Here is a 144,179-nt window from a genome sequence, read left to right as displayed (position 1 = left end):
TAGAGCTCTGATCAGATTCATATTTGACATCAGTTCCAATTATCCAAGCATGAAAGTTTAGATCAACATATTAGATGCATTTGGACAGAAGGAATTCATAGACTTGACCGAGTTGTTAGTTCTAACCGTGTCACTCCTTAGGCCTAACCAAGTTGTTAGACCTAACCAAGTTACTTCTTAGACCTAACCAAGCATAGATAGACTTGATTGAGTCACTAACTCAACTGAGCATGGTTAGTTAGTATTAGCCAAGCATTTAAGGGTTGAAGACTAAATTGAGCATCTTTCACCTACTTAGGTACAGAGCATTAATGGAGCCCTAAATCTAAAAAATTGATAGAAGGAAGAAATTGAAGTTTTGTTTTTCACTACGAATTTAGAGTTTTCAAAGAGCACAAAATTCCTTGAGCCCCCAAAGCGATTCATAGTAAATTTTTTGAAGGAAAATCTCAAGAGAAGCCACCATCTTCAAATCCTTCATCAACCGAGTAGTATGGCAACATTTTCCAATGAAAAGGTCAAAAAGGGTTCAAAAATGTTGGTAAAGAGTTCAGACTACATTCCTCCAAAATTCAAGCTATATCCAACAATTGTCGAGGAGAAGGATCCACAAGGGGCAGACTCATCAATTCCTCCCAAGGTACTTCTCATTCATGATGTCAGATCATTTTATCATTGTTCTATTCAAGAATTAGAGAATTTTGAGTTGGATCAGGCATATGGTGCATTGTGCAAAAATGATGTGTTAAAGCTAGAACATAAGCACCTAGAGGTCAAGGGTTTGACCTACATCATCCACATGCCAAGAAATTTTGGATTAGACTTATACTAAGCCAAGTTCATGAGATGACATTATGGTTGGAGCAGGCCTATCCCATCATGAAGAAGATGATTCATAGGATAATTGGGTATCCAATTTTGGAGAAGTCAAAGGCTACCAAAATCCTAAGATGGGTAGAATTGGCAAAGATAGCAATGGATCAATGATTTTGACTCAAAATAGCACAATTAAATCCTGATAGCAATATCACAATTTGACTTGATGTGGAAATTATCTCCTACTTATCAATTGATGAGCTTAAGAGGCTTTCTAATGAATGGTTCACAAGGCACAACACTTGGTGAAGGTTTTGCAAATGGGGTTGCAAGCTTTGGGTTTAACCATGGAGGAAACTTCATAGTTAAGCGCGCTCAGGTTGGAGTAGTATTGGGATGGGTGATCTCTTGGGAAGTCCTAGTGCTTCACCCCTGTGAGCATAACCTATATCCAATGAGTGCTAAGTGTTCCATTTATTCTCACAGGGGATGGATTCATGTTGAATCATGACTCATGAAACATGGGTCAATGAGTTTGACTCAAAATCACACAGTTAAATCCTGATAGCAATATCACAATTTGACTTGCTGTGGAAATTATCTCCTACTTATCAAAGATAACCCTAGCTAAATGGGATGGTAGAGGTATGAAATTGAAAAATGTGACTGACATGGAAATCAAGTTTGGTATCCATGTCATAGCAAACAAAATCTATAGTTCAAGTTGTCCAAACAATGTGCCATGTGAAGCAGTGGACCTGGCATACAAGGTTGTGAAGAAGAACCTATCCTTGACCTCGTTGAACTTCAACGCATCCAACTAAGAAAGAACATGGAGAGCATTCTGGCCTCTAAGAATAACTTATGTAAGTTTGGTTTAGTCTGATTCTGTTTATTATTTTATGTACAAAAATTGTTTCCTTCAAAAGGAAATGTTGTTTGGAGGAAGGACACCCCATTATTGTATCAGATTAATGAGATGGGTGAGAACTTTGAAAGCATCATGGATGCATACTTTGGTAATATCAAGGAAAGGACGTCGAGTAGGCTTAGGATCCCTAAGTAGCTAGTAGATGATTATGAGTAGGATACATGCTTCCTAGTTGACTGTGACAGAGTTCATATACAAGCAGACAGACTTAGGATTGCTTGGGTAAAACCTCTAGCATATGAGGTAAATATTGATGATACAAGAGACATTATTGAGGCTTTCATCTATGAGCCTGTGGACCCCAAGGTTACATGTTTTATAACAAATGAGAAAGCCAAGACAAGAATCTCACTTGAGATTTAGATTCCTCGAATTCTGAAGAGAGGAAAGAAGAGGTTGGAAAACTTAGGAAAGAAACTTGCAAAAATAGATTCACCTCTCATGTTCATCAAAGGAAAGGGTGATGATGTAGAAGAGGACAATGAAGAAGAATATGAAGAAGAAGAAGAGACAGAGGAACCTCCTAAGAAGAAGGCGAAGACCCCATCAAAACCTCCACCAAAGAGAACAACGAGGTCTGCTCATGTATTTACTACCACCAAACCTAGGAAGCCAAGAAAGAAATTGAAACTTAAGGAAGAGGATGATGATTTAATTGAAGACAATACTCCTATCATCTCACTTGAGAAGCCACCACCTACCTTTCAATAAAGACTGAGGACATTAAAAGAAGGCAAACAGATGGTACATTTTAGATATTTGAAATATGAAACAAGAAGCAAGGATGAGCAGAAGTAGATTGAAGATGCAATGGTTGAGAAGATGGAAAAGCGGAAATATGGACCTTTTGAACTTAAAGGGAAAACTCCTGAAGCCCTACTAAAGGTTGTCTCTCACCATTGGGTTAATGTAGTGAAAAAGAAAAAGACATCAGAGAGAAGACTTTGAGAAAAATAATGGCAAACCTCTTTGACAAAGAAATCAAGGAGGCAATGACTAATCATGAAAGCAAATAGACTTCTAGATTTAAATATTTTCAAGTTTTGTCCAATAAGATAGAAGATGTTGTGTAGTCCATAACAAAACTATGGAAGAACATGTTTTATATCAAGGAAGAGGGAGACCTACCAGAGGTTCAGACAATTGAAGATTTTGATCCCGAGAAGATTGTTGTAGAGGTCATGACATCTCTTCCTACCACTCCACCTAAAGCAATACTTGAGGAAGAATCCATTAAATTGAACCTAGTTATACCAAGCTATGAAGTGAAGACTATTACACCCTCACCAAGCTCTCTCCCAGAGGTAATCGAGCATCAGGCTCCCATAGTCTCAACCGAGCTACAATAGAAAGACTCGATTGACAAAGGCAAAGAGATCATACCTTCATTAGCTGCTAAGAGAAAAGGTAAATAGAAGGTAGCTAATGGCATAGATCTAGATGAAGAGACTATGATCCCAAACTGGGACCAATCCAATCTATTTATTGAGCAAATGGATATTTTGGGAGAATTATGGAAGAAAAGGGCCAAGCAATGGATGCTAAGGGCTGACAGAGATAGAAGCAAAGTTCTGGAAGACATTAAAGAAATATTTGTGGATGCTCTATCTATAGAGGTAAATGAAAAAGGCCATATCATTGATCAATTGGTTGTTATTATTCATTAGTTCAACGAGGACACTGATGGGTAAAACAAACTCCTTGAGAAATTTGAAATGAAATTTAAGAATAAAGTACTAGAGAATGTAGCACAGAAAATAGCAATAGATCAAGTAGAACTATCTACTTTAATTTTTACACTAGAAATTACTATAAATAATGTTGTATCTTTACTTGTAAATTTGAGTGATTCCACTAACTTTACCATGAAATTAAAAGATAAACTGGCCAAGATTAATATGGACTTGAAGGATAGTGCAAATTAGTTGGTACTCAAGTCAAGATCCAATTCTAATAATTTTGCAAAAACCAGATTCTTGAAAAATCTTTAGGTAGAACTACTAAGGGAATAAGGGCAACATTAATTGATATACAAAGTATGATACTTCTCCATATGGATATTATGCAAAAGAGAATGGATCATGCAAGGAAACTGGTCAAGGATACAAATCTGTCAGTTGCAGATCACATGTATGAGTTATCAACAAAGCTTGAGATTGATCTACACATTTTGAAGGTGCTACAAGATAACTAGTATAAGACTTTGTCTATTATTTTGAAGGTACACCATGATTTTATTTCTCATTTTGGCATAACCTTGTAAATTTATTTTGGCATTTGTAACAAAAACAAGGGGGAAAGTATATAAGGGGGGAAAGTACATATTTGTATAAATGTAAAGAGAGATATGTATGGGAAGGAGAAAATATGTACAACAAGAAAGATATGAAAAAGAAGAAAAACAATAAAAATTTTCAAAAATAAAAAATAGAGCTTTCAGTGCAAACCGAGCTACAAAACAAAGCATGCTCAAAGGGGGAGTTTGACTGAAGAAATTTTAATTTCAGATCTTGTGCATGATAAGTGTTTTTATCACTAATTCCAAAGGGGGAGATTGTTAATCTTGTGGCAAGATATATTGTCAATTAGTGTCAAAACACTTAGTCATAATGGAAAGACAATAGTAATTGAGTTATTAGTCAGTAGTGTTAACTAAGCTCATAAAGGAACCAAGCTATCAATGTAAACCTAAAATGAAGTTGTAGTGTCAATCGAGTTGACAGTTCCACCGAGCTCCAGTGAGAACCAAGTCGGCAGAATATTCTTGTTCCAAGATGATAATCAAGCTAGAAGAATAATGAGAACCAAGTCAGAAGTGTTTATTGAGTGATCAGTATGAACTGAGCATCCAACATCAACCATGTGCCAGAGTTAGCCAAGGTGATAGTGCTACTTGAGTATCTTCAGTATCACCCGAGTAAGTCATTCAACTTGAGTTACAGCACTGAGAGAACTTGATAATTATTTTTGTAACAATTTTTCTTCTAGCTGACCTATGATGAAATTATCTAGATGGATATAAGTATGAGGTATTTTGTTTATCCAAATATATCATAATACCATGCGTTGAATAACATTAAATAGAAGTGAATATGGAAGAGCAAGATATCTAGAAGGCTACAAGTAGCGTAAGGAAAGGAAGAGACTCATCTATGATACTCAGGTGATCAATTTACTTCAAAGGATCTTCATCAACAATTAGGGTTGCATTTCAGAGATCAATCCACTGATTCATCCTAACAAGTGCATCAATCCCAAATCCTTTAATAGGGTGAAACTTATAGTCCTTGGTAGAAACTCCTAACATAGTACATACTTAATCGTATTGTATAAATCCTTTCACAAGGTGGACCTAGCAATCCTTATTACTCTTAACTGAGTAGATCACCATAAGTGATCAATAGTAAGCCTTAATATGCTAACTTTATTACCACAGTAATGAAGTATTGTGGGTGTCATCCCCACCCCAGTTTTGCCTTCTACTTGGAGGGTTTATGAATTACCAAATATTGTGTTATGGTGTTGTTACTTTAGTGATTTATGTTTCATGCATGCAAATAGATTAGATAACATAACAAGGTGGATCAAGAGAAAGAAGTTCAAGTGTTTCCTGATTCACCCTCCCCTCCCCCCTCTCAGTCACCTAAATTGCATTACATTTCCAACGTATGCATGTATGGTTATGACTTTAAGACTTGATTTATACCTCACAATATATAGGAACACTTAGTAATACTAATTAAATAAATAAATAATACATAAGATACAAAGAAGGTGAGTAATGGATATTATCACCAACCTAATTAAAGAGGTTATTTATAGATCAAGGATGTTATTAGTTAAGAACTAAGAGATCCATATTGTCTCTTAATTTAAAATAGGATATTATACGATAAAAATAATAAGAGTTTTTTAAATAAATCATTTATCTAAATAAATGTTTCATAGTTAATTTTATCTTTAACAAATCAATCAACAATACTCCATGTGAAGGTGTTGACAATGATAATATCATCATTATTATTAAGACGATTAAAGACCAAGTAAATTAATAGTTAGAAAACATAAAAACTCTTCTTTCTATCAATAAATTCTAGTGTTTAAAGACAACATATATCTAGATAATATTAAAGTATATAATTATTAAGAAGTTTATAGAAACTATGCAAATACTTGATCTACATTTACAATTTACATTAATTTTTCAAGAATTAAAAAAATAAATTAAAGACCAACTTAATTTACTAAATGACTACATATGAGTCTTAGTTTTCTAATAGCTACTTTACCAACCTAAAAATCTACAAAGAGACTTTCCAAAATTCCAAAACAAGACATAGTTAAGAAACCAATGTCTGAAGTAGAAAAGCTATCATTCCTTAGTAAGGATTAGATTCCAAAACCCATAACATGATAAAGAGAACAATAAAATGCATCTCAAAGATTAAATACAAGAAGAAAGTGTTGACATTAACTCAAGTTTGTTACTAGTGACAACACTTATTTAGATTTCAGTTCAGTGTTTGCCAAGCAGTACAATGTTTGCCAAGTACTACAGTTTAGACCGAGCAATTCTGTGTTTGCCATGTACTACAATTCAAACCATGCAGTTTAGTATTTTCCAAGCTTTATAGTTTCTACCAAGTTAACAACTTAAGTCAAGTGAAGCCAGTGTAAACTGAGTTGAATGAAAATAGTGTCTACTGAGTACAGTTGTGGTAAACAGGGAACACAGTTTATATCGAGTTACATTGTATCTACCAAGTCACCAGTGTTTACCGAGTTCAAAACTACATTGAAGTGATCAGTATGGATTGAGCCTCTACTTCTACCGAGTGCATGATAATGCCGAGTAATGGCAATGGACATTGTGTATCAGAACTTCACCAAGTTAGTTTTCAGAACTCGAGTATCTACATTCGGGCCGACTTTGTAATATTGGTGTTAACTTGTGTAATGGCCGACTTTGTAGTTATGTGAATTGGATTGATATATATGTAATGTATTATATCATATCCAAGGGTGTAATGTAATGATATGAGATAATGTGAATGAAATGTGAGCATGCGAATGTGAATCAACAACAGGGTAAAGTATATTGCAAGGCCATATCAGGAGCAACAGAGTTATATCTATCACATAAAGGTGATCAATAATTCAAGGATCTCAATCAACAATTCAAATATAAGTTAGAGATACACTGTTTCATCTTAACAGGTGAATCAACTTCAAATCCTTTCATAGGGTAGACTTAACAATCTTTTCTTAAATCTCTTTACCGAGTGCATACTTCATTGTATGTTTGTAAAACCTCTAACAAGGTGGACCTAGTAGTCCTAATTGCTCCTAATAGGGTAGATCATCAGAAGTGATCATTGTAAGCCTTAAAAGGCCAACTTTATGTTGCAGTATTGAAGTTTTGTGGGTATCATCCCCACCCTAGTTTTACTTTCCATTTGGAAGGTTTTCGAGTCACCAAATATTGTGTTCATGGTGTCTTATGTTTCTTAATTCTCGTGCATGCAGTAGATCAAATTTATTAATGTTAATACAATTAAGTTTTGAATTTGTTAAAAGTTTTGAGGTTACTAATTCAACCCTCCCCTCTCAGTAACCTAGTTAGTCTTGAATATTTCCAACAATTGGTATCCGAGTGTTATGGTTCTCAGGATAAAGTTTGATAGCTTGAGCAAAGATCAAGGACAATGGAGATATTCAGACTTGAAAAAGCTATTGATCATGAAAAATTAGATCTAGAGATGGCCATAGCTCAACTCAAGAAAGCAAAAGAGCATCTTTCCCAATCCCTAAAAAGAAGGAAGGAACTTGCAAATCAAATGAATGACCACCAATATGTTGAAGAGAAGATTGAAGATTTTATCCCCTCAAGTAGCTTAGATGAAGCAAATGATGCAATCAAAGAACTCTTAGAAAAGAATGGTTCCCTGCAAAAAGAAGTAAGAAAATTGAAAAGAAAACAAGAAATTCAGTCAATAAGATTGCTTGAAATCTCAAAATAGAGAAATAAGGCAAAAGAAGACTTGGATGCAAAGAACAATGAAATTCAAAATCAATCCCTTTAGTAAGAAAATTTTATTGATCAACTCTCCAATGCAAATTAAAAAATCATGAGTCTGAGATTTGAAAATGAAAGAATAAGGAATGATCTAAATTCAAAAAGACAAGTTAATGAAAGAATAAGAAGTGAGCTGAGATCTGAAAAGAAAATCAGTGAAAGATTGAAAAATGACCTAAACATTGAAAAGCAAGTGAATGAGAGAATGATGAAATCACAAGTAGACATGAATCAGTTGAGTCAACTAAATGAGTAGAATCTCTATAGACAAAAAGGTAAAGTAGGAATAGGATACAAAGAAGAAGGTGAATCCTCCAAACAAGGCACTCAAAGGAATCAAAGACCTACTTGCAATCATTGTGGTAAGATAGGTCATACATCAAACAAATGTTGGAGTAATGGAAAAGCAAAATTCAATGATAAATGTTATAATTGCAGTTAGCATGGTCATAAAGCTAATGAATGCAAAGAAAAATGAAAGTTTGAGGGCAAGTGTGACAAAAGCAAGAAACAAGGTCACAAAGCATCTAAATGTAGATCTAAGCCATTCAATCTAGCTGAACAATTTGTAAAGATAATATTTGGTTGGGACTACAACACTTGGTGTAGATGTCATTACTATGGAGAATATGGACACATTGGCATGAATTGTGTTAGACATCACATGAGAAGAAAGGATACCACCATAAGATGTTACACATGTACCGAGCTTGGTCATATAGCTAAGAATTGCATGAATATAGGTATAATTGAAGATAAAAAGAAAGCAAAAGCAAATAGCAACAGGAAGTAGATGAGACAACAATGGATTCCTAAATCTAATGAGCAAGATAGTTCAAGCCATGATAGTCATGTCACTCAAGAAGTGGGTGACTCCACCATTTCCAATTAAGTTCTTGAGGAGGAACTAGAACTGCGTTTTCAAGGTTACATCTTAAACAGTTCCAACTGAAAGGAAGTAAAGATTCATATTGGTATTCAAGATACAGAAGGATCATCACTAAGGTCGATAATAGTTATCACCAAATTAACTTCTCTACCAAGCAAGGTTGGGTCATGGACTCTACTGAGCAAAGTCGGGAGTAACATAGTTATGTTTGGTTGCCGAGTTACAAGCTTTCATCAAGCAATCCATACAGTTAGTGGATGACAGGCTGTCACGCACAACATCATTATGGCTCCCTTCATACCGAGCATTAATGGGAAGCTTTATCAAAAGGTAGGAAATCGACTTCATTTTCATCGTGAATTAAGAATATTGCAAACAAAGTGATTTGCAGAGCATCCCAACAACTTTGAGCAGAATTTGCAGCGAAGCTTTTTGAAAATTTTCTTAGCTTACCAAGTTATCATGGCATCCAGTAGCAGCAGCAAGGCGAAGAAAGGATTTGAACTGTTGGTGCGAGGTGTTGAATGGAAAGCCCCTAATTTCAAACTTGTGCCAGCAATCGCCGAAACCCTCGACCCGAATGGAGCTCAATCGCAAATACCACCTAAGGTACTTCTCATAAATGACATTCAAACTCATTTTAAATGTGCAATTTAGGAGATAGGAACCCTTGAAATGGATAATGCCCTAAGTGTACTTTATGTGAATGGAATTCTCAAACCTGAGCACAAACATTTGGAAGAGAAAGGTTTAACTGATATTCCTCACCTGCCTTAAAACTTTCAAATCAAATGTATTAGGTATATCCTAAGCCGAGTTCATAATGGTCAACTATCATTAGAGCAACCAGTTTTAATCACCAAGAAAATTATACATCACATTACTGGTCTCCCCATGCTCACCAAACCTAAAGCTACTAAAACCCTAGGTTGGGATGAGTTACAAAAGAAAACCCTTGCTGAATGAGATGGCAAAGGAATGAAAATTAGTAATGTAACTGATATAGAACTAAAATTTGGCATCCATGTGATAGCACGCAAGATTTATAGTTCAAGACGACTCAATAGTGTGTCATGTGAAGCACTTGACCTAGCTTTTAAGGTTGTGAAGAAGAATCTATCATATGACTTAGCAGATTTGTTGTTGAAGCAGCTAAACAAAAACATGGAAAGCATTAGAACTTCAAAAAATAACCTATGCAAATTTGGTTCATTATTGACATGTCTGTTTTTCTATGTTCAAAAGTTTTTCCCTTCTAAAGGCATGATTGTATGGAGAAAAGATACACCAGTTTTATATCATATTAATGAATACATCGCTGAAATGGGTAAAATTTTGACAGTATCATGGATAATTATTTTGAAACTTTCAAAGAAAAGATGAATAAAAGATTCAAGATACTAAAGAAGTTGGTTGAAGATTATAAGGATGATGTTGCTTTATGGTAAATAGTGATAGAGTATACATCTAGGCAGTAAGGCCCAGAGTTGTGTGGGTAAAACCTCTTCCATATGAGGTTAACATTGATGAGGCTAAGGAAATCATTGAAGCCTTAGTAAATGAGCATGTAGATCCAAAGGCACCCCTCTTTGGAACTTATGATGAAGCAAAAGCAAGAATTGAACTCAAAATCAAGCTTCCAGAGGCGGTAAACAAAGGCAAGATGAGGATAAAAAATTGAGAACAACAAGAACCCCTCTTATGTTGACCGAAGGCAAATGAGAAGATGTAGAAGAATCAGAGAATGAAGAGGAATCAGAAAAGGAAGAAGAGCTAGTAAGGAAGAAAGGCAAGGTGATCATCACCAAGCCACCAAAGTCATCCACTACAATATTTACAAGGAGATCAAGGAAGAAAGCAAGAAAAGATAGCAGTGATGTTATCTTCAACTAACCTCCTCTCACATTTCAAGAAAGGTTGAAGATAGTAAGAGAAGGTGTTGGAATAAACAACTTTAAAGCACTCAAGTATGAGACAAGGACTCCAGCAGAGCAGAAAGAAGTTGAAGATTTGGTCATGGACAAATTGGGCAGATGGAAATTCTCTCCAGACCAGCTAGCATCATAGATCCCTGCAATTTTGTTAGATAAGGTCAAGGTTAGATGGGAGAACACCAAATAGACTATCAAAGACATTTTTGCACAAACATTAAAACAATTGGTACCCAACTTGACTGATGCAGAGGTAAATAAGGCACTAAAAGACAATGAGAACAAAATGACTTTAAAGTTCAACACTTGTCTAGTTTTGATGAGAGATATAGAGTATGTTGTGAAGAATGTTACAAACCTATGGAAAAATGTATTCCATCTCCACAAACCAAGTGAAAATCTTGTTGAAATCAAAGATGGTGATGATGACAATGACAAGGATGAAGACAATGATGAAGACTCTACTCCATTTGTCACAATTGATGCAGAAGAATATCAGGAGTTAATGAAGGATGATGAAGAAGAAAAAGAGGAAGAAGTTGTAGAGGAAGCCAAGCAAGAAGAAGAAGAGATTGACCCAATCAAGATAGCTGCAGTTGTCATAGCCTCACTTCCTCACTCTCCAAAAAAACTTGCAACATCATCAAGCACAGAGATAGCTTCAGCAAATTTGACTGTGGCAACCATTGATACATCAAATGTCCAATCACTCCCTGCTACCTCTCATCTCAACACTATATTGATAGAAGTTTCTACCACTTCATCCACCGAGCTGTAACATCCTTCAATTACCAAGCTAGCCTCAACAATGGATACAAAGTGTTCTACAATTTCAAGCTCCTTAGTAGTACGCATAGTTTTGGATTCTACAGTTTTGGCTACCTCAGTTGTACATACTCCAGTAAGTGCTTTAGTTATAAATACTTTTGTAAGTACTCCATTTGCAAATATTTCAATTTTGGGAAGTTTGGTAAATACATCAGTTTTGGATTTTGTAAGTATTACTGTTAGTATTCCACTAGTAGGCACTATACAAATTTTCACTTCTAATCCTACTGTTTCCACTATTGTTTCTATTCCAAAATCTAAAGCATTAACTTCAAAGATAGTTGAACCAAATATTCAACCAAGAATTTTGATTGGTGGAAAGGAAATAGATGAAGATATAGATTTGGATGAGGAAATTGAAATTCCCAATGGGATTTTGATAATATCTCTGCGGGTCAAATACATATAGTTGGTCAACTTCTTCAAAAGAAGGGAAAATAGAAGAAACTCGGAGAAGAGAGAGATAGAGAATACAAGATTATTGAGGATGCAAAGAATATTTTGACTAAAGCTATAGGAGTTGAAGTTGATACTTCTCAACACATTTTGTTGCAATTAGAAGAAGCAGCCAGTAAATTCAATGAAGATTCCAGTGGTCAAGATAAGTTGATTGAGAAAGTAGAAAAGAAATTTGATAACAAAGTGCTTGAGCACATTGCTCAGCAAATAGTTATTCAACAGGTAGAGCTTTCTTCAATTTTGACAAGTCTTGAAACTTCTTACACAAATGTAACATACCTTTTTGCAAAGCTATGTAATATTACTAAGAATACTAAGGAAAAAAGAGAAAATTGAATAAAATTGATGAAGATATGATGGCTAGTGCAAAGCAGTTGCAACTTGACCCCAGTTCAAGCTTTGCATATCGTATGAAGATCAGATTCTTATCAAATATGCAGGCAGAATTGTTGAGAGAGGAAGCAAGGATTCGGTCTACACTCTTAGACATTTAGAATATGATCCTTCCCAACATGGATATAATGCAGAAGCACGTTGCCTATTCCAAAACATTGATCCATGACAATAATTTCTCAATTGCAAATCACATGATTAAGCTCTCTACAAAAGTGCAAGTTGCTCTACAAACGTGCAAAGTTTTGCAAGATAACTGGGATAAGACCTCTTATTCTTAAGGTACATTCTGATTTTCTCTCACATTTTGGTGTCTCCATATAAGTATATTGTGTATAAATATTTGGCATTATTGTCAAAAAGGGGGAGAGACATTTATATATAAGAAAACATTTATATATAATAAAAGGGGAGAGATATTTGTAAATACCAAGAGAGAAAGATACCATACTAGAAAATACACTTAGTATTTCAATATGCCTGACATGATATGTACATTGTATGGGGAAGAATTATGCAAAGAAAATGTATATATAACAGAGTTACAAAGACAAATTTTGAAAAATCTCAAAAATCAACATGCCATACCAAGCTAAGTATCACACTATGTTGTACATAAGTTTTGGCTGATAAGTGTCTTTGTCACTAATGCCAAAGGGAGAGATTGTTGACATTAAGTCAAGTTTGTTATTAGTGACAACACCTATTTAGATTCCAGTTCTGTAATGATCCCATCTTTTGGCCTTCACGTTCTCCAAAGTCTAAGTGGAGGATAAGAAAAAATTAAATTAATTTCTTATAAATTCATTAAATAAATTAAAACTAAAAGGTGGCTTTATATTTAATTAATTTAATTAATTATTGTATTACAAAGGAGATGCGTCTAGAGTGTGTATTAATTATTGGAAAGGTGGAAGCCTCTAGAAGCACAATTAATTATTGCAAGAGAGGAGTTTCTAGAGAGTGCATTAATTATTGGAAGGGGGAAGCTTCTAACACTTGCAATTAATTAATGTTTTAGTTCTTTCTAGAAGGGTGAAGGAATAGGATAAATAGGGGCGAGAGTCTCATTGTTTAGCATGGGATTATTGTATCGGATGATTGTGAATTGCATTTGATAAGAGTTTGGATGTGTGAATCACATATCTTTCTTGGCATTAGAGGACGTTCATCCTCTCTTGTAACATTCTAGACGTCATTCCCTTAGGGTTTGGCCTTTGGAATACATCTCTTTGTACTTGATTGCAGCATTTTTAGAATTAATATAATTTCAGCCTTGGTTCAGCTTTTAGGCATTCCTGGGTGTCCATTACAGTGGTATCAGAGCTATTAGTCCTGCCATCCTGTGGAGTTCTTATAGGGAGTTTGGAACAGCGAGATAAAGGGAAAAGAGTTTGACAAAATGTATACCAATTCAGATCAAGAAAATGCAATGCTTAGGTTACTTAGTTCATTAGAGGAGGGGCAACGGATGCAACAGGAGCATAATAGGCGAATGGATATGATGTTGCAACTTATGGCTAGACAGATGGGCATCAACATTGACGATTCGTATGTTGCTCCAGCGCAGAAGGTAGTTGATTCTTCAGATGGGATCGAGACACCACCGGGCTATGATATTGGTGATAGTCAGGAGTCCACATATGAAGCTTTGTCAGAGGATGGCGATGCAACAATAATGGGATTAGGAGAATGCGAGGATACTATCCTATCAGTAGCCACTTCTGTGTCCGTTGAACCATCCAACAAGGAGTTTAGTAGTATGCATGCAGTTGTAGATGTGTGCTTTGATGATAGTACACCTATTATTGTTAATGAGGTGAGTAATATAGTGACAGAGTCATATTATACTATCAATCAACAAAGTGTTGATGTTCACTTCTGCAATAGTACTATGTTCAACATGGATGCCACATTGTCTTATGACAATTTGATGTTTGAGGTTGATATTGATCACTCTCTTGAGTGGAGTTGGGCTTTGTTTTCACCATCTACAAATATTCAGTTTTGTGTTGCAGCAGTTGGGAAGAAGAGATTTCATAGATCTTATATGGAATTACCTTTTGGTGACATTCTAACTTCTTCACCATCATCACAAGTATTGGGTGCTAGGTTGCACGACATGTGGTTGGTCCTAATGATGTTGATTTGTAGTTGGTTTAGTGTCCATATGGATATCACACATTACTTCAATTGGGATCCAGGTGGAGGTTGGAGTTCATTATGTTACTTAATTGCTTGAGGACAAGCAATTTCAAGGAGGGCGGATTTGTAATGATCCCATCTTTTGGCCTTCACGTTCTCCAAAGTCTAAGTGGAGGATAAGAAAAAATTAAATTAATTTCTTATAAAGTCATTAAATAAATTAAAATTAAAAGGTGGCTTTATATTTAATTAATTTAATTAATTATTATATTACAAAGGAGATGCGTCTAGAGTGTGTATTAATTATTGGAAAGGTGGAAGCCTCTAGAAGCACAATTAATTATTGGAAGAGAGGAGTTTCTAGAGAGTGCATTAATTATTGGAAGGGGGAAGCTTCTAGCACTTGCAATTAATTAATGTTTTAGTTCTTTCTAGAAGGGTGAAGGAATAGGATAAATAGGGGTGAGAGTCTCATTGTTTAGCATGGGATTATTGTATCGGATGATTGTGAATTGCATTTGATAAGAGTTTGGATGTATGAATCACATATCTTTCTTGGCATTGGAGGACGTTCATCCTCTCTTGTAACATTCTAGACGTCATTCCCTTAGGGTTTGGCCTTTGGAATACATCTCTTTGTACTTGATTGCAGCATTTTTAGAATTAATATAATTTCAGCCTTGGTTCAGCTTTTGGGCATTCCTGGGTGTCCATTACAGGTTTTGTAATGATCCCATGTTTTAGCCTTCATGTTCTTCAAAGTCTAAGTGGAGGATAAGAAAATTAAAGTCATTCAATTAAAATTAAAAGGTGACTTTGTATTAATAGTTTCTAGGGTATGTATTAATTATTGGAAGGATGGAAGCCTCTCGTGATTTAATTAATTATTGCTAGGGAGGGATTTCTAGAGAATGCATTAATTATTGGAAGGAGGAAGCTTCTACCTCTTACAATTAATTAATATTTTAGTTCCTTCTAGAAGTATGAAGAAAATGATAAATAGGGCTGAAAGTCTCATTGTTGAGCATCGGATTATTGTATTGGATGATTATGACTTGCATTTGATAAGAGCTTGGATGTGTCAATCACACTCCCTTCTTTTGGCAATAGAGGACGTTCATTCTTTGTTGTAACATTCTAGACGTCACTCCCTTAGGGTTTGGCCTTTGGAATACATCTCTTTGTAATTGATTGCAACATTCTTAGAATTAATATAATTTCAGCAGTTGGTTCAGCTTTTGGGCATTCTTGGGTGTCCATTACAGTGGTATCAGAGCTATAAGTCCATTACAGTGGTATCAGAGCTATAAGTCCTACCATCCTGTGGAGATCATATTGATAGCCGGATAAAGATGTATATTAGTCCAGATCAAGATGTGATGTTCAGACAGTTATTGGGTACATTAGAGAAGGGGCAACGTATACAACAGGAGCAGAATAGGATGCAACAAGAGCAGAATAGGTGAATGGATATGATGTTGCAACTTATGGCTAGAAAGATGGGCATCAACATTGATGATTTGTATGTTGCTCCAGAGCAGAAGGTAGTCGATTTCTCAGGTGGGATCGAGACACGAATAGAGCCAGCCAGCTATAATGTTGGTGATGTGGGCATTTCGACAGAGTCAGTAGAGACATGCGTGCAAAGTCAAGAGACCACATATGAGGCCTTGTCAGAGGATGATGATGTAGCAATAGTGGAATTAGGAGAATGCAAGGAAACTGTCATATCAACAACCACTTCTATGTCAGTTGAACCATCCAACGAGGAGTTTGGCAATAAGCATGCAATTGTAGATGTGTGCTCTGATGATAGTACACTTGTTATTGCTAATGAGGTGAGCAATATAGTGACAAAGTCATATTATACTATCGATCAACAAAGTGTTAATGTTCACTCTTGGGATAGTACTATGTTCAACATGGATACAACATTGTCTTATGACAATTTGATGTTTGAGGCTGATCATTCGCCTGAGTGGAGTTGGGCTTAGTCTTCACCATCTACAAAGATTCAGTTTTGTGTTGCAGCAGTTGGGAAGAAGAGGTTTCATAGATCTTCTATGGAGCCACCTTCTGGTGACATCGAGACTTATACTGCATTAGCACAAGTTTTGGGAGCTAACTTGCAGCACATGTGGTTGGTCTTAATGATATTCATTTGTAGTTTGTTTAATATGGATATCACATATTACTTCAATTTGGATCCAGGTGGAGGTTGGAGTTTATTATGTTACTTAATTGCTTGAGGACAAGCAATTTCAAGGAGGGTGAATTTGTAATGATCCCATGTTTTAGCCTTCACGTTCTTCAAAGTCTAAGTGGAGGATAAGAAAATTAAAGTCATTCAATTAAAATTAAAAGGTAACTTTGTATTAATAGTTTCTAGGGTATGTATTAATTATTGGAAGGACGGAAGCCTCTCGTGATTTAATTAATTATTGCTAGGGGGGGATTTCTAGAGAATGCATTAATTATTGGAAGGAGGAAGCTTCTACCTCTTACAATTAATTAATGTTTTAGTTCCTTCTAGAAGTATGAAGAAAAGGATAAATAGGGCTGAAAGTCTCATTGTTGAGCATCAAATTATTGTATTGGATGATTATGACTTGCATTTGATAAGAGCTTGGATGTGTGAATCACACTCCCTTCTTTTGGCAACAGAGGACGTTCATTCTTTGTTGTAACATTCTAGATGTCACTCCCTTAGGGTTTGGCCTTTGGAATACTTCTCTTTGTAATTGATTGCAGCATTCTTAGAATTAATATAATTTTAGCAGTTGGTTCAGCTTTTGGGCATTCTTGGGTGTCCATTACAGCGGTATCAGAGCTATAAAGTCCATTACAAGTTCAGTGTTTGCCAAGCAGTACAATGTTCGCCAAGTACTATAGTTTAGACTGAGCAGTTTTGCATTTGCCATGCACTACAATTCAAACCATGTAGTTCAGTGTTTGCTGAGATTTATAGTTTCTATCGAGCTAATAGCTTAAGTCAAGAAAAGCCAGTGTTAACTGAGTTGAATGAAAATAGTGCCTATCAAGTACAGTTGTGGTAAACAGGGAATGTAGTTTATACCGAGTTACATTGTATCTACCAAGTCACCAGTGTATACCGAGTTCAAAACTACATTGAAGTGATTAGTATGGATTGAGCCTCTACTTCTACTGAGTGCATGACAATGCCGAGTAATGAAAGTGGATGCCGTGTATCAAAACTTCACCAAGTCAGTTTTCAAAATTCGAGCATCTACGTTTGGGCCAACTTTGTAATATTGGTGTTAACTTGTGTAATGGCCAACTTTGTAGTTATGTGAATTGGATTGATATATATGTAATGTATTGTATCATATCCAAGGGTGTAATGTAATGATATGAGATAATATGAATGAAATGTGAGCATGCGAATGTGAATCAACAACAGAGTAAAGTATATTGCAAGGCTATATCAGGAGCAACAGAGTTATATCTATCACATAAAGGTGATTAGTACTTCAAGGATCTTAATCAACAATTCAATTATAAGTCAGAGATCTACTGTTTCATCCTAACAAGTGAATCAACTTCAAATCCTTTCATAGGGTAGATTTAATAATCTTTTCTTAAATCTCTTTACCGAGTGCATACTTCATTGTATGTTTGTAAAACCTTTAACAAGGTGGACCTAACAGTCTTATTTGCTCCTAATAGGGCAAATCATTAGAAGTGATCATTGTAAGCCTTAACAAGCCAACTTTATGTTGCAGTATTGAAGTTTTGTGGGTATCATCCCCACCCTAGTTTTACTTTCTATTTGGAAAGTTTTTGGGTCACCAAATATTGTGTTCATGGTGTCTTATGTTTCTTAATTTCTCATGCATGCAGTAGATCAGATTTATTAATGTTAATACAATTAAGTTCTAAATTTGTTAAAGTTTTGAGGTTACTAATTCACCCCTCCCCTCTCAGTAACCTAGTTAGTCTTGAATATTTCCAACAAAAAGCATATGAAATCAACAAGGAAGAGAATAAATTTGTGACCTCTAAGAAAGATCTTGGGAAACTCGATATTCCCAATATCACATTTCAAGAGAATCTACACAAATTACTAAAGCACCAACACTGAGAATTAATAATAGATAAGGGGCATGATATTGTTTCTTAATATAAAAGGGTAGGCAACAAACCATTATCTCATGGAATTTATGACCATTATGCAAGGACCAATGGGAGTAATGCACACGTGGTAAATGATGATAATCTTACTCTTGACTATTGTAAACAATTAGTACCAAAAACTCATAAGGAAAGGTGGAAAGAGTTTTAAAGTATATAAATCTATAGAATAGTTAATAATAGACAAGGGACATGTTATTGTTTCTTAATATGGGAGGGTAGGAAACAAACCATTATCTTAGGAAGTTTGAGACCATTATGCAAGGACCAATGAGATTAATGCCCACATGGAAAATGATGAAAAGTTTTACTCATAACTATTGCAAATAGTTAGTACCAACTCATCATAAGGAAAGCTGGAAACAATCTTAAAGCATATAAATATGTTGCATAATTAATAATAGACAAGGGGTGTGAGATCATTTCTTAATATGGAAGGGTAGGCAACAACCATTATTTCATAGAATTTGGGACCATTATGCAAGGACCAATGGGAATAATGCCCATGTGGGAAATAATGATAATTTTACTCCTGACTATTGTAAATAATTAGTACCAAATAGTCATAAGGAAAGGTGGAAAGAGTTTTAAAGCATATAAATCTGTAACATAATCAATAATACACAAGGGGCATGATATCATTTCTTAATATGGAAGGGTAAGAAAGAAACCATTGTCTCATGGAATTTGAGACCATTATGTAAGGACCAATGGCAATAATGCCCACATGGAAATTGATGACAATTTTACTTAAGACTATTGTAAACAAGTAGTACCAATTGATCGCAAGGAAAGGTGGAAATATTTTTAAAGCACAAAAATCTATAGCATAATTTTCTATGAATATACATATCGTTGACTCTCATGTCAACATACAAATAGTAACCAATGATTAATGAATAACATTAGAAACTATATTTATTGAACAAGGAGAATATCCTGCGACGGGGTCTATACACATACTTTTTCATGCATTGTTGAATGGTTTCAAGAATAGAATTTTTAGAATTAGGTTGTATTTGCATAGATATGATTTTCAGACCGTCCTATTTTATTTTCTCATACACATGCCTGGTGATCTTCATTATGTTCTACTTACATGTTTTGTCCCTCTAGTCAAGTGCTACTTTTGGATAGCCTCTTGCATTGTCACATTGTACCTGAACAAATGAAAATATATCTTTAACCTTCCCTTCACATAAACAAAAAATTATTGTTGCATTCCATTCTATATGCTCCCCGTTCTCTCAAGAAAACACCCTCTTCCCATTTGTAGTGATTGATCCTCCTTTCCGAGTCTCAAGTCCTCCACACTATTATGTAAATTTCTCTCACCTAGTTAAATGAAGAGACACAACACTTCACACCCAATTGGTGCCACTTGGATGATCAAGTATTCTCAAAGCAATTTCTTGGTGATAATATTTGATTTTAAGACAGTATATTCGTAAAAATACAACTACTAGTATAGATTATGTATCACTATTATATCTATTATTTTATGGTTTGATATATTAGATAACTTTATATTAAAACATTTGGTTAGATTGTATATATATAGTGATTCATATTGTGTTGTGTGTATATTCTAGTCAAGTTTTTCTTCTTTTATTCTATTTTTAAAAAATAAAGGTTTGTGTATTTAGAGAACAATTAAATAGTGTCTTAAGTGATACATCTATTAGATCTCACAACTAAACTATTTAGAGATCATCTCAACTAATTGAATCTTAATTATAGCTAAAAGATATCTCAACCTCTATCATGAATTATTACCATTTTTTTTCTTAAGTTTACTATTTATTTAGTCAATGGTGATATCAATTCTTTTTCTTAATGTTATTAGCATAAATTTACATGATGTTTTAGGATTCACCCTTTAAATGTGATATAGATGTTTATCATATGACTACTGATTGGTCTTGTTTCTATAGTCTTATTTTCAAGACTAGCTATCATATGGTTGATGGTATTAGGCCAACAATAAAAACTCATAAATTATCACACCCTTGGGTTTAATGGATTGAATAATAAAATATTTACATAACTTGACATGCATTAAGTTATTGAGAGATAAGAATGTTTATCATAGAACCTTAATGAGTACATAAGTCATAGTTGTATCAATCCAAACATATGTCTACATAGACTTCAACTAATCGATTACTAGAAGAGTGAAGAGCATACTTACTAGAATAACACTTATTGAGTATAGCTAAATGGGCATTACATCATCAATATGTCTAGATTTGATATCCAACCTATAACTTCTTTGGTAAACTCCTTCATAAAAGACACTCTTCCCTTTAGATTCTACATTTTCCTTAAGAAATTGACTTGATAGTCACCAAATAAGAATTTAAGCTTTAACTTATTCACTATCTTATTCCAAGACTTGATCTTTTCTTTTCCTATTGGTTTGAAAATTTTGGATCACCACAATTATGTGTTTCCTTTCAATTTGGTACTAGCAATTTTTACTTTCTGATTAACATTTTTACTTTCATACTCAGAATAATTTTCCATATTAGTGATCCAACCAAGCAACTCACGTAAATATATCTTACCTTAATAATCTGGTAAATTAAAATGTGGTCTTGCATTAACTCTAGAGTCGGGGATATTATAAATCTTTCTCCTACTTATTTAATTATAGGTTCAACATTTCCTAACTTCCTCAATTTCCTCATCATTGACATCTTCAATAGGTTTTCATCTTCTTTGTGCAATTTCTATTTCTTCAAGTCTAGCTAAATTTTGCCTTAACATATCCATCATAACTAGATCCACATCTCTCTTTCCTTGAATTATTATTGCCACACTCTACAGTCATAGGTCATATCTCAACTATATCATCCTATAACCAAACTTTATTAGGGCTTCACAACTTTAGATTCACAACAAAAGTTCACAAGGAACACAACCTTGTCTTTGATACCTCTTGACATAGTCTTGAATCAGAGAGACCTCAAAGAGGTTAGTCTAATCATGAAACAAGATTAAACACAATATAAAAAACCAATATGCACAGAGAACCAAGAGAGATCAACATGTTTCATATAAACTAAGATGTATAAAGCTTCAAAATCAACCTTCTTATATGTCAAGATCACACATGCCTTCTTGCTTACAATATTTGGTAAAATGCCTTAGATGTAACTCTAGAGAACTAAATTCCCTATTGAGGAATTGATACCCCTTATGATACATTATATTACACTATATAGGCATCGTAATATGATAGTCAACCTCAAGATCTAAAACATTCCTCAAGAACAGGAAATGTATTAGAACCAAATCTAGGTTTTATCCCAAATCATAAGTGGCATAACACATTTGAAAGGTTTAAGTTCAATAGTTAGGTCTTGACATGATCAAATAATATAGATGAATGCACTACCAAAGATCCATAATGGTAAATGCTCATTTCAAGATCAAATCCACCAATGATCATGAAAGCTAGCAAGAACATATCGTACCATCTTGACACACTTAAATTTAAGACCTTTTAGATCCCATTTCATAGAAACCTCTTGGACTATGGATGTATTTCTACTCAATGCACCTTTTCTCCTATTTTATCCCATATTATCTACTTTCACCAATGTAGTATTTGAGACCTATGGAAGCCCTTCCTTCTCTTTTCTTGGAACCAAGTCCACCTAGGTAAACCTATTTTGGACAAGGCCAACTTAGGTCAACCTATTCCCTCCCAATTAAACATGTTCCCTCCTAGGTTGACTTATTCCTAGTTGATTTTAGAGCATAAAGTGTCTTAAACTTTCTAAATATTTTTCTTTACTCTCTAGTCAACCTATATTGTTTTCCGCCTAAAAACTAGTATAAAATGAGGCTTGGAGGCTTCATTTTCACATCAAGAATTCACAAATATCCATAAGGCATCAAGAAAGAAAGGCAATTAGTTTAAGCAAGTAGGTTTTCTTCAAGTCTTCAAGGATCCTTTGTCAACATCACTTCTTCAAGATCTATCATTGTTGTTGGCCATCAAGGGAGGAGATCTACATTGTAGAATTTATCATCTTCTTCACTGATGCACATTTACATCCATGGCTCCACGATGTGGTTGAGGTAGATCCATTGTGATTGTGTAAATATCCTACATCCTTCATACCAAATTTGACATCTACAACACATAAGGAGGCAAAATCCTTACTAATAAGGGTTTTTGTAAGAAAGGTGAATACTTACATTTATCTTATTTCTTTTATATGCAATTATATTTTGATTTCAAGGTTAATTCCTCAATCTAGGGCTTGAGAAAGGAAAGCCCTCATCCAACAAACAAAAAAAAAAAAACCTATATTTTTTGTGTATAGGAGGAGGATAACAAAATTGTGATCACATATCTAAAAAATAACTTTCTAAGACCTTTTTGGAGAACTTGGTTCAACTTCATTACAATGCCCCTAGAACATGATGACCTCGTAGGAATCATTTCACACGATTACAACTAGGTCGACTTGTTCTCTACTAAATCAAAAAATCCATTTCTAGGTTTTTGATTTTGTTTGGGGATTCACATATATAATTTTAGAATTCAACCTAGGTTTGCACTTTTTAGAGAAAAAAGTCATCTTCCTCTATACATTTCAAGGTAACTCCTTTACCTTCCATTTAATTACAAGATTTTTGCTTAGACTTATATCTTAACTAGGATGATTGTATACATTTTATATCTAGATCTACCTTATTTAATCAATTACTTCAATCTTGCATTTATATTTACACACATCATTCACACAAAAAAATTATATTTCCTTGTATTGCATCCCTTTCCATGATTCAAATTAGGTATTGAAATCCTCTCCTTCATTAGGGTCTTGCTAATCTTAGTTGGATCCAAAAAGGAATCATACTTGGAAATTCCCTTTATCCACACATACAAATATCTTTGAATGGTTTAGTGGTGAAAAGTGGAGGCCTACATCCAATTAAAGTGCTTCCATTTTTCCCCTAAACATTTTGGTGAGACCAACTTATTTCCCTCTTCTTGTGGATTTTGGAGTTAAGTCCTTTGATATCCCTTATTTCCTCCTTTACATTAGGCTTTTCTATCTTGAGAAGTTAGATTGCTTTCTACTTTGTATATGATCTTCTTCTCTAGATCTCTTTTTCATGAAATTTACATCATTGTATATGTATCTCTCATGCATTATTGTTGGATGGTTCCTTGCATCTTGCATTCATTTCGATACAAATATGCTTAGTTGGATATATTCTACATGCACTTCTCTTTTTCTCATGTTGCACAAATCCTTTAATAATTTTTCTGAACTTCATTCTCTTATCTTTGATATAAAACACCATCCTTCTATCAAATTAGCATTACCATGTGATCTTTATGAATATAAGTGGTAGAATGATAGTTGCTCTTCTCTAAATTTAGGACTTGACTATGGGTATGCATTGGTTGAGGGTAGTCTTGTAGCTTCTTTTAATCCTTCCCCCTTTATGGACTTTGATTTAACTAATGATCATTCCTCTCCTATGGTATGCCTTATTGATAGTGATGTTCCTTTGTTGATAATGTCACTATTTGGGTTGATGAACCTCTAGATAATGATGTTGACTATTCTCTCCCTCATGAAAAATATAACATGAACTAATACCTATTGAATTTGATGAAAGATCAACCCCACAACTCCCAATAATCACCTACATGCAAATGCCCCTCACAGAAAGAGAGAAGTAAAATCTATGTAGGCTGAAATTCCCAAATCCACAAAGAAGACATTCTTGATGAGCAAAAAGAGAGATTATTATTAATCAAAAGTGAGTGAATGTGTTACAAAGAGATATCATCTTTACAAAGAAGAACAAAACAATAACATGAATCTAACCTAAGTTGCATGATAATAATTAATAAAAGAATTAATTAGTATATGCCCATAGTTTGGCTTGAGTAAAATAGAGTTAATTAGAAAATATCTAATTACTCTAACACCCCCCTTGAGATAAACTTAGAGAGTAGCTAAAAACCTAGAAACCATTACTGAAAGTAGATTTGGGCCTTGATAACAAGGATTGATGAGGTACCCAAGCACAACTAAATCTCTGTAAAGAGGAGAAATAAAAAAAACCACATGGGAAAAGCCCTACTCAAAGAAAAGATGGAAAGAAAGTTGAAAGAACTAGTAAAGGACTAAAGAAGCCTCCAAACTAGAGAATGTTCCAGAAGATAGGCACAAAAGGATGATCATGAAGAACACCACTGAAGCATTTAGAAATTGCAAAGCTCTATCAAAAAGTAATTACTGATCTAAATAACCTTCATTGCAATAGAACTTGACCTAGTAGAGAAGACTAAAATTTGCATCAGTGCTCTTAGAAGACACTACTCTAATCAAGAGGCACACAAAGAAAAACAAATGAACTAGAAGATATAGATGGCATAAAACACCAATGCCTGAAGATTTTATCAATCGAACATGGAAGGTTGCAATGAAAAGTAGGAAAGAAAAGAAGAGTGTCTATATAGTAAATGATCCATCTCACTGAAATGCATAGGTACCTAGCCACTTTATTTTCTTAGTATATAGTTCACTCTGTTGAACTAAGGAAGCATAAGAACCAACATAAGAATCCCCCTTAACGCATACAAGGGTGAGGTGATAGGCATCTGGAAAAGTGGGCCAAAATAATTGCATGTTAAGGAACTAAGATCTAGATGTACAAAACAATACATATGTGTATATTGAGGCAATCAATCTCAAACACATCATGAGGCTAATGTCATAGAAGGAAAACTCACTGGACAAAGGAAGATGGAAAACAAAGGCAAAATATCAACCCCTCATGGAACTTTAATTAGAGTAGTGCATGTATAATAAGGCACTAGATATGGTGAATCTCAAAAATATAATAATCTGCATAAGTGTCCTACATAACACTGCTCTAAATAGAAGAAAAAAATAAGGCAAAACAACTGAAATGGAAAAACATATGTAATATGACACTTTATCTTAGTGCATTTGCAAGAATGCATACAAATGATGTCTACAAACACTAGGAGAGACATAAGGCTGATACAAAAGACAGTACAACCCATGATGAATCATCTGAAGCAAAAAAATTGATCCTCAGACCTGAAACAACCAAGACATTCACCATAATGCAAAAAAATGAATAGAACATGCCTATAGAAAAATCTAGAAACACAACTAGCATCATTGGAAAGAGCTCAAAAATACCTTTCTAATGACATAAAGAATTCTCAAATAAAATATCAAGTGCTTAATATATGTCTCTTGGAGTGCAAAAAAGAACTCCTAACTTTGATAGCAAAAAAATCCATTAAAAAAATTAAAACTGAAAAATACCTATACCAATACGATGGGCTCAAAACCAACTTTTTGACAATATCTTGTTTTCCAAAAATAGAGTCTAGATGAGCAAGATATGGAAAAAAAACCACAGATAGGTCCAAACTAAGCCAGAAGAGCTTGCAGGGTATGTTGATGCAATGCTGACATCAGTAAGTGACAAGCTCAAATTTGATGGTCAAATGGCCATTGACACAAAAAAAAAGCCTGAAAAAAGACTTCGATGCTAGAAAAAAAAAAACTAGCTGCTAGAGAAAGTCAATTCTACTAGAAAATAATAGTCTACCTGGAATCGTTATGTGTCATTGCCAAAAAAAGACCAATGCCATAAAAATAGCTAGTGTTGGAAAAATCTCATAGGAAAAATGAAGATCCAGTGCTAGTAGAAATAACTGGTGGCATGAAAAATAAATACATCGTGCAAAACATGGTAAACCACTATCAAATGTGGAAGATGACTTGGAACTTAAACTTGTCATGAAACAAGGACATGGTACATGAGGCAAAGCTAGTGGTGATTGAAAAATGTGGCCCAAGATGAGGCATGTCACACACTAGACCCAAAACCAATGAGTGATAGTTCCATGAGCTTGTGTTCACATAGAGAGAGAAGGGCCATGACGTGAGGGCCAAGGTGTATAGTGTGAAGAACAAAAAATAAGGACATGTCTAGCCAAAGTCACATCAAATGCGTGACAAGTTAGTGATCCTAATGGGGCTTCCAAGTGTACAACTTCAAAAGATGTTGACCACTACCCCTCCAAATAGAAAATGTCCACCAAAGACAAAATGTCTATGATTGGTGGGCACGAGACTCAAGGTGTTAATGGTGACCAAGGGGCGAGTTCAAAGACCAAAAAGCATGCCCCCCATTCCAAACTCCTCCACATGGGCTTGCATGGGAGTACAACTTCCCAAAGGCCAACTCTCACTAGTGTGCTCACTTCGAAAAGATTAGGCATGGCGGCCAAGAACATAGCCTTCCAAATGAGCATATTTCCCAAAATAAGGGCTAGTATAATAGACACGTACGAGAGCAGGGGTTGGCTTACATCCAAGGCCTTAATAAGTGGTCCCAAAAACAAATATTTCCCTACCTTGTTAGCACAAACCAAAGAAAACTCTACTTAAGGTGTGATACACACCTTGTTGGTGGATCTTCCTACACAAGGGTTCACAACCCAATAATTTTCCTCCTCCTTTTTAAAACAAAGTGCATCTTCTTTTCAAAAATAATTGAGATAAAATTAAAAGAAATATCATCACTTCAAGAAGCGTGCCCAATACAGTACACCCTGGGTGCAAAATTAAATTTCCTCATAGTTCAACAGTGTCCAAGTGGGATGTATTTTATATGGAAATGGGGGTTATTAGCACTTTGAACTCAATGGTGATGTTCATTTGGGCTCAAAGTATTCCAAAAAGTAGGTACCCTCACTGCTAAATTTGGGCCCAAATTACGACGGCCACCCATCGCTAAAGCAATAGAACCACAAAATGGCTCCCATTACAAATTGTGACAGTAAGGGCGTCCATCGCAATTGTGATGGATAAAGTTATCGTAACTTGGAGGAAGGAAGGGGCAAGAGTTCATGTTGTACACCATCACAATTGTGATATTACAAAGTCTTAAGCTTCCAATCCACCATCACAATTGTGACATCCATGCGATACTTGTGTTGTGGAAGTGACGTTGATTCGTCTGAACTAGCTGTTGTAATTGTGACAATTTTGTGGTAGCTGTGTTGTGCAAGTGACAACTAGCTATCAGAACATGTCATCACATTGTGGTGGCTAGCCAAAATATTCATTTTTTATATTTATTTTGTCATTTTGTAAATGAGTTTAGAGGAGGCAAAGCTTGTGCCTGAGTCTATTCTCAAGTAGAGGAAAAAAATGAAGAATGGGAGAACAACAAGAAGCAGCAGTTGGAAGTTGCAAAAGTAAAAAATGCTACAAATTGCAAATTGATATTTAAGAAGGTTGAAGAATATTTAAAGGAGTATATAGAGCAGGTAATAAATTGCTTGATTTGTGAGTGATGTGTCACCATTCCATCTAGTGTTAAGTGTATACCTTAGTTTCTTTTTAGAAAGTTTTATATTAATTTATGAATCACCAAGGAGTATGTGGATTGTTTAATAAATTGATGGTTTTTTTATTGATGTGTCATCATGCCATCTAGGGTTGAGGAATGTACCTTAGTAAGTTTCTTGTGTACTTTGTGCAAAAAATTAGGAATGGGAGGTTATCAGATTGAAGAGAGAGGCAAAAGTGAAAGGAGGCTTTTATGTTGAGCTAGAAGCTAAGCTATTGTTTATTATTCGTATCTATGGGTAAGTATCTAGTGTGTAGTATTTATATACTTGTACTTTATTGGTCTTTATATAGTAATAGATTTGGTAGACTATTTTCATAAAAAAGAGCCAATGCTTTTTTCTAGATATTATTTTAATATATTTACATCTCTTCTATTTTAAATAAAACGGAACACAAAGTTATTAGTCTTCCCCAAATTCTAATATAAGTTTTTAAGTAGTTTTTTCATTTATTGTGTTTCTTATTTTTCTTATTTAGTATTAATGATATGCATCCAAAGACAAGAACTATTTTGTGACTTGTGTTTGAGGCAAGTTGGTCCTTTTTCAACTTGACCTATCTCTTTTGCACTTTTTGTTTCTTAAATAGTGGTTAGTGATCGCTTCTTGATGTATATACAATATTCCAGTGATATTGACTTGCTATGGAACTTCATTTCAAATATTCAATGGTGTGTTTCTAAAACTGAACAAAGCAACAATGACCATGTTGCATCAGGTTGAGCCATATGTGACCTTTGGGTATGGTCTTGGTCAGTTATAAGCATTATGTAGATTGGTTTTTTTCTTATTTCATAGATTCTTGTGTCTACTATTATTTAATTCTCTTGCTTAATTCTTTCTAGATATCCAATTTTAAAAAGCACAACAGAGCTGATTTACAAGAGAGGTTATGGAAAGGTTGATAAGAAATGGATTCCTTTGACTGACAACTCTGTCATTGAAAAGATACTTGTGTTCATGATGCCTTTTTGTATTAGTCAGTATGCTTTCCTAGTGCTTATTATTTCTACCTTGTTTCTTGTGAAGAAGTTTTAGGTAAATATGGCATAATATATATTAAAGATCTTATCCATGAGATTGTTACTGTTGTCCCCAACTTCACGAAAGTGGACAAATTTTATTGGTCATTTAACTCAGTGCTCCATCTGGTGGAATGTAGAAGAAACACAACCACTACATTGAAGGTGGCGATGCCAACAATTATGAAAAGTCATACATTAAGATTAGACTGGTCAAGCATCCCAACATTGCACAACCTGCACTTAAAGATATTACATAGCCAAGTATTGATTTTCAATTTATACTTGCTAGTAGGAAGTCGAAAAACCTAGTTTTGAGACAAAATTAGAAGTCTAGTATTCTAATTCCATTTTGCCAATTTTGAAACAAACACAAGAAAATTCAATTCCTGATTTTGAAAAAATCCAATTCTTGTCATCTTCCATGAACCAAACAAACCCTTATGGATCTCTCCGAGAAAACAAATTGTGAGAAAATTTGTAGTTGCTCAACTTCAATTGCTGTAACTGTATTTCTGATGTTGGTCTAGGATATGTGGAAGGTTTTACAATACTATGTTACAAACTTATCCTCAGTTTTAAAAGAAGCAATGTAATAACTCTAGCTAGCTTGCTTGCCTTGGTGGGCCTTGTGAAACTGAGAAACCTAGATCGAGAGTGATGCACACAAATTCATGGGGCTTGGTGCATCTAAAAGGACTCCCCAAATTGGAGTTGTTCAATAGTGGGTGGTTATTAAAGAAGAGAAGATGCTCATATGTTGTAGAGTTTTGCCCTTAAATCCTCAGTGAATAGCATAACACCTAGCTAAGCAAGATACAAACCTTATTAAGGATGTGTTTTATTCTGCTTCTTTCCATAGAATCTTGTACTTGCATAATCATTGATGAGAAAATCCTTATGTAGTTTAATAAGTCCATCATATTGGATCCATTCCATACAAAAATGGGTCCCTAATGTTCATTTTACTACTTTGTAGTTCACATTTTGTAATCTATAATTGAGTTCTAGGTTCAAACTTAGAACATAGAGAAAAAGAGCATATATCACAGATTGTAATTTGTAACATCAAATCAATAAGAATAATCTATATTTCATGTGAGAGCTAACCCCCAAAAAGATTTAGGTGCAGACGTACTCTTCAAAGGGTCCTACAGAAATCTCTATGGATAAATTGCTTGTTAGGACACATTTCATGATTCCTTCCAATCACCCAAAAACTCATTGTAATCAAAATTGTGTAAGACAAATGGCAAGAATTAAAAAAAAATGAGGTTTGGTTTTCTTCAAAAAATGAGTTCTCTTGACAAACTTTCTGAGTTAGAGTGTGTCTCAGCAAAGACATACTAAGTGACTAGCATGGTGTGTTATTTGTCTGCTGTAGAAAAATGCGTGTCTAATGAGAATCCACCAAGAGTTTGAACTATATAACTCATATGCTGATCACACCGGTGGAAAAGGAAAAAACCAAACTCCTACATGAAACCTTTACAGACATTTAAAAGTCTCATTTCTTATATCTTTTGTCAACCAACATATATTCCAACCATAAAAGAGTCATAATGTTAAAATAGTAAAGATCATAAAAATGAACAACATATAATGTTCTCAACTTCTCACCATATCTAGTTCACTTGAAATTAGCAAGACCTTCTCTGGACAATTGTTCATAATAATGTGGATACATTACTCAAAAGCTAACCTGTAGGGATAAATTTTATTTCATTTCAAAGAAGCTCTTTATTAGAAAATTATATGGAAATACAAATAATACATGTATCCTTTTTAAGGACCCTCAACATCCAAAGTGCACAAAAATAAAAATTATACTATATACTATTAACAAAAAGGATGCTCTCTCACAGACAAGAAAGCACATTATAAATTATGATTCACTTGCTAGCGATACTAATAACTCAAATGTTGAACAAAAAATTGTCAACATCCTCTCCTCTTCAGCTTCAATTGTAGCTTCATTTCCAAATGATGTATAATATTCCTTGTGTATGTTATTGAGTCAGTTAGAATATAAGTTGAATTGAAGATGTAGTTTATAAACTACATACAAAGATATCTCAATAAATTCAATATGAGAAAGAAAAAGAATAACTTAATATCTTATTAGATTATAATAATGACCAGTAGCACATGACATCAAGAAGGCTTTCAATTTTATTTTCTAAAAATTCCCTTATACCACAATCACTTGAGTTAAGATGTCCTCCATAAGCTACCTTTTTTTTTTTTTTTTTCTTTCCAGAATAGTTTGAAGGCTATGTCAAAAATTGAATGTCATGGAAGAAATGTCATATTCTAGATGTGATGTATTAGTCATAATTACAAAAAATATAATACCATCAAAACCTCCAATTAGATTTTCTTTCCAATATCAAGCACATCCTAAAAGAGAACCAATCAAAACTTTTTAGTTTGAAATCCATTTGACTCATTTACCACTTATGGAAACCAATAACACAGACCATTCTTGTTACTTCTTGAATTAGAAGAAAGACTTGATACCATCTCAATTGGAAAAGATAAAAATAAATGTGAGAAATATAATTATCTGAAAGCCTTTAATTAGACTTGTCCTTCCATGCTTACATAGTCTTAATATCAAGCACAATCTACTTTCAAACAACTTGGTAGGTTCCTTTAAATTAGGGTCATGTGGAATTACACAAAACTAAATACATAAAAAAAACTTTTGCAACTATGAAGCAAGGTCTATGTTGTAGGGTCCTCGATCTTGTGATGATCAAGAATCACCCAAACTAAACACCTAGATAACATGTGCTAATATGAACCAAGGTCTAATTTTCTTATATATTTAAAACCCACAAGTAAAGCCAAAACAAGCACACCCTATTGAAATATAAAACTTATTTAGAATTTTATCATCTTAGAAACTTGATACCATCTCAATTAGAGAAGTGGAAAAAAATGTAACCAAGTTTAGTTCACTGGAAACTTCAATTAGATTTGTCTTTGTTCTGTTCCTACATGGTCCTAATATTGAGCACAATTTTCTTAAGTGACATGGCAGGACCCATGATCTTATAATTATGAAGAATCACATAGCTAAACATCTAAACAAAACTTTAAAAATAAGGTCTAATTTTCTTTTGAATATAAATTTTACAAATACAACCAAAGTGACTATACCTTGTTCGAACATTAAAGTTATTTAGAATCTACAACCTTGATCAAGGGTCCCCACATTTCAAAAATTAGAGGTACCTGGTCTTTTGATTGTGAAGGACCAACCAAAACAAAATTACCTTAAGAATCGGATGAAGAAATTAAAATTTGATCTATTTCCTTCAGTTATGCAACTCAATTGGACTATTCTATAAAAATATGATGCAATAATGCACCCATACCTAAAAATTACCATTTGTTGTGGCTTTTGTCCAAGAGGTGATGATTTTCTTGTTCCACAAAAATCTAATAGTAACTCACTGTAAATACAATACAATGACATGAATAATATCAATGGCAATATTTCAATCACATTGCGAAGTGAAGAACATTGCAAAGATGAATGCTAAAGCAGAAAAAGTTAAATTGCTAAGAGGGTAAAACAATGACAATGATTAGTATTCCATAGGCAGTACCTGATCATGCCGACATCAATCATTTTTCCATCTTGTTTTGAAGGTTTTGGTTTGTACAAAGCTTCAATCATCTCAACATTTCGAGATTGGGTCCTTACTGAGGATTTTTATCTTGAAATTAGAGGCCATTCTCTAGAAGAAACAACTATCAACAAAATTGGTTCTAAAAAGATCATACCACTTATAGCATTCAAAAACTACGTGCAAAGATAAACAATAGCCCAAAGACTATGCATGCCTTTCAACAAACATAATATTAAAAAATGTAGACTAATCTTCCATGTATTCAATCTCCTAGGATGTTTTAACTTGAAAATCGATACAAATATAGAAAATATACGAATCATGTATATTTATGTGACCTTCACCATTCATGTAAATTGTACTTTTTGATCACACATCCATTATGGCTCAACCGAAACACAATCAAAAGCAGGAACTAACAATTTAACAAGATTAAAAAATTCACTTCAATTAAGCATCCATATCATTCAATTTTAGCAAATTAATTAAATTTTAATTAGAAACCTTAACAGTTCTGCAATTAATAATCCATATTACTCAATCTTACCAAATACATCATATTTGAATTAGAATCCTTAATAGCATGTTCCTAAATACTAACAGATGTAATTGAAGGTGTATCACCATGTCCTCGAGAACCATGCAAAACATCCATACCAATAATCATTTTAGGCTGTGAAAATATGCCTAGTATAGAAGAATTACATTCTACAATATCAAGTGCAAGTAAAACTATTGTATGATTGAAAAGATCATTTATTACACTAGCACATGTTACCTACTAACTCCTTCCATATATTTTTAGGTAGTGGAGAATACCTTAGCATTTATTTTCAAGGCAACATTTGTATAATATTGGTCATTTATTTTCTTTGATGAGACTATGCACTGATTCACAATACCCATCTTTGAAAGGAATTTTTCCTTCCAAGGACATTTTTGGATAAGGGCAATAGTGTTCCAATTTTTATTCAAAATATACAAAGTAAAATGACATAACTAAAATAGCAAAATTGCTAAACAAATTATCTAATCACCATAAAGATCACTTGTCTTCCTTTCTAGTAGAAGACACAACAAAAAATTGGGTTTACTTAAAATCTTAGATTTCATTTGATCTAACATCTTGTCCACCCTATCCACAGGGTTAGAACACATATCTCTTTGATTCTCACAAAAAAATTGGCTGATGCTAAACAAATCAAACTTCTACGAAAATAAAAGAGACACTTCAGTTATATACTACAAAATAAGCTTTGTCAACTACACCTCATTTTCTAGAAGATTACTTACCAATTCTTTTCTAGCATAACACCATTGAAGATCATTAGCAATATGCTTACAGTAGTTCATGTGGCATTTGTTGAAATTAACTACAACCCATCTTTCAAAATTTGTTGGTTGGAACATGGTCTAGAATAAGATTTTCTCCACAAGTTAGACCAAATCAGTTAAATATCAAAAAAATCCATATGCAAAATTTTAATAATACTTTATTGTTGAAATTTAAATCCATGGATGTAGATATCATTCTTTTTAATTGAGTATATCAATATTACATCCCACCCTTATCAATTCGAGAAACAACACCTTTTAGTCTCTTTATAAAGTATCAGACATTGCTTCTTGCATACTTGACCTCTATCCTTAATTTGATATGTGAGAATTAATTCCACTTACAAGGTTAAAATTAAAAAGTTCAAGAGATTATCAATACTTACAACATTCAAACCAAGCTGCTATGAAGTCATTCATAGTTGTCATTTGCATACAAACTTACAATTGTCTCCATATCTTGTGAACCAGAAATAAAAGTTGTAATGAGAATGTGATAATAAAATTCACATGCCTACTTCTATTAATTTTTAAAAAAAATTCTATTAATTAAAAAAAAATAAAGTAACTCATCCACAATTTCAAAAAATTGATGACCATTATCTATATAGATTAGAAAAGTACCAAATACTACATAACTCACTTCATATTTTGATGCAATCCTAGTAAAATTGTTTTCATAATATATGGCAAGCACAATCCATTTGTCACCATCAACAAGCACTGGAGTAGCAAAATCTAATGTTAGAAAACTACCATAATTAAAAAAAGGTGACATAAGTTTCAGATTAAAACAATTGACATGAGTTCTAAAAAAGTTATACACTTAACCATTTCTTTTTCAAGCCATCCTTAAAATGATCTCTACATCTCCATATTACAAAGACAAAAGGCTATAGAGTGTCCAAGCTACAAGGTTCAACAAATAATACCATCTCCCCCATAGAGAAATTATTTGTCAAGTTACAAGTGCCCACTCTACTTGTTGGATTATACTTCAACATAAGTCGATCATTTATTAATGGGGGACAAGTCAACTCACCTGATGAGGGATCATGAATCCTGAGAAAATATTCTACAACACAAAACTAAGTTTAAGCATATGTATAGTTTGCAACAATAGCCTAGCAATTAACTAAACTTGCTAATGCAAAATTGTAGATGTGAATGACATCATACCATTGATTTGATAAACTTGTGAATACCACTCTAAATCAAGAATGCATGTGCAACTGCATTCTATATGCATGGACAATAGGTGGAGCTGAAAAAATACACCTTGTCTACATTTATTTAATAGGTCTATTAAGTTTTTTAAATTATAGAACATCATGAACATTAGAACACTAGCAATTATGGGCAAGCAAGCCAACCCATAGAAAGTCTTGATTTGATTGCATGCTGAGGACATTACCCTTGCCTACAAGAGTCAAAGTTACAATGTTCATAATGGTCTATATCTTAAAATACATAATTAAAGACCTCTAACAAAAATGTAAACCTGTTGCATTTTTTTAGCTCCACCTGATGTCATCTACATATGAATTGAGATTGCATATTGAACTATGGCCTCATTCTACATTTCTTGAAACCAAGAGATTCACACAATTAGTTGTCATGCAATCATAAGTTAATGTTGAGATTCACTTGGTTTCTAGAATAGTTTAATATTCTCTACTAATCAAGGCCAACCACATGAAGGTAGAAGCTCATTCCCCCACCCAACATCTAAATTCTGTTAACATTTAAAATCTTTAAAAAAGGTTCAATCTTTAAAGTACTTGGAAGTTGGGCTACTCTCAAGGGAAGCCATCTTCATTGTTCACGAGCAATTCATCACAACTCTTTAGTGTTCCTATACATCTAACACAGGTACATCCAGGAATGTCGTCATCATTGCCTCCTGCATAAAATGAATCCAATATTACAAAATGCCCCCTAAGAAATAATAGTTCAAGTGAAATAAACACATGACAAATAAGAGAGAAAAAGAGGAATCTACTTACCAATAGGCATTGCCATCACATCTATGTTCATGCTACGTGTTGAATGAGGTTTATTGTTTTATTATTTGGATTTTGGAATATGTACGCAGCTGGATCAATAAGTGCCTTAAAAAAGATCATTCTGTATATATACATATAGACATACATATGTGTGTGTATGTATGTATATATATATAGATATATAGATATACATATGTATATATATATAGATATATAGATATACATATGTATAAATATGTACATACATACATATACATAGATCACAAGGACACAAAAATGAAATGCAGAGATCACAATGGCATGACAACAAAATGTAGTGATCACAAGGGAACGACAATGAAATCTTAGATCTCCACTGATCTCCACCAACTTTCAAAGCTCTCCACCCTCATTTGGAGCTCTATATATACATATATACATACTTACACATATACATACATACATACATACATACATACATACATACATACACACACACACATATATACATACATACATACATACATACATACATCCACACACACACACACACACACACACACACACACACACACACACACACACACACACACACACACATGCTAGAAGAAGTGACCTATTGAGAGCATGAATAAACAAACAAACATTCATTAAAACACATGCATAAAATGCTCACAAAATGAAAGAAACAAACTAATGCTTGCTTGAGTTTTACAACTCAAAGCAACCAACAAATCAAGCCCTCAAGCAACCTGTACAGCTCAACAAAGGCACCCATGAGAGGCCTTGTTGGTGTATTAGGATGTGGGGTATGTTTGGTTTTCTCTCTCAAACACAACAATGTATTGAATCTCTTGATGATGGATATGCAAGTGTGAGGAATGCAACTATGAGCCTAAACTACATGAGATGAAGAACACCTCAAGAAATGGCTGTGGAGAAAGCCATACTTGAAGGCATTCAAAGTGAACATATGAAATGCAACAAAGAAACTAACTAGATATGCAAGCTACACTAAAATGTAGGTAAAATGGAGATGCAAATGCATAAGTAAACTAGACTAATAATGCAAATGAAAACTAAACCAGCTACCAAATAGTTAGTATGCAACCTAGAAATCACTATGCAAGCTCTAAGCTCAAACTACTATGAAAGCTCAAATCTCAAACCAACATGATAACAATGCAATAATGAGAGATGCAAATGCTTGAGACAAGGCCTCTATTTATAGGCTTGAGGGAGGGCTTGGTGAGGCGGCATCAATGTAGGTGCCACATAAGGTGACATGCAAGCCATGCAAGTGGTCAAATATTCAAAGTTTGCTCACACATGTGTGAGAAAACTTGTGAGGAAGAGTGGAAGACAAGAGTGCAAGAGGAGTGTGGAAGCATGCCTTCTCACACATGTGTGAGCACATACTTAGGTTAATGAGGGGGATTAGGAAGGTGATTAGGATGATTAAGTGGGATTAAATGAGGAATAGGCTTAAGAGGATGAAAATGATAGGTTGTAGGCTAGGTTTTAGGCTAGGCTTAAGATTATATTAAATAGAATTTAATTTAATCATAGGTTTAGAAGAATTAATGGGATATGGGGATTTAAATAAATAAGATTTATTTAAAAAAGGGAAACATGGAGGATCATGTATTAAATAAATTTAAAACATTAAGGCTAGAAGCATTTAAATTAAATTTAAATACTTTAGGAAAATGAACCTACTTAATTAAATAAATTTAATTAAATAGGTAGAGGAATATGAAAATTATAATTAATCAATAAGTAATTAATTATAATGCCAAGGGCAATATTAAATAAATTAATATAGTCTTTTGGGATGATTTTAAGCGTCTACAATATACATACATACATACATATACACATACATATACACATACATATATACACACATACATTATATACATACATACATACATACATACATCTGCATATGTAATTTTATCACCTTGGAAAATTGTATCCTGCTAGCTAGGAACAACTAATTTTTTGTTTTATTGTACCTAATCCGATGATAGTTCTACAAGAATTTGTAATCAACCAAGCTAATCAACAACTAGACCAATTTAACTGGGTTATGACTTATTTCTTTCTAAAAATATCTGCTATGATATATTTTTGTAAAATTCCTTGCGAACTTTGCTCATTTATCATGGTCTGCATTATTTTTGTGCAAGATCTTGACCAATCTTGAAAACTTGAATATTGAAATGAAAGCTATCGAGGAAGTGATTGAAATATATGCACAAGAACATGGCATCCAATTTTTCCCTAAAGTGGGATGTAGAAATGATGGTCTTCAAGTTTATGGCTTTGGAATTGTCAGTATCTATCTAGATTCTATAAAACAACAAGTTCTTGCACAATCTGGAGATAAATGGGCGATTGGAGAAAATAGTTGAGATGCATCGTAATCAAATGAGAGAGAGAGTCTATGGAAATATATCAGAAGGAGGGGAGCGGCTTTAGCAAGAGACTTCATGACAGAAACAACAACTAGACAACATAGAGGATATTATGGGAGCATTGGATAGAATCTAGGAAAGTATTACAGTAGGTACTATGACATTGGAATCACTTACAAGTGTCTTTGAGAATTTATAGTCCAAATATCAAGAGGACATGTAATTCATCATGTATTGCATTTGCATTTACTTTGCCATTGCTTATAAGAGTGTTTCAAGGTTGGGAACCACTTCAACATCCTTTGCATGGTTTAGAGGTAATGTCATTGTGGCAGAGGCTTCTCCAAGGGAATGAGCCTCGTGATTATAGCATTTACACAAAAGAAAAACTTTCTTCTTCAACTCTTTAGACTCAACTCTTCAATGAAGTTATTCTTCTAGCAATCAAAATAGTTGCTACAAATTCCTGGGAGCCAAGGGACCCTGAACCTATACTTTTTTGGAGACACGGGATAAGTTACTACTGGCTTCAGTACTTCATAACATTATCGGTCATATAGTGATGCCAAAATTAACAACAACAGTAGATACTTGGGATCCTTGCAGGGAGACTATGCCAATACATGCATGGTTACATCCTTGGGCCAGTGTGTGGAGCCTTTATATGCAACCATTCATTATAAATTGGGGAATGTGCTTCATTCTTGGCATGCAAGTGATGCATTTGAATATGCAATTTTATCACCTTGGAAAATAATAGTGGGTGGTATGAAGAGCACAACCCACATGACACAAAAACTAAAGCACATAGAATGCTCTATTTTAGAACAGAGAATGCCCTATTTTAAAGAAAATAAATCTAAAGTTTTATGCAATGATCTCTAATTAAATGAAATATTTATCTCTTCATAAAATCCACACAAAAGTTGAATACAAATAATAATTTTATTTGTTTTTCCTACTATTGTAGACTGTAGATCAAATTCCCATATTGATTGAAAGAAACAAGAAAGTCTTAGCAACTCCTACACATGTTGTACATGGTTTATTGGACATAAAAAATAATTTGATATGCATGTGAAATCATGTATTTAGTCTTGGACTCTTAACTACTTATTCCACTGCAAAACTACAAGCTAGAGCATAAAACTTCTCCTTAATATATGCATAAAAAAGACTAAAACTGTTGCTAATTATGATTGGAAATTTTCATGGTCTTCATGATTTAGAATCATAATCTTAATAAAAATTACCATAAAATAAAATAAAATTTAAAACTTGTACAAGCAAAAAATTAGCAAATAAGGGCAATAATCTTTGATCCTCAATTAAATCATTCAAAGAGAATTATTTGTATGCTTCTTTTGTCAAGAAAAAAACTTGATTTTGGGTAGCATCATTGCTAAAAAGGTATTCATTTTCTCCAAGGACATTTAGTGCCTCTTCTCTTTTCTTATTGTAAGAGCTTATAATATTCAAATGATGCCCAAGTTCCTTGCAAATATTAACATTGATTTTCCCAGTGCCCCCCAAGCCCAATATTCCACATTTCTTCCCTATCTCTGCATATCTAAAATGCTTAAATAAGCACTACACTATAACCCCAATACAGAGCAAGGGTGTTGCTTGTTCTAGGGAATTTTTTTAAGGAATGAGATCAACCATAAATGTAGGAGCCACAATTTTGAATGAGATCAACCATAAACGTACATCCAACACTACCTCGAACTATTTTCTGACTACATACAATTCAAATATTAAATGGTCATACAAATAATCTCTGAAAAATGCAAACACCCTTAAAACTAAATAGGTCATGTGCATTACCTTGTCTTAGTTTTAGGTGGCTTTTCTACTATTGGTGAATATGGACCTAAGCAAAGGGATTATGCCTATCTAATTATTAGAATTAGGTAAAATAAATCCAATGTCTTTGCTTCTTCCCAATCAAACTCAACCTCTAGTGGAATAGTTGCTGAATTTTGAACTTAAGGAGGATCTTTTGCTTTATGTTCTCTATCTCAATCCGTTGCAGGTCAATTTTTAATGGTATTGGGTAAACAAAATCAATAGCTTCTTGGTCCTTCTCCTTTGTATCTACCTTTGTGGGTACTTCTATCCTTAATGGTATTGTTGGTTCCTTTTTTTCTAATGCAAGTGATGCTTTAATGGGTCTCTTAAGAGAATGAAATTTTGGTAGATTTTGAGCTCTCAAATGAAAGAAACATGTCTGGTAGCAACATCATCTGTGCAAGCTTGAAGAGACATGTGAAAGACATGCAGCTTGCCATGTTTGTAGTGGCCTTATTTTTCTATTATTTTTTCTTTAAAAAAAAACAAAAGAATGCCTAGAAAAATAAGTATAGCCAATAAAAAGTAAGAAATAAAAAACCAAAATTCACCTTTAAATAGAAAAACAAAAATTTAACATATGATAAGAATAATATTATGAAATTTTCTATAAAAAAACTACAGACTTGATTGACTTGAAAACTATAGTCCAGGGACTAACAAATAAAATTGAAATACATTGCAATAATCCCTACACTCTCAATGTAAATAAAAAAAAAAGTAATTTTATTCACAAATTTACAATAATACAGTTTGGAAAAGCATAGAAAACTGTTATTATGAATCCTATCTTGTTTCAATTAGACCAATTTTTATTCCAACCTATACATAACTTTTTAGAAGAAATAGAGCTAAATCAAGAACTATAATTATTTAGGGCGAGGGCCCTAGCTTGGTTGGCTAAATCTTCCCTGTTGTAGGGGGTTGGTCACGGGTTCTAGTCTCCCCTGTCCTCATGGTACCAGTGGGCATGTCGCACCAGCGCTACCGGTCACGTTAAAAAGTTTACCCGACGCACTGCAGTTTATAGGGGGGCCATGCTGCACCTGATTCCTGCAGTCTAATTAAAAAAGAAAAAAGAAAAAAAGAATTATAATTATTTAACAAATATTCATATGCATTATTGATGCCATGCTAGTGAAATAATTATGAATCCAAGGGAAAATTTCACTATAATGAACCTTGAAATGGTAAAAAAATTGGATATATATTAAAATTGTCAATTTTAAGGTCTTTGACGTTTGTTGCTAATTTGCATTAATGAACACATTACCTCATCTTTCAACCATAATGTGAATGTTTTAGAATTTAACTAGGGTTTGATTGAATAAGACAATTGTGGATACATTAAGTATTTTGTAATGAGGTTCATAAATATCTCCATTGGGAACAATTAGCTTCCTTGGCATAAAATCTATGAGTTGTAGGTGAACACATATTATATTGAATATTTTTTAAATTGAATTATATAAGTTATTTTTTCTTTGAAAACCTATTGAGATTAAATCTTATAATTCATAGTCAAGATGAACATATAGGAAAAGAATATAAATGAAATATTGTCAGAAATGTTGATTTGAAACACAAGAAAGTTCAAATAAGAATGAAATAGCTGCCAGCAAAGGAAGGTTCCAAAGTTGAGGTTCAATCCCCTAATTGAGTGAGGATTTATATCTAAATTGACGAAGAGAAAAATAATCATTTAGTAACACCATAGGAAAACTAAACTAGCCTAGACACATTTCAATATCATTAGACTATTAACACAATAAATAGATGCAACTATACTTAATTGAACACCAACTAACACAACCCTAAAACCTTATTTTCCCAAGAATGATGAATGAAAATCTGATCTTTAAAATGAAAATGTAAAATAACTGATCACCTCTCTCACAATAATCCAATTCACAACTAAAACACATAAAACAATATTAGTAAAGAGGTCAATTTGAGTTGTACTATAAAACTAAGGCCATGAAAGACAAGAAGTGAGGTAAGACAGTTATTTAGTCCTCCTCTACTAGAATTCTTTCGGTAACAATCTCTTCTAGACAAGAATGACATGTGAAATATGGTCTATATGATTTGTACAATAATGGCGATGGACAATGGAATGAATGTCTATGATTCCACTTTAGACCACTCTTGAAGAACTGCTACATCTATTTTGGGGCTAAAGGATGATGAGCAACAAACATTCACAACCCTAAATGGAGAAATTACACATGTTTTAGAAGTGCCACCAAACACACCTCTAAAAGAATGTATATGCAAGAGACTACACGACAAAAACAAGAACTAGAAAACATAGAGGATACTATGGGAGTGACACTAGATAGAATCCAAGAAAGTGTTGTGGTAGGTACTATGACATTGGAATCACTTGCAAGTGTCTTTGAGAATTTATGGTCCAAATATCAAGATGACTACAAGTTGTGCAATTTTTCATGTGTTAAATTTGCATTTTCTTATAAGAGTGTTTCAATTATTGACATAGTCTCCCTATGATGATCCCAAGTATCCATTACTTATAAGAGTGTTTCAACATTGGGAACCACTTCAATATCCTTTGCATGGTTATAGGTAATGTCATTATGGAAGAGGCTTCTATAAGGGAATGAGCCTCATGATTATGGCATTTACATAGAAGCAGAACTTGCTTCTTCAACTCCTTACACTCAACTCTTCACTAAAGTTATTCTTCCAACAATGAGAATATCTGCTACAAATTCCTAGGAGCCAAGGGACAGTAAACCTATGCTACATTTTATGGAGACATGGGATAAGCTACTACTAGCTTTAGTACTTCATAATATTCTAGATCATATACTGACACACAAATTAATAGTAATAGTAGATACTTGGGAATGTCAGAGGGAGACTGTGGCAATACATGCATGGTTACATCCTTGGATTCCATTGTTGGGCTAGCGTATGGAGCCTTTATATCCAACCATTCATTATAAGTTTGGGAATAGATTTCATGCCTAGAATGCAAGTGATGCATCTACATATGTAATTTTATCACCTTGGAAAACTATATTTGATCCTACTAGCTGGGAATATGTAAGTATAGGTTGAGCGAGTTTTATAGTTTTATTATTTAGATTCTTGAATATGTATGTAGAAAGGGTAGAGCAAGGGCAAGGGTACAAAGATCATAAGGGCATGGCATGTCAATGCAATTGTAGAGCTAGGGCATGACCATAGATTGACTGGAGATTATTACAATACAGTCAAGCTCATTCAATGTCATGAACAACAAAAAATATTTTATTAAGTTTAAGATCTCATATAGGGAGGAAGATATTCAATGTTAGTGTAAAATAATATAAAGATTAAATAATGAGGAGAATGCATTATAAGAAAAATACCATGGCAACAAAATGTAGAGAAAGGGCAACAGAATGCAGAGCAAGGGCACGGTTAGGCAATCGTAGATCTCCACACTCCACACTCTTTCACAAATTCTCTATACCCTCGTTTGAAGCTCTCCACAATATTTCACACACAACTCTCCATAAATGATCAAAATGGAATGATTAATGTCATTTAAAAAAAATTTATAATCACACCGATATCACAATTATGACACCAATGTGGGTATTGCGACGACGTCGGGGATAATTGCAAAAAAAAAAAAACATAAAAATCACCACAAATTACACTGTTGTCTCAAATTTTTGTTGCAATTTGACCCCAAATGTTGTAGTGCCCCCTAGATCCAATAAAAAACACTTCTAAAATCTAAAACCCTTTGACAGAGAAAATACAGATCTAAAAACCAAGCCAAACCTCTCATGAAGAGAACAAGGGCATGAAGATCTAGAGCTTTGATATCATGTTGAAGTTGATAAAATTTCAACCCCATAGCTCCTAAGAACTACCTACATGAAAAAAATTGTCACATAAAGAGAGAAGCAAAAGCTATGGAGGTTGGAATTCCTAGATCTATAGAACAGACATTCTTGATGAGCAAAAAGAGAGATTGCTATTAATCAAAAGTGAATGAGCGTGTTACAAAGAGAGATCATCCTTATAAAGAAGATCAAAACCCTAAAAATAATATAACCTAGGTTGCATGATAATAATAAATAAAAGAATTAATTATTATATTCTTAAAGTTTAGCTTAAGTAAAATATAGTTAATTAGAAAATATCTAATTACTCTAACAATACCTTTTCTTTTCAACATGTCAGTCTTGATTTTTCTTCTTCTCCTGATACATATCCCCCACTTAGTGATATTTTAGAGCAAGAAGAAGACATTATAAATATTTTAATAAAAGTGACATTGCCTTCATTTGATTCTCCTAATAGAAATGAATCATTAAGGGAATCCAAGAACCCTATTCTAAGAATTCCTTGGGAAAAGATGATAATGGTAATCTCATTAATGCTCTCCCTTCTAGTAATGAGTCCATGAGGAAGAAAGCTCTTAATAAAGTTAATGTGGTTCAACCTATTCTCACTCTTAAGGGTTACCCTTCATCAAATAAACCTCTCATCACCCTTGAGGGTTGTCTTTCCATAACTCTTAAATAGGAATTTAGAGATTCTAAGCATTATCTTATGGTATCTCACACCTATCGTACAAGGAATAATCCTAAACCTATTACTTATCTTCCACCTTCTCAACCTATTCTTCCTCCTCCAGCTTGTCTTTCTTGAAAACTTGGAATGGAGTATGATTTGGTATCACAATTACTTAGTACCCTCACCAAGATTTCTCTTTGGGAACTTCTTCAAACATCTCCTACATATCATGAATGCTTGAAAAAATATTTAGCCACTCTTCCAACTCCTCCCCCTAATCAAGATAAAATCAATGCGTGAATGCAATGCATGAATGCTACATTGGTCCCACCTCAAAATGTGTTTACTAGTGATGATTTTCCACCTAAAAAGATTCATTACCACTATGATGCTCTTATGGTAGATGTCCCTATCAATGGTAATCTCATTACTATAAGCTTAATTGATAATGGGTTCAGGCTTAATATTTGTAGTATGGATATGCTTAAATAAATTAAAATCAATCTTTCACATATCAAACCTGACAATAATCTTATTCATGGCTTTGATGATGTTTCTAAGAAAACTTTAGGTACCATCACTTTACCTATCAAGGTAGGTCTGATTATTATGAATACTAATGTGCAAGATCGTTGCTTTGTCAACTTGCATCATTTGATTTTAATCCAATGTTGACTAGGGTGTGTACAAGGCAATATTCTACAAGGATCCTTGATAAGACTCAATGATTTTTGGGGGGTTTTGCATCATAAAACCATGACTAACTTGAAATTTTGGTCTTTTTTGGAGTTATCAGAAACTCTATTAACCTTCCTTATTCTAACATAAACACAACAACTTATGTTATGGACTAAAATGGTCTTAAACTTTGAACCTAGAATGGATTGCAAATAGTTCACCTTTAGTTTCAATAGTTAAGATTAATGCAATAGATTATAAATCTAAGTTTCTTTGTTGAATAACTATTTGGATCACAATCCATAAATTGAAAGATTCCTATATTACTTTTGCATTGCATAAATTAATCTGTCTTTAAAGAACTAAAATAGAAATTCTACTTATGTTCTTAATCAAATAACTCATTTTTAAACTTGTGATTTAATTTTTAACACAATGAATGATTATCAGTCTAACTCTAAAAATAATATGAATTATTTTGATTCCTACTTTAACCCATTTGAAATTCATAAATACGAGAATAATTCTTACAATATTATCTGAAAATGAGTAACTTCATAAATAATGACCATGGAAACTACCTTTCTAAATTAAGAAAAAGTTGTAAACTTCTTTCCAATCATTGATTCCATAACACATAAATGTAAATCAACCAGCAAATCACTTTGTTCCAATCTCTAAAATGAAGCACAAAAACAACAGGTTCTTATTATAGAAATTGTTGGTTTTTAGTTCACACTTTTTTTCTTTTCTTTGGAGAATAGACTGCCATTGTTAGTTTTCAATATGTCCTCTTTATTCTTTCTCCTTTCAATTCTACTTAGAATTCCTTATCATGGAAGAAACATCTTCCATCGTGAAAAATTCCACATATGAGTGTATTTTTGAAGAAATTCTCCCTTTTTTGCTAGCTTGTGGCGAAGCTTTAATTGATGGTCATTTACTAACGTTGTTTTCCTCCTACCATCAATAGGTACTAGTTTTACTACACCAATGGAATACACTGTGTCAAATTGATATGGCCCTAGCCATCAAGTATGAAACTTCCCTTTGAATTCATGAAACTTTGAATCATAAAGCAGTGCCTAATCACCTTCTTTGAAATTCCTAGTCTTTAAATGCTTATCATGCCATATTTTCCTTTGTTGTTGGATTATATATGTAAGGATTCAATTGTTGAATCCTTTTTTCCTCTTCTCTTGATAGAGTTATGCCAACATCTTTTGCCATTCTAAGAGTACGATACTTAAATTCTATTGGCATTACTATAGTCTTCCCATAGACCAATTCATAAGGATAAATTCCAATTATTTTTTACCAAGTTGTATTATAAGCCCATACTGCTTCATCCAAATGCTATGTCCAATCTTGTTTACTAGATGATACTATTTTAGTCAAAATATTCTCAAGTTCTCTGTTTGTAGCTTCCACTTAACTATTTGCTTGAGAATGATATGGAGATGACTTCCTATGGGTAGTCTGGTACTTCTTCATGAACAACTCCATATTTAAAATGAATTTTTGTCCTTGATAAGATGTTATAATTCTAGGAGATCCAAATCTTTGAAATATATTCTTATATAGAAAATCTGCAACTTTATCCTCACGAGACATAAGTAGTGCTTTGACTTCAGACCACTTGGTTACATAGTATATGATAACCAATATATGATGGTCTCCTCTAGAAGGTGGATATATGGGTCAAATTAAGTTGATTCCCCACTTCTCAAATGGATCCAAATCAACAGTTGGAGTTGGTTTTCCAATTCATTGACATTCATCACAATGCTTCACATAGACTGAGACATTATTGGTTAAAGTAGGCAAAAAGTAACCTAATCCAAGAATCTTTTGTACTATTTTGACAACTAAATAATGGCCTCCTTTAGGAGAACCATGACAAGTGTGAATGACATCATAATATTCATTTTCTTGTAAAGAACAACAAAGTACATTATTAGGATAATTTTAAAATAAAAGTCCATCTATCAATACATACCTGAAGCTTTCCCTAATTTACTTATTTTTATGTAGAGGTGTAAATTATGTTGGGAATTTGCCTATAACCAAATAATTTGCAAGATCTACAAACCATGGTGATTGCATAGATATAGAAAATAGATGTTCATTCAAAAATGAATCATTGGCTGGTTCATTCTTTCCCTGCAAAATCATTTTGGATGGAAAATCAACAACATTGTCTTTTCCCTCTTTGTCAATGATGGTTATATCAAATTCCTACAATAATAAAAGTCATCTAATAATCCTAGCTTCCATAACAACTTTATTCATGATACATCTAATAGTAGAGTGATCAATGTGAATAAACACTTCATACTCTATTGTATAAGGTATAAAATTTGTTTATAGCATAAAGTACAATGATATATGTGTTTTTTAGTTGTGTTGTAGTTCTTCTTTGGAGGGCTTAGATTTTTGCTTATGTAATATATAGCATTCATATTACCTTCTTTATCTTTTTGTCCCAAAACAACTCTGATTACATAGTTTGATGCATCAGTGTGAATGTGAAACAAATCATTCCACTTTGGTCCTTTAGTAACTGGAGAAGTAGTCAATTCTTCTTTTACCTTTTCAAAATCTTCCTAACTGGCATTTGTCCATTCAAAAGAACCATCTTAAAATGGATGCACTTACCTTTTAAGATAGTTAATCTCCCTCCTCTTCATGATTCCCTCTTTGGACCATGGATATGTCTATGCTTGCTCTTGTCTTCCTCATTTCCCCTTTTTCTCTTCCATCTTTCCACCTTATCTCCTTGGCATCTACCATGACTCTCTATGGCACCCAGGATTTGTCCTCCTAGAACAAGTTGACCCATGTTGACCTAGTCCTCCCAGGTCAACCTAATCCTTGACATTTATTGATCTTGGGGCTTGAAAGCCGTTGGGGGTTTAATTAGTTAATGATCATAATCTAGTCATTGTGTATTATTTTCCAACCCAAAAACTCATATACAAGGAGACTTGAAGGATTTATTTTATCATCAAGAGATATCATGCACATTCATTCATCCAAGTTCTCTCTAGTGAAGATTTATGCCTTTTGCATTTAATGAGTTCAAGTATTCAAGCATTTTTCAAGAATTCAAGCAAGGAGATCTTATCTAGCATTAAAGAATCCTTTGTGAGCATTTCCTCTTCAAAATATACCATATTTTGGGCCATCAAGGGAGGAGATCTACACTAAAGCATTCATCCTCTTCATTGATGCATATCCTTATCCATGGCACCATAACAAAGTTATGATAGATGCACTGAAAAGTGTGGAGATACCCTAAATCCATAATTCAAGATCTACATTCCATACACATAGGCAAGGTGAATCCTAACATTCATCTTGCTCTTTATAATCCTTTATATTTATATTTCTCACTTAAGATTAATCCCTTAACCTAGGGCTTGACCAAGGAAAGCCCTTGTCAAACCCCAACCCCCAAACCTTTCTTTTTTGTGATGATTTGTAGGTTTGGAGAAAATAGAATTGTAGATCTAGAGCCTACAGTTCACAAGTTTTCTAGAGTCATAAGTTTCAGAGCCATGGACTACATTAACTTGGTTGTAGGAAATCCTTCCATGTCAACCTAGCCTTTCAGTCTTAGATTCTGTGAAGATTTCTGGGTTTTGTTCCTCTCATTGTTTCATCCAAGACTCATGAACAAAATTTCAAAAAAGATTTAGCTATGAAAGTTATTGAGTGAAAACACATCTTCCTCTATGCATTTCAAGGCAAGTCTTTTATATTTCATTTCATTTCATATCTCTATCCTATATTTACATCTTAATTGGGCTGATTGTGTTTACACAACATCTAGATTTAGATCTCTTATGGAAATAGTCTAATTTTACATTCACATTATCCTATCAAGGGCCTAAGAGAGTGTATTTCTTGGTATTGCATTCCTCTTTACAACCCAAATTTAGTATTAGCACCCTTCTTCATTTGATTCCTAGCTAATCTAATTTATATCATAAGTGGAATCATACTTGGAAATCCCCCTCTTTCCCTCACACACATATTTTGAATGGCTCGGTGCCCCACAAAGTGGAGGCCTACATCCTATTAAAGTACTTCCATTTTACCACTAAACATTTTGGTGAACCTAACGTGAACCGCTTGCCTTTTTGGTGTTGGATTATTTTTTGTATATTTTTTGAGTGTTCTTTACTTTGGTTAGATATCAATAGGTTTTTCTTTTGTGATTTCTCCTTTATATGTGCTTAATTACACAAAGTCCTACCTATAGCATAATTGTTAGGTGAAGTTGTAGACTCATGGGTTTTTTTGATGATACTCACATTTTTTCTCATGATCTCAATCTTATCACAAAGCATAACTCTTCTTGCTTATCTCATGATGATGATGATATTTTAAGAGTTCCTCCTCTGCATGTTGATAAGCTTTCAGTGAATTTGATAAATTCAAAACTTCGCTTTCTCAATAAAATCAGAACCCCAATAGTGTTTCTTCCATTGAAGCTCTTAAGAAGCTTGTTAATAATGATGACAAAAACCTTTCTATCTTGCATGTTATATCTCACCTTATTAATACTCATTCTAAATCTTTGACGAAATGTGGAGTTAGGATACCCTCCTCCTTCTTCTGCCATTGTTGGGCCTTCTATCTCAATTTCTACCACTCTTTCCAGCATACCTACATATGCTTTGCCTCTTATAACTACTTCTACACAAGTTTCCACTCCTTTAAGTGTTATTCTTCCTAGTCTTTCACTTCCCATTAGTGTTCCTCCTACTTCCTTCCTTCTTCATTGCCTTTGTATAATGCAATTTCTTTTACTTATTCGAACCCTTTACCTATTCTTTCTAATTCTCCACTAACATCCTTACACATTCCTTCCACTTATTATATCTTTCCTAATCCATATAGTATCCCTATGGCTACTAGTGTGTCTTTTGATCCCATTGTTAGTGCCTTGGTTCAAACCATCTCTACTTTACAACAACAACTTGCTCATTTAACCCAATCTAAGTACAATATTCCTATATGTGATGTAGTGAATCCACTTTTGTTAGAGATCCTTTGTGCTATTATTTTGCAACATGTTGAGGTACCTCGTCTTGAGACTTATAATGGTAAGGATTTATGTTAAAACTTTTCAAACTATATGTAGTGATTTTGCTCGTGACTATAGGCTTATGGCTAAGTTATTTCCACACACCTTTAGGGATAGAGCCTTGTAATGGTATTTTTCTCTACCTCCTTATTCTATTGATTCTTTTCAAACTCTTGCTAATGATTTAATTCAATAGCTCTAGAATAATATTGTTCCACAAGTTTCTTTAATTGATTTAATGCATTATAAGAAAATTGTTAAAGAGAAAGTTATTGAATTCATTGGCAGATTTAAACATTTTTATGGTTATATTTCTTATCATGTGCCTAATCACGATATTCAACTCATTTTTATTTCTAATTTACAAAAAGACATTAGGGATAAGATTCTATTTGCTGAGTATACCTTCTTTTCACACTTATGTGCAATGCTTTAGCATTACTAGTTACAAGTGAGTCAACTCAAGAATTCTACTCTGATGGCTCCTATTTATAGTGATAAGAGTGATGTCATTGGACATTCAAACAAGTCCTCTAAATCTAACAACATTATCAAAATAAAATCTCTACATACAAATAGTGACCAAGTGGCTACTACATCTCATAGTACAACTACTTTTTCCTCTATATTTTGTCCTAATCGGCAATACTAACTTATTTGAGCCTTTGTCCAAGGTGATGACCAAGTTGATTCACACTCGTGTTCTTAATATTCCTCCTATTCATCTTATTGATCCTAGTAAAGCTCTACCTAAGTCTTTTGACTCTAATGTTATCTGCTAGTATCACTATCAACCAGGTCATGATACTCAAAAGTGCTATGATTTGAAGAATGATATTCAAGACCTTATTTATTCTAAGGCTATTTCTATTGATGCTCAAGTTAATCATATGAATAAGTCTATTGCAACGCATAATCAAAAATTTACAAATTTATACTGATCCTTTGCCTTCACACTTAGTGACTATCATTAATCAATTTTCTTCTTCTGATTACCATATTTCTTATGATGAGAATATGGAAGAAGAAAATCATGTGGTTAATCATGTTGAGTTAGAGTCCCAACCTTCAATTTCTTCTACATTTGATCCTCACAAACACCACCTATTATTAGCTTTAGTCAGTCTCATATGTTTAAGGCACCTAATGGTCCTCTTTACATTGGTGCTAGAGTGGCTCATATTCCTTCTCATGGTACTTTTGTTGATCCTCCTCAGCTATACATGTTATCACTGAAGAACACCTTTTTAATAAAGGGTTGCATAGAAATACTTATGATTCAACTCCTGTATGGATTCAAACCTGTAATGGTTTTCTTTACTATCCTTAAGGCTCTATCACTTTATATGTTACTATTCTAAAGAAAACTATTTTTACTACCTTTGAGGTTATTCCTACTTCTAATCAATTTGAAGTTAAGGATGGTATTCAATGGATTTCTGCCATGCAAGCTATTGCTTCTTCTATTCATAAATGTCTTAAATATCCTTGTGATGGATTCATTGTTACTGTTAATCATTCACAAACCATCATGTCCTAGAGATTTTACTGAGATTGAATTTTATTGGCCATCTCATCTTGAAAAACCACCTACTCATCTTGATCATCTTTATAGAAACTATCAATGATAGTAAGTAGATAAGATTGTGGAGCTTAGTCTTCCTAAGGGTTATTTACCTTTAGCTATCTTGCCTACTCCATTTATTCCTTCTACATCCATCTCTTCATCTTTTTCATCTCAACCCATTGATGTTCCTTCTATGGAACCTATGGTAGTTGAGCCTAATCATTCTGCTATCCCTCATAAAATTGTGCATAATCAACATACTTGTCAACATCACAAGAATCATCAAGCTAGAGATAAGGCTCAATCTCAACCTCTTTCTTCTCAAACTACATCTTCATCTCAAACTTTACCTTCCTTTAATCACACCCTATGTGCATCTTTGGAGCAGGTTCGATAAGGTAACACTATGCATTTGGATAAACATGATGATTATGTTCGTATTTTAGATTATGTTAATCTAGAAATGGAAGATACTTTAGATGATAGTAGTGATGATGATTTAATTGTTGTAGTTAATGATTTACCTAACATATTTTCTACATAACTTACAATCACTTTTAGTAATGATCATAGTGACTCTCAAAGTCCTTGCTTAGAACTCACTGTGATTCCTATTATTATGGATATGGTTCCTCTCATGAGTTGTCATTCTTCCCCTAGAATTTTGAACTAATATGGGGGGTGGGACATGGAATTATTGATGTGAAATCCATCCATAATGGTAGTTTTTAGCGTTCTTGTGTTGCATTTCTCCCCTGTTGTGCTTACATTTTATGTCTTATTTTTTATTGCTTTAGATGATCCTTATTGCTTTGTTGAGGGAAAGGGGTTAAAGTGACCACTTTGTCATATACATTCTTTTATTTTTATCTATCTTCTTCTATATTTCATTCTATGTTATGTTGTGCATGTGCTATTATTCGTACTAGTGGCCTTATTCAGTCTTCTTGGTCGCTTATGATATAGTAGCATTGATTGTTTTTGGTCTTCATGTTATTGGCCCAAAAAGACTCTTTTTTGTGTCTTTTCCTCCATTGTGTTGTAGTTCTACTCCCTTTGGGGAATGAAGATATTATCATACTTGACATAATAGTACATATTATCATATTATCTTATTGACCCATTAGGTAGTAGATCCATTTTTGCCCTTATCTTTTTGTTGTGCTCATTTCCCTTGATATGTTTATCTTCTTAGGGGAATCTCATAATGGAAACATTCTTTTATGGATGCACGTGCACTTTTGTTAAAGTTATTGCTCCTATTAAGGATTTTTTAATCACTTTAGCATGGGGGCATACACTATGCTCATCATTTTTCCATGGAATACAAATATAGATTCTATGTGTAGCTTGAATTACTTAAGACTTTGTGCTTGGTATGATTTCTAAGATATACCTAGTGTGGTTTCACAATGCACGCCCCATTTTGACTAGAAATAGGGACCCCCTACTTTATTTTTTTGGCTTTCCAGAACCATAGTTCGGGGACTGAGTCTTTTCTTTGGGTTTTACCTAGTGTCTTAGTTTAGGTCTAGGTCCTACTTTGAAGATTTAGATTCTGGAAACAAAGTTTTAAGGAGATAAGTCCTTTTTGTAAAGAAAAAAAAGGTGCACCAACACACCTAATTAGGTGTGCTAGTGTGCTAAAGAACTTAAAAGAGGCATCACCCCCTTTTGGTGAGGTGCAAATGCATAGCACCAAAGGTGCATGGGGGTCCTCGGGTCTATAAAACTCGGGGGGTACCCTCCCCTTCTCACTTTATTTTTTCCTTCTAAAGATTTCAAGGTGTAGCTCCGCACTTGAACTGGTGTGCTCTTCCTTTGCTCCTCACTCTGCCTTCAACTACCATCACACAGAAATAAACAAAATAACCTTTAAAAAAAAGGTACACAGTGGCACACCTAATTAGGTGCGCTACTGCACACCTTTTTTGCAAAATAATCTAAGAAAATTTAAAAAACTTAATGCAAAACATGTATTTGGGGTGCATGGTAGTGCACCTAATTAGGTGCACTATTGTGTACCCTGAAAGGTATAAAACTTTTGTTGCAAAGTGAGTATAGGGTGCACATTAGTGCACCCATATATTATAGGCTTTTCAAAGTTAAAAGGTGCACCAACTGCACCTATCAGGTGCGACAGGTGCACCCTTTATTTTGAAATAAGGTTTTCTGGTGATTTTCAAGCAATTTGGTTTTTAGGTTTTGTTCATGTCAATTCTAAGGTTTGATTTAATCAAATTTTCCTCAACTTTGGACTAATACACATTCTTTGTGTGTAGATCCAATGGTGTCTTCATCATCCTCCCTTGCAACAGAGATGGTTCCAAAGCTTGTAGTGTTCAAGTTTCAGGGCATTCCAACCAAGTCATGATTTCAAGATGATTACTCAAAAATCTAGGACACTAAATTGGGTCACACTGATTTGGGTGCATTCCTAACACTATGTAACAAACGAATAGAAAGGTCTCCAATGATTTCTACATTGATCTGATTAGGGTTTGTTAGTGTAGCATCACATCTAGTGTCAGTGTAGTCCTCTAAGCTAATTATGGCACTCATAGAGAATTATGTTCCTGAAGAAAGAGTTGTCAAGAGTGTTACTAGAGAGATCATCTTGGATCTTCGACCCAAGAACATTAAGAAGGTGTTCCATCTCTCGAGGGTAGATCAATTCATTAGCTTAACCTATCAACAAGTGGATAGATGGTACATGGAACATATTGATAAAGCTTTTGAGATCATCCCGTCTTCATACCTCATTGAGAAGACTCCTCTAGGGTATAAATCAGGCAAAGTGGATATGACAAGAGGCTATATGAAGGAAGATATTGGATATTCAATCATACTCTTAAGTAGAGTTATGGGTTTTCTGGTAGTTGGATACCTGAACATTTTTATGGTACATTTTATTAAGGCGATCAAAAGAGTAGAGATGTTAATTGATTGGTCTTCTATTCTTGGTGAGAACTTGGGTGAGTAGCTAGTGGTGGTGAAGAATAACAATTTTTTTTACATGACATCATACTTAGTTTACTTATTAGCCACAAGGGTGATGGATTATCTAGGGCTCTATAAGAAGGGTAGCATCTAGGATGTAAATGCATGTCCCTGCATTGTATATTCTCAGCTAGTAAAGAAGAGGCTTTCAAAGTAAAGCAAGGAATATAGGATTGTAAACAATGCTTTCATATTCACAATAATCTGGTTCATCAAAGGAGATTATGCAAAGAGGATGTTAGAAGAGGCAACTGCAAAGATTTTAGAGGTTGGAGCCTATTACATCCAATATTGAACATTCATATATTTGAGGGTAGCAGGCACAACTATCAATCCTAAGAAACTCCCAAGATATCCAAGTGATAGGCTTATAGTCTTAGAGATCGCTCAAAAACTCTTGTTTGCATACGACAAAGTAAGGAGATAGCATAAAGTAACATGGGCATGGCCTATTGCAATAGGACCGTTTAGTGTGGATTGGAGACAAGATATTCCATCTTTTGAGTGTGAATGGGATCAATATCCCTTAGAAGAATATAATTCTCCATGAACCTATTTTGATAACATTAGAAGGGTGCAACATCTAGCTAGTAAGACATTTCAATATGAGGATGTGATTGAGGATCACTGGATGAACAGAGTGGATGACTATGATATCCACTTAAGGGATTATTGTAGGATGACTCTATGTTTGGTAGAAAGGGCTTTAAAGATGAAGATCCCATTTAAGATTGTGCAACAAGATATGGAGGATCTTTTTGATCCATTGTTCCATAGGGACAAGATTGGTGATAGACCTATTATGAATGCCAAGATTGACAAAGAAGAGAACTTGGACATTAATCACAAGGTGAGGCATGTCATCAAATTGATAAAGATTGGATCAAGAGACCTTTCAAACTTGATCCAGTTCCTCAAATAGTAGTCTTTCATGCTCAAGCCCGCCCAGCTAAAGGTTGAGGAGCTAAGGTCACAGTGCCTACATTTACAGCCAAGTTGGCAATGAGACTTGCGACAATACACAGACTTGATAGACCAATTGGGTATTATAGGGCTCAAAAGGGTAAAGGTAAAGGAAAAAGGAAGAGGACTTCTCAACAAACTGTGCCAGAAGAAGAAGCGACTCAAGCACCTCCATAGTAGGGAGAAGAAAATGTACAAGGGCCAAAGAATATGGAAGCCGTACAAGCTCAAGATGATCCTCAAGTGTTGCTAGTTGAACAAGGCCAAGGAGAAGCTAAGATTAAAAAACAAGAAGTGCCTTCATAAGAAGTACAAGTCTCCTCCTCTGCACCTATGAAGAGAAAAATCAAGACTCTGGTAAAGAGGAGACAAAGGTTCATTAGGAAAGTGATTCCTTTCCCATCAGTCCTTGAGCCTATTCTAGAAGAAGTAGAAGAAGAAGACGATGAGGATGAAGAGGAAAATATACCTTTTAACTGGAGGACTAATCTTGCAAGAGCTATCGAGTCAGAAAGGAGAAGAAGCTCACAATCACATTGCCATCTATCCTTGAACAACCCATTCAGACTACAACATCAAAAGATGAAATGCAACAATGGATAGATGAGCAGGATGTATAGGGCACTGATGTCTTTTAGATGTTAGATTTTGATTTCATGCCTGTGGGTACTGAATTGGTCGGGGATAAGATAAGATATACTCCAACCAATCAACCTCAATAGGAGGATTGGAGTTAGTTGCCACCTGATCCACAAGGACCCGAGGTAGCTCCATCATCCCTAGTGCAAGTCATATTTTGTGTAGACAAGGGATCAACTATCCCTCTACCTCCAAGTACCAAAGAAGAACAAGTTTAGGTAGGGAAAGAGGAAGAGCCACAACAAGCATCTATCAAGGAAGTGTCAAAAGAAGGGTAGATAAGTGAATAGCCTCAACAAACTTCTCATGACATTGAGGTATGGACTATGGACTCTACAGACATAGAGACTCCTAGTATAGATCTCGTACAAAAGGAGAGGACTCCAGAAAGGGGAGATAAGGGAAAGGGCATAACAAAGTAGACTCCTTCATCCTCAAAAGGAAAATCTCCATTGGGACATATCCCAAGATGGCTAAGGAAAGAAGTAATAAGAAATAAGAAGCAATGATTCACCATAGAGGAAGAGGATAGGATATAATTGATTGAAGTCCTAAGAAAGCCTGAATCACCTCTAAAGGATGCATGAGCATTAGCCTTTGTCATGAGTGATTAGAACTAGGATCTATTTGATCTTGTAGCTATCCCTTCTCTACATTCAAATGTTGAAGAATTTACTCCACGAGATTATCAGATCAGGGAGGTTATGCTTGGGAAAACTACCTTGGATACTGCTAAGTTGATGGTTACAATAGGAATAAAAGAGGTATTCAGGAGCTTAGAATAGGATGGGATGGAATTGATAACACTTCGAAGACAAAATGAAATCCTAAAGGGATATCTAAGCAAAGTTTTTGGTCCCTTAGATCCCACAAACCCTAAAGAAATTTTGAACTCAATAATTGAGAGAAGGGATAGGGGTATGAGCCAATTGGATCCATTTTTGAGTGCTTGTCAGGAGTGGAGAGAAATTTTTGAGGAAAAAGGTGTATAGATCATTCAGGAAAATTTGAAGTTGTTACACATCATGCAAGAGAATGTGGATAGGCTAGTAGCCATTTTGAATCAAGATTTTGGTCTGATGGATGAGATACATACCTGGGGCAAGGATTTGCAAGCACTTCAATCGATCAAAGGACAAAGGCATCGGATGTTGATGGATGTATATACAACTGAGGAATTAGAAAAGGTTGATGATTGGATTAAAAATATTGTGGATGGCAATAAAGTAATGAAGAATTACATGCAGAGATTCATAGGCTCAAGGATTAATCCCAAGAGCAAATTTTGGAAGTTGAGAAGCATTATAGTGATGCATATTTAGAAATTTTTGAGGATGATGCATGGGAGAAGTTAATATCAATAGTGGTAGTAGTTGAGAAATTATAGAAAACTTTTGAGGAATCTATTAATGATGATGAGATTAAGTAGGCATTTAGAATAGAGGAGGCATTGTTAGATCTGGATGTGAAATTAGGAGATTTTGTGGAGACTCATATTGAGGTTGGCAACTATAGGCAGAAGGTGAAAGACAAATATGAAGCCTTATATTTTCCAAATTCAGCTCAAGTCACTAAGATAATCAAGAAATTCAAGGGCAAATATCCAGACATAGCTCTGGTATAAAGGGGAACAAAACCCAAAAGCCAAAATTTCAATTTTGACACTAAATTTTGTAATTTTTGGAACATGCTTATGAGGTGCACTACTACATTGGTGTGCCAAGTGCACATGTGTGCTTTTTCAGTAGTGTTTTGGAAGATTTTAAGGAATTTAGAGGTGTGTTGACAGTTAACTGCCAGTTCTAAAATTAGAGCTTTCCATGAATCAGAAACGCATTTTGACAACAATTTAACTCCTATAGACGCCTAGTGAAGAAGAAGCTCCTATTTTTGGCACTTCCAGACACTTCTACATCAATTGAAAGCTTTCTCTTTCATATTTTCTCATGCTTTCTTTGTTTTATGACATGTAAAGACTCATGCATCCAATTAATGATATAAATATGGATGGAGTCCTACTTAGCACTAGTTAGATAGTTAGTTTGTACATAAATAGATTTGTTTTATTAGTTTAGAAGCATATGATTGTACAAAGATATCTCTCACTCTCAACACAAATTGAGGAGAATATTTCTTATAAATTTAGGAATGTAATATTTATTCAAGACCACTATTATTCTGATGCAATAATATATGTTGTTGGTGCTCGCATTTGGAGTGTAGTGATTCTTGCCTAAATGTGTTATATTTTGTGGATGTATGTTCATGGAATGTAATTGAGCCAATGGTTTTATTGTATTGTTTTTGTTGTGTGATCTTTTAATTCTGGTGTTTGCTATAGGTCTATAAATTTTGCTAACGTATTTAGTTTGAGAAGAGATCACCATATTGTTCTTGCATAGCTTTTTGTCTCACATGAGTGCACTTTCTGTGGCCTTGCAATTTGATGAAAAGTGAGACATCTTATGATTACTAAATTCCCATCGATGATTGCATTAGTGGAATTAAGGAAGTGTTGCTCCTATTTTCATTGGTTACCTACTGATCTTTTCAAAATCTTAACTCGCAAGTGTGTTGTTTTCGTGGCTTATGTCCATTAGGATTTGCTTAAATTTATTGTTTCCCTATCTTCATTATTTTCTTTACTAACCCCTTGGTTAAATTAGGAATTCATATAGTTGCATTGTTAGATTGCATTCATTATAAAAACATAAAAATACAAAAAATATATTTCTTTCTTTTGTGGTTATTCTTTTGAGACAACAAGCAAATTCTACATCTTATCTCAATTGTTTCAGAACCAACAAAGGCCTCCTTGTGAACATTCACGTTTATCTTCAACTAAGTGGATTCCAATAGGTCACAATATCACCCAGAACCTTGGAGTTGATCCTTGGATTAACTTTTCAAGAGAGGAGTTCAAAAGGATTCCTATCGTTAAGCATCGAACAAAATGACAGCTCAACAATACCCAAATCTATGCATTGTTATTTCATGCCTTTTATCCTCTCTCTTTTTCACTTTTTCCTTTTTAGTTTCCAGGAACTCTAGATAATTCCTTGGGGCTTGGTCTCTTTTTGGATCTCTCTCTAAACTTCAACAGTTTGGGAGGCTTGATCCTTGTTTTTGACCTTTTTTTTTTACTATTGATAGTTTGGGAATCCTAGTCTTGATCCCATAAGGACACACATCCTTATGTTTGGATCACCTTTCTATTCTTCTTTTTGGGAGATGGAGTTCCCTTGAAGTTGAATCCCTTGATGGACTAATTATCGTGCCACACACACTTGCTAGACCATTTGTTTCATCTCTAATGGGTTGACTAGCATGCCACACACACTTGCTAGACTATTCAATGTCATCCCCTTCTACAAAGACCTTTTCTCCTAGTTCTTCACTTGTTCATTTTCTTTGTGTGGTTCATGATAAGGCACACAAACCTTATTGGGCAAGCAACTACACTCCTTTTTTTGTAGCACTTATCTCTCTTATTTTGACTCTAGATGTGATAAGACTCAAGTTTGTTAGGGGATTGATGATTTCTCTCCTCTTTAGTCATAATAAGATATGCTCTTTTTCTCTTGATCTACTTTACTATGGGTTTGAGGAAACTCATACTCCTGCTAAAGTGGGGGCCTAATGTACCATCTTAAAATGGATATACTTTCCTTTTAAGACTGTTAAGCTCCCTCCTCTTCACAATTCCCTCTTCAAACCATGGATATGCCTATGCTTGCTCTTCTCTTCCTCCTTTTTTTCTTATCTCTTCCATCTTTCCACCTTATCTCTTTGGCATCTACCCTGGCTCTCTATGGAACCCATGACCTATCCTCCTTGACCAAATTGACCCACATTGACCTAGTCCTCTTAGGTTAACATAGTCCTTGGGGGTTTAATTAGTTAATGACCATTATCCAGTCAAGTTGTATTGGTTTCTTGGCAAAAAACTCATATATAAGGTGTATCATCTTTAAATGGAAGTACTTCCATGATAGGAGCATTTATCCCTCCAAGTAAATAGTTTGGGGTCATGTCAAGCACCTTGAATAGGTCTTTGCATGGATTTGGTTGTTTTCCTCTATTCTACTTTTCTCCCCCTGTTTTTAGCCTCTTTTTGACAACTTTCTCTGAGAAACTAAAGACTTTGACTTTCTGGGTCAATGACGACCTGAAGGGTCAAGGTCAACCTCAACCCTAACCTAGGTCAAGGGTGACTTCAACCCTGACCTAGGTCAACATTGACCTCAACCTTGACCCCAAGTCCAAATTTCAAGTTCTTGAGGTTTCAAGATATCAAGCTTTGGAAAGTTTCATTTTCCTACTTCTGGGTTAGCCATTACAGGTTTCGAAATGGTAAACTCTTAAATTGCATTTAATCTAGGTCCATTTCTAGGGGTTAAGGTTAATTGGGGTTTAATTCTCCAATGTCAGCCTCTCTATAAGTTTGTGCCCAAGATCACTATATAAGGAAGCCTTCTCCTCTTATTTTCTCTAAGAGGAAACTAGAAGGAGACAAGATATTATCAGACGAGTCATTATCAAGCACTCAAGAATTCAAGCATCCAATTCATCAAGGATATCCATTATTAGCCATTGAAGGATTCAATCTCTACGGAGCCCTCTTGTTGAAGATTTCTCCATCCACATTCATTCAAGCCTTTTTCTATGCTAAAATCCATTCAAGATTGGTGTTGAAGATATAATGCCATTGATTTGGGACATCCTAAATTCATTTCTACAATCATTTGGAGCATCCATACTTGTGGATTCAAGGACTTAAATCCTCCACAAGGATTTCAACATAAGAAAGGTGAATAGTTCCATTACTTTTTTTATACATATTACAATTTTAATTACCTTTAAGGTTGAATCCAAATTGAGGTTTGACCAAGGAAAACCCCCCATCCAAACAAAAAAGCCATTTTTCTTGTAGGTACAGTTACAAGATAGTGAATTGAAGTTCTAATTTGGATACTCTTTTCGACGAACTTTGGAGATTTGTGAACAAAATTTGTGTCAGAGCAATGTACATCAAGATTGACTTTTTGGGGTAAAATTGTGCCCCACTATTTGGGTCAAGGTCAACCTACCCTCAGAAGGACAAAAGTTTATGGGTTTTTTCTGTCTCAACATTTCTGTTTGGAGCTGTAGACACCTAAATTTGTCCAAAACCCATTTCATGACCAATTAAATAAATATTCATTATTTATTTAATTCCCCTACCTTAATTAAATAAATTTGCATTTATTTTATTACATTTGCCTTACCCTAATTTAAATAAACTAAAGTTTATTTAAATCTTTTACCTTTCCTTGATTTAAATAAACTAAGGTTTATTTAAATCCTAACCCATCTCCTTTAATTAAGTACTTTGTTTACTTAATTAATCCTTGCCTAAATCCCACTAGGAATTAAGTATTACATTTAATCCTATTTGAGAACATGGCTCCTACTTTTAACCCTCACCTAACCTCACTATCCTACCTAACCCACCTTGCTAAACCTACCCACTTCCTTAATCATGCTTGCTTTGCATAATCACCTAGCTAATCACCTTTTAATCCTAAGTGTGTTCTCACACATGTGAGAGATGTTCACACTTCCCTCATCCCTCATGTCTTGCATGCCTCTTGCACACTTGTCCTCTTGCATGAGAGTCAAGGTGTCTCACACATGTGTGAGAAGCCATGCCTTCTCACACCTCTTGCACACTTGTCCTCTTGCATGAGAATCAAGTTGTCTCACACGTGTGAGAAGCCATGATTCTCACACCTCATTGATCATGTCACCATCAAAGGTTGCTCACACGTGTGAGCATATTGTCCCCTTTGAATGGTCAAAACCCTAATCCATGTGGAGTCTACTTGTCCTCCACCTCATTGACACCTCATCAATCTTGAGAGATCCTAGCCCTCCATCTTGCATTCAATCTCAACCGTCCATTGCATCCATTTTCCTATAAAAGGAGAGCTCTCTCCTCATTTCCACAAGCACTATCTACCTCATTATTATGTTGCAGGAATAGTGAGCAACCACATCCCACAACAATGTGAAATCATCAATCACTTGATGGTTTCATGAGGTTTGCATAGTGATATTTTGAATGCTATTATGCTCTTTTTTTTTTTCATGTTGCTTATTTACATGTTTTCTTACATATTTTGAGGTTTGCATAATAATGTAGAAATGTGCATTAGTTGCTTAGTGTTATTACTTAGTTACATTTTTATACAACACATTTTGGCACGCTCGGTGGGACCCACTTCACAGGTTTGAACTAACCATCTAATGTGTTTTTGAGTGTTTTGTGAGTGTTCAAGCTTGTAGGTTGAAGACTTGCATTTAGAGATCAAGTTTGATGAGGAGCGTCTAATCAAGCCATAAAGCCCACCATCAAGTTTGGAGCATATAAGGGAAGCCTTTTGACATATAACACTCTATATTGCATTTCTTATTGCGTTATTTTCAAAATTTTAAGGTGTATATGCATTAAATATATTTCTTTGCTCATTGGAAATTTTTTTTTTTAAAAAAAGTGGGTTGGGAGGCGTTTTCTTTATTTCACGCTTTATGTCATTTATGTTTAAAAAAAAAAACAAAAATTTCCTTTGTTTCATTTTGTATATGCAAATTGTTTTTATTTTATTTAGTTTACACATGTTTCTTTTAAAATCATTTACATTTATATTTGGGGGAGAATAGATATATTAAAAGTTCTTTTTATAATTTTATACATATAAGTTAGGTTAAATTTTTAAAAAAATCAAATAAAAATAAATAAATTTGCTTTTTGTTTGGTGTAGGTGGCGGCGCCCCCGAGCGCCACCCTCGCGCCGCTGCCTCCATCTCTTGCGTCGCTGCAGCCGCGGCCTCCATTTTCCTGCACCTCCTCCAGCAACCCGCCTCTTAACACTTCTCCTTCACCATAGCTTCGCTCCCACTTCTCTCGGCACTCCCGCCTCTGCAACGCCCGCAACCGCAACTCATCCCGTCGTGACCGTCACTTCCCCGCGGCTTGCCATCCTCTCCGCCCCGCGGCACTGCCGCCTGCGACCACCCGTGGTGGTCGCTCTACTCCCTGCCGCATTTTTGTCTCTCATGGCCTTTGCTGAGTGCCGCTCGAAAGTTGATGCAGCTCTGCGACCGCTGCCGCCACCGCTATTCCTTCGCGGTTGCCCTCCCCAGCAACCCTGCACAACCACGATCGGGACCCACTGTAACCGAGACCGCTGCTTCGCCCGAAGCCCTGCACCCCCGCTTGGGCCAAACCCTCGCCTCTCCACCTCTGTGCCCCTGCACCCCGCAGCCTCATCACTGCCTCCCATTACAAAAAACCACCATCGCTCCGCCCACTTGCAGCCAAGCCACGCCGCCTGCGACCAACACCCCAAAACCCTCCCCTCTGCACCATTCATTATATTATGCTTTTTTTTTTTAATAGTCTTTGTCATTTTAAAAACGTAAAGAAAAAAACAAAAAAATAATTGTCTTTTCATTTTTCTTTTTTTATTTATAAATTTTCCTTTTTAAAAAAAAATAAAAAAAAAATTTCAATCTTTTTAATGCATTAATTAGATATCTTTTTTCCAAAAATGTTCAAAAAAACAAAATTTTTTTTGCTTGACTTTCTCCTAACTGTCAAATTTTTGCTCACAGGTCTCTAACGTCAGCACTGCATCATCAGTCCACATGCCTTTTAGGCCATAAGGAGCAGCCTTTGGTTTTTTGCTCATAACTTGAGCATATGAACTCTGTTTTCAAAAAATAAAATATCGCTGGAAAGCTGATTTTGAGCCCATCATGTTGATGTTGGTTTCATGAGATTTTGATGCAATTTAGATCTTTGTTTTTCTGTTAACGTTTGAACTTTGTGTTACCACTTTCCTTGCAATGTTTTTGATGCACTAACTTGTGGTTTTGTAGTGATATTTTCTCACTAACCATATTGCTTGCAGGTTTTTGCCTTAATTTTGTGTTGGACTAAACTTGTATGCTTAAACACTCGTCTTTGAAAGCATGGTTAAATGCTAAAACAATCAAATTCAATCTTGAATGCCTTAAGGGAATGGACATGTATGCTTAGGCTAGTAAACATTTCAAATTGGTGCTTAAAATGAACTCACACAATCTTGAATGCCTTAAGGGAAATTGATTTCATTTTCAACATTTTGCTTATGCACACGCTCAGTTTACTTTCTTGTTGATGAATCCACATTTTCATTTACATTGGCGACGATTTCAAGTTGGAAAGAACATTGCATGCTTTAAACACGTGTGTCTTCAAGTAGATTACATAACCTAAAGTTTCATTAGGAACGAACGCGTGTCTTTTTAAACCCCAAGCGTACTTATGTATTCTCTTCCCTCGCGCCTTCGGGTGATCTTGGGTGCACAAGAAATAAGTGGTCTTGTTTTTCTTTTTTTAGGAGGCCTGCTTGGGGATTTCATCACCCCTTGGGACGACCTCAACTCCAGTGTTCTGGCGGAGTATAAATATTAGGAGGTGAATCGAAAGACACCTCTCTTGGAAGTAAAATATTGTCACTCTTGGCTAAGCCCCAAAGAACTTTATACCTTTGGGAAGTGAAGGAGGAGATTTGGGTTACTGTCTCCCCCCGGCTGTGTGGCAGTATTTTCTTTCATCTACAGATTTGGGCCTCACGTACCTTGCGTATATCGAGGACGCCCTCTAGTTGATCCTTGTACATCCTAGTTGCAACCTTATAGGTTTGTTGGTGTGTTTGACATTCTTAAGTGTTTGAAACACACTTGTCTTGTACATATTTCATTGTATATATTTTGCATCTCAAATTGGAAAAACCCAAAACATTATAAAACACAAAAACCCAAAAACATCATAAAACATAAAAATCCAAAAAAATCATAAAACTTCAAAAATCCAAAAAAATCAAAGAAATTTCAAAAACAACAAAAACAAGTCTTGGTTTAAGACCTTTTAGTCAAGTTGTCCACATCACTTCCACGTCACATCTTCTTTCCATCACATTCATCACCTTCATACATCTAGTCTTCATCATTCAAACCATTTCCACATCTTAATCATCTCCATTTGTCCACATCATTTCCTTATCATTCAATCTAATTCCTAATCTTCATTCTAGTCATGCTTCATCATCATCCAGCTTCAATTTTCTCCGCCAATCTCATAATGCATTCATAATTCAATCCTTCATGTCATCATCATTCTAATCCAATCCCTTGTCAAATTTAGTCATTTCTAATCAATTTCTAATTTAATCCATTTACATATTCCTCCATAATCGATCTTCCTAATTCCATTCACGTCTTCTTCTAATTCAACTTTGCATCAAATCTTTCTACTTTGGTCATAGGAGCATTGTCATCAACATCGGACTTTCATTCAAATTTCACATTCACTCATTTGGAATATCATAGGGTTTTTATCAAATCAAATCAAACCCTAATCCAATCAATATCAAATTCAATCAAATCAATATCAAGTCAAATCTAATTCAAATCAAATCAACACAAAGTCCAACATTCACTCCTAGCCCCAAGTTCATATTTCCATCCCTCATCAAATCTTTTATCACTCTTCTTCTAACATCTATGGATCCAAGTTGCCTTAATCAAATGGTTGACGATCTTCAAAGACAATATGGAGTTATACCTCCCATTCAACCTGCATATCAAATCCATCCTCAACATTTCATATCCAACTTTAATTTATCTCATATTCATTATTCTTCTACCTTTGACAAGGGAAATCCACCTCATTACCCTTCAACTATGCACAATTCCATTCATAGCCCATACAATTCCTCCAATACAAATGCCCTTGCCATAGAAATGGAACAATTAAAGAATTATCTCTTGGCAAGCCAACAGAAAGAGGCCACCTTCCATGCCATGTGTCCTCTTCCCCCATGTTTCGAAGACCATAGTCCTCATGTCCCATCCAACCCCAACCCTCCATGCAATCCCCTACCCATAGTTACACCTTCACACAATCCTAATCCTCCAAAAACATCATCCCCACCTCATAATGGGTTTTTCTCACGCAAATTCTTGGCTATGTGTACAATTCAAAATGAAGAGAGCCAATCACCCAAAGTGATACCCCCAATTCCATCTCAAGACCTTCCTCCAAAGCATGACATTATAGGTTCATCTTCTCCTCTAGATTCGAGCATTTCTTTATCCCATCTTTCTCTTATCCCTCAAGATCCATTTATCCCTCCTAGTCCATCTCATGATCCCCTTCCTAATCAAGATCAAGGCATTCCATGTACCACCAATTCCATTCCATCTCCAGACTTAGCATCCATCAATCCTCCACTTCATGAAGATTCTCCTTCCACTCCATCCACTAGCTCTCCTCCATGTCCAAATCAAATCAATCCATCTCATGGTTCCATTCCCTGCACTCCATCTCATGGTCCTATTCTATTTGATGATCCACTCGTTCCACTCCATGATCCCCTTGTAAGTCAAGATCAAATCATCCATTCCTTTGCCTTTCATGATCCCACCCCATCTCAAAATCCTATTATCCCCCACAATCCCCCTCATAATCCTAATCCTCCACATGGTCCTATCATACCTATCCAATCCACTCATGAACCCCATACACCTGGACTCGCATCTTGTCTTGAAAATGATAAGTATCCCATTGCAGAAATAACGTCTCAAGATGTTGGTACACCTTCCACTCCTTCAAAATCCAAGATTTCTCCTTCCTCTTTGCCATCCATTTTAGGGCCTTATATCCCTATTCCTTCCTCACTTCCATCCATTCTAGGCCCTTATGTTCCACTGTCAAACCCTTCATCCCTTCCATCCATTTTGGGTCCTTACATATATTCATCCACCATATCCATGTCTTCCACCTCATCCCCTAATAAAGATCAACAAAGGCACACATCCTTGAATTCCTTCCAACATTCACCATCCATAAGCTCTCCATATCATTTACCTTCATGCACCCATACCATAGCCAATTGAAGCAAATTGGATGCTACAGAAAAAGAAAATGAAGCCAAAAATCCGCAAAAGCACAAGGATCAACATGTCCCCTCTAAAAGACATGTTCAAGAAAAGAAAAATCTGATCCAAAGCAACATCAAAAGGCTGCAAAGGCTGAAAATAAAAAATGCAAAAAATTTGTGGATACCAAAGCTACTTAATGTAGCAATGGATCTCAAAGAAAGATTCAAAATGACATCCAATTTGGCTAATCCAAAGGCTTCCACATCCATTTTGGGTCCTTATATACCCAAATCCACCATTCCAAATCCATCGTCTCCTTCATCCATTTTGGGTCCCTATATCCCAAAATTCAAACTCTCTCCCACATATCCTCCACAATTTCGTCCTTTCCATCACCCTTCAAGGTGTGTGCCCATGACGATCTTTTGAATTCCTTCACAAGTCTTCCAACATAGCATCCATCAACCATGTCTTCCTCCCACCCATGCCACCCCCTTAATCCAACCTTTTTCATAAGCCATTTTCCTCCGTTCACTACCCTATCAACATCTAGGAGAAAATCATAAAAAAATTCCTTGAAATAAAAAAGAAAAAAGAAAAAGAAGAGGAATAAATATCAAGGGATACCATCCACGTATCTAGATTCTTGAGTCCTCCCTTCATTCTCCTATCATGTATCCATTGCCTTCCACTTCCACTTATCCTTCCATCTATTCACTTTTCCTCTTCCACTTGCACTCTATACTGGGGGCAAGCTCCAACCATACCAAACTTCCATGCATCTCTTCCATCCTTCCATCTACCATTCCTCATCCTTCTCCATCTTTGATCTTGACTTTCACTTTCCTTTCATTCATCCATGTGCACTTTCCATATCCATTGTGCATCCTCCATATATTATCCTACATATAGCCATAATTCTTTCATATATTTGGTCTTGACATGCTATCCATATCTTTCATCTTATGGTCCTTGTCATGTTCATCCATTTTCCATTCATACTACTATATACTTCCATACCCCTTTCATATGTTCTTGATCTTGGTTATCCCTTTCATTTCATCCACTTTATATCCCACATTTCATCCATACCCTTCATATCATTATCCCTTTTTCACACCCTCCCTCCCATATCCCTTGTTCCTTCCACTTTCATGCACATGCTCATGATCACTATTAGAGGCACAATAACAAAATGCTCATACATGCTTTGGAAGAGTGCATGCCTCCTCTTCCTCCACACGCTAGACTTCATTCCATCCTTCCATTTTCATACATCTTTTCCATGCATCCTTTCCCCCCATATTTCCCTCCATTTTCATATCCTTGATATGGGGCATTTGGACTCCTTCGAAACATGGTCCTTGGTTTCGCATTTTTCGATCCCATATCATTTGGCCCCTCATATCCTTTCCCTATTCCTTGCATCCACCAACATCACATTGCTTTTCCTCCATTTACCATACCTTGGCTCTCCCTTGTCATTGGTCCTAATTCATTCTCTCTCACATTCGTTTGATCAATTCATTTCTATCCATTTTATTCGTTCATATCACATTCAATCTAATTCTTCCACTCACTTCAATCAACTTCATTTATCCTCTCATTCAATCAATTTTTAATTCTTCTAATTCTTTCAAATCAATATCGATTCTACTTTCGTCATTTTTCATCCTATCAATATCTATTCTTCCAATCTCATCCACATTCATTTCAATTTCATCTATTCCTCTAACTCTACCATAAAATCAAAAAATCAAAAAAATCTCACTATGCAATCAATACTAATCCAATCAATCTAATCTTGTAATCTTGTACGTCAATCCTAATCAATTCATCACTTTGACCCAATCAGCTGATAATCCATTTATTATATTCAAACATCATTATCATGGGATGAATCCTTCCCAATCCTTGGATGTGCATTACACTTAGCATTAGCTTTTCCATCCTTAATCAACCATCATCAATCAATCCATTCATGGATTTTCAGCTTGACTAGGGGCAAAATGTTGGTTTGCTTTTGGTTTCTTGTGCACGATTGCTTGATTACTTGTATGCATTAGCATTTTTTGCATTTATCATGGTCTTTGCATCCTATTGTCCCCAGGAATCATGGTCTTCCATATCATGGTTTCATAAGGCATATGGTTGTATTAGACCCCTATTTTCACGTACTTGACACATTGTCATCTTGGTTCCTCATACCTTGGTGCATAGTGTTAAATACAATATCAAACTTAGGTTGTTCACACCATTGCAACATAACTCCCTTCCATTTCGAGAGAACATCCGTGTTCTCATAACTCGCATGTCCTCTCGAGGGGGCATACCCTTCCACCCTCATCATCCTTCATCATCCTTCCTCATCCTTCCATGACTGGGGCATCATGCTACTAGTCTTATCCTTTCAGCCACTATATTTTATTCTTCTTTGATATAACATTACTAATGCTATATCAAAGAGGGGCAAAATGTAGACACCTAAATTTGTCCAAAACCCATTTCATGACCAATTAAATAAATATTCATTATTTATTTAATTCCCCTACCTTAATTAAATAAATTTGCATTTATTTAATTACATTTGCCTTACCCTAATTTAAATAAACTAAAGTTTATTTAAATCTTTTGTCTTTCCTTGATTTAAATAAACTAAGGTTTATTTAAATCCTAACCCATCTCCTTTAATTAAGTACTTTGTTTACTTAATTAATCCTTGCCTAAATCCCACTAGGAATTAAGTATTACATTTAATCCTATTTGAGCACATGGCTCCTACTTTTAACCCTCACCTAACCTCACTATCCTACCTAACCCACCTTGCTAAACCTACCCACTTCCTTAATCATGCTTGCTTTGCATAATCACCTAGCTAATCACCTTTTAATCCTAAGTGTGTTCTCACACATGTGAGAGATGTTCACACTTCCCTCATCCCTCATGTCTTGCATGCCTCTTGCACACTTGTCCTCTTGCATGAGAGTCAAGGTGTCTCACACATGTGTGAGAAGCCATGCCTTCTCACACCTCTTGCACACTTGTCCTCTTGCATGAGAATCAAGTTGTCTCACACATGTGTGAGAAGCCATGCTTCTCACACCTCATTGATCATGTCACCATCAAAGGTTGCTCACACATGTGTGAGCATATTGCCCCCTTTGAATGGTCAAAACCCTAATCCATGTGGATTCTACTTGTCCTCCACCTCATTGACACCTCATCGATCCTAAGAGATCCTAGCCCTCCATCTCACATTCAATCTCAATCGTCCATTACATCCATTTTCCTATAAAAGGAGAGCTCTCTCCTCATTTCCACAAGCACTATCTACCTCATTGTTATGCTGCAGGAATAGTGAGCAACCACATCCCACAAAAATGTGAAATCATCAATCACTTGATGGTTTCATGAGGTTTGCATAGTGATATTTTGAATGCTTTTATGCTCTTTTTTATTTCATGTTGCTTATTTACATGTTTTCTTACATATTTTGAGGTTTGCATAATAATATAGGAATGTGCATTAGTTGCTTAGTGTTATTCCTTAGTTACATTTTTATGCTACACAGGAGTAGGTTGTCGAAACTATGCACAGACATCAAAAATCAGTATTTTGTAGATTTTCCCTACTTTGAGGTTAGTGTTTATCTTCTATCCATTCAAGATTTCAAGTACATACTTTCTATAGTAGATTATAGGATTTCCTCCTTTCTTCATGTTCTCTATTGTTTGATCCATTTGTGCATTGATCACTTCTTTGTGATTCATCAATTTTGATCATTCTTTTTGGGAATTTGGGTTAGGGATAGGTCCTATATTCTTCCCTCTTATATCATACCCTATTCATATTTCTTTCCATTCATATTTCTTTCTATTCATAAGAAGACTTGGAGGCATAATTTTATCATCACTTGAGACATCATGCACATTCAAGATCATTCATTGATCCAAGCTTTTCTCTCTAGTGAATATTTATGCATTTTGCATTCAAGGATTCAAGTATTCAAGAATTAAAGAAAGGAGATTTTATCTAGCATTGGTCAATCCTTTATGATCATTTCCTCTTCCAAATCTAGCATATTGTTGGTCATCAAGGGTGAAGATCTAGATTGAAGCATTCATCCTCTTCATTGATGCATATCCATATCCATAGAATCATGAGGAAGTTATGATAGATGCATTGCAAAGTGTGGAGATATCTTACATCCCTAATTCAACATCTACATTACATACACATGGGCAAGGTGAATCCTAACATTTATCTTGTTCTTTATAGTCCATTATATTTACATTTCTCATTTACGATTAATTCCTTAACCTAGAGCTTGACCAAGGCAAGCCCTCATCAAACCCCAACCCCAAAACCTTTATTTTCTATGGTAATTTGCAGGTTGGGAGCAAAAAAGATTACTTGTAGGATGTCCTTCCATGTCGACCTAGTCCTTCAGTCTTAGATTCTGGGGAGATTTTTGGGTTTTGTTCCTTTCACTATTTTCTTCCAAGATTTGCAGACAAAAGTTCTAAAAATATTTGGATCTGATAGTTATTGAGAAAAAACACATCTTCCTTTATGCATTTCAAGGTGAGTATTTTATATTTCATTTCATATCTCTATCCTAGATTTACATCTTAATTGGGCTGATTGTGTTTACATAACATCTAGATTTACATCTCTTATGCAATATTTCAATTTCACATTCACATTATCCCATCAAGGGCCTAAGGGAGTTTACTTCTCGGTATTGCATTCCTCTTTACAACTCAAATTTAGTATTAACACCCTTCTTCCTTTGGGTCCTCGCTAATATAATTTAGTTCATAAGTGGAATCATACTTGGGAATCCCCCTCTTTCCTTTGAATAGATATTTTGAATGGCTTGGTGCCCCCTAAAGTGGAGGCCTACATCCTATTAAAGTGATTTCATTTTACCACCGAACAAGTTGAATCCTTTTTCAAAAGGTTAAACAAATGACCAAATTTCTTACTAAATCTTACTATAAACCATCTGCAATGATCTACATGTCCCAGAAAACTTCTCACATCAATTTTATTTGTAGGTGTAACAATTTTTTGATTAATCTTTATCTTATCTGGGTCAACTTTCATTTTTTCCTTTGAAATATGATGGCCTAACACAACCCCTTCCTACATCATAATGGAATATTTCTCATGATTAAGAGATAATCAATGATCCTCTCACCTTTCTAGAACTTTTTCCAAACTTTCTAAAGCTTCCTCAAAAAATTTCCCATGGACTATAAAATCATCCATATAATCTTCCACACAAGAAGTTGTTAGATCTAGAAAGATTTTCAAAATTACTCTCTAAAATGTAGTTGTGGCTTTTCATTATCCAAATGACAAAAATGTATAGGCATATGTACCCCAAGGACAAGTGAATGTGGTTTTTTCTTGATATTCTGGAGCTACTTGTATTTGATTGTAGCCACTAAACCCATCTAAGAATGAAAAGTAACTACTGCTAACAAGATTATACAAAACTTGGTTAATGAATGGTAAAGGAAAATAGTATTTTTTAATAGCATTGTTAAGCTCTCAATAATCAACACAAGCTCTCCATTTCCCATTCTTTTAAGGATCAACAACTAATGGGGAAACCCATTGACTATATGATATTAGATTAAAAAAAGCCTACTTTTAGCCTTTTCAATCTCTTTTTTAACAAAATCTCTTAAAGAAAGATTTATCCTTCATTTTCCTTGTCTTATTGGCTTAACATCTTCTATGTAGATGTGATGCATACAAATATCAAGACGTATCCCCCGCATATCATGATAATCCCAAGCAAAATCTTGAGTATGTCTTGTCAAAAATTGTTTAAGTTTTTTTTGTCTTGGGTCCATGTCAATTGTGAATTTATGATAAGAGGTTTGACTTTGTGTATGAAGATCTGTTTAGTTCCTTTGTTATCCTCTTGAACCTCTTTCATTAGTGAATTTAAGGGATATATATATCATTACAAGAATGATATAAAGATGATACTGCATGATTATTTTCCTCATCCGCATGCACTTGTTGGTCATCCTTTACTTCTTCCTTTTGTAAATCGTTATGCACAAATCATTGAAATAATTTTCCCTCAATCTTATCATTTCCAAATGGACCACTCCATCTCCTATGAAATCCATTTCATTATTCACCCAAAAGGTGAGTTTTCTAACAAAGTTGGTTTAGCTGTTGGAAACAATGATAACTATTTTTGCTTTAGTCCTTTTAAAATTTTCATATTACCTTATGTACAATATATCAAGGTTGTTGGTGTTGCAAGCCATGGCCTACCCAAGATTACAGGGTATTCTACATCCTTCTTTCTAGCTTTCAAAACTAGACAATCTACAGGATAATCCCAAGTCTCTATGGTCATGGTAACATCTTCTAGATTCTCCTCAGGTTTGGTTGTGGAGTTATCAACCAACATTAGTAAATTTGATGTGGGTTGTATGTTTTAAATCCCAAATCTTCCATAGTATCAACAATAATGAAGTTGATAGTAGCTCCTAGATAAATTGAAACATCGGGAATTTTTACTTTCCCAATCTTCAAGGTAACCATAGGGGTTCCTAGATCATTGTACTTTTATGGTAATAATATTCCAGCTAATACATCAATAATCTTCACTTCTAAATGGATACTAAGAGGAATCTTATTTTTTACTGTAGAGGTTTTGATATAAATTGTCTTGATTAGATTGTTGATTTCAAGAATATATTTAATGGCACGTAAAAGAGGAATTTCAATGTTGATTTTTTTGCAATTCCCTCAAAAGTTGTGAATTGAATATATCATTGTGATCATCCCTAGAGTTGTCTAGAGTTTCTTGGTCCTTCTTAAATCTCTCAGGATATGGTATCTTCTTTGGTTTAGTCTGGTCTAATTGAGGTTTTATCATCGTAGGTTTACTCATTTCTTTAGGTCTCTCCCCTTTCCAAGGTTTGATAGGGGTTTGTGAAGGAACAATCCTATTCATTAATTGAATATCATTTACCTCAATAAAGTTAAGACCAATAGGGCTAACATCAACACCATTAACTTGTTTATTCCTTAGCTAGGGATTGGTTGTGTAGGTAGTTAATGTTGATTTACCTACTCATTTGTTTGATTTTTCATATTATTTTGATTAAGTGCCCATTATTTTTTGAAATTTTGATTGTACTGGCATGGTAGATTTTGATTTTGATTTGGCTACCACTAATTCTATTGATTCTAATTATTTTTCCAACGAGGGATATTTTATTGCCACTAATTTCGTTAACATTGATTTTGCTGCCAAGGAGGAGGTCCCCAAGGCATATTGGGAGGTGGAATATTCTTATTGTTCTAGTTTAGATTGTTCCAAGAATTTTTATTATTCCAAGCATTCTAATTGTTCAAATTACTTCTCCCTCCAAATGGTCCTTGGTTTTGTCCCCTTTGACCTACATAGTTTAGGCCCCACTCTGTTTCTATCATTTCATTCAACTAACCTTTTAGTTCTAACAATAGTTTACAACCCTTGGAATCATGAGACCCATCACACATGGCACAATTGCCAACATTATTGAGTGACCACTCTAAGTAATAAATATTTTCCCTTACACTTTGAACTATAAATAGCCAATGGTTCAACATTATTGCTTTCTGATTGACTATTCAGGTACAAAAGATTAAAAAAAAAAGAGTTTTTCTATCTCCTCCATTACCTATGTTACATCTAGTTGTCCACCCTTCCTCCTAGAACCTCTTACACCATGTCTAGGCTTAGAATAGTTCTGACACATGTCAATGATCTCATTTAAGTTAAATTTATTTATGTCTCCCTTTCCCATGAGATTTAGAGAGTCTTTAAAATCCTCATCAATACCTTTCAGGAAGATTATTTTCATAATATCTTATATTATGCCATATCCAAATCTTCTATGAACAAACTAAAACCTATAAGCATAATCTGCCAAAATTTCATCTTTCATTTGCCTCATTCGAAACAATTCCTATTTTCTATCCTTGACTCTATGATAGTCTTGATATTTATCCAAAAATACTTTTCTATCCTTGACTCTATGATAATCTTGATATTTATCTAGAAATACACTTTCTATTTCATCCCAAGTTGTAATAGATTTAGGTCAAAGACCCATAAACCATCTTAAAGCAAATTCCGTCAATGTTACAAGAAAAACTTCAACTTCTAATCATAGATGGTATAGTCATAGGTTGGATAAAGGACTTTAAAGTCAAAAATGAATTGATCCAAATCTTTACAAGTTTTCCCTCTAAAGTTTGGTAATTTTGCTGGTGAAATGTTTTTCATTGGTGGCTCATCATTCTATCTATTTACATCTATATGATATTGGAATGTTCTATTAGGTGGTTTTTCATCTCCATTTCAATCACCCATGTTTCCTTCATTATGGTTTACTTGTTCCTTGTTATGGTTTTTGTGTTGATCCTTAATATCTTCACCAGTCTGCTCTTTGAATTGTTCCTCAATTTCATTACCAAGATTCTCTTCCTCTTGATATGGTTCATGTAGTTGTTGATGTAAAATGTTATCTTCTCTCCCATTGTGTCTAATAGGAGACTATCATACAAATTTATCTCTAGATCATATATTTCATCTCATCAAGATAAGAACACAAGATTCTTAGAAACACTTACATGCTTAAAATTACTATGGAACTGGGCTCCTTAAACTATATGTGTCCTCAATAGCAACACCAAAAATGATGTGCAAGATCATTGCTTTGTCAACTTGTATCATTCAATTTTGACCAGGGTGTGTAAAAGGTGAGCTTATATGAGGATCCTTGATAAGAACTAATGATTTTTAGGGGTTTTTCACAATTAAAGAATGACTAACTTGAAATTTTGTTCTTTTCTGAAGCTATCTGAAACTCTTCTAACCTTCACTTACTCTAACAAAAACATGAAAACTTATCTTTGTTAGAATGTTTAGAATAACTGGTGGGGGGGGGGGGGGGGGGGGTGTGAATTAGTTATCCAAGGTCCATATGTATGAATTGAACAAACAAACACTTAAATAGCTTCAAAGCTTAACATTCCATATCTCAGTCTATACAGTCAAATTTCAATACATCAACTAGCTATCCACTATCCTAAATATAATAGACTTGTAGAGTGTAAACATTAATTGTAAAACACCACAAATAACATCCACACAAGTTTGACACTGGGATTTAACATGGAAACCCATTTTGGGGAAAACCACCAATAACATGTCACCAATTTTTCACTCTTCTGAAGTGAGCTTTGTTAGGAGCCAACCATGTTAAAGGTTACAACACATAATGTTAAATGTGATCTGTTCAAGGGTTTAATCACCCTATTAGGAGTAGCCTTGTCAGAGAACTTTAGAAAAATCTATTTAATTCCACATTGATTAAAGGCTTTACATATGACTGTTAGGTCAACCTTGATTAAAGGATTTTAAATACTATTTACAATGGTTAGATAGCAACAACAAGTTTTGATCTATCAAGTACAAATCACTTTTCATATATAGATCTCAGTTTGGCTCTTAAGTTGCTTCATAGTCTGGCCATCATTGTCATCTTAGTCTCTGATTCACTTGGCAACCCTTCAAGCGATCACTCTTCAGCTCCACTTAATTCATCTCAGCCTTTTGCTTAAATTCACCAGTTAATAAGCAAATACTCCAACCTTCAACCATCAACCATGATGAAAGTTAAGCCTTGTACCTCCTTAAATAGGTATTTCTAATCTTTTGTCACTTAAATACCACCGTAGATCTTAGCATTATGATTATATCCAACACATACAATGAATCTGATCGCGATCTTGTTCATCCTCTTATTTTCTAGAAACCCCTTTAGGAATCCTTATATAGAAACATTCTTTCCATATTTTTCCTTGATTTAAATATTCCAAGTCATCTATCCTCATCTTCAACACACTTTCCATATTCCAAAAAATCAACTCTGTTAGCTGGAAATTACAATTTCTCACAAAATATTAAAATGTTATTCCTTGAGAATTACTATCTTCTAACACTCGATCATCATTGGGTCACTCAATCGCTACTAGATTTCTTGCTTGGCTCATATACTGTCACTCGGTCAATACCAATGCTCAGTCAACACTAATTCTTCTCGACACTTATTGTGGCTCAGTCGACACTAGCATCACTCAACTTATACTTCAAATTCTTAATCTTCCACTCTATTGCTCAATCAAGCCTATGCATTTGGTCTATCTTTGATCACTTCTTCAAGGCTTCTCTATAATCGTATTCTCTACTTGCAACATGATTTAAACAATCACTTTATCTTGTCAAAATCCAACTAATCTAGTGTCCAATTGTAGTTTCCTCTTCATAAATCAATGTATCCTCTAGATACTTTTGTTATGAATAACTTCTCAAATCCTCTTCATCAATCAAATATATATGACACCTAGATCAGATAGAAAATTGTCTCACCAATAAGGTTTGACATCAATGACAACATAACAATTGTTACAATTGTATTTTCCAACAATCACCCTCTTTGGCATTGATAACAATACCTCTAGTTACCATGTAATCTAGAACTTGCATTGCCTCAAGAAACTCCCTCTTTTTACAGTATCAGATCTTCATTAATATCCTTAGTTTGATTATGATTCTCATCTCTATGTCCAACAATCTCTATATTTTAGTTTTATTCTAATTTTCATCCATGGAACTCTGATGTGCAATACATAAGCTCCCTCTATCATAATAGATCATGAAATCAATTAGATTCTTATGTATTGCTGGCAACACCAATTTCTCCTTCTTAGTAATCTATCCCTCTTTTGAAAATAATAACTCCTTCTTGCATGGGTAACTAAATTTCATTACCTCCCTCTAGACAATCTCTTCATCTTTGACAACAATGAAAAAGATATTTGAAATCATGCATCTTTTCCATTTAGATATCTTCATGTATGTTTTGAACTCATATTTTATCATCTTTGTATGATGGATTCAACATTATGTCCTTTTCACTGCTACCTTAGGCAACTCCTAAAGTAGGATTGTCTGCATCGATTTGTAAGATAGTCTGATTAGCACAAATGATGCTGAGCACCATCATTGCTTAAGTAGCTTTGTATAGGGGTATCACTTCTAGTTTACCTCTAAGGTATTCATGAGAATCTTTAGGTAAAGCTTTAGTGAATACATCAACCATTTTCTCTTTGGTGTTCACATACTCCAATTTCACTTCTTTGTCTTGAACTAGCTCTCACAAGTAGTGATACTCAATAGCAATATGTTTTGTCTATATGTGCATTATGAGATTCTTTGATATGTTAATAGCATTAATGTTATCACAATAGATAACTACTGGATCAATAATTTCTTCTTGTATACCTTTTAACAATTGTTTGATCCATATGATATTTGAACAATTTATTATTGCTACCACATATTCAACTTTGACTATTGATTGGACAATGTAGTTTTGCTTCTTTCTTGTCAAATAAATTAGTCTCTTTCCTAAAAGAAATACACCTCCACTCGAGTTTTTTCTATCATCAACATTTCCTACCCAATCAGAGTCAGTAAATACCTTTGATTCAAACTTATCATTCTTCTTGTAATACAATCCATAGTTTTCTATTCCTTTCAAATATCTTAGTATCCTTTTCACTGCAATCATGTGATTTTCCTTAGGACTTGTACAAAATTTTACAACTATCCTAACTACTAATGCAATATCAAGTTTGTTGTGAATAACATATTGTATTTTTCTAATCATTGATTTGTATAATGTCTGGTTCATATAAGCAGAATCATCATTCTTAGATAACTTATGTCTAGTAGACATAGGTATACTAACTAGTCTTGAATCATCCATTCCAAAAGTTTTCATTATCTCTTTGGTATATTTGGATTGAGTAATGAAGATACCTTGCTTCATTTGATATATTTGTAAGCCAACAAAAATATTTATCTCACCAAACATTGACATTTCAAATTGCTTCTTCATTTTATAAGAAAACGATCTATATAATGCTTTCTTGCCTCCAAATATAATATCATAAACATTTTTTTTAGATAGCAATACCTTATTGTTCTTGCTAGCCTTCAAGTATAGATTGTTGTTATCATTTTTTCTTGCAAATCTAATCTTTACCAAATAGTTATGCAGTCTTTCATACCATGATCTAGGGGCTTGTTTCAAACCATATAATACCTTGTGCAACTTGAACACCATGTTATTCTTGCTAGGGTCAACAAAACCTTCAGGATGCTCCATGTAAACTTCTTCTTCAAGTATCCCATTCAGAAATATTAGGGTCAACAAAACCTTCAGGTTGCTCCATGTACACTTCTTCTTCAAGTATCTCATTCAGAAATATAGATTTAACATCCATTTGATAAACCTTAAATCCTTTATAAGAAGAATATGCAAGCAGTGTTCTAACTCCTAGTCTTGCTACAATGGCAAATGTTTCCCCATAGTCAACACCTTCTTCTTGTGCATATCCTTTACATACTAGTCTAGCCTTATTCCTAATGACTTCACCTTTTTCATTCAACTTGTTCCTTAATACCCACTTTGGTCCAATAAAATCTTTATCTTTAGGTCTGGATACCAATGCCCATGTTTTATTATTTTCAATCTGCTCAATTTTTTCATTCATTGCTTGTATCTAATTCTTATTCTCTAAAGCATTTTTCACATATTTGGGCTCAAACTTACAAAGTAAGCATGTACCACTTCTAAGTCTTTACCTTGTCACAACAACATATTCTTTATCTCCAATGATTTTTTTAGGTGCATGATGTTTGCTCACATATTTGGCTAGTAGATGTTCTTTTCTTCTTTGTTCTTCAACAGGTTCATCTTGAAAAATGATTTCAAGCTTATTATCTCTCTCTTTTTCTAGTTTTGGTTCATGTTTTGCATGCTCAATATTGTTTTCCTGATGTTCAATTCTTTTTGTCCATGACTCAACATCATTCAACTATTTCTCGACACCCACAATCAGTTTCTTAGCAACTAGCTATTGCAACTTGACATTTCCATTATGTTGTAGATCTTCAGCATTGTTCTTCTATTTAGGTTGGGTTCTAGGAGCACTATCATTCACATATATGAATTAACTATAGTATTCAGGTTTTATTTTGCATTAAACTTAAATATTTTTTGCATACTCATCAACTTTCACATTTGCACTTTCCACAACTTTGTTAGTGTTAGAGTTCAAACACTTATAAGCTTTGCTCTTAGTGGAATAACCTAGAAATATGCCTTCATCACTTTTTGCATCAAGTTTTCCATTTCTATTATCTTAGTATGTAACATTTGCTTCCAAAAACTTTAAAATAGTTTACATTAGTAGCATATGCATAACATAATTCAATAGGTGTAGCATTTGAACCTTTCTTGACTTGTACTCTATTTAAAGTATAAACTATTATACTTACAACTTCTCTCCAATATTTTTGTGACACATTCTTCTCCATAATCAATTTTATAGCATAATTCATGATTGATCTAATTTTCCTTCTAGCTATTCCATTTTGAGGAGGGGTCCTAGGTGCTGGCATCTGTCTCTTAATTCCTTTGTCATTGTAGAATATGTTAAATTTATTGGAAATGAATTCACCACCTCTATCATATCTCAAGCTCTTCAAACTCTTTCCTAACTCTGGCCAAATACCACTTAAATAACTGAAAAGCATCAGATTTTTCTTTAAGAAACATCACAGCCATCATTCTAGAGTAATCATCAACAATAAAATGGAATTTTTCTCTCCATAGTAGCTTTAAACACCAATAAGTCCACATAAGTCAGTATGAACCAATTCCAATATATCATCAGATGAATACGTCTTGCTCTTGAAACTATACTTTTTTATTTTTCCCAATTGACATTGTTTACACATAACATTATCAGGTTTCTTTAGTTTTGGCAAACCTCTTACTCATTTCATCTTGCTAATGCTAACGAAATTGTCAAAATATACATGACATAACCTCTTGTCCTGTAACCAAATATCTTCAATTGTGCAAACAAACATGTCTCATTAGATAAGTCTAGGTAGAATATTTTCCTTTTTGTGATGAGATTCAACTTTGTAACCTGATTTTTTCAACTGCGAAAAACTCAACATATTATAATTAAGTCCTTCAGCCCATTACACATCATCACATTTGATCTTATCAGTCAGTTGTAATTATCCTTTACCTTTCACAAGACATGGAATAACATTACCAAATTTAACACAACCCCCCTTGTATGGTCCAATGTTCTCAAATTTACTTCTATCACCAATCATGTGATTAGAACAACCACTATCAATTATCCGTCTATCCCTTTTGATCACACATGAAATTAATGCAATTTTCTCATCTTCATCAACATGTTCTTTTATAGCAACATAGACAACTTCTTCATCATTACTTTTAGATTAAGTATCATTTTCTTCCTCAATAATATAACAAGATTTCTTACCTTTATCCTTGTAGTCCTTATTTCTCTTGTTGTCTTTGTCATCTCTTATCCGTTTGTAATTACTTTCCTTTCTCTCATCCTTGTCTTCTATGTTAGGACATCTTGTAGCAATATGACCACCTTTATTACATGAAAGACAAACTATAGGAAGTTTACCTTTATATTTTCCTTTGCCTCTTATAAATCTTCTAGTCATCAGTGCTTCAAGTTCATCAAGTTCATCATCAGAAGTATCACTGTCACTTTTTACATGTTTTCCATTTCCTTTTTGGCTAAGAACCAATTGTGACTTAAAAGAATATTCAATAGTAACATGAGTGTAGTTATCAAAATTAGACATCTTAAAAGTAGTAAGCCTACCAATCATACCTTCCAGAGTTAGGGTATTACCTAGAGTACAACTCAATTCTTGTATTACAAAAACCCTAATAGCATAAATAGGAATTAGAATTCTCAATACCTTACTTATTACTATTTCATCCTCTTCCATTATCACCTCTAATAGCATTGACAACCTCTTTGATTCTTGCATAGTATTGAACTATATTCTCACATTTTGTCACTCTCATTTCATCAAATTTACCTCTCAAACTTTATGATTTGGCTCTGTTCATATTATTATCTCCTCCATATATGGTTTTTAGTTTATCCCACATTTCCTTTTCATTCTTGCAATCTTTTATGTCATCAAACTCAACATAGCTTAGGGATGATGCAATCTCCAACATTGCCTAATTGTGTTCTCACTTCTCTTTCAGTTGTTGAGCGGTCAAAGGGACTGTTGTTATCTCCACATATGCTTTTTACACAAATACTAGTTCAACATCATTAATAATAGCTATATGAAGCCTCGTCAATCTTTTCTATGCAGGAAAATTCTCTTTGTTCAACTTTGGAACCTCCTTTTTGTACATCATGATTTTTAGCTTTGAATGCCTTCAAACTTTTCTCCACAACCACCAATGCTCTAATACCAATTATTAGAATGTTTAGAAAAAATAAGGGGTTGGGGGGGGTGAGGGGGGTTAGAATCAGTTACCAATGGTCCAGATGTACCAATTCAACAAACACATACTTAAACAACTTCAAATCTTAACATTCCATAGCTTGGTCTATATAGTCAAATTTCAGTAACATCAACTAGCTGTCCATTGTCCTAAATATGATAGACTTAAAAAATGAAAAAAATTAATAGTAGAACACCACAAATAACATCCACACAATTTTCACACTAGGATTTAATGTGGAACCCCAATTTAGGAAAAACACCAGTAACATGTTGCCAAATTTTTCACTCTTTTGAAGTGAGCTCTGTTAGGATCCAACCCTGTTAAAGGTTACAAAACACACTGTTAAATGTGAAATTGTTAAAGGATTTAATCACCCTACTAAGAGTGGCCTTGTTAGAGGAGTTTAGAACATTCCATTAGAATGCCACCTTGATTAAAGGGTTTACATATGACTATTCGACCAATGTTTACTAAAGGATTTCAAATACTATTTACAATGGTTAGAAAGTAACAAAAAGTTTTGATTTGTCAAGTACAACTCACTTTGCATATACAGATATTAGTTTGACTCTCAAGCTACTTCACTATCTGGCCCTCATTGGCAACCCTTCAATAAATCACTCTTCACCTCCACTTAATTCATCTTAGCCTTCCGCTTAAACTCACTAGTCAATAAGAAACTACTTCAACCATGAACCACGATGAAATTTAGGCCTTATACCTCCTTAAATAGGTAATTATGATCTTTTACCATTCAAACACCACTGCAGACCTTAGGGTTATGATTATATCCAACACATACAATGAATCCAATCACCATCTTGTTCATCCTCTTCTTTTCTACAAACTTTTTCACAAATCCTTACATAGAAATGTGCTTTATGAATTTTTCCTTTATTTAAATTTTCTAGGTCATCCATCCTTATCTTCAAGATGATTTCCATATTCTAAGAAATCAACTCTGTTGGCCGAAAATTACGATTTCTCATAAACTATTAAAATGTTGTTCCTCGACCAACACTATGTTCTTACACTTGGTCACCACTAAGGTTACTTGATTTCTACTAGATTCCTTTCTTGGTTCATAGACTATCACTTAGTCAATATTGATGCTTGGTCAACACTAATTCTGCTTGACACTTACTATGGCTCGATTGACAATAGCATCACTCAACTTATACTTCAAATTCTTAATCTTCTATTTTGTTGCCCAGTCAAGGCTATGCATTTGGTCTGTCTTTGATCACTTCTTCAAGGCTTTTGTGTAACTAACTACTCTACTTGCAACGTAATTTAAACAATCACTTTATCTTGTCAAAATCCAACTAATCAAGTGTCCATTTATGGTTTCCTCTTCATAACTAAACCTATCCTCTATTTACTTTTGTTATGAACAACTTCTCAAATCCTCTTCATCAATCAAATAGATATGACACCTATATCAGATAGAAAATTGTCTCACCAATAAGGTTTGACATCAATGACAACATAAAAATTGTTCCAATGATAGTTTCCAACAATCTCCCTCTTTGGCATTGATGGCAACACTTCTAGTTACTATTCAATCCAAAACTTGTATTGTCTGGAGAAACTCCCTCTTTGTATAGTATCAGATCTTCATTAATATCCATAGTTTGATTATGATTCTCATCTCTATGTCCAACAATATTTCTTTTTTTAGTTTTATTATTATTCTCATCCATGCAACTCTAATATGAAACACATAAGCTCCCTCTATCATATTAGATCATGAAATCAATCAGATTCTTCCATATTGATGGTAACACCAATTTATCCTTCTTAGTAATCTCTCCCTCTTTTGACAATAATATCTCCTTCTTAAATGGGTAACTAACTTTCATTATCTCCCTTTGGACAATAATATCTCCTTCTTGCATGGGTAACTAACTTTCACTATCTCCCTCTCGATAATCTCTATCTCTCTTTGACAACAATGCCAAATATATTTCAACTCATGCATCTTTTCCATATAGATATCTTCATGTCAGTTTTGAATTCATCTTTTATCATATTTGTATGACTGATTCAACATTATGTCCTTCTTTTCATTGCTACTAGAGACACCAAAAATTAGCAAAGACCTGAATTACGCAATTTTGACCAATCAATACAAATTAAGGAGGAAATTAGAAGAACACAACAAACTTTCAAATCAAAAATCACATCAAGTCATTAGTCATCTATCAAATCAACAAGACCTAAATCAACTTTAAATAGAGGAGAAAAACAATTCAAAATCATAAAATGAAACTCAAAAAGGGAAAAAGAAAAAGAAAAACTGTTGAAAATAAATAGAATATTTATTAAATCAATAAAGTCATCTATCCTCACAAAAGTGAAAATCCTACTTTTATATTTAAAAGAATTGGAAAAATCCTCATTTATCCTCAAAACCAAGTCTATTGGACTCTTCCTCTTGGTCTCTTATGAGATATTTTCAATTTCACCTCTATCCATCAGTCAAAGATAAAAATCTTGATTCTTACCCCAACCCCTTCCAAAATTCTATAAATAGGAGAGAAATCCAAGAGCTAAGGGGCCCAAGTTTTAGGCATCTACACTATAGGCACATTTTGAGTTATCATTTTAGCATTATCCTTATCGCAAGTTCATAGCATTTTAGCATTGTTTTCATGTTATTTAGTATTACTTATTACATGTTTAGCTCATTACATGTCCATTTGATAGCATTCTAAGAGTTGTTACCTACATATAATCTGCATTATAGTCATAGATCTTCCATGCATTCTTGTAGATCTGCATTTTAAGCATACTTCCATTCTAGAACTGTCACTAAGATGTTGGTTTGAGAGCTTTCTTAGCAGTTGTAGTTAGGGAAACATAAGACGCTTGAAGAGTTTACATTTTGACAATGATATCTTGGGTTTAGTCTAGTTTGTTGTCATTTTTTCTACATTCTGCATTAAAGTCTCATGAATACGTGAATATACCATGTACAAATTGGCACCCACCATGGGGCTTGAATTCAAAGCCTCTCTTTTTTTCCAATCTTTCTGTCTAATCTTTTACTTTTAGTATAGATCTATGTTTCTTTTCTTGTTTCTTGTGCAAATCTAATTGGTTGTAGGTTCTATAACATTTTGGAGGCTTCGTAACAACAACAACAAACTCTCAAAGGCTTCTTTGAACACACAAAGGTGGGATCTGCAATCTTCTGATGCTACAACACTTCTGAACTTTGTTTTAATGCTTCTAAGCAATCTTTTAACACATTTGAAGTTTTTTGTAGCACTTTTAAACATTCCTATAGTGCATATAAACTTTCTTATAGCACATTTGATATTTACTATAGCACATTTACTAGATTAAATAGCGCATATTATACATTCTATAACACAAATGCTCATTCATATAGCACATCTAATAAAAGTTATAATTTGTTGAATCTAACTTCTAGATCTAAATATCAGTTGCTTATAGGTCTCGTCCAAGCTAACGAGAACTCCTAGACTACATACAACACACGACATGAATGAAGACCCTCATAAATGTGCCTAGCCTTGCTAGCTTCAAATAAGGTAAGTGGACCTTGACCCTTTTTAATTTAAAGTGCGGCATTTCTAAGTTCTAAACCTAATTTAATAGAAGTGTTTGATCTTTTTGATCTAAACAAGAGTATGCCTATGCTCTCGACTCTTTTGAGTTGATCAGAATGGCCATTCTTTTGTAAAAATTGGTTATAATCAAATGAGGAAAGAACCCACACATAGTTTAACTAGGAGCCCCTTTATCTTCAATAGTATAAGGGCTGGTGATTAAACATTTGTGTCTGTTGTGTTTGGAAAGTCAAGACAGCAGGGATATGCTCTCTCTTCTCAAGTGATCAAATTCCCAAACCTATTTGTGATTTCCATTTTCCTGCTTTCTACTAGGTAGGATTATCTAGCCATAGAAAGGCTACCTCCCAAGTTGCCTTAGTAGGGCCGGTGAGAGGGAACGCCTCCCAATATTGTATTCCCAATAAAATGCAAACCACTCATGTTCAAAATATAGCCTTCCTCTAGTAGTCCCATGAGGGATTGCACCAAACCTCCTTAGAGTTGGTGGGAAGCTCTCTGTCACAAAAGAGGTAAATCCAAACATCGTTGGCTAAAAACTAAAATCCACTAGTCACTAACTTTAGATAACCTTGTTAGGAAGCCCTTTTCTTCCATTTTCTAAGTGTGTGTGGTTTTATATTTTATTCTAGTTTCTACTATTATTGTGCTTAGATGTGTTTTAAAAACTTAATAACAAACACCAGTGCATATCACAGTCCTACCAAAAGACGCAACTGTAAACTGATATGAGAAACCAAGTTCAAAATGAGAACACTGCTCAAAGAACTTAAAGGGGAACATCTACTGCCTAAAACAATGCATTTGGCTTATCCTGTGATGAATTTGAACTCTGTTACAACACATATGACTGCAAAACAACACATTTGAAACTTTAAACAATGCATTTAACCTACATAACATCACATTTAAAGCCTGTAACAATGCATATGACAAATATAATAATGCATTTGAGTATTTAAATAACATATATAATCAATGAAATAACACATTTGATCAATCATGTGATGCATTTGAGAACAAATCTAAAACTAAGTCTATCTACATACATGACACTTGCAAACCAACAGCATATTTGGGTACCCCTTTTTCTCACTGATATTTTCCAAGATTGAGAGATCTCAAAATTGATTGAAACAATTTTTGAAACATGCAAAGCTACAGATGTCATTATTAATCCAATGGTCATTATTGCTTCATTTTGCACATCAAGCTAGAAATGTTTGGAAACACACATTCATTCCCTACCTAACTTCGCAAAAGTGAACTCACCCTATCAACATTTCCAAACACCTTGTCCAACCTAGCTTGTTACTCTAGACAAATCACAATCAACGAAAACCCTCATATTGCAAAAATGCATAATAACTAAAGGAATCCTATTCACATTTCATGCCACTGCATAAAATTGATGTAGCCATGAAGCTAAAATGATCACCTATATGAGTGAGCATTAGGATAGCCAACATAACCATAAAATGCACAAAACCTTTGAATCTCATTGAACCTGTCACACCAATGGATCATTCACCGAATGCAGTTACCCACGAGTCACCACTGTTCAATCAAAATTTATAATCCTTTACCAAAATGGGTTAATCTAATATATGGGATGACAAGAGCATTGAAACTAAAATTGAAGATTTTCAATAAAATCCCAAACTTGTTGATATCATGGACAAGATACATGAGAAACACAAAGAATGTTACATACTAGCATTAGCACAACAAGGTGCGAAATTATCGTCTGATTTTGATGTGACCAATCTGAAATGAGATGAAGAAGAGTCACCCCTAGATATTTTCACACAAAAATTACAAGATCTACAATTGGAAATGGAAAGGATGAAGAAAGGAAACATACAACTCATAGAATTTAGCCTTGAAAAGGTATGACTTCTCCCATTTGATAAAAGCATTACCTTCACACTGTTCCCTCATAATGTGTAGATACCAAAATACGATAAATATTTTGGTACATCACATCCATAAGATCACATTAGAAAATTCTATACCCTAAGTATGGAATTTTTCCATGATACGACTTACCTAATGCATCTATTTCCTAGGAGCCTTGAAGGGCAAGCCATGGAGTGGTTTTCCAAGCTACCCTCCATCATCAAAACCTTTGATCAATTGGCTTTCATTTTCATGCCCAATATTCCTATAATATTGAAATGGGGGTTACAATGATTGATTTTTGCAACACAAAACAACTTCTTGGTGAGTCATTCAAGATCTTCTTGCAATGGTGGAGATACACATTTGCCAAATATCATAGAGACATACTAGACAAAGAGAAGGTTGGCATCTTCATCAATAGTCTCTCCAAACCCATGAATTTTTGGCTCCAACTGCAAGGGCCTAAAGACTTTAAGACTAACTTAGAGAATGCCACTAAGGTAGAAAAGACCCTAATAAATTATGACATTATTAAACTGTCAAAATATGGTTAGGGTTTTTCAAACAATTCCACATAAACTCACTGATAAAAAAAAGTCATGGTGGAGAAACAACAACAAAAACACCATCAATGATGGGGTGGTCGAAGCTAACCATGTTAAACTGCAAACCCAATCCCATCCAAATCAGTTAAACACCAATCCAAACACACATCGACAAGACAATGCCTATCCATTTTATTGATGTAACGCGACAACTCCCTTGACATCTAATCAACAAGTCACTTATAATCAAGCTCCTCCTCCACACAGATATCAGTCTTCGATATACCCAAGGAGTATACACGTATTGGGGTGTCTTATGAGAGTGCTTTACAAACCCTCTTTGTTGATGAACTCATTGTACTTGCCGAAGCCAAACCCTATGAACCTGAAGTCAAGCCGAAGTGGTGGAATGACAAGCACATTGTGCATGCCACCAAAATAGGGGTACTTAACAAATAAGTATTTTTCCCTTAAGGGGGCCATATAAAAATTAATCAATGATGGAGCTATCGAGGTGAATAACCTTAGCAAAAATGAAGACCATACAACCTTCAAGAACCCTTTCATGAGTCATGAAAAGGGTGAATCCTCTAGAGCTAATTAGAATGCACCTCCTCACACTAAGGTCAATTATGCTCATCATTATGACAACACCATCAACATGATCTTTGGATTTGATGATGTTGTAAATCTCATCATAATTAAGGATAAAACAAGAAGCATCATCAAATGTTGTTACTTGAGGCCAAGCCTCTAAAGTCATTTTACCAGGACCTGTGACAAATTATGATCATGCAACTATGAGTTCCTCCTTTCCCAAATACAACTTGGTCAACCCATTACTTAAGACTCTTGCCCATATCTTCATTTTTGAATTGTTACAAATTTCCCTAGAGCATAAAGAAATCCTCACCAAAGCTTTAGTGCCAAATGACCTAGATGTGAGTAGATTTCAAAACATGGTCAGCAATCTAGTTGCCTCTTACTACATATCCTTTTCAGCCCAAGATGACATGTCCATCATCCAACCACAAAATTCTCCTTTGTATATTTAAGCCTTTATCCATAGAAATAGAGTTAAGAGAGCTTTGGTTGACGGTGGGGCATGTCTCAAAATTTGCACACTAAATTTAGTGAAAGCCCCAGGATATATGGAAGATGTTGTTGATCCAAGGAAAAAAATCACCATCAAAGCCTATAATAAAGAGGAGAGATCCTCCAAAGGCATGGTTATTCTATTGATTAGGGTAGGACCAGTTATGAAAGAAACTATTTGTCAGGTCTTGGACTTATAATTAACTCATAACATCTTGTTAGGAAGACTGTGGAATCATGACATGCAGGCCCTACCCTCCACTTACCATCAATGTCTTAAATTTTTGTACATGGGTCAAGAGGTGACCATACTCGAGGATCAACACTTTGCCCAATATTGTAACTCCCTTGTTCCTTATAACAGGGAAGAAATTGGCACCCTGACAAATGAAATCAACTAGTTCACATCCACAAAGTATTCATGCTCTACCATCTGAAATGACAACCACTCATCTACATTGACTAAGGGTAAAGAGAAAGTTGGTTGTTCAAGTTCTTCCCTTCCTTCACATCATCATCCAAAGACCCTAAACAATCACACTATGAAGAAATGGATAGATTAATGAAAGAATCTAATAAAAAGTGTAAACTACAATGCAAAGGCATAGGTGAGTACTCAGTCTCCTTATTTGATTCCACTTTCTCCAAGATCTCATGGAAAACCATCATCCACCACTAGACCTTATCACACACATTTTGTCAAAGCAAGTGGAGCACCTCAAAACTTGGTAGAAGAAATTAGTCAACAAAACATTGACATCTCCCCTCACCTATACGAAAAAGGTTTTGATGTAATGAAAAAGATGAGATATATGAGAGATGGTCACTTAGGGAAAGGGACAGACATCATTGAACCTCTAATAGCATAGTTTAGGTCCAACAAATCCAAAATAGGGGTGGGGTATAGTGAACAGGACAAGACACAAATCTCTTTTGAGTCTTGTCCCAAGTATAGTGATTCCTCCTCTTTCACCTTGGTATGGGTGCCTAAAAAAAGGGATGGTAGTACCCAAAACATAGTTGGCATTATAAATGTAAATTTTTCCCTCCTAGGTTCATGTCACACAAGAGAACCACCCATAGACACTCTAATAACAAAGACGATGATGATTCCATTAAGTGAGAATTCAAATCATTATCTAAAGAGTCTCTTCATGATAAAGAATGTGATGTTGTTCACATGCCTACATCTAATGGTTTCACTGCACAAGGATTAACCTCTCATCTAGGTTTTACTTCACCAAGAGTCAAAGTACAATAGAGTAACTTAGGGGATGATGAACATATTGAAGGGTTTCAGTTTCAAACCCTATTTCCTGACTTCTTTCCAATAGAAGTCAAAGATGACTACTATGAGCCCCTCGAAAGCTTTACTTTTCCTGACACTTTAGAGGAAGCACATGTCATAGACCTAATTGATACAATGTATGAGCCATCTAACAAGATCATGTATTTAAACCCTGTTGAACCCTTTCCATATTATGAATCACTCACCCTAGTCCATCCCAAACTCATTAGATGGGATACAACCGAACCTCACCATATTCCCCATTTTGAAACTGACCATGATGTCTTCATCTACCTTAATGCAGTTGAACCATCTCGTCCATGAAGAACAGAAGAAATGTACACACTAGAATAGGTCAAACATTTTATAGCCTTGATGATCACTACCAAGTTGAAGCTAATCTTGAGAAAAAAATAGAAACAAATAGAAGTGACACATCCCAAGGTGAAAACCCAACTAGGGCACCCACAAATGGGGTAATTGATACCTTACCCAAGCACTATGAGGAAAGATCATCTATCTTGATTGAACCAATAGAACACAACATTTGTACAAAGTAGGAACCAAGGATCATCTATTTGGCACAATCCTTACGCACAGAAGAAAGAAGCGCATTCGCTCGCTTCTTCAAAGAGAGGCAAATAAACTTTGCTTGGTCTTATGTAGACATACCAGGATTAGACCCTACTTTAATCCTCCATCACCTCAACGTTTCTCTAGAGGTTAAGCCAATTAAGAAAATGCTTAAAAAATGCATCCCAACATAGCTCTACTAGTCAAAGAAGAATTAGAGAAATTGATCAACACCAACTTCATCCAACCCTTAACATATGTGTCATAGATATCAAATATTATGCCTATATCAAAGAAAAATGGTAGCATATGCATCTGCATTTATTTTCGAGATGTAAACAAAGCATGTCCTAAGGATGATTTCCCCCTTCTCAACATTGACACCATTGTAGATCTGACAACAAGCCATTCCATGTTTCCACTCATGGATAGGTTTTTAGGGTATAATCATATTAGGATAGCACCAAAGGATCAAGATAAACTAGTCTTTACTTGTGCATGGGGCACATTTTGTTGGAATGTGATGCCCTTTGGGCTAAAGAATGCAGGGATCACCTATCAACGGGTCATGACCATTATCTTTCATGACATGATGCACATTTTTATTGAAGATTATGTGGATGATATTCTTCCCAAATCCCATACTCGAGAAGAACATCTCCCCATCTCGGACATGATATTTACCACCTAGAAGCATTCAAAGTTAGGCTAAATCCAAAGAAATGTGCTTTCAGTATCAAATTCAGAAAGCTTCTAGGATACATTGTCTCAGTCAAAGGGATAGAAGTTGATCTTGAAAAGGTACAGGCCATAGTCAGCATGAAACCTCCAAAGAACTTGAGCTAGCTATGCTCTCTTCAACGCAGACTTCAATCAGTCTATCATTTCATTTCCCAATTGCTAGAAAAGTGTATGCCTTTTACCCACTTACTACATAAGGACATAATTTTTAAATGGGATGATTAGTGTTAGAAGGCTTTTGATTTACTCAAAACCTACTTGATGAATATGTCCATGTTGGTGCCTCCAGTATCACACGAACCATTGTTGCTCTACATTTCCCTAATAGATAAATCAATTGGAGCCCTCTTAGCACAAGAAAATGACCAAGGAAAAGAAAAGGTCATTTATTACATCAGTTGCACCTTGGTCAACTATGAGCTCAATTAATCCTTTATTGAAAAGGTCTATTTAGCCGTAGTTTTTTCTTCCCAAAAGCTACACATAACATTAATAGGCAGATTGGCTAAGTGGGTGATGATTCTAAGTGAATTTGATATTGAATATGTCAATAGGAAAGCATTAAAAGGATAGGCCATTGCCAATCAATTGGTAGACACACCTATAGAGAGCTCAAATCCTATCTTGGATAATTTTCTAGATATGCACATTCTCCAAACAGATTTGGTAACTTGGAAGTTCTATTTTGATGGTTCTTACACACACCATCGATTAGGCGTCGATATTTTGTTCATCACAACACTAGGTGTTACCATCCCTAAATCTTACAACTACTTTTCCCCTGCACCAACAACATGGTAAAATATGAAGATTTGGTCTTGGGCCTCAAACTAGCTTTAGAATGGAAACTAACAGTGCTAGAGGTTTATGGAGATTCCCAGTTGATCATCAATCAAGTCACCAACACATGTCAGACCAAGCATGAAAAGCTATTGCCTTATAAACATATGGTTGATACACTTAAGGCATGTTTTGTTCACATTACCTTTGAACAAATTCCTAGAGATAAGAACAAAGTAGTAGATGCCATGGCCACCTTGGCCTCTTTACTCTAGCTAACAAAGCAACATGAGCAATATAAGTTCTTAGTAGAAGAGGTGGTTAAACCTACATTTACTCAACCCAATTCCCTTATCATTTGTCATTTAGATGCTCTCGATTCCCTCTGGTACAACCCCATCATCACTTACCTCCATGATAACACCATCCCCTTTGATCTCTCATGCCACCAAAGATGTAATTTCATTTAACAGACCTTGCACTACACTTTGGTGGCTGATATGCTATATGGGAAGGGTCTTGATGGCACTTTGTTTAGATGTCTTGAAAATGATGAGTTGAGAGTCACTTTACAAGAAGTCTATGCAAAGATTTGTGGGTCACACTCTAGTGAGTTTACACTAGCAAAGAAGATTTTTAGGATGGATTATTTTTGGCCAACCATGGAAAAGGATTCTATCAACTATGTTAAGACTTGCAATAAATGTCAAATCCATGGTAGCCTTGTTCATGTGCTAGTCCAAGAGCTCAACCCTTTAGCCAGACCATGGCCTTTTTATCAGTGGGGCTTCGATTTGATTGGAGCCATCCACCCACCCTCCTTTGATAGACATAAATGGATTATCATCGCCACATAATACTTCATCAAGTGGGTCGAAGCAGCGCTACATTGTTGACTCTATAGGAAAATAAATCTCTTCTTTCATTTTAAGCCATATCATTTGTCAGTTTGGCATACCTCATACCATTCTCATAGATAATGCCTTGTACTTTAAAAATCAAATAATTGATGAATAATGTGAAAATTTTCACATTATACACCACTCTCCGTCAATTTATTATCCCCCCAGCAATGGCCAAGAAGAGGCCACCAACAAAACCATAATCAACATTCTCAAAAGAATTGTCAATGATATTGGTAGAGATTGGCATCTATAGTTGAACCCTGCTCTCTGGGCGTACAGGATGAGTGTTAGGACACCTACAAGCACAACACCCTTCTCCTTGGTTTATGGTTGTGAAGCTATTCTTCCTTTAGAGGTTGAGATCCCATCCTTGAGAGTTACTCTTCGTGACATCCTATCAGATGAGGACTATAGAGTGGCTCGTATAGAGTAGCTAGAATTGTTAGAAGAACATCAACATGCAACACATGAACACATCAAAGTGTATCAGAATAGGTTATCAAGACATTACAACTAAAAGGTAAAACCTTGTGTTTTTTAGATTGGTGACCTAGTACTTTGAGAAAACCCTAAGAACCAAGTTGCTAGGGAAAAGAAAGGAAAATGGGAGACCAATTACATTGGCCCTTACATTATCACAAAGTCTTTTGGGACTACTAATTACAGACTTTCAAATTGTGATGACACAGACCTAACAGAACCCATCAATAACATCCATCTCAAAAGGTTTTATGTCTAGAACTTTAAGAAACTCCTCATCGCCAAAAATACCCCAAAAAAGAAAAAAACACCAAAAAAAAAAATTGGTACAAAAGAAGTGAGAAATGCCACTGAGAGATAGCACCTTTGGACTTCCCTAAACAACACAAGTCCTTCAATGTTGAAATACAATCAAGACAACACTCAAGAAACTTCCTCAGAGACAAATTTTGCTTGTTTGAGGCTTACCTAGCATGAGTGAAATTAATTTCACACATACCCAATCGAGACACTTGTGGGTTACAGTTCAGTGGTTTCTTGGCATCAGATGTAGTTCACAGCAGTGGAGACAATTAGTATAACAACAAAGGGAAGAACAACAAATTAGGTGAAACATGGAGTCAGATTATGTATTGAGATACCATAGACATGAATTATAGGAAAATTAGTACACATCTCAACTATCCACCATGACCTATGATCCCTAATGTCCATTTTAGCCCTCACTCGAACACATTTAACGTCCCAAATTTCCTTTTTTGCCTCATGAGTCTCAAATATAGCTATCCAAGCCCACTTTTCACCTTTTGGCCCACTTTTGGCCTCCTTGCTTCTTTAGGTTCCTCCACACAGTCCTAGTTATCTCCATATTCCAAAAATCTCACCCACATCCTCATTCCACTCCTGCCAATTCAAAAATTGTCAAAAATTGTCAAAAATTATCAAAAAAATTCAAAAATTGTCAAAAATTTATCAAAAATAAATAAATAAAATAAATTCAAAAATTGTCAAAAAAATTCCAAAAACAGTCAAAAGGGGGTACTAATTGCCAAAAATAGTTGAAAGTCCCAAAAAATTAACATCCCAAAATTTCAGTCAAACGTGGCTCACTTCAAATTAAATAAGCGATTTAATTATGCATAAATTATTGATGTATTTTTCAAATCGATGATCCATTGATTTCACGTTGAATTGGTGTTTGTCTGTAATTACCGCTCCTTCAAGATAGGTTTGCGTACCTTGACCAGTTTTATATGAAATCAATGGTGAGGCCCACTATATTGAAAAATATTTAAATATTTTATGATATGTTTTATGGCTCCATTACCTCCAGAAAAATAATACGAAGTGCCTCAATGGTATTAAGAAGCAGCATAGTTATGTCTTGAAACATCTCATTGGGCTTTGGAAAATCTGGCACAATGCGAATAGCGCAAGAGGCTCCGACAGAGTCTCCTCTTCTTTCCTCTTGTCAAGAATGACAATTCCCGATGGATTATTAGTCTTATTTATGTTGTAGTGGCCACGATTGATCTAGACCCCTTCAAAAAATATATCAATGCTATTTTGAAAGCCCAAATATCCATTAGACTCTTTTATCATCACCGAACAGGGGGCACAAAATAAGTAAGCATAAGTTTGATAGATCGCCACGACCTCCTCTCCTTTTAGGTCCAAACACCTTTTTCAAGCCCCTCAAGCACCTTTTTAGGCCCAAGTGCCTTTTCAAGGCCCTGTTTCACCTTTTTCAAAGCCCAAGTGTCCTTTTTGGGCCCTCAAGTGCCTTTTTTAGGCCCCTCAAGCACTTTTTTTTAGGCCCAAGTGACTTTTTCAATGCCTTATTCCACCTTTTTCAAGGCCCTATAGAGCCTTTTTAGGCCTCCAAACACTTTTTAGGCCAAAGCACCTTTTTCAAGGCCTTGTCTCACCTTTTTCAAGGCCTCTTAGTACCTTTTTAGGCCTCCAAATGCCTTTTTAGGCTAAAAATGCCTTCTTCAAGGCCCCATAGCACCTTTTTAGGCCCCCAATAGGTCGTAATGCCTTTCCATAGACCTCAGAAGCATTCATCTTGACATACACCTAGAGAAAAATTCCAACTTTGGTCTTAACGTTGTTTGTAAAGGCTATTAATATACACAAAATTATGCCTCAAAAATCATGACTCTCCAAATATTACACAAATTTGTACTCATCTTTCATTGAAAGCCTACATAGACATTCAGTACCCCACACATATGTCAAGGTCTTTCTTCCTCTACAGATTGTATCGTTCCCACTTTTATAGAGATTGAAACCTTTCCAATATTTGTCAAAAACCATAAAAAACAATCAAATATCTATCCAAAATCCCAAAAACATCCACATATTCCTCAAAATGCTAGAAAAACATCCAAATACATTCTGAAAATACCAAAAACAAACACGACAATGTTTATCCAATACATTAACATCAACACCAGATGTCCTTTTGCTTGCCATGAAAACAAACATAACTTTTATTCTACTATGATGGCAATGACAACATTACATTCAACTCACGTCTAGCGGATTATTTATTCTAGCCTCCCTGGGGGAGGTGGCAAGACAAGGTGTCCAATCAATGGCATTTCTTCCAACCCAACTCTAAAAGAGGAAGCCCCTAGTGTCAATCCTCTACCAACCCACACTGCATCCATGGGAATAAAAAATCTACCACTGCGTAATTGCGCATTCAATAGTTGTGTAAATTCCCTATCTACAAACTCTATCTCCCACCGATTCTCATTTAGGAATGCCTGGTGATAACATCCCATATAATAAGCAGCATCCTGGTGTACCTTTGCCATCTGTTTCATTTTCACAAACACATTCTCCACTAGCTTGTTTATCCCTGGTATAGTGATCGCTCATTGCGCCACATCCCACTCCTGTTGCATTTGATCAGTTGCCATTTGCCAACACTCCACGTCTGCTTTTTCCTCACCCAACCACTGCTATAACTATCTCACCTTCACCTCACACAATGCCAATCATTCCTATAATTTTAATGACAAGGACTTTGATTTTGCAATCACCTCCCTAAATGAATCAGGCTATGACTATAGTAAGACCAACTCATTTTGTGTGCTCTCCAAACCCACTTGTGCCATCTTTAGAGATTCCTACAACCTCTAAGCTTGTGAATGCTTTGACCACATCCATGCATCATTTCCCTTCACTCGTGATTGGTCCACTCGGAGTTCTACTTCTAGTGATTGTACCTGTGCCCATTCCATATTCACCACCACTTGGAACTATCTTGCCTCCATTTGAACTCTATTCTCCATTAACACTAGCAAAAATGTGACTTCCTATTCTGCATTTTCTGCCTGGACTCTCTCTACAGCCAACACTCTTCATAGTTCTTCCATGTCACTTACTGATTGATCTCCACCCCCTGCCTCTAGCCGTGGCTCCTCTGCATTTACCTTGGTTGTTTCCCCTTCCATTGACCCTTGTCCTGGAATCTTGAGACTGATCGACCGATGTGCTCAACTAATCACCTCAACCACACTAATATTTTTGACACCCCCTAGAGCTTTTCCCGTGGACTTTTCAAGAGATCTTATCTCCCCCGCCTCCTCTGCCACTCCTGACATACTCTTCATCATCTTAGGTAGACTATGCTCTACCTGTGTCATTGACTCATCATCCAATACCACCTGCAACACCTATTGCGCGACAATCCTTGACAACATCATTAACACTGAAAAGGGTGTTTCTTCCACCCTGACCTCCATCATCTTTAGTTTGTGTTGACCCCCATCCCACATGACTTGATTCACCCCGCTCCTAAACTAAGGCTTGAAGTTTAGATTGATACACTAGTTCCCCTAAGGTTCATTGACTGTGTTTCACTCTTCGCCCTTGCCTACTCCACCTTCCCTAGCTAGCATCACTTTCCTACTATGAGTGATCTAGTGAGTTTGACATGCTTTCACTTATAAACTTCCTTAGACTTCTCAATAAACCCAACGACCACATTCTACGCTTCACCTTACTTTGTTCCATCCCCATGCTATCTACCTATTTATAGCTATCACTCACCCAAAATTCATTCTTTACTAGTATTATCATGTGTCTGCTCTTTGCATCTTGCCGCACCAATACTAGGTACACTTGACCCTTGGATTTGACACTCAGACACCTTGATTCTTGTTGAAACACATCGCCAGATAGAATCTATTTCTAAATTACCACTGACACATCTCATGCCTTGTTATTCGACTTGTACAATAGTTGCTTCTAGGAAGAATTGAACAAACTTAACACTATTACACATAAATATCAACATGCTTGGTTTGCAAATAATAGTTTTTTTACTGTTATGCACTTCTAGTACCTCGATGATGTGCTTGACTAGAGGTGTCGGGATGAAGTCATGATATTTTATTTTCTCTTGGTTTTTCACTATTTAACTCTAGTGATCGTTTGATTTCATGCATTATTGGTGTCCACTTGTAAGTGCCTCCTCTCGTTTCAAAAGCCATGTGTACCTCGACCAATTTTGTATGATATCTTAGGTGAGGTCTTTACTTTGACATGTGACTGTTTGCATACTTGTTCTCATTTTTCTATGGCTATAACTTTTTCTTTCCAATAGTTGTCATATTTTTCATGCACATTGTTCATGTTTTTTGGTACTTCTTGGCGTGACATAGTATTCATATCACCATAGCTGAGCTAGTGGTGGTTGTACTTAGTCACTTTTTATCAAACACTCTATGATGATAGTTAATTTGCATCTCTTCACAATAAAAGTGACCGATAGATGCATTCATTTAGTTTGCATCTTCATCTTGGGTCCCTTGAAAACACATGGTTGGCATATAAATCAAGATAACAAACACAAGTCTCATCAATAGTGATCAACAGAAAGGCTAAACAATTCGAGTAAGGTTATCCAACAAAAAGTCATAAACCAACATACTTGTACATGGTTAACACTCTACTATTGTGGACTCAGTCTCATCACAACACTACCACCTTGCATCACACTTCATCCTCGCATATCACCTATTCCACCTATTGCATTATGTGGCTTTTGAATCTCAAACAATTAGGGTCACTAATTCATTATACCATTTATCACATTTTATGCATCCACTTCTTCATCTATTCTTACTGAGGTCTCAAGCTTCATTTCGTGGCTTTTGAATCTCAAAGGTGGAGTCCCATCCCATGTCTCTTCCTCTCTAGCACATTCATTTCCTTCCATTTTTCACTTTCATTCATCTCATCCTATCTCATTATCTTCGTTTCATTTTCACATCTCATTTGCAAATTTCTTTACATCCCATTTTCTCTCATTTCATTTCATTTCATCCCACAAGTTTTATCACATTTTCATTTCATTTCATTTTCGTTCCATTTCATTACATTTCCGTTCACTTAAAAATTTCATTTTACCATATCTCATTACATTACATTCTATCACATTTCCATTTAATTTCACTTCCAGTTCATTTCCTTACATTTTTCGTTCACTTACAAATGTCATTTCATTTCATCTCATATTATTACCTCACATTTCTTTCATTAAATTTTCATTTATCACAATTCAATTATCATAATTCATTTATTATATTCCATTACATCAAATCTCATTTCATTACATCACATTGCAAATTTCATTTCATTACATTTCATATTATTACCTCCCATTTTATTTCATTACATTTCATATTATTACCTCACATTTCATTTCATTACATGCCATTACCTCAAATCCCATTTCATTACATCGCATGCCAAATTTTATTTCATTACATTTCATTATTACCTCACATTTCATTCATTACATACATCACATTTCATTGCATCAAATCTCATTACAATTTTCATTTTCTATCATAACATCACATTGCATTACATCAAATTTCATTTCACCACATTTCATTTCATTACATTTCATTCAAGCCTATTTCATTACATTCATACTAGCACATTACATTTTTATTTTTACATACCATTTAATTCCTTCATTTATTACCCAAATATCATGCTGCATTAATCATTCACACATATATCAATATCGACCACTACCATATCCATCAAATCATACCATCACATGCATACATGAGTCCATGACATAACAAGTGCACACATCAGAATATCAATAAGCTTAGATATCTCATAAAGAAAAAGATCAAACAATATATCAAAAGAATCAAATCAACATGAATATAAGATGGACTACATCAAGAAGGAACATCCAAATGATCACATGACAAGAACATCAAAAGGTCACAACCTCTATCCACATGAACATCAAAAAGATCATCAAGTACATCAGTATGCATATCAAATGGATGACATAACATAATGATGAGTAATGCTATAACAAATAATATATACTCGTCCATGCATAGCTAGCTGATCTGAAGGTCCCTACTCATTGGGGGCACTTGTATCCTCTTGTAGAGCCTATGTACTCACATTTTTTATCCTTGTGCTGTGTATGGCTATGGCCTTCTAATTGGTCAAAGCCCCATCTATCCCTAGTGGCGACGGTGGCATTAGTGTCATTGACACTATAAAAGCATGTAGCATACTTTTCAACTCACCCATCCGAGCCTCCATGGCACTCATTTGAGCCTCTAAATCAATGGATCCTGCTGGCTTCTCTAGTGGTGGTTGCACATTTGGTGAAACCTTCTGCTACCCCTATAGTTGTAAATCTTGTGGATCTCTAATCAGAATTTGTACCCATGGCCTCTGTCATCAAATAAACTATACATCCTCAGGTAACTTGGCCCTCACTTGCTCTGTCTGGCCCTACCCAACACCATTATCCCACTGACTAGATCTCACACCAATACCCATTCCTCCTCTCACCCTCACACCTCTATGGCCTCGAATCCCTCCAACCCTCCCTACACCCATATCTCCTAGCCTCTACACTAGACCTTGTGCAACACCCCTCTATAGTAGTACCATTTCTACTCGACTTCGCCCTTTGTATCTCCCCTATGCTCTAACCACACCTCTAGCTCTCCCTCTAGCCTACTACCTCCCACTACCTCCCTCTACCTCTCCCATGGCCACCATCCTCATCATCTCCATCCCCTCCTCCACTTAACTGCTCATCAATTCCAGGAATAGGCTCTATTGGATCCGTGTCTCTTAGAAATGGATGCTCACAAAAGCATCATGCATAAACCCCCTCCATCCCTACATCTGCCTCTCCATCTCTCAATGACCATGGATGTGGTGTATCAATCATCTGAAGAAAGGCCTCCAAGAAAGCCTCATACTCCAAGGTTAGCCTCGACATTGCCCTCTCTAACTAAACTTGAGCATAATGTGCTGACCTGTGTGATATGCCCTGCCATTGCCCACACTATCTCACAGGCCACCTGAAACAAAATCTTTCTATCACTACCAAGAAAATATCTCAGACCAAATAAATATACCATCTCATCATCATCATTAGCCCATGGCTTGGTAAATGTGTACGGTCTCCATATGACCTCATCAATGTCATCCAATATCTATTGCTAATACTCTATCTTGTCTAGATGGGGCTGCATGATCACACTGGAGTAAGTATATATATAAGGCATATCTTAAGGATGTTATTGCACACATATTGGATGAGTAATGGGTAGATGCTTCCATGTCCATAGTTGTAACAATATCACCCCTGTTGATAGCAATGAGGCTCTAGAATATACAACTTGATGCAAGTCATGGTATAAGTGGGCCAATATGTAGCTACCCCATGCAAACCTCTATGGCTGATCAATCATATCCTGTATAAAATGACCCCATCCAATTGGACATCCTTACCCTTGTCTATTTGGCAAAGAAAACCCTCCTATTAACCCAACCAACATTATCGATAATGGCTCATACTGCAACATTTGGAACCATGATACACTATCATCTCCAAAAAAATCTCTGAATACAGTGTCGTCTGCAATTTGATTGTAGTACACCAGATTTCCCACTATCAAAATCCACAATAATTGATATACATCCTTCGGCATCATAGTCATCTCACCCATGGGAAAATGAAAGGCGTTGTGGTCCAAGTGCCATCGCTTGGCCATAGCTATCAATAGCCCTTTATTTACTTAGAACTGGGGCATTTGTAGTAAATAGGTGAACCCACATTTGTCTATCACCTAGAGATCCTTGGTTGACAATCTGCCTATAGGCTCTGGGAGCCATGGATACAATCCTCATACCATGAGCTTTTTCCCACATACCTATTTTTCATCAAAAAACCAAACAACGGTGTTAGTTTTCATCCCAAGTGACCATCATACATCAATCTACTATCCCTATCTAGCTAATTAGCTACTAGTTTTATCTTGGATCTATTAATTGTCTCTATCTTGAGCAAGACTTGTTTGTTTTCCCTACTTTGCATCCTAAACAGGGACATCATTCTTTATCTATCTATCGTCAGATTGATCCTAAGACATCACTTCATGACTACCTAATTGTTATTATCTAATTGCTATAACAAATCCCTCACCGACAAACCTATAATCTTGCCTTTTGCATTATCTTAAGCTCAATTAGGATTTTACAACCTGTTTCTATTCTTCAAGTCCACATTAGCACCACTTTAACAAGCATATGTGCTTCAACATACATTTTCACTATTTCCTTGAACATATGCACTACTAGATTAATTGGATGCGCTAAAATAGACATATGCATTATTAAAAAATTCAAAAGTGCTATTTTATGTATTGGATGCACTAGAAGAGTACAAGCACTATTAACATGATCATATGCACTATTTGAATCAAAAGCATTAAAACATAATGCATATGTGCTACAAAATCAATCAAATGTGCCTAAACATTTGGATGCACTATTTAAAGCTACACATGCACTATTTTTCTACAAAATGCTCTACTTTGATCCTAAAATAGGGTTTCATATGCACTAATTCGTCCTATGCATGCACTAACCTATTGGTCAAATGTGCTAAAAAATTTTAAATTCACTATAAGAACATGTAAATGTGCTAAAATAGCTAAACTACCACATCTACCACAAAAATTCATGCAAAATTCAAAAAATTTAGGTACAAATGCAAAATCTTAAAAATAGAGGATCTCGATGACTTATCGAGGCACCGTAGTTAGCTGGATGCTCATACTTGCGACCCCTCTCAAATCTGTGCTCTTGTAATGGGACCACCATCCTCACTATCTTAGAGCTCCAAATTGCCAAATGTCAAAAGAAGGGTGAAAATGATAAGGGTAAAAGTTCTTTTGACCTATTTAACCCTCCTTAGGGGTAGTTATATGAATTTTTCACTCTATCTACTCAACATTACAACCTTTTTGCTCACTTTCGCGAATTGGGTATTGTCTTAAACCAACTTGATCATCTTTATCTCTCAATTATCAAATATTTCAGAAATAAAATTGGAGCCTCCTCAATTTTTGCACATTCATTTTTTTTCTTTCTAATTTCATTTTTGAGGGGGTAGTATATCCATATCAAACCAAGGCATCCAAATCGAGGCATCAAAATTTTAAAAAAAAAAAAAAAAAAAAAACGTTCTACCCTAGCCAAAATTTCAAACATCAAATCAAACAAAAACTAATGTATCCAAGTAAAAACATCGCAACATCAATAAGTAAAATCAATGATCAAACATCAAGCCATCAACAATCAGACACCACAAAAATTGCAAAACATCAAAATATCATTGAACAGTCATTCAACCATCAGAATTTGACCTAAAATTAGAAAATCAAGATAGCCTTTGAACTAATATGTTTCACGTATTAGCTCAAAGAGGGGCATTTGTAGACACCCAAAACTTGGAAAAGACCTGAATTATGCAATTCTGAATAATCAATGCAAATTAAGGAAGAAATCAAAATAACACAATAGACTTCCAAATCAAAAATCACATCAGGTCATTAATCATCTATCAAATCAACAAGACCTAAATCAACTTTAAAAAGATGAGAAAAAAAATTCAAAAAGGGAAGAAGAAAAAGACAAATTGTTGAAAATAAATAGAATATTTATTAAATCAATAAAGTCATTTATCCTCAAAAAAGTGAAAATCCCCCTTTTACATTTAAAAGAATTGGAAAAATTCTCATTTATCCTCAAAACCAAATCTATTGGACTCTTCCTCCTGGTCTCTTATGAGATATTTTCAATTTCACCTCTATCCACCAGTCAAAGTAAAAATCCTGACTCTTACCCCAACCCCTTCCAAAATCCTATAAGTAGGAGGGAAATCCAAGAGCTAAGGGACCCAAGTTTTAGGCATCTGCACTATAAGCATGTTTTGAGTTATCATTTTAGCATTGCCATTATAGCAAGTTCATAGCATTTTAACATTGTTTTCATGTTATTTAGTATTACTTATTACATGTTTAGCTCATTACATGTCTGTTTTGATAGCATTCTAAGAGTTTTTACCCGCATATAATCTGCATTATAGTCATAGATCTTGCATGCATTATTGTAGATCTTCATTTTAAGCATACTCCCATTCTAGAACTATCACTGAGATGCTGGTCTGAGAACTTTCTTAGTGGTTGTAGTGAGGGAAACATGAGATGCTTGTAGAGTTTACATTTTGACAATGATATCTTGGGTTTAGTCTAGGTTTTCATCATTTTATCTACATTGTGCATTAAAGTCTCATGAATACGCAAATATACCATGTACAACTACCTTAGGCAACTCCTAAAGTAGGACTACCTACATCAATTTGTAAGATTGTCTGATCAACACATTTGATGCAGAGAGCCATCTGTGCTTAAGTAGTTTTGTCTAGGGGTATCACCCCTAGTTTACCTCTAAGATATTCATGAGCATATTTAGGTAAAAATTTAGTGAATATATTAGCTATTTTCTCTTTGGTGTTCACATACTCCAATTTCATTTCTTTGTCTTGAACTAGCTCTCTCAAGTAATGATACTTGATAGCAATATGTTTTGTCTTTGTGTACATTACAAGATTCTTTGATATGTTAATAACCCTAGTTTTATCATAATAGATAACCAATGGATCAATAATTTCTTCCTTAATACCTTTCAACAATTGTTTGATCAATATGATATTTGAACAATTTTTTGCTATTGCCACATATTCAACTTCAACTGTTGATTGTGAAATGTAGTTATGCTTCTTGCTTGTCCAAGAAATTAGTCTCTTTCCTAAAAAGAATGCACCTCCATTTGTGATTTTTCTGTCATCAATATTTCATGCCCAATCAAAATTAATAAATACCTTTAGATCAAACTTATCATTCTTCTTATAATACAATCCATAGTCTTTTGTTCCTTTCAAATATCTCAATATCCTTTTCATTGCCATCATATGATTTTCCTTAGGACTTGAAAAAAATCTTGTAACTATCCCAACTACTAATGCAATATCAGGTTTTCTGTGAATAGCATATTGTAATTTTTCCAATCATTGATCTATATAATATCTAGTTCACAAAAGTAGAATCATCCTTCTTAGATAACTTATGTCCAGTAGACATAAGTGCACTAACTAGTCTTGAATCTTCCATTCCAAAAGTTTTCATTATTTCTTTGATATATTCAGATTGAGTAATAAAGATACTTTGCTTCATTTGATATACTTGTAAACCAACAAAGAATTTTATCTCATCAAACATTGACATTCCAAATTCTTTCTTCATTTCATCAGCAAATGATTTGTATAATGCTTCCTTGCCTCCAAATAGAATATCATCAACAAGATTTTAGATAGCAATAACTCATTCTTCTTACCAATCTTCAAGTACAAATTGTTATTATCATTTATTCCTGAAATCCAATCTTTACCAAATAGTTATGCAGTTTTTCATACCATGCTCTAGGGGCTTATTTCAAATTGTATAATGCCTTGTGCATTTTGCACACCATGTTCTTTTTTCCAGGGTCAAAAAAACATTTAGGCTACTCTATGTACACTTCTTCAAGTATCCCATTTAGATTTGTAGATTTAACATCCATTTGATATACCTTAAATCCTTTATAAAAAGGATATGCAAGAAGTGTTCTAACTACTTCTATAATTTCTACAGGGGGAAATGTTTCCCCATAGTCAAAACCTTCTTCTTGTGCATATCCTTTACATACCAGTCTATCCTTATTTCTTGTGACTTCACCTTTTTCATTTAGCTTGTTCCTAAATACCCACTTTGTTCCAACATTTTTTGTATATTTAGGTATGGGTACCAATGGATCCATGTTTTATTATTTTTAATCTGCTCATTTTCTTCATTCATTACTTGTATCCAATCCTCATTCTCTAAAGCATCTTTCACAGATTTGGGCCCAAACTTACAAAGTAAGCATGTGTCAATTTTGAGTCATTTCCTTGTCATAACACCATATTCTTTATCTCCAATGATTTTCTCAAGTGCATGATGTCTACTCACATATTTGGCTAGCACATGTTCTTTTCCTCTTTGTTCTTCAATAGGTTCATCTTGAAAAATGATTTCAAGCTCATTATCTCTCTCTCTCTCTCTCTTGTTTGGGTTCTAGTTCATGTTCTGCATTCTTGGTATTATCTTCTTGATGTTCGGTTCCTTCTATCTATGACTCAACATCATTCAACTATTTCTCAGCACCCACAATTAGTTGCTCAACAACTGGTTGTTGTAGCTTGACACTTCCATTCTGTTGTAGATTTGCAACATTATTCTTCTATTTAGGTGGGGTGCTAGGAGCACTATCATTCACATATATGAATGAATTATAGTATTTAGGTTCTATTTTACATTCAACTTCACTCTTTTCTACATATTCATCAAATTTCACATGTGTACTTTCCACAATTTTGTTAGAGTTAGAGTTCAAATACTTATGATCTTTGCTCTTAGTGGAATAACCTAGAAATATGTCTTCATCACTTTTTGCATCAATTTTTTCATTTCTATTATCTTTTAGTATGTAACATTTTCTTCCAAAAACTTTAAAATAGTTTACATTAGTAGCATATCTATATCATAATTCAATAGGTGCAACATTTATACCTTTCTTGACTAGTACTCTGTTTAAAATATAAATTTTTGTACTTACAACTTCTCTCCAATATTTCTATGACACATTCTTCTCCATCATCAATGTTCTAGCACAATTTATGATTGATCTATTTCTCCTTTCATCTATTCCATTTTGAGGAGGGGTTCTAGGTACTGACATCTGTCTCTTAATTCCTCTGTCATTGTAGAATAAGTTAAATTCATTGGAAATGAATTCACCACCTCTGTTAGATCTTATTAATTCCTCTGTCATTGTAGAATAAGTTAAATTAATTGGAAATGAATTCACCACCTCTGTTAGATCTTAAGCACTTCAAACTCTTTCTGATCTCATTTTCAACTCTGGCCAAATACCACTTAAATAACTTAAAAGCATTAGATTGTTCTTTAAGGAACATCACAATCATCATCCTAGAGTAATCATTAATAAATAAAATGAAATATTTGTCTCCACGATAGCTTTGAACACTAATAGGTCAACATAAGTCAGTATGAATGAATTCCAAAATATCATTAGATGAATATGTCTTGGTCTTGAAACTAGACTTTGTCATTTTTCCCAATTGACATTATTTACACATATCATTATCAGGTTTCTTCAGTTTTGGCAAACCTCTTACTCTTTTCATCTTGCTAATGCTAACAAAATTGTTAAAATTTACATGACATAACCTCTTGTGCCATAACCAGATATCTTCATAATGTGCAAACAAACATGTCTTATCAGATAAGGCTAGGTAGAACACATTACCTCTTGTTTGATCACCACTTCCAATTAGTTTATCATCAACATCAAATATCTTTTCCTTTTTGTGATGCGATTCAACTCTGTAACCTAATTTTTTTTCAATTATGAAACACTCAATAGATTATAATTAAGTCCTTCAACCCAATACACATTGTCACATTTGATCTTACCAATCAGTTGTATTTATCCTTTACCTTTCACAAGACATGGAATAACATTACCAAATTTAACACAACCACCCTTGTATGGTCCAAAGTTCTCAAATTTACATCTATCACCAGTCATGTGATTAGAAAAACCACTACCAATTATCTATTTGTTAGTTTTGTTCACTTATGAAATTAATACAATTTTCTCATCTTCATTAGAATCTTCTTCCATAACAACATAGACAACTTCTTCATCATTACTTTTATATTCAGTATCAATTTCTTCCTCAACAATATAGCAAAATTTCTTACTTTTATCATTGTAGTCTTTGTTTCTCTTGTTGTCTTTGTCAGCTCTTATCCCTTAGTAATTGGTTTCCTTTCTCTCATCCTTGTCTTCTTTGTCAGGACACCTTGCAACAATATGACCAACTTTTTTACATGAATTTTTTTATATAGGAAATTTACCTTTGTATTTCACTTTGCCTCTTCTAAGTCTTCTAGCCATTAGTGCTTCAAGTTCATCATTAGAAGTATCACTATCACTGCTTACATGATTTTCTTTTCCTTGCTTGCTAAGAACCAGTTGTGACTTAAAAGAAGATTCAATAGTAGTAAGAGTGTAGTTATCAAAATTAGACATCTCAAAAGTAGTAAGCCTACCAATCACACCTTCCAGAGTTATGGTATTACCTAGAGTACATCTTAGTTCTTGTATTGTAGAAACCATAATAGCATAAATAGGAAGTAGAATTCTCAATACCTTGTTGATTACTATTTCATCCTCAATATTTCCATTAACACCTCTAATAGCATTGACAACCTCTTTGATTCTTGCTCCTTACTAAACTATATTCTCACTTTTTGTCACTCTCATTTCATCAAACTTTCCTCTAAAACTTTATGATTTGGCTCTCATGACATTATCATCTCCTCCATATATGGTCTTTAGTTTATCCTAAATTTCCTTTTCATTCTTGCAATCTTTTATGTCATCAAACTCAACACAGCTTAGGGCTGATACAATCTCCAATATTGCCTAATTGTGTTCTTACTTCTCTTTTAGTTGTTGAGCAATCAGAGGGAGTATTGTTATCTCCACATATGTATTATCCACAAACTCTACTACAACATCACCAATACCAACCATATGTAGCCTCATCAATATTTTCCATGTAGGGAAATTCTCTTTGTTCAACTTTAGAACCTCCTTTGTGTACATAATCATCTTTAGCTTTGAGTACCTTCAAAATTTTCTCTACAACAACCAATGCTCTTATACCAATTTTTAGAATGTTTAGAATAATTGAGAGGGGGTTGAAAGAGTTATCCAAGGTCTAGATGTACCAATCAAAAAAATACACACTTAAATGACTTCAAATATTAACATTCCATAGCTCAATCTATATAGTAAACTTTCAATAACATCAACTAGTTGTCCACTGTCATAAATCTAACAGACTTACAAAATGTAAACATTAATAGAAAAACACCAAATATAACGTCCACACAAGTTTGACACTAAGATTTAATGTGGAAACCCAATTTGGGAAAAACCACCTATAACATGTCACTAATTTTTCACTATTCTGAAGTGAGCTCTATTAGGAGCTAAGCTTGTTAAAGGTTACAAAGCACACTATTAAATGTGATATTGTTAAAGAATTTAATTACCCTATTAGGAGTGGCCTTTTTAGAGGACTTTAGAACATTCCATTATAATGTCACCTTGATTAAAGTGTTTACATATGACTATTCAACCAACCTTGATTAAAGGATTTCAAATACGATTTACAATGGTTAGAAAGTAACAACAAGTTTTGATCTATCAAGTAGAACTTACTTTGCATATACAAATCTTTTCTCGACTCTCAAGATGCTTAACTATCTAGCCCTCATTGTCATCTTAGTCCCTAATTTTCTTGGAAACCCTTTAAACAATCACTCTTTACCTCCACTTAATTCATCTTAGCCTTCTACTTAAATTTGCTAGTTAATAAGCAACTACTCCAACCTTCAACCATCAACCATGATGAAAGTTAGGCCTTGTACCTCCTTAAATAGGTAATTCTGATCTTTTGTCACTTAAACACCACCATAGATCTTAGGGTTATGATTAGATCTAACAAATATAATGAATTTGATCATGATCTTGTTCATCCTCTTATTTTGTAGAAACTTCTTCATGAATCCTTACATAGAAACATGCTTTGGGCATTTTTCCCTGATTTAAATATTCTAGGTCATCCATCCTTATTTTTAACATGCTTTCCATGTTCCAAGAAATCAACTCTGTTAGCTAGAAATTATGATTTCTCATAGTTTGTTAAAATGTTGTTCCTTGGCCAACACTATATTCTAACACTTGGTCATCACTGGGTTAGTTGGTCACTACTAGATTTCTTTCTCAGCTCATATAGTGTCACTCGGTCAATACTAATGTTTAGTCAACACTAATTCTTCTTGGAACTTACTGTGGCTCGGTCGACACTAGCATCCCTCAGCTTATAATTTAAATTCTTAATCTTCTTCTTTGTTTCTCAGTCAAGCCTATGCATTTGGTTTTCCTTTGATTACTTCTTCAAGGCTTCTATGTAACTGTCTTCTCTACTTGCAACATGATTTAAACAATCACTTTATCTTGTCAAAGTCTAACTAATCAAATGTCCATATGTAGTTTCCTCTTCATAATTCAACCTATCCTCTAGATACTTTTGTTATGAACGACTTCTCAAAATCCTCTTCATCAATCAAATAGATATGACAATTAGATAATATAGAAAATTGTCTCACCAATAAGGTTTGAAATCAATAACAACAAAATAATTGTTCCAATTATAGTTTCCAACAATCTTATGGACTAAAAGGATCTTAAACTTTGAACCTTGAATGAATTGTAAATACTTTCCCTTTAGTTTCAACAATTAATATTAATGCAATAGATTCCAAATCTAAGATGCTTTGTAAAATAACTATCTAAATCATAATTTAGAAATTGAAAGATTCCTAAAGTACTTTTAGATTGCAAAAATTAATCTGTCTTTAAAGAACTAAAATAACAATGCCACTTATTTTCTTAATCAAACAACTCATCTTTCAACTTGCTATTTAATTAATAACACAAGGTATGACTATTAGTCTAACTCTAAAAATAGTATTAACAATTATGATTCCTACTTCAACTCATTTGAAATTCACAAATGTAGGAATAATTCCTACAATATTTGTCTAAAAATGAGTAACTTCATAAATAGTGGCCATTCAAGCACCTTTTTAAATCATGAAAAAGTTGTAAACTTGTTCATAATCATTGATTCCATAACATAAAAATGTAAATCAACTAGTGGATCACTTTATTCCAATCTCCAAAATGATTGTACAAATGTAAATAAAAATGGAATTGATTCCTAGAACTTGAGCCTATTACCCAACTAATCCCTACTTGTTAGATAAATGAATACTACCTTAAAACAACACTAACAACATGATATTTATAGAGAATATCAATTATTTGAAATTCAAAACTATAGTTCCTGCTAATTAGGAACAAAACAAATGACTAAAAAGAACAAAGCCAAAAGTTGTGTCGTTACATCTGAAAAATTGGGAATATGTGGAAGAAATGAGATAACAACTATTTAGAACACATGTTGGCATGCTCAGATAACTCATTTATTCGCTAAGGAATATTCAGTTACACTTTAGTTCAGTCCAGACGATTACTTCCACATTGGTAGAAATCCATTGGTTAACTCAAGCTTAATCAACGTCACATTCAAAAGCATTATTTTCATTTTATCCATCACTCACAAATGAAACACATAATATGTAGAGTAATGAATAAGATTTGCAAGATTTTCAATAATATTCCAAAGAAAATATGACATTATATTAACTAATTACCAACATCTAATTCACATGTCCAAAATCAACTGAAGTATTATTATCCTAAGTAAACGTGTATATTAGGACTACCAATTATACATTTTTATAATAATAAAGATGTCTTTATAGAATTTTAAAACATGAATAAAAATGCATTTATCAATATCTATCAAATATTTCTATTCATGTTATGCTTAGACCTTTGAATTACAAACTTCTTTGGGTACATGTTGGTTACATGATATGCATGTTGTTGCTTCAACTCCTCATAAAAAGTTAAGTTTATCGACAATAATGTGAATTACACTCTTCATGCAAATACTAAACCAAATAGTTGTTGAAATATTGATGAACAACAAAATAAAGAATGTAATGATGATCCTCCTTCTACAAGTGTTCGTTCAAAAGATGATTGGGGTACATTAGATTTTAATCCAACTTTCATTGGTGAGTATAGAGTTAATGACCTTTCATGCATGAAATCTAGAACAAATCCTCTTTCTAATTACTTTGTTGCTACTTTCCCTTATGTTGAATCTATCAAACCTAGTGATATGGATTCTTGTTTTCATCCGGGTTATCATATATTCAGTGAGGATGGCTTTGGTAAAAAACAACACAAAAATCATACGCCTTTAGGAAATGGGGGGCATGAGTACTCTTTCCATACAATTGTCGATCATAATATAGGACGTGTGCCACAAAGTGTTGAATATCATTCTTTATCCACATCCCCTCATTCATCATCTCATATTTATCAAGAAATAAATTTTCCTAAACTTTTTCATTCTAAGGTGATTATTAGGCCTAAACGTAGAAAGAAACATAGTAAAAAAATTATGAATATTTCATTTTTTTATTTATCACCATTATCATGAGCATTCTACTAATGATTGTCAAGCTTTTCATTACAAGACTCAACTCATTACTAATAGGGTTATTTGAATATTTCCTTATGATGAGATTTGTTTTAATCTTAATTCCTTCAAATAATTGTTAGAATATATAGTCCACCAATATAACTTGGGGGGGGAGGGGAGGGGGGTGCGGTTTAATCAATTATCCAACTATTATCACAATTATCAACCTTATTAACTCTTAACCGTATGAGCAAAATAATTAGAAACCACAACAATATACTTATGCACAATAACACCAGATATGTTGACTAGGAAAATACTTGATCAGAGGGAAAACCTCAGCTGTGATGGTACCCACAAAGATGTACTAAATTAAATATTCATTGTTAGAGGATGGAACCTATTAGGAGTCTATGAAAGAACTTAGTACATAGCAGTCCTTGTTAGGAGACTTTGAATCCCTCTTAGGAGATTCCAACCCTATTAGAAGTTGTAGAAGGTAGATGTACCCATTGTCCAAATAGCTTTAGGGGCAAGACCAATGAACCCACTATCCAAATGATCTTTGTATTATTCCTTGTAGAATAATAGAATTGGACTAAACTTCTCCTTCCTCTTCCTCTATCCTGTCAACTAGACTTTTGCCTTTTCAAATCTCAATACCAGATCATGAACTTCACATCCAATAATCCCATGGATTGCCTACTCGCATTTTCCAGAAACTCTTCTTTTGTTTGCACCTCCTTGATCACTTCATATTCAACACTTCCTTCTCAAATAAGGAAAACACTTTCCTTTATACTAAGTCCTCAAAATAATTTCTTGATTCGGCCTTGAGGCTTTCCCAATTAATTCTAATAGGACCACAATAAGACAATTAATTATTTCACAATTACAATAGCATAGTCGACTCACAGTCTATACAAATTCTCACACATGCAACTTCAAGACTTGCTCACTTGCTAGCATCATCATTAGATTATCCTCTATCATTGTCTAATTTTGCATCTCTAGATTATATCTATGTTAGAAGATATAGAATGATCATAAGAAATTGCTTTTTAGGTACTCTATTTCTGTACTGCTATCTGTAAATCACTTATAACTTCCATATATCTTTGACTTAGGTTACACAAACTTAACCATGTCATTAGGACATAGTGTGGAACATGTCCTTAAATGTGTGTCACCTGACCATCAAAATTTTTTTCGTACAACCACAATCTCTATCTGCTACTTTGCCAGTCTTCATAGAATTACTGCTATGTTGACATCAATGAAAAACATAGTCATGAATGCAACATGTCAATACTGCCACATGCTCTCCAAATGCTTAGGATACTCCCCCAAAGGAATACCATCAACATTCATGCTAACAATAACATCTAAGTCCCTATTATGTTTCTCCACACCATGTAACATTGTTGGCCTTCCTCTTGGGGGCTCATTGTCATACATGGTTTACTTTGTGAGTACCATAATAGGTCATCTCTTCTCTTATTCCTATACTTGGGGGAAAGGGAACCTTACACATCTTTCTCATTCTAGATCCATTATTTCCTTTGGTTGATTGTTATTTATTTATCATGTGACATCCAATCTTTAATCTTTTGCATTTGTGTTTTTCATGATAGATAGATCACTTACCTAGGAGCCTCATAATAGTGTTTTCTCCTTTTCAAGGATTTATTTTTTCACTTCTTGCATCATTTTATTCTAACCTTCCATGACTTTATAGGAGCTATGACCTCTTTGGTTTAGACTAGGTGTTGTGTGTGGATACATATTTGATGTTGAAATTAATTTATCCCTCTTCATCACTTCCTTAAGATGTTAAAGTGAGAAATTATTTTTCCATCTTAAGGGGGGCATACATGGTCCCCTTATTTTCATATATTTTTTAATTTGTAAACTATAACATATAGAGTACGCTAGCATAACACAACTTGCTAGGACGAACTACTCTTTCTTTTCACATGTCTTGGATTGGTTGACTAACATGATACACACTTTTAAGACAATTTGACTTATCCTAGCACATTCAAAAACCATTCTCATAATATAAGAGTACTATATCATAGGAATGTAAAGTTGTGACAAGTTGCAAAGGATGGACTATTAGGCACACAAACTTGTTAGAACATTCAATCCCCCCTTATCTTTAACTCATAGGATGGACTATCAAGCACATAAACCTATTAGATCAATTGATCCTACACCTTCTTATTTTCATGAGATTGACTATCAGGCACACAAAATTGCAAGACTATTCAATCTTATCTCCTTGGTGTGCTTCACAATAAGGATTACAAATCTTATTGGGCAAGTTAATCACACCCCATTCGTTCTCTTCCATTCTTATTAGTAACATTTGTCTTATTATGACAAACCATTATGCAGAAGTCAGTGTTGCATGCCATACAGTGAAATTAGCTTTGGACATGGGAGTTAAAAAATTATGGTTGGAGGGGGATTCATATAACATCATAAGGTGTATTAAAGGGATCACTCAACCATCATGGTCAGTTGCAAATATTATTGATAAGACCCACTCCTTCTTGATAATTTTGAAAGTGTCCATGTCACCCATGAATATAGGGAGGCAAATTCCATGGCAGATTGGTTTGCCAACAAAGCAGTCAGGCAAGATAAGGGGATGATATGGAATTTCGACAGAAATATTCCAGAAGAGGCAAAAAGCCTAATTGAACTGGAAAAAATCTAGGGTGGTACGGTGGATATCTAACAATAATAATGGTATTTAATGAGAATTGGGATTTAACTAATTATAATAATGGCATCTACAAAAAATGCAATCAGATGAGGTTATCAGTGTCACCTCGACACATTTCTTGGGTCGATTTCTCTCTCTTCCTTTACCATTTTGGGGGTAAAGATAGACATTTCAGCGATTATCACAGAGGTGGCAATCAAAGTTTCTAGAGGTTGGAGAAGGGTTATCAGAAGTTGGGTTTTATGAGAATTATGAGCATTGAGAACTTAGAGATGGTGGGGGAAAGAATAAGGAAGGAACCTGTTGGTGAAGCAAAAAAATGGAAGCATAGGATGAAAGTCTGGGAAAAGCTAGAGAAGGGTGGTATAGCCAACTACATTTCAAAACTTCATGTTTTGACCTTGTGGTCACTAATATTATGGTGGATTCATGGAAGGACAGAAGGGTGAAAGTGGACGGGGTTTCATTTCAGGTCACTAAGGAAATCATTTCTCTGGTAACTAAAATTTTGACAAAGGGGATGAAGTTTTTTAGGGACAAGAAGATGTCAGAAAATACCGTGAAAGAATTTGAAATGTCCCTTTTATTTTATTTTATATGATATTTCAAGCCTCTAATCAGATTTTCAAAATCAAACAATCAATAATACAAAGATCCCAATTTCTCAATAAACCTCAAATCGAGTATGTCTGAAATAGTGCCAAAAACTTCACAACTTCACATATTATTAATAAATCTGAAAATGGAAATTTTTACAAAAATTTCAGCAGCATAAAGGCCTACAAAATGACCTTTCCAAATTTGTATAGAATTTACACAACAACTCACAAACGTAGGACAAAAACTATGCTCATCGGACTCTTGAAATTAACACAAAAATGCCCGGAAACACCACAAAAACACTAATAATCTATCTCATAAGTTTAACCACATCTGAATACATATATTCAAATTTATTTTAACATCTTAAAGTCTGAAATACAGCAGCAACCCAAACTGATATGAAATACTCAATCGAAAACACCAAACTCTTACAAAAAACACACTCGAAAATCCACAAATTTGCACTGTTCAGCACAAGGGCAAACTCTGCATGAACTTGCACATGGAATGGCTTCAAAATCCCATCATTAGCCTTCTTGGAAACTTGAAAAATCCCATCCTTGGGTCTCTTTCTCCACAGGTTTGGCAGCCTCTGAAGAACAACAAAGCAATAAGCAAAAATCAAGTTCTGGAATGAGCCCAAAATGCCTCCAAATCCCTTAAAAGAGGGCATAACCCTAACTCACGTCCAAGAGGGGTTAATAAAACATATTTTAATAATAATTTTTATTTATTATTCCATTGGTTTCCAAAGATTAGCCCCTTTTGCCGAAACTTCACCTTTTTTGGGCTTGCCTGCATTAGCAAAGATTATTATTTTTAAATATTTGAAAAGGGGACATGACAAGTCCTCCCCTCCCAAATATTGCTTGTCCTCAAGAAATGAAGATTGGAATGTTCAAGAATATGTGCTCCTTCCCAAGTTGCATCCTCCAGTGGTAATCCTTTCCATTTGACCAAATGCTCTATGATGCTCTTGTTTCTCAATCTTTTCTTTCTTGTATCCAAAATCTCTTCTGGTATCAAAACTAATTTCCCTTCATCATCAAGAGGTGGTAATTTTGTAGATACTATGGTCTACTGGCCTAGAACCTTCTTCAAGCAAGATACATGGAAAACATTATGTATTTTGTTGTTTGGTGGGAGCTCCAATTCATAAGCTACCTCTCCTACCTTCTTGGTGATCTTATAAGGCCCATAGAACCTTGGCTTGAGTTTCTCTACCCCACTCCTCTTCAAGGTGCTTTGCTTATATGGCTAGAACCTGACAAATACCAAATCTCTCACCTCAAAATATCTTTTAGTCCTTTTCCTATCAGCATACAAATTTTGTTGGTTCTATGCATGTTGTAGATTATCCTTGAGGGACCTTATTATGTCTTGGCTTTGCTTGATGAAATCACTTGCTGCAGGTACTTTGCTATCTGAAAGTACTAAATCAACAAAGGAAATGGCATCATAACCATAAAGAGCATGAAAAGGAGGCATACTAATAGACATGTGATGAGATGTATTGTAACAATACTCCCCTAGGTGCAACCATTTCACCCAAGCATGTTGTTGATTTGAAACATAGTTCCTCAAATATCCCTCTATCCATTTATTAACTATCTCTGTTTGTCCATCTGTTTGAGGGTGATAGATAGTACTGGGAGTGAGTTCAGTTCTTGCCAAATGAAAGAGCTCCTTCCAAAAAGAGCTGAGGAATCTACTGTCTCGGTCACTGACAATGTTTCTAGGCAAGCCATGTAATCTAAAAATCTCCTTGAAGGACAATTCAGCCTCTTGTGATGCCTTGAAATCAGATGTGATAGGAAAAAAATGTGCATACTTAGTTAGTCTACCTACCACCACATATATGCAATCCTTACCTTGAACCTTGGGCAACCCGGTGATGAAGTCCATGGAAATACTTTCCCATTTTTGTTCAGGAATAGGAAGTGGTTGCAACAACCCTGCAGGAAAATTTTGCTCACTCTTGCTTTGTTGGCATACCATACATTCCTTAATGTGTTTAAGGACATCCTCCTTCATACCCTTCCGTGAAAACCACTCTCAAATTTTCCTATATGTCTTGAAGTATCCCTGGTGACCAACCAAAGTTGTGTCATGAAAGGCCCTCAATATCCTCTCCTTAGTTTTTTATCCCGGCACTAAGAAGATCCTGTTCTTGTAATAAATCAATTCATCAACAACCTTGTACCTATTATCATCCACTAACTTATCCAAAACCTTGGTGGCAAAGGAATCTTTAGCATACTCTAAAATTATGGAGACTTTCCAATTAGCAGAGATAGATGTTAAGGAACATAGAGTGGGCTTTCTTGAGAGAGCATTAGCAACCACATTATTCTTTCCTTTCATGTATTCAATATCAAAATCATAAGCTTGCAATTTGCTTACCCATTTTTATTGACGATCATTCAAATCCCTTTGGTTCAAGAAGAACCTGAGGCTATTATGGTCTGTCTTTACAATGAATCTCCCACATACCAAATATTGTCTAAACTTATGAAGTGCATGCATGATTGCCAACATTTCCTTATCATAGATGGAGTAACCTTTCTCAGATTGATTTAGTTTTCTACTCTCAAATGCTATTTGATGTCCCCTTTGAGTTAGGACAGCCCCTATACCTTCTCCAAAAGCATCACATTCAACAAAAAAAGGTAAAGAGAAATTTGGAATTGCAAGCACAGGGCATGAACTCATTACCTTCTTAAGCTTATCAAATATTTTTTGTGCCTCTTCTGTCCAAACAAAAGCTCCTTTCTTTGTCAAATCGATCAAGGGGGAAGCAAGCTGAGAAAATCCCTTGGCAAATCTCCTATAGTAGCTACACAACCCAAAGAAACCTCTCAACTATGTAAGATTAGTGGGTGGAGGCCAATCCAAAATTGCCTGAATTTTTTGTTGATCAAACTGTACTCCTTTAGAACTTATAATATGTCCCAAATATAGGATCTCTGTCAAACCAAACTCACATTTAGATAGCTTAGCATAGAAAGATTTCTGCTCCAAGATTCCCAAAACAGTGTCTATGTGTTTTAGATGCTCTTCCCATGTTTTACTGTAAATCAAGATATCATCAAAAAATACCAAATTTTTTTTTTGAAGATGCTGGCTGAATACCTTATTCATACAAGATTGGAATGTTGTAGGTGAATAAGTGAGGCCAAATGGAATAACAAGAAATTCAAAGTGCCCATAGTGACATCTGAAAGCAATCTTTTCCACATCTTCACCCCTCATTCAGATTTGATGGTACCCTGATCTTAAGTCAATTTTTGAGAAGTATACAACACCATGTAACTCATCAATGAGTTCATCTATGTGTGGTATGGGCTACCTATTTTTAATGGTCTTCTTGTTTAGATCCCTGTAGTCTATACACATTCTCATTGTACCATCCTTTTTCTTGACAAGTACCACAGATGATGCAAATGGACTGGAGCTAGGCCTTATGAATCCCATGTCCAGGAGTTCCTTAATAGTTTTTTCAATTTCTTCCTTATAACCTCTTGGATGGCGGTATGGGGTTGTTATAACTGGTTTGGCACCCTGTTCTAACTCTATAACATGCTCAAAACCTCTATCTGGTGGTAATCTTGGAGGCAAGTCATTGAAAACTATACTATGCTTATCAAGAATATTTTGAATTTCAAAATGGAAATTACCTTGATTCTTTGGAGAGCTTGTTGGATGGATTATGACTCCTGCTGTCCATGCTACTTTTCCTCTTCGAAAAGTCCTCTCCATCCTCTTTACAGAGACTGCCTTAGGTGCTCCATTTGATAAGCCTCTCAATAAGACTTCTTTCCCATTGGAATGAAATTTAAACTCCATAGTTTGATGGTTCATGTAATAGCCTCCAATAGAGTGCAACCATTGAACACCCAATACAAGATCTGTCTCCCCAATGCCAACAACATAGAAGTCATCACATAACTCATAATCTCCTAAGGTCATCTTGAGTTGTTTCACCACCCATGTGCAAGGCATAGTGAATCCATCAACTACAGTAACATTGAATCCTTAATAATCTTCTACTTTAAGCCCTCTTTTCATGACAAATCCCTCATCAATAAAATTGTGAGTTGCCCCACTATCAAGAAGAATTGTCAACCTTTGCCCTGCTAGTACCCCTCGAATTCGAAAGGGATGGTATCTTGGGACTCCTGATAATGCTGCTAAAGTGCCATCCTTGCTGATTTCTTTTTCTTTCTCTTCTTCTACCTCCTCCTTAGTGTCATGAAATTCCTCATGTTCATCTGACTCAGATTCTGAAGCAACTTCAATATAGTACACTTGACCTTTCCCCAAATATCTGTGTCCCGGAACCCATGGTTCTCTACAAGTAAAACAAAGCTTTTTCCTTCATAATTCACTCCTAGTCTCTTCATCTACCTTCTTTTTTGCCACATTTATCACATCTTTTGGTGGTAGTGTTGGGAAAGTCTTTTTCTGAAAATTCCCCTTATGTTGCCAAAGATTTGGGGGTTTTTGATTAGTGACTTGTTTCATAGGTATGCAAGTTTCAAGTTGCAAGCTTCTTTTGATAGCTTCCTGTAAGGTTGAGGGTGAGAAAGCCTTAACCAAACCCTTAACAAAATCTTCTAAACCATCAAGAAAAAGATAAACAATCCTCTTTTCACTCATATCAAGTACCATAACAACCACTTTTTGAAACTCTTCTATATACTCATTAACTGATTTAGTTTGCTTCAACTTTGACAATTCTTTAAAGTACTCTTCATCATCCTTGAGGTCAAATCTATCTATCACTCTTTGACTGAAATCATCAAATGTAGTTACCTGATCATGACCTTGAGTAGTCATTCCATGATACCACCAATCATAGGCTGCATCTTCCAAGTTTAGACTTGCAAATTGAACAACATCACTCTCCTTCATGGGGTTAAGTGTGAAGAAAGTCTGTAATTTTTGTAGCCATGCTCTAGCTGAAATTTTATTTGTTCCATCAAAAGTAGGTGTTGTAAACTTGCTTATTTTATTTTTGAGCTCTCTTCCACTTATGTCATGCTCCCTCTTGTTCTCTTTCTTGGGCATCAAAGTGTTCATCATATCTACATATTCTCTAAAAAGAAGCGAACTACAAAAATCATCATCTAAGCCATTGTAAGTAGCTCTTAATGCAATCAAGTTACCTGTAACCTCTTCTACAGGATTAAGGGCTAGATTTGGTACTGGTGGCTCATCTGTAGGTAGGAAAATAGTTTTTGTTGATTTAGAGGGTGTGGGTTTCAGATTTCTTAGCTCCTCTGAAGTGCTCCCTTTCTCATTAATAGATGCAACTCCTTGCAGTTTTTCTGTCAATATCCGTAAAGCCTCTCTAGTTTCTGCCAAACTATCCACTGTTTGCTTCTGAGTATTTTGGATGTCTTGAAAAATTTTATTTGCCATCTCATCTTGATCAGCCATGCTTTTTCCTTCCTTGAATTTTGTACTTTTACTTTTAACTAGAGGTTTGATCAAAATTTCTTTATTCTTTTCTCGCTGCAAATATCTCTTTTCTCTTTCACTTGGTTGCATGCAAACTTCTACAAACCCTCAGGCTGGCAAGATCATAGCTCTGATACCATTGAAATGTCCCTTTTTTTGATTTTATATGATATTTCAAGCCTCTAATCATATTTTCAAAATCAAACAATCAATAATACAAAGATCCACCAATTTCTCAATAAACCCCAAATCGGGTATGTCCGAAATAGTGCCAAAAACTTCACAACTTCACATATTATTAATAAATATAAAAATGGAAATTTTTACAAAAATTTCAGCAGCATAATGGCCTAAAAAATTACCTTTCTAGATCTGTATAGAATTTACACAACAGCTCACAAACGTAGGACAAAAACTATGCTCATCGAGCTCCCGAAATTAACATAGAAATGCCCGAAAACACCACAAAAACACTAATAATCTATCTCAAAAGTTTAACCATGTCCCAATACATATATTCAGATCTATTTTAACATATTAAAGTCTGAAATATAGCAGCAACCCAAAATGATATGAAATACTCAACCGAAAACACCAAACTCTTACAAAAAACACACCCGAAAACCCACAAATTTGCACTGTTCAGCACAAGGAAAAACTCTACATGAGCTTGCACATGGAATGGCTTCAAAATCCCATCCTTATCCTTCTTATAAACTTGCAAACTCCCGCCCTTGGGTCTCCTTCTCCACAGGTTTGGCAGCCTCTGAAGAACAACAAAGCAATAAGCGAAAATCAAGTTCTACCCAAAATGCCTCCAAATCCCTTAAAAGAGGGCATAACCCTAACTCACGTCCAAGAGGGGTTAATAAAACATATTTTAATAATAATTTTTATTTATTAGTCCATTGGTTTCCAAAGATTAGCCCCTTTTTCCGAAGCTTCACCTTTTTTGGGCCTGCTTGCGTTAGCAAAGATTATTATTTTTAAATATTTGAAAAGGGGACATGACAGAATTTGTGAAGAATATAGAGGAGAGAAATGAACTAGTAAAGTGTGAAACCTACTACCAAATGGATTCCATCAAGAAGCTATGGAGGTATGTTTTATGGGCCATTATAGAGTATATCTCTTTGGACACTAGATTTGATAGAGTAAGAACACACCACTTTGTTTTACTCAATCACTTTCACTATGGTGTCAAGATTTTGTTCCCTTTCTATTTATATACCTCAATGTATAAAAGTACTTCTGGGCATAAGAAGAAACCTTCAACAAATCCAACCCTACATGAGGGTTGTTGCTTCTAATTTATGAGCATTTCAAGGCTCAAACCATAAGCAAAACCCCCTTGCAAGGTGTAGATGCTTTTGTAGATACAAGAAGCTCTAGTTTCTCATCTTATTTAGAGGATGTCCCAAGTATTAGTTCAGGGGGTGAAGAGAACATTAAACTTGCAAAAAAGGCCAAGGATTCTGACAAGAAGTTGCCTTCATCAATAAAAACCCCAAGTAGGAAGAGCTCAAGAGGCCATGGGTTGAAATCATTTGGACAGGTAGAGGAAGAGTATAATGAGGAAGGGGATGATATGAAAACTGATGAAGAGGGTGAAGAGGAGGTAGAAACTAAATTAGTGGAGTCGGTGGCTCAGAAACAAAGGAGCTCAAAAGAGAAGGATGTTGAGGGGATTGTGGATTCTGGGTCGAAGCTTCCTACTATTCCTCTTTCCCCTATTCATCTTTAGAAATTGAACATGGAGAAGAAAAATGGTGAGGGAGGAGAGGTGGTCATTAAGGAAAGGCCCATGGCTTGGAGAAACTTTAATGTAAGAACTTCCAAAATGGGTATAGTAAGAGAGGCAATAAACCCACAAATTTTAGAAGAAAAATAGGGTTAGCTCTAGTTAGAGGATATCATTGATCCAACAATGGTAGCCATAATGGATAATGCAAGGGAGATTAGCATGAATTTGCTTAATAATGCTAGGAACAACACGATTGACAATTTTAGGTCGATCAAATGGCTTTACCATGAGTTGGAGGAGTTCAAAGAAAAAATAAGCCAGCTGGAACATAAAAGGAAGATGGTAGATTGTGGGAATTGTAATGATCAGGGGGATCATCTTAGTTTGGCTAAGAAGAGAACCCTCAATTTGGAAAATTATAACCATAATTTGGCAAATCAGATGCTTACCATTTTGACCTCTATCAATGATAATATTTCATCCCTTATCGGAATGCTAAAAATAAGTGGTCTTCTAGATGAAAGTGAGGACATAGATAGAGATAGAGCCAGGATGGACGAGGAAGTGACTACTAACATTACCTTCAATAGCATGGAGCAGGGCAGTCAGAAGAAGTAGGACTAGGTGGCTGAGGAGATTAACAAAGCCTATGAAGTAGGGGAAACAATGCAAGAGCTAGAGAGAAAGACAGAGGATTAACAATGGTTTTTCTTTCCCTATCTTTTGGAATGAATGATTGATGTAGTTATTTTTGTCTAGTAGGTTTGTTAGTCTATTGTACTAGCCTTTAGGTTGGCCTTCATTCTCTAGCTAGGCTTTATCTACTTATTATCAGTCTTGGCTTTTTGTCTGTCTGTTGAATTGGCCCTTTGGTTGGCCTTCTTTTGGCTGAGGAGATTAACAAAGCCTATGAAGTAGGGGAAACAATGCAAGAGTTGGAGAGAAAGATAGAGGATTAACAATGGTTTTTCTTTCCCTATCTTTTGGAATGAATGATTGATGTAGTTATTTTTGTCTAGTAGGTTTGTTATTCTATTGCACTAGCCTTTAGGTTGGCCTTCATTCTCTAGCTAGGCTTTATCTGCTTATTATCAGCCGTGGATTTTTGTCTGTCTGTTGAACTGGCCCTTTGGTTGGCCTTCCTTTACTAGTTGGGCTCTTACTGCTTATTATCAGCCTTATGATGTGTTTTAACTCTTGGGTTTTAGGATCCCTGTAAAACCTATTTTTCTTATAAAAAACATTTGTCTTATTATGATTTTTGGAAATGATGAAGACTCAAGTCTCTTGGGAGCAAATATGGATTCTCAGTATGGCTTAGAATACTTTAGCATTTATGACTTGGTATGATTTGTGGGTTATCCTCAAATCTATGAATTATTTCTAACTTGATGGTTTCTTTCTCTCCTAAGTCATGATAAGATAAACTTTTTCTTTTGATCTGCTTTACCATGAGTTTGAGGAAACTCATACTCTTGCTAAAGTGGGGGCTAAATATATTGTCTTAAAATGAATGCACCTTTCTTTTAAAACCTTGTAGCACCTATTTTATAACCTCTTGGACCATGGATGAATTTGTAGTCAATGTGCATTTTCTCCTATTGTATCCCATATCTTTCACTTTCACCAATGCATTATTTGAGACCTCTAGGAGCCATTCTTTCTCTCTTATCTAGGATAGGTCAACCTAGGTTGACCTAGGTTGATTTGTTCACACCCAAGTCAACCTATTCCCTCCTAGGTTGACCTATTCCCAATTGATTTTAGAGCACGAGACCTAAAGTATCTCAAAAAAATTAATTATTTTTCTTTACTCTCTAGTCAGCTTGTATTGTTTTCTTGCTTGTAAACTAGTATAGAAGGAGGCTTCATTTTCACATCAAGCATTTAGAAGACATCCACAAGGCATCAAGAAATCAAGGCAAGGAGTTTAAGCAAGAAATCAAGTTTTCTTCAAGTCTTCAATAATCCTTTGTGTCTTCTTCAAGATCTAACATTATTATTGGCCATCAAGTGAGGGGATCTGTATTTTGGAAATCATGATCTTCTTCATTGATGCACATTTACATCTAGGACTCCATGATGTGGTTATGGTAGATCCATGCAATTGTTGAGATATCCTACATCCTTTGTATCAAATTTAATATCTACAACCTATAAAAAGGCAAAATCTTTACTGTCAAGTGTTTTTACAAACAAGGTGAATGCTTACATTTATCTTGTTTCCTTTACATACATTTAAATTTTGATTTCAAGGTTGTTTCTTCAATCTAGGACTTTACCAAGGCAATCCCTTATCTACCAAACAAAAAAAAACCTTTACTTTTGTGTCCACAAGTACAAAAAAAATTACAATCATGGATACGAAAATATTTTTTTGAGAAAATTATGGAGAACTTGGTTTGACTTCATTATAGTGCCCCTAGAACACAATGACCTCAAGGGAATGATTCCACATAGTTATAATCAGGTCGACTTATTCGCTACTCAACTAGAAAATCCATTTCTAGGTTTTTTTATTTTATTCAGGGATTCACAGATGAAATTTCTTAATTCATCCCAAGTACACACTTTTTAGAGGAAAAAATCATCTTCCTCTGCACATTTTAAGGTAAGTCCTTTACCTTCTATTCCATTTCACAATTTTATCTTACATCTGTATCTTAATTGAGTTGATAGTATAAACTTTATATCTAAATATACCTTATTTAATCAATTAGTTTAATATTTTATTTATATTTATACACATCACACACATGAAATAATTGATTCACTTGCATTGCATCCCTCCCTATGATTCAAAATGAGTATTGGAATCCCCTCCTTCATTAGGGTGTTGCTAATCTAAGTTGGAGCCTAAAAGGAATCATACTTGAAAATTCTTATTATCCCCACATACGCATATCTTTGAATGCTTTAGTGGTGAAATGTGGAGGCCTATATCCTATTAAAGAGTTCCTATTTTTCCGCTAAACATGTGCTACACAAGAGAGAATAACTCACATGTCAAGCAACAAAGAACAAATCATGTTGTGAACTTAGGAATAAGAACTATACTAGGTATAGACCATACTTTGAATATCACAACTAAAACTAAGGGTATTTGAATACTAAAGAAAATTAAACCATAATCTAGAGATTATAAAATATGTTTTTCTCTTTTAGTTCAAAAAAATCTATATGACAAAATTAAATGAAATCTTGGAACACTTTTAAAACATAATCTTAAACATTGTTAAACTCAAACCTTACTTGACCATAAACTTAAATAAATACCAACCTTGACCTTGAGCCTAAAGTAATTATAATATTAATAATATCCTAAAACTAAAAGTATACCCAAATGAATCTCAATTGACAATAGACAAAGTTAAATGCAAACCCTAATCCAAATTAAACTCTACCCATAACACATAAAATTTGGAAACCCATTTCCCTAACAATAATTGAAAATAAAATTTATAAATTGACTTTGTAATAAAAACCCTTAACCAAGTCTAATCCTAGTAATAAAACTAAATGAACACCATACCAAATTAAATACTAACTCTAAACCAAAATTTACCTAAGACTTAACAATAAAGAAAACTGAACCCTAACACTAAGAGTATTTTAACACTAAAGAAAAATGAACCCTAACCCTGAACTTGATGAAGTAGTATAAGAAATTAAACCTAGCAATTATTAAATTTGTGTTGCTATTTTAATCCAAACAAATCTACAAGATATAGAATCAAATAAAATCATATAACCCTTTTAAAACATGACCATAAATATTATTAAATACAAACCTCACTTGACCATAAGATTGAATAAATACCAACCTTGACTTTGAACCTAATGTGATTACAATATTTTAAAAAAAAATGGTTATCCTAAAATTAAAAGTAGAGAAAATTGAATCTCAAATCTAATAACCCCATCCAAATTAAACCTTACCTATAACCTTAGAAGCTTAAAACTGAGTTCCCTAAAAATAAACAAGAAATAATTTGTAAACCTCAACCGAATTGAACTATAATCATAACCCTAATCACAAAACTAAATGCCTATGAACCAAATTAAACACTACTTATAAGCCAAAATTTATATGACCTTCACAATAAAGTAAATTCAACCCTATTATTGAGAGTATTTGAACACTAAAGAAAATTGACACCTAACCCTAAACCTGATGAAGCAGTACAAGAAAGTAAACCTAATGATTATCAAATTTGTGTTAAGTTCTAATTAAACAAACCTATAGTACATAGAATCAAATAGAAGCTTGGAACTCTTTTAAAAACATGACCTTAAACACTACACTTGACCATAAGCTTAACTAAATACCAAACTTGACTTTGAACCTAATATGATTAAAATCTTTGAACTAAAATAATTATCCTAAAACTAAAAGTATACCAAATTGAATATGAAACTTGAAAATAGACAAAGCTAAACTCAAACCTTAATCCAAATTAAACCCTACCCCTAAAACATAAAATGTCAAAACTTAGTTCCTTGTCAATAAATAAAAATAAATTTTAAACCTTGAACCAAATTGAATTATAATTAAAACCCTAAATAAAATTGAACCCCAATCATAGAACTAAATGAACTCCATACCAAATTAAATACTAAATTTTACCTGAACATAACAATAAATAAAATTGAACCCTAACATTGATAGTATTTGACCAATGAAGAAAATTGAACCTTAATCCTAAATTTGATGAAGCAAAATGAGAAACTAAACCTAGTGATTATCAAAATTATGTTTCTCTTTTAGTCCATACAAATCTATGAGACATTGAATTGAATAAAATATTGGAACCATTTAAAAACGTAACATTATACACTATTAAACCCCAAACTCACTCACCCTTATGCTTAAATAAATACCAACCTTGAATTTGAACATAATGTGAGTACAATATTTAACCAAAAATAATTATTCTAAATCTAAAAGTAGACCAAATTGAATCTCAAATAGAGCAATAGACAAGGCTAAACCTAAATTTTAGTCCAAATTAAACACTACCCCTAACACATAAAAACTTGAAACTTATTTCCCTATTAGTAAATGAAAATAAATTCTAAACTTAAACCAATTGAATTGTAATCAAAACCCTAAATTAGGTTGAATCTTGATCATTAAACTAAATGAGCACCAAACCAAATTAAATGGTAACTCTATTTTTTTAAAATCTAAATCTTAATGATAAAGAAAATTGAATCCTAACACAAAGAGTACTATTCTAAAGAAAATTAAGCCCTAACCCTGACCCTAATGAAATAGTATAAGAAACTAAACCTTGTGATTATCAATTTTATGATTCTCTTTTAAGCCACATGAATCTAGAGGCATAAAATTAAATCAAAATTTAAGTAAATAATAACATTGACTTTAAACCTAATGTGATTGTGATATTTAAAAAACAAATCCTAAAACTAAAAGTAGATGAAATTGAATCTTAAATCTAATAGTAGGAAAGGCTAAACCCAAACTCCAATCCAGTTTAAATCCTACCCCTGACACAAAAACTTGAAACTTAGTTCCCTAACAATTAACGAAAATAAATTATAAAAATAAAACAAACCAAAATATAATCAAAACCTTAAATCAAGTTGAACCCTATTCATAAAACTAGATGAACAATAAACCAAGTTAAACACTAACTCTAACCAAAGTTTACTTGAATCTTAATCATAAATAAAATTAAACCCTAACACTAAGAGTACTTGAATACTAAATAAAATTGAACCTTAACCCTAAATCTAAACCTAATGAAGAAATATATGAAACTAAAGCTATCATTAATCAAATTTGTGTTGTTTTAAGACAAAAAAATCTATAGGACATAAAATCAAATTAAACATTTAAAAACACAATTTTAAGTACTATTAAACCCAAACCACACTCAACCATAAGCTTAAATAAATGCCAACCTTGACTTTGAACCTAATGTGATTAGAATCTTTAAACAAAAATATTATCCTAAATCTAAAAGTAGACTAAATTGAATCTTACATATTAGAGTAGACAAAACTAAACCCCCCAATCCCAATAAAACCCTACCCCTAACACATATGAACTTGAATGGGATCACCTTGTAGTATAGAGATGTGTGGTTGCACTATTAATGGTTTAACCAAGGTTCAAATCCTCTCTTGATCCAAAAATAATGTTAATACTAGTTAGGTCCACCTTGGTTGTTGTGCTTATGAAGATAAGGGTAGTGTTAATGTTGATGAATCAATGCACATTTAAGGAGATGGAGATTACAATGTTCATGTTGAATGTCATTCAAGATGATGGAGATGGAGATAATGGTGTTGATCTCTCAAAGATCATCATTGGGTTAGGAGTACTCATAGACCCTATGTTGGAACGATGTTGGGAGTGTGTTGGTTGTGCCCTTGGGCTTGGAGTCCCTACTGGGATTGTTTTCTCGTAGGTCTTAGGTGTTGGATTCAAGGATGAGGTCCCCTAAATTTGTGAACTTATTGGTTTGTAGCTCTAATAAAAAGTGAAATATTACATATAATTAAACACATAAGAACTTGAAACTTAGTTCTTTAACAATAAGCAAAAATGAATTATAAACCTAAACCAAATTGAATTATAATTAGAACCTTAAATCAAGTAAATCTAAATTTAACCACAATCATTTAAACCTTATTAAATGTAATCCCAAATCTACACAAGTTAGAATTCACAAATTAAAGCAAAATTCAAACCTACTAGAAAAATTAAATTTAACTCTAAACTTGAACTTAATTATACCCTAAGCCAAGTTAACTAAATTATACCCTAACCTTAACAAATATTTAACCTTAACTATAACACAACTAAGTGGAATTATAACTGAAAATGTAATTGAATATTAAACCAAATCTAAATCCAATCCAAAACCAAGTTATATCTAAAGCTAACACTAAATGAAATTGAACGATAATTGTTAATCAAATTATACACTAAACCAAGTTTAATGTTAATCCTAATAATAAAATAAATTTAATTGTAACACTAAATATTCTTAATCATTAAACCAAATTTACTCTTATTCCCAATATTAAACTAAATTGAACTCTATATTGAAGAGAATCCCAACCCTACATAAAGTCGAAAGAACAAAATTAAACAAAAACAAATCAAATAATAATGCTAAAATAAAGTAGAGCTTAGATCTTATAATTACAAGATGAGCATAGATTCAAAATAGTGTTAGACTATGTACAAGGCTAAAAATTGGTAGATATTTGGGAACTACTAACACCGACTTCAAAATCCCAAATAGATTATATTTATGGGTCAAAATCAGTGATAAAGTAAAATTTAACCATTATGTTATTAAACACAAAAGACCACCACAAACATTTATTGATTTGCAAGGATATTAGATATTTTTGAAATCACAAATAAATGCATTAAATTTGTAGGAAACACTCACTATAGTGTTCATTAATAATGAGTTAAAATATATATAAGTTCACATCCATGTTAAAATTATTGTCATATGTTACTTTGAGTTTGTTATCAATTGTTATTTTTTTACCTATTGATCTTTAGTTTTCATTTTGGATGTCCACTTTTAGTTTAAATATAGAGCATATGATAGACAATGTTTATATTATTTGGTTTCCTAGTTTAATTTTTTTGTGAGATAGAGAGTAGAGGATAGATGGACAAAAACCAAACCCTTGATTTTGATTTAACATGAAAATACTTATTGCCTTTTGGTTCAATTTGAATCTCTCTCTCTCTCTCTCTCTCTCTCTCTCTATATATATATATATATATATATATATATATATATATATATATATATATATATATATATATATATATATATATATATATATATATATATATATATATATATATATATATATATATATATATATATATATATATATATATATATATATATATATATATATAACTTCCCCTAGATCACCTCAAAATGTCAAGAAATAGAGGGGACATAGCAAACTCTACCCACAATGAGGTACAAATACATTGTCAATTTACAAATTTGTAAATGTTCATGTTAGAAATAGATTTTTTTTTTTTTTTTTTGGCGGGGGGTGGGGGGGGGGGGGGGTTGTGTGTGAATCAATATTGCAATTCTTTCATACCAACTAATAATTTCACAACTTAACCATAAGTAAGCATAAATGAGTAAACTAAAAAGTAATCCACATCACATAACACACTCATAATACCATGATTTATTTTCAAGGAAACCTCATCCAAGGAAAAATCCAAATGGTGATGGTACACACAATAATGCACTAATATGAAATTTCTATGTGAAAACAATTGTCAATGTTAGGAGTATGAAACATACATTTAGTACATGAGTCATTGTGAGAGGACTAGACCTTGTTAGAGGTCTCAATATTGTTAGGAGTTTTTATACAATGGAGCTCACTAATCAGACAATGGTATAAATCTATACAACAAGTAGTAGATATAATGCCAACATGACGGTACTGATATTTGCTATATAATATTAGTCATTTGTATATCTTGCATATAATTTTGCTCATGCATCAACTGATTACATCTAACCATCAAAATAACATCATAACATCATCATTAAGTTTTCATAACATGTGCATACACACGACACTTCACATCATCAAAATGTCTTTATTATATACCTTTCAAATTGTTCTCTCCACTCATCCTTAAAGATAAAATGTTTAAACACTTATCCAAATCTTATTATCAAAAATTTCTAATTGAGAATTAACATTTAGGATGTCATCCCTACATTTCCAATTAATTAAATTGACAAGGAGATTCAATTCCTTAGACCAAAATGCTTGATCTTTTCCTTTTATCCCAAACTCTATGATATAGACCTATCTTTACTTTATCCAACCAATACATATGCCAAATAATATATTAACTTTGATGAACATAGATATACGATATATAGAATTCATATTAACAATATCCATAATTGTGGCCATAAATACTTTTTTAGTGAAGTTCGCTGACTAAAATAATACTTTTACTAACATATTTCAAACCCAAACCAAAATAAAGTGTTAATTCAAGCGACCTTACTGTCAGATAGTGCTTCCATAAATGACAACATCCATGCATTCATAATTTCCTACTTCCCAACAATCTCCCTCTTTTGAATTGATGGCAATGCTTAGTGAAAATTTAACTAAGTGTAAAAATTGCCAAAACATTAAAAAAATTGTTCTTATCAAAACTTAGTTCAAAAAACTATTCTTATACCTAATCATGTTATATTTTCCCTTCATGAATATACCCACACTTTCTATTATATACATTTTTCACTGGTATAGCTCCCCCTTTGACATGTTAGATTATGGTGATTGATCAGGAAAGTACTGTACATACTTCATAATTAGTGGGCTATTTGTAGATTTGCCACTAAAGTTATGGCTAATTTATGGCCGACATGTTTTAACCCTAAAGTGGTTTAATACTTGTATAAAAGGGCTTAGAGTTAGGGATTGTTTTATAGTGTGATGCGAAATTGGTTCTTGTGGCGGTATTGAGCTATAAGGGATTACAGATTGTAATCAAGTTGTAAACACTGGATTGTAATAAGATTAGATTTGTTGTTTGGTGGACGTAGCCCAGGGATTGGGTAAACCACGTTAAATCTTTGTGCCTTGTGTTCATTTCTGTGTGATCTATTATTTTCTATTATTGGTTATATTTGCATGTAGTTTTTATTTCTGTCCATGGTTTTATCCTAACATGACATCAATGACAAAGGCAATTTTTTCATTTATTATGTACAAGTCAAAAACTGTATGCTCCAAAAACTATATACAAACCTTAGAATGTCTGCAAAATTTCTCCTCGAAGTAGAAAATTTAATATCCCATGTTTTATTCATGTTTTCTGCTACTTGAATTATGCCACAAATTGCATAAGCTATAATTTATTCTCTATGCAAGTCATTTAGTCTAAAAACCTCATAGGTCTTTTTGGAATACTCTAGTAATTCCAATTGTTTATACATCATCTCTAACTTCTGTGATACTAAACTTCACAATAAGGAAAACCTTCTCAAAACTCTATCCCTTTCATATTGTAGAACACCAAAAACATCAAAAACTTTGCTAACATATTTATCCATTTTTGTAACATTTTGCTCTACCTTAACAAACTCATCTGCTAACTTTTCTAGCTTTTCTTCCCATCTCTAATGGATTGACTAACATTTTCTACATACTTTACATAATTTGCACATAAGTAATGTATACTTATTTTCCTTCACTAACACATCCCCTTATTTCCTTTTATGCATTTATCTATAACTTTAACATCATTAACAATGTTAGCACAAACCTTATTCACGTTCTGCCTTGGCCTTGGTAGTTTCTAAAAGCAAAGTATAATGAACATCAAATTATTCAAGTACATTTATCAAATATTCAACAACATTATTAGCTTGATTTTTTTTAATATGAGGGAAAGGTATTTTACAATCTATCCAAAGCTTGTTCCAGTATCCTTGCATGATTTTCATATTTCTTCTTTGATTTTTCCTTTTATTTTGCAAATATCATAAAACTATATTCATCTTCATCTAGATATTCCTTCACTATACTTGCGATGTCATGACGTATGTTACTTTTTAATAATGATTGTAATGATGAAGCATAAGTGACTGGTTTAGATTCAATTACCTTATCTTTGACCTTTGGTGTATCTGCAATATTTCTTTATGTTACTGTAACCTGTTCAGGAGGTGTAGTTGATTGAATATCACCTTTTGTACCAACATATACTATGATAAATGAAGGTTTACCTCTATTTATCTTAGAGCTAACCTATGTCTTTGTGATATCAAAACCTTTTTCTTTCTCCTTCTCTTAGTCTTGTTCATCCTTCTCATTTTTCTCAGCCTCAATGCATGACTCTGTCATTATATCATGTATCTCTTTATTACTAACATTGTCTAAGAAAGTTTCCTTATTCTACTCATTATCCTTTCAGAGTAGTTTCAAGTATGACTAGAATCCATGCTATAAATATTGTAGAATTGATTAACATCATTAGTTTCCTTGAGAGGTTCAACTGGTTGCTCTCTTAGAAATACCAACTAATCCATGTGCAGATTCATATGTGTGTTATCTCCTCATGTCTCATTCGTCTATAACTCTAACAAATCCTTCTATTTTTCTTTTATTATCTCTTCATATAATCCAAGAATTATCTTAACTATTCTCATCTTACTCCTCATTATATGCCTTTATTTCTCTAAAATACTCTTCATTTCATCCATTGTGATTAAAGTACATAGCTTGCATAGCTTTATTTATCTTATTTTATGATCTTGTTCTAATGCTATCTACTTTCTTACATCTAATTCATCATAAATGGAATCTTGAATACTACTTTCTTTTTTGTAGAACCTTTTTCTTGAAGCTCAACAAATACTTAACAATTGGATTACAAATTATAGCCCTATCATTTTTAACATACCAGGCATAATATTTCTCAATTTGTTAGATAATTTTCCTTCATTCTCAATCCTTTCTTCATTAATATTCTTCAAACCTAGCTTCCATTTTTTTCTTTCCTCTTCAATGTTAATCTCTACAACTATTAGAGCTTCTTCTTCTTTTGTTGTCTCAGTTTTATCCTTAGACTTATCAAATTTCTTACCTTTATATGTCTTCTTTTGTTCTATGCCCTTATCTTTTTTAGGATTTGGGCCTTGTGCCCTCTCCTCTTTCCTTGCAGCTCTTGCAAATTCTTGTGTAACTAGTTTTTCTAACTTAACAATGTAAAGATTCCTTGTAGATCTCCTTATAGCCTTGTGAGACTATGGAGTAACCTCAACTTCTATTACCTTAACTCTAGGGGTATCTAGAACCTCTATACTATTTTTAGTGTTATCCTTTATATATTTTGTGCTTGTACTACCAAACTATTCCTTAAAGGGAACTACACTTCCCATTTTCATCATTTTCCATTCTTCTTTGCTAATTCCTTCATTTTTTGCAATCTTGTCAAAAAAAATTCAACTTTCCTTTTCCTTGATCCTTTCTATAATTCCTGTCTAACCTGAATAAACTTTTCTTTATATGTTCCACATCTTTCTGCTTCTTTTTCTCTAGGAGATATAAGCATTACTTCTCCCTAGTGCTCCAAAATTCTCGACTCACTTAATAACCAACTGGATGGATGAATATCTCTCTAGGCTAAACAACCTCCATACAGGTGAAAACAATTTCAACCATAAGCATAATGTTTTAGCATACTTATCTACAACTAACCTACATACCCTACACCTTTATTTCATTTCTTTTTGAATTCCCTTGAACAGTCCAAATAGATCACTAGTAATGTTTCCTATGTATTGCATGTTGTAATGTTGACTAATTAAAGCTAGTATAGGAACATCACCAGTCCAAGCATGTGGGTACATGTTTGGAAACTTATATATAATAGGAAATAATATCTACAAAATCAATGAGCCAAACCTAAGGGGTTGAGTCTTATCATGCTTGATCCTTCTCAAATTCTAAAACAAATGTAGTCTCAATATCTCACATATATCAGAATGTTATTTCTCAATAACCATATATAAGTAGTTCGAATGACCCTATTAAAAATTTAATTATGCCTAGTGCTACACTTGTAACCTATAATATTAGAAATAAATCTCACATCTTGTTGTCTAATTTTAGATAACATCATGGCCCTCTTATCCCATTTAGTTCTAGTGTTGGTATCTACATCTTTCTTAATCATCGTAGGAGCAATAGGTATGATGCTTGCATTTTATAATCTAGTAACTAGGTAAATTATTTATCTAGTTATTATCATAGGTTTTTCTCCTATCTAGAAGAATTGGTCATACATTTTACTTAAGACATTCATAATCCACTCAGTCTTATCAAATTCCTCATAACCCATATATTGAATAATGTTAAGGTTTTGCAAGTATTGAAATTTAGGCTTAAGGGTGTTCTCTTACTTTTATATTTCACTTAGGTTTTTTCAAATGTCTTCATTACCAATTATCTCAATTTTAGAATGGATGTAGGCTCTAATGTCTTCTACATGTAGTACACCTTTTGGGGTTTGTGAGAATTCACTTGCAAGGTCACCTTCTATTGATTTGGATGTATGCTTCTTAAATTGATAATGAGGTCTATCCTTAACATCATATATTTTGGTGCTCGTACATGATAAGTCTACTTTAAACACAACTTAAAATGATTCAAACAAAGACTTTGTAATGCATAAAGTTCCTTAGAATTGATCACATTTAGGGCTTCCATAGATGAGCTTGAATTCACTTCAATCTCCTTCCAAATAATTTTATTTAGCTCTTTGAGATATCTGATAGCTCAAATGGTGACAATAAACTTGAATTTATCCTTTAAATACTTTAAAATATGTTATGTCATTAATGTGTTAAGTTTATAGTACAAAAAGTTCATATTCTTTAATAGTATATGTTAAAACTTATGGCGAACATTTAGAACTTACTAAAAACTTTTGCAAGCACATGTATAGGACCAATAATGCCTTGCACACCTCATACTAATCTTGCCTACCTTAGTATGTAAATTTTAGGGTCTAAAGATTTACTCATAAGTGTTCCTCCTATGGTAATGATAGCAATTTAGGTCGAAGATGAGGGTTCAATTCTTGGCATTGCTTCCCTTTTATTTTCTACATTAAATTGCTCTTTTTCCTTCCATACTTTGTTGCTAACAACATTACCTTCCTTCAAAAAAGTATTATCAATACTTTCATACTATTTTTTTCTTTTGGCATTGGGCATTCTCATATTATTTACAAAACCATTGAACCTACAAAATCTTGATGTGTGACCCAAATTATTGCAATTGTTACATGTAACAACATAATTTCCATACCTTGCTCCATTTTGATTAACTTACAATATGTAATTCCTAGCTATGTGTTCAAATTTATTATATTTGTAGCATGTGACACCATTGTTTATGAAATTTTTAATTTCCAAAGGTCTTCTTGTTGTCATGCTATGTATTTCATTTACTTTTCCATTAGATTGTTGATTAGGTTTCTTGTATTCATGTGATTTATATCAATAATTACAATAATTGAAACAACATATAGTAAAAGGCTTTCCATTTGTATTACCTTTACAATCTTTCTTCATGCGACCATATTTGTTGCAAGCATAACATCATCCTTTAAATGATTTCCTTTGTTAATTAGGTTTCTTAATCTAATATGTTGTTTGAGTAAAATCTTGTATATTTTCTTTCTCAATTATGTTTTATGGTTCCTTAGAGAATTCACCTTATACATATCCAATTCCCATCATATCCCCCTTAGGCTTTTGTTGCATTACATGCTCATCAAGTTTTTCAGTACTTTAATACAAATTATCAAGATGTAACTTAGTCTCAACAAGTTCACCTTTCGCAATATTAGTGTATCTCTCAAGTTCCTTGTACTTTATATTTGAATCATCAAGTTTAGATTTAACCTTTGCAAGTTGAGTATTCAAATATTTTTATTCACTAGATTTACCTTTCAAATTGGCTTCAAGTTTGCCTTTCTCATATTTCTTTCATCTGATGCCTTAACCAACTAAATGATGTGACATCGAGTACATGCTTGAGTGCTTCAATTTTACAACTAAATTTAATTCCTTAATCTACTTGTCTCGACCTTTCCTTTTTTTCCTCAAAAAATAAATACAACCTTGAGATTCTTAATGTTTATGCACCCTTGAGTTAATCTTTTATCTTTTCTTTTCACCATTTTCTTAGTCCAAATCTTCAAGTGTTGCTTTATAGTTCCTTTATACGTCATCTACATCCATTGGGATCTTCAGCAACACATTAAATTCTTTAGAGTAACTTAGCTCTAATACCAATACTTAGAAATAGATTATAATTGAGGGAGGTAGAATTGGTATTGCAACACCTTTACACCAACTAATAATTTCATAGCTCAACCATAAGCATGCACAAATGGAGCACCTAAAAAGTATGTATATTTCTGCCAACATCCAACACCATTTTAAAAAAAAATGTTACAAAGGAAAAAACTGGACATATTCTGTAATTTGGATGGACAACAAGGTACCAATTATTGAATTTCATGAATTGAATTGGATATTTTTGTGTTAATATGTCAATTTTCATTTCTCCTATTGAATTATTTATTGATGCATAGGATGAGATCTAAATTGCTTCTCTGTTTTTCACATATCACACTCAAATTCCTAGTATTTCATGGAATCATCTATGTCATGCATTATATCCTTGTACTATTTCATTTGATATTTCAAGTTTAACTCCCTTCATATGCTATTCCATTTACAATGTAGAAGATTTATTCAGAAGACATGAATACAATATTTTTTAAAAAATAAACTCTTAATATGTTGACCAATACCACAAACATATGTGATTTGACACAAAAACAAAGATTCCATATATTTTAGGCACCTAAACCCATCAAATTTGTCTCCAACTCCAAATTTACATTCACGATCACAAAAAAAGAATGTCACATAGCATACACCATACATAGGGTACTCTCTCCCAACTCCACCTCTTAATCAACAACCAGATGCATCTTCAAAGGAACCCTAAGCATTGCAATTGAACTAGGATTTAGATTTTTTCTAAGGTGGAATGGAGTATTACAATAATTTAATATTCATACCCTATTTGGTGAGTATTTCAGACCCACCTTAGAAAAATGGTGATAACTAATCCAAACTTTAATGAAAAATGTTCAAATAGATTGCATATCAAACTAGATTCTCCCCTCTTTGAAGTAGGAAAATAGAGAAAAAGGTGTATTCAACTTCTTCTAACATTAACAAAAATCTATACTTAAACTACAAGATGCATAATAAACATGAATTAGCTCATCCCAAAGGGTCCCCAAATTATGTTTGAATAGATGACCATCGAGATTTAAAATCTACACATTTGTAGTAGAAGTTGTAAAGTGTCTAGTACAACTTTTAACAACTTTTTTCCTACTAAAAAAACTAACTCAAAATATGATGCCCAATCATAATACATGAAAAAATGGACAATATAAGTCCAATTACATCATTTCCACTTATTTTGAATAATACTTGAGTGGTTTGATCATGTCTAACACAATCAAAACTTTATGGGTCTACATGAGTTAAATGGTATCGATTGCCTTACAAAAATATTTGAAATTATTTAAAATGGTATTAGGAACTCAAGTGACCTTGAGAAAACACTAAATTTCTTGAAAGTTAGAAGCATCCTTTTCCCCATACAACCTACTAAGTAGGGCCACTATATTTCATATTGAACCCATGAGGCTGATAGATGGGTACTCTTAAGTGTTTCTAAAAGTTAATGTCAATCTAGTTTATTTAAAAAGGTAGGATCCATTAGATATTGGTCTAATGCCTTTTTGGTGAGGGGTTGCAATGATGTAGAAGTGGTAGTGGAATACATATGTCTTGCAAAAATTTTATTACAAAAATTTCTTGTGATTTAGGATTTAAGACAATCAAGGAGTTATAGAGCAAGAAGAGGACACCATTAGATTTTTAGATTTAAAAAGGTTAGAAAAGGTGTAAATGAGTAGTGTATTGGGGATTATTCTAGCATTATCTTTGACAAACTTCTTTACTTTTAGCTTCACAAGAATCAAAAGGGTATTCCTTATTCTGAGTTTGTACATATGATACATTCATTCTAATGACAATCTATAAACCTTTATCTTTGGATAATTCTTAGATATTATATAAATAGGGATTTTATTTCATCACTTGAAAAATAAATATAATTTCCTTCACAAACACTCAAAATAGATAAATTATGAGAGAGGATCCAATAGATAATTGGGACCCAAAATGTGTTTAGCTGATGAGCCAATATGTGAATAAAATAGACCTATAGTGGTGAATAAAAATGTATCTTTAATGCATATTTCCAAAAAGAAAGAGATACTTTTAAAAATGTAACCATTCATGTGGTGCCACATCAATATACCACTGAACATTGTCAAGTTCATAGCTATGCTTCTTACTTTTTTTGGGACCATTTTACATAATTTCCCTATATTATTTTGTTGAGGTGGAAGACAAATAACTTAGTGCTAGAAATTTTGATTTGGGGTTACTAACTAAGTGAAGGAAATAAATAATTAAAAATAAAGGCTTGGTGATCCACTTGGAGATCTATGTCGACTCCCAAAATTAAGATGAGCAAGTATTGGATACTTTCCCCCATATATCTCTTTCTTACAATCATGTAGGAGTGTTTAATGGACACTTTTAAATGCATACTATACATTTTTGTAATGACTGCAAAGATACTAGAACACAAATAAATTAAATATAAAAGAAAAGAATGGAAAGGAATAATAGATTTTATTCATATGGTTTCAAATCTAAGAACCCTCAAGGGCTCTCAAAAGTCTAGAAACCAATCTAGGACAACAAAGTGAAATAAAATCTAGATGTTAAACTAGGTACAAGCTTGAAACTTTTTGTTATTCATTACTTTAGATGCATTTATTAAATAACTTAATGTTTATTTCTATGCTCTAACATGGTGTCATCTATGGTGCCATTAGAATAGACCAAGGTCTACTACAAATAAAATATCAAAATAGGCTTGAAAAAAGTAACACCATTTGTGGGTGCACTCTAGTCACCCTATAGTTAGGGATGTGTGAAACATGCTTCCATATAAATTTGGGGGAATGTGTGCTCATGTCTCATATATGTGCCATTGTACATACTTGACTTCTATGTTCCAATATTTTAAAATCTAGAATCTCTCTTAATGTCTTGATTATCATTTAAAATGGTCATAAATTCCATTAAAAGGGTAGTAAAGAGATAGGCTATATTGCATTGGTGTTACGACTAAGAGAAGGATATATAACATTGATAGAGAAATAAAGTGAGTTGGCAACTAACGAATAAAAAATCATAGAGGTTTTGAAGAGTGTGACTAGAAACATGGGAGGTCCACCAATTAGAAGTAAACCAACAGTTTATGATGAATCCTGTAGGACATACTTTTTAAGCCAAATTTCAAGAATTGTGGTTGGTTAGACTACTTTTTGAAGTTGAGTGGGTTCAATAATGAAATTTCTATGGAATTTCCTCATACTTTAAACAACGGTAAGTCAATAAATTGTTGAATTTGTAGGGTTTCTTGTTGTAGGAGAACCCTACCCTAAAAATAAGATACCAAAATAACTAGAGAAGAGTTTACCATTCCTAAGGATCATCAACTTGAAATAGGTAAACAATGAATAAGGAGGCTTTCTTTACTAGATAATTGACCACAAGTAGTAGTTTATATTATCAGATACACTACCTATGAGGCCAGTAGTCATCTCTACACCATGTACACTTCAATATTTTGAGCCACATGAAACATGGAAGGAGAATGAATGTCCCCAATGTATTATATAACATGCTAAAAATCATGGTTTTTGAGATGTAGAAGGGAAGGAAAAACTTTATTTCGCATCATTGTTTATTTAAATTTATTATTGAAAGGTCTTTATAAGATGTGTTTAGTATGTCATTGGATGATATTTTGAAAACTAACAAGTTCAGAGAGGTGAATGTGCATATTGGAGGTCAACCCTTGACCCATAGGTGTAGCCAGGAGGAAACATTTTCAAGCTTCTAAGCCACATGCAACATGGAAGGAGAATGAATGTCCCCAGTGTATTATATAACATGCTAAAATCATGCCTTTTGAGACATAGAAAGGAAGGAAAAACTTTATTTCACATTGCTATTTATTTAAATTTATTATTGAAAGGTCTTTATAAGATGTATTTAGGATGCCATTAGATGATATTTTGAAAACTATCAAGTTCAAAGAGGTGAATATGCATATTGGAGGTCAACCTTTGACTCGTAGGGGTAGTTGGGAGAAAACATTTACAAAAATTATCTATGAAGCTTTAATTTATAGGATGGTTCCTAGTAAGAATACTCTTGCAACCAAAATGAATTCACCTAAGTATTTGCACAAAGATGTACGTAGTTCCTCTTCAGACCCTAATGAGGGTTTTTCTACTAAATCAATAGATCGCACGAGGAAAATCATTACATGGGAAAAATGAAAAATAATAAAAGACTAAAAATAAAAAGGGAAATTGTAAATGAAGAAACTTGTAAAGGAAAGTCCTATCCCTAGAAAACAGAAAACTAGGGATGAAGAAACTTTTGCAGCCACTGAGAAGACACCCCAAAGGAGGGTTCATACACTCAAGGGTAAACTTAATAAACATAATAAAAAATTTCACACCTAGGATGAGAATCCAAATTGAATCCTTAGATTCTATTCAAATAATTTCTAGTGAAGAAGAAAAGATAATCCATAACAAACCTCCCAAGGGAAACCTTAAATTTAGCTCCCTGTCTAGGCAACAAGATAGAGAAATAATGCTTACACAAGAATATAAGGAGAGGGATGAGCACATACCTTGAGAAAGGAAATTTATACAAGAAGAAGAGGGGTTTTGGATGGAAGGAATCCTAGACTAAGAGAATTCAAGATTATCAAGGCTCATTGTTGTAGTTGAGTAAGTGGTAGGTGGAGAACCATAAAAATACAATCCCTAATAGGTATTCATCAACCCACTACTTTCTCATGGAAATATTTGAAGGATAAGGAAGAAGATTGAAATAAAGAGAAGGCTACATGAAGTGATTACAAAGAAAGACAAGGAGATTAAAGGGAAGAATGCAAAAACTATTGCATTAACAAATAAGGTAAACAATGTGATGACCTCAGTGCCACAAATTTTAGAATGTACAACTTGCCTAAGGATATATGCACTAAA

The 144,179-nt window shown here is 34.1% G+C and overlaps 1 pseudogene; it reads left to right on the top strand.

Moving 5' to 3' along the window:
* Window positions 1-27,802: 27,802 nt before the first annotated feature.
* On the top strand, window positions 27,803-63,726 carry LOC149567080 (large ribosomal subunit protein uL30y-like; annotated as a pseudogene).
* Window positions 63,727-144,179: the final 80,453 nt, after the last annotated feature.

This window comes from Cupressus sempervirens, chromosome 3, assembly GCF_028749045.1.
Source record: "Cupressus sempervirens isolate cs-2001-9-10 chromosome 3, ASM2874904v1, whole genome shotgun sequence".
In the NCBI taxonomy this organism is placed as follows: domain Eukaryota; kingdom Viridiplantae; phylum Streptophyta; class Pinopsida; order Cupressales; family Cupressaceae; genus Cupressus; species Cupressus sempervirens.
This window is presented reverse-complemented; position numbering and strand designations above follow the sequence as displayed.